The following is a 144,179-nucleotide window of genomic DNA, read 5'->3' on the forward strand; positions in this document are numbered from 1 at the left end:
TCCCCTCACGGAGGGCGGCAACAGGTCTCTACCACCCTCCACCACCCAGGTTACGCCAACGGCAACCGCACTCCACACCCCAGCACCACCGTTCCCGCGTCCTCTCCCCGCCCAGCCCCGTCCCGCCTCCCGGCAGCCCCCGCGCACCGCCCGCCCTCGCGAGATTCTTATTCTCGCGACAACGGGGCGCCGCCATCTTACCTGCTCGTTCGCTCGCACCGTCTGCCTCTGCGGCTGAGGGGAGAACGGGGGGCGGTGCGTTTCCGAGCCGCCTTCGGGGCCCACCGCTCGTCGGGCCCGTTGGATGCGCTGCCCTCCGCCCGCTGCTGAGGCGGGGGGAAACTGCGGAGCGGCCGGTACCGCGCTTCCCCGGGCGAGGAGCGGCGAGAGCGGGGCCCTCGGGGAGCAGCCGCCGCTCGGCTGGTTCCGCCCCCTTCGTGGCGCTGGGCCTCCGGCCCCTGCCAGGCGGCCTCTGCCGAACCGGGAGGCGGCTGCGGCCTCGGCGAGTGGGGGCAGGCGCGGCGGGAGCCGGGGTGCCGGCCGGCGGGGCGGCGCGGACCCCGCCGCCGTTGTTGCTGCTGCTGCCGGGGAGGCGGGGGGCCCGGGCCGCTCTGGATGGTGGTTAAAATGATCATAGAAAACTTCGAGGCGCTGAAATCCTGGCTCAGCAAAACCTTGGAGCCCATGTGAGTAGCCGTGACCCATCCTCTTTCCCTCTCCCCCTCCGAAATAAACCTTCCCTTGGAAAAGGCGGGGATCCTCAGGGGAGGGAAACGCAGTGCCGGAGAGGCTGGTGAGGGCATCCCGGGAGATGCCCTCGCAGTGCCCTTCTCCTGGGGTGCCCTCTTCTGTGGGGGCCCCGCGGGGCTACGTCGTTCCCCCGCTCTCCCGGCGCCGTCCTCGGCTGCGAGGTAGGACCGTCTTTCTCTAGAGGATGCAGCTTCCCCCCCTAGCGACCGCGTTCGTCTTTCCCTTTGTAGCCCAGGGTAAGCGGGAGATAACGCGTCTGCATGTGCAGCTCACTGTTGCCTGCTCTCAGCCCCTGTAGAGGCCAGATTAATAACCATGGCCTGCCGCCCTGTCCAGTGACCTTCTCCCCGACAGCTCAGGTACCACTGGGACGTTTTCCGGGATCCTGGGATCTTCCCAGTAGCGTTTCCCATGGACTCGTCGCACATCGTCCTCAGCTGTTTTTTTTTGATATTTGACGGTCTCTTGTTTTCCTCCCGCTGAATAAAAACTGCATCAATAGAGTGCTCGGGAATAGGAGCCGCAGAGAATAATTTGTCTTTTTGTGAATACCTGTTTGGCCTCTAAGGGTAACATTCGTGTGAGTAGTTTGGGGCTCTTCTGCAAATAGTCCATGTCTTCCTTCTCTGAATGATGTTTTAGTGGAACTGAGACGTGAACTTGGTTTTCAAGGTTTCGTCTTCTGGAGGGATGGTGTCTATAAACGTTTTAAATGAAAGCATGCACTTGATTTGTCATTCTGAAACACCATTTTAACATGTCTGAATTAGATTGCTGGGGCTTGATTTGAGTCAGTAGAACTAGAACTTATAAATTAATTCTGTTAATAACTTTTATTCTGAGGTGTTCAGCCACTATCAGTTTTACTCCAATGCTATCAAATGGGAAAAAAAAAGTCTGCTTTATGGCCTCTGTAGCCATTATTTAAGTATATATATTTACATGTATAGTTTGTACAGCTTATGCTGAAGTAACTTGAAGAAGTTATAAAATGCTGGGACGTCTTTAGGAGAGCTTCACTTGTGTTTTGGCGTGGGGGTGTGTGGTGTTCTTTTTTTTCCATAGGGCCTAATCCAAACCACGTGTAAGTAGATGAGTCTTGAACTTAATTTCAGTGGACTTTGAATTAGGCCTGCAGCAAATAAGGCTGAGTGCCTTTATATAAAAGGTTTGATCATTAAGACTGTGGTAGGATTTTATTTTTTTTTATTTGCAAAAGAAAAAGCATCATCTTCTTTTAAAGGTGTAGTTTTCAGAAGGTGAATTAATCTTCCTCTTGGGCCAATGTAGTGTAATATTAGAATAACAGAGCACATTGATAAGGTAACACTAGAATAACAGGGCATATTGTGTTCTGTAGTAATAGATGCAGTTAGTCCTCTGGTGCAGAATGCTCCCTCTTAGGCTCTGGATGCTTGCTTTCATTAATAGTCTGTTAATGACAATCAGCAGTTTGAGATCAGTATTTGGAGTGTGCTAGTCAAGAGGCTTGGAACAGACAATATTTAACTTCGGAGAATTTTGTCATTTCCAAAATACGTGGTGATAATTTGATAAATCGTACTTACCTCTCAGTTGGTCAGCAGCTGGAGATTGACTATGTTAGCTTTGAACAGTTTATTGGGAGCGTTTTTATATTCTGTGAAATCTGAAACTGGAAGTCCACTAGTGGCTGACTTAAAAATCCCTTTATTGAATTAATACATTAGGTTCTTTAGATTTTGCAGATCTGTATCCAACATATATTTATACAGTTTTTCTACTCTTTCTTGATTGTTATGCATGAGGAGCTGAAGTTTAACTTTCACCAGTGAATAATAAAAGTTTCCTATTCACAACATAAGAAGTGTTGAAAGTTTGCCAGATACTATTTAGCTGGAGGTCAGTATCGTTCTTCAGTCTCTCTCCTCAAGCATCTTTATTAGTGATGCAGAGCAGTAACTTCTTATTCTGGTAGCAAACTCAGGTTGTTCTATGTTTCTCTATTTGTTTTCATATTGCACTGTGATATCTGCTAGTGATAATCAGCGGTTAAAGGGTGAAATTGGCATTTTCAGCTTTTGCGATCAGTGCAATTTTCTGCTTTTTAGTACTAAGAGGACCAACGTGTTTCTGTTAAATGTAGTGTGTGAGCAGTTCAAATGTGGTTCTCATACTGGAAAACTATGTTGTCAAGTAGGGAATTGCTGACCTGGAGGAAGTTGAGTTCTCTGAATTTTTGGATTTGGGAGGAAACAAACCAGCAGGGACCGTGAAATTCAACTGTCATTGAGTTTTGTGCAGAGTCCTATGTAACTGCATTATTCCAATAAATGTTGGAATTGGTGGAGAAGTATTGTCATTTCCTAGCAGTCAAATACTCTTGGAACTGCTTCTGATCTCAGCTGTCTGAAATACGTGCCTACAGCCATAGCTTCTGGCTGTATCAAAATTTTAGTATGCACTTACTTCTGAAGAAGTTTCTTGAAAAGAAGTAACTGCTGCTGGTGCAGTACCAGTACAATGAGGCCCGAAGTGCTGGTTGTCTGGAGGTGTTACCATAGTCTGAAAATATTTTTTTACTTGCCTTTTCCTTTTAATAAAATAAAAAACTGTGCCAACTGTTTTTATCTCGTAGCTCTTTCAGAAACCTTTAGCTGCAAGATAGGCAGACGAATTTCCTAACCAGGCTGAGGAAGACACCACTGTATTAGACCGTTATGGAGGTGGTGTTGGGTAGTTTTAAAGGGAGAGCGTGTTTAAGAAGATACATAAATAAATTTTATACATATGTCCATTGGTATATATTTATGTGCTAAATATTTACAACTGAGTAGTTAGAACATGCTTTATTTTCCGAGTAGCTAGCAGTTTTTAATCAGGCTGAATAGCTTGATCCAAAGGCCATAGTAGGTGTGCTTCTGAGACATGATGTTTCAGAACTAGAAGACAGCAGTATCCATAGAGATTGTTTCATTTTATCATGAGGTTTTATCTTTAAACTATTTTAAAACATTAGCAAGAATGCTTTTCAGTGTTCTGAAACAAGTGTGTTACGTAATCGTATGGACTAGACATCATTTGGTTGTTGGATTGCTTTCACACAGTGCTTCTGGGAAACACTGTTAATAGACAAGACTGTTTGGAGGAGAGGGATGAGGGAGGATTTAAGTGTTGGAATTTTTTGTTTGTTTGTCGTGGGTTGTTGGGTTGGTTCGTTTGTTTGTTTTGGACTGCTCTCATGCTTTTGACTAAGGCTTGGTGATCCTTTGTACAAATTCTTCTTACCTGAATTCGGTCATGTTGCAGTGAGGCAGAAACTGCAAATGCTACTACCATACTGGAGTATTTACACAGTCCAGCTCTGCTTGAGGGGTGGTAGTTCTCTAGCAACTTCCTACACTTCTCCAAAGAGAGGCTGCTTGTGTGGTTTTGGAAATAACTCTTTGAGCAGCTCAGTTTGGTATTCAGAGAATTAATAAATATGCACACAGAACCTTTACAGGTGTATCTGTGTTAATGTAGTCTCAGTGTAAACAAAGTGACAGGAGGAGTTGTTTTTGTGCTGTGGCTGCTCTGTATTTGACTAGAACTATCTTGTGTTTTCAACTCCAGCCTGCTCTGTAAAGAGTGTATTTGTCAACAGTTGTCTTCCTTGCCTGCAGACAGTAGTATGCTTCATTTTTAGTGTTCTACACTTTTTCTTTTCCATAGCATGGCTTCTGTAAAGTGTTTGAAAATATGTTACACTTGGAATATAACCTTAGATCTGTCATTCATTTCTAATTTATGTAGTAACATGGTCTTCACTGAGCCATATCTATTGCGATTCGTTTCTTTTCTGCAAGTTCATTCCAGATTCTGTAAAAACTGTGTATATAATACTTGCTGGAATATCAGGATCTGGCTTGGCAGAGTTCCAAGCAGGGATTTCTTTTTCATTTTTTTTTCTTGAATTTATTTGAATCTTTACTTGTGAAAAAATTAGTTCTTTTGTACTAATTCTGCATTCATCGTTTTGCCTTGTGAGACATTGTAATGTTCTCCCCCTTGCCCTAATTTTTTACAGTGGAAAATTTTCTTGTTTTTAATTACTTTGTGTAAAATAAATGTAATTAAAAACTTCTGCTGGCCCACTGAATTTTACTTACAACTTGATTAAGGCTTCTGTATCTAGTTTTTGCCACTTCGCTGTATTTACATTTGTGTACTAAATTGAACTTGCAAGGAAGATGAAAAAATATCTAACCCAATGTTTATGCACTATTTAAGCATACCTCATTAAAATGGAAAGGTTTTTTGCATTGGTAGATTGTGTAAGTGATCATAGTATTGTAACTGTTTACGTCAGAGGGAATAAAATCCAAATCATAGAATGGTTAGAGTTGGAAGGGACCTCAAAGATCATCTAGTTCCAACCCCCCTGCCATGGGCACGGAAACCCTCCACTACACCAGGTTGTAGTGGGGTTTTTTTGAGTATATTTATAATTGGAATATTTTATGGCAAACAGTGTGCTCCGGTATTCAGTTCTGCCTGCACTGTTCTATTTTTGTTTGTCGTGCTTTTCAACCTTTCATTGTTAAAGCTCATCATGTTTTTTTGGCAGTTTGGATCTTTGCTTCATTTCTAATACATTACTGGTTAGTTAGCTTCACCTAGTTACTTAAGAAAGGTAGTGAATAAGAAAGGTTTGATAATGGTGTAAGGAATGTGCTAATAAGCCAGGATACTGAAAGAATAGAAATAAGAATAGAAGAATAGAATAAGTAAAAATGGAAAATTTCATGATTCCTTTCCACAAACGTGTGGCGCACCATCCTACCAGGAGCACTCACTGGCCCACCAGGAAGTTTCAGTCTCGTTTCCCAGGAAACTTCCTAAGAAGTTCAAAAGGAATAGGTATTTCTCTTCATTTCACTTACTCCGTTAACATTTTACATTAAGCTATTTATAACTAAGATAAATAAAGCACAAATACCTGTCATCGGTATGTCCCTCTCTTAATGGTAGGAAATGACTCTTCTGCATCTGTTATGAAACTTGGTATTTTGTTCACCTGACTCCTGGAGAGCTACTGTATTCGAGAAATCAATGTTCTTAACTTAGAGTGCTGGTACTGCTAAGCTTCTGTGTAAAAATACTATGATAGAATTAAAATATTGGTACTGTAAGGTAAGGTTGAAGGCAAAAAACGAAGAGGAGAAAATTATTCCTGTTACAGGAAACCTTTCTTGTTCGTACACTGAACATCAGCAGCGAAATGGAACCCTTTGGCTGCATTGCAAGTCAGGGAGGCACTAGGACGGTATTTGCGTTCTGCGTTGAATGTGTGTTGGACGACCAGCAGGCTGACAGCTGTTGTGCCTCCTGCGAGCTGCCTTGAACCGAGAGGTGGCATTTTAAGCTGCCGATTACTGGTTGCAGCTGTATGAACATGTCAGATCTGGGTACCCTGATCATTTAGAACTATTGTAATGACATCAGGAACTTATGTAACAGCATTGGAGGCTGTTGCGTTCTTCAGTGTGTTTCTATTACTTTAAGTACTGTTAAAGAATTAATGAAAGTGAGCATTATAAGAGTGATCCTTCTCATCTACTGTGGTGTCTCAAGATAAAAGTTGAGTCTTCCTGAATGAGTCTGTCATTCATTTTACTTATTGAACACTAAGTTTTTATAGATTTTTTTTTTTTAGTAGCTACACAACAGAATGGTACAACTGCCTAAATTACACTAGCTGCTCTGCCCAATATGCAACGTACATTTTTCTGCACCCACTCAGCGCTGCAAATACAAAGCATGTCTCTCAGCCTTCAAACATAACCATGTCCACCTTGGTTAATGTCAAGAACTGAGTGGTATTCTAGAGAATTATAAATATTAATCTTTAGGCAACAAACCTAGACTGAAATTTAGGTTGTAAATTCCCAGGATTAGAGTAGGACAAATAACATGCACCTGCATGTTATTTCCTTTGTAGAAAGATCATTCACTGCCTGGAGGACTTGAGACATGCTTTTGTGGTTTCAGTGTATTGTAGTACTTTAAGTTTATCAAGGAACTGGTTTCAGGTCTTGCAGCACCTTTTTGTCTGTACATTCATTTTAAAAAATGAAGGAAAAAACCCCTCATGTAGCTTCTCTTATTGTTTTAAAAAGGTAGTGTGTGTGCACTAGCCATGTCCAAAATGAATTCCAGATTGAGGATCTTGGCATTAGCTTGAAATAAATGGGATGAAATATATCTGAAGTTAAGAAGTTAGTTAAGGTTTTGTTACAAGCAGAGTTTATGAAAGTTTCTTTTCTGTTCTCACTCCTTTCCCTCCTGCAAGCACACTCTTTCCCATAAGTGAATAGCTGTGTTCATTTTGTGAAGACTGTCAGATTAGTTTGACAGCTTCAGCATGGATTTTTTTTTTTTTTCCCAAATGGTAAAAAGGTTACATACCCTATGGTTAAACACTGCTTATGTATATCTCCCTTTGGGAATTTGCATACGTTTGCCAAACATTTCACCAGAGAGTAGACTTTGGAAGGCTAGATTTTTTTTCCATAGAAAAGGCATGTGGAGAAGTATGAATTAAGTTATATTGCCAAAAAGCTTAAAAAATCCAATTAATTTTCTATGTAATGGTCGAGTTGTCTAATAACTGTAAAATTTAAGCAGCGGTTTGTTTTGCCATGCTAGTGAGATTTTTAGCAAAATAAAGGATTATCCTCTTGTGATTTCTGTAGTGTTTACTACAGCACTGTAGTACCAGGTCTGCACCACATACTGTAGATACTACTTTTAAAAACATGACCAGAAATAACTACTTTTTTAAGACTCCAAAGTGGCCACTTCACTTATTAAGAACTGACTTAAATGATGAATTACAGCATGAGGAACTTCATAGCACTGGAGATGTAGTTTTTTCTGAGAGGAAAATGTCTGGGTTTAGATATTTCAGACCTTTCCTTGAGCTAATTAGTTAATACTTTAAAAGGCTTCAGCTTGGTATGTGTGTAGGATACCTAGAATATATATCTTTAGTCATTCTGTACTGTGTCATGTTGGAATACGTTATTCAAGGAAGTTAGGCTGGAGTAGGATGGGCTTTTTAAATGTGTGATTTTTTTCCAGGTATGTTCTCATCAACTTTGCAGCTGTCATTCGTGCATCTGCTTGCTGTTTTTTAATTCCTTGCATTTCTTCCTCCTTCTCTTGGTTTAAGAATTCATCAGGGATTTACTGCCTTTTTTTTTTTTTTTTTTTTTTTTTTTTTCTGTCAGCGTGAATATTGTAACAGGAGTCCCAGTGGCCTTATGTTCAGTATTTACCTAGTAGAGAGTTCAGGGCCCTGTTGGGAAGGCATGCCTAAAGTTCTCAGTTGGTGGTGGAATATTTAGTCTGACAGAGCCTTTCAGATCTGCCTTCCTTTTGATATCTTTTACATTAAAAATACTCAAACAGCATGTTTTTCTTTCATTTTAATGTGGCTTTGTACTGATACTTAAACATATTCATAGGCACTAACCTGTCAGAGTAAGTCCTCAGCATACTATATTCAAAGTTTGTGTATATTTTCTCTTAAGGCTTGAGCGATATTTACTGTATGCTTCTATTCAATATGTTTTAAAATCTTTTTTATATGATATTTGTGTACAAAGGTATTTTGCTAGTTTAGCTTATCTGCCTTGTTGAATTACTTTTAGCTATTTTAACGAAGTTTTTCTAAGTCTGTATAAGCTCTGTCATTAATAAGGGGTTTTGTATGTACAGCTACACCAGTATAATTTTTTTGTGAACAACTTTAATGTGTGTTTCGTGTGCACTGAACTTGTAAGTTAAGGCCGATGCCTGTAATTGTATTGATTATAAAAATCGAAGTGAGTTCTCAGAACATGTTTAGTATTTTATAGTTTAAAATATGTAAATCTGAGTATTGGAAACGGATGGATTGAGTGGTGTTCAATGAATTAGAAGGTATTCAATTAGAAAAAAAAAAGGCTGTACAGTGAAGGGAGTCCTCTTCAGCCGAATTACTTTCCCTTTCTCAAACATACATTATTTAAAAAAATATTTATATTCAAGGCTGAAATTTACTTATAACAACTTCGGCTTTCTACTTCTGCTTTATTTACTTTATTTGAAATGGTAATTTTGAATAATAACTTTAAAACCAGATGAGATCAGAAACAAAGGATTTTGAAACAGGAATTTTGAACTTTTCCATGAGGTTTGTTGTGATTGTGAACTCTTGCTCCTACAATTGAACAAAATATTTGAATGAGCGTGTGTTTCCTTTTTGAAGCTTTTGTCTGGTGGTTAGCAGTTGGAGATACCTGGATCATTCTCTGAAGAACATGTGCAGCTCTAGCCAGAGAATTCTTCCATCTATGCCTTTCTATTAAATACTTTTTGTTAAAGAACGATTACCAGAGCAATGTTCCCGGTTTAATGTAGAGCAGTAGACACTGCATATTCGCTGACTGGTAAGAGTACAGACTCTGCAAAAAAGCATTACTAGAGGTAAAAACATTTAGCACTACGGGGTAGGATCATATATTCGGAAAGTGGGTATAAGAAAACATGCTGTGATGTTTAACCTGTAGCAGGCACTGGGATGCACTTGCTGCAGTGGAATTGAGTTCAGATTACTTGTGCCAATTGGTTTTTGTTTTTGTTAAAACAGGAGAAGAGGTTGATATGATTACTGATGCTTATTACTGCTTGTGGCATATGCCTACAAAAAGTTGAGGGAATGTAAATATGGGATTGAAAGTTGAGAAATGTTTTACGTGTTTAAATGCATGTGAACGTTTTTCTAGTAGCCAAATTTTAGCATAAGAATGAAGTTATGTCTAAATTTCTGTCACACTTGTAATGCATAGATTCCATTTATGCTCAGGTCTGTGGTATACTGCAGCATATACAAATTAAGCTAAGGATTCAGACCTGTGTCTAGCAACTGAAAGTGTGTATCATGCAGTAAGCACTAGAATTGAAATATAAATTTGTTTTAAATTTTGAATGCAACTTAGTCTATTTGAAATTTCTAGGTGGTATTCTGATTTTTCTCATTTTTCTGAATTGTCAGTTAAGGACCTTTCTCTACTAATGTTATGTTCTGCAAGAGTTTAGCATGATATATACTGTATAGATCTTTGTTTTATCCTCTTTTTTGCTGCCATCAGCATGGGTGCCTTTCCTGTTTTTTTTTAAGGTAACATCACTTAGTAGAACAATGTCGATTGTAACAGCATAAAATACAAGACAGAGAGGTTTAGAAAAACTGATAAAACGAGCTCAAAATGGGTGAAAAATTGATATATGCACAACAAAGATACAGTGAGCATATTGCATATTATTCATACACAAAGGCTGCTGTTCTGTAAGAAAATACTGTCAAACTTGGAGAACATCTGCATTTGTTTATCAGAAAAACCTCAAGGCCCCTATAATCCAAACCAGCAGATTTTCACTAAACCAAAGGATGAAGAATTTATAGACAACATTTCAGAATTCAGTTTGAATGAAAAAGTAGAAAGGAATTGCTTTAAAAAAAGCAACTCTCTCCTGAACAAAACCGTGAACTCTAATATCCAGAACTCTAATAGCTATAAAGAACAGAAATTTTTAGGCAGACCTCCTGTGCTCACAGTTCTGTAAAGTTTAAATGTTTTTTACTTCATGAGACCAGTTATTCTTCTTTTCCACAACTTCACATTGTTAGCAGTTTAGTTTTAGCATCATCTTTAATAAAAAAAAAGGCATTTTATAAGAGTCTGAAAAGCAGTAAAAGATCAGAGTATAACCTTATTAAATCTGTCTAAAACTAGCTACAGAAACAAGCATCGTCTTCACAATAGTGTGGAGGAAACGATCAGTTTGTGTGTTTTTTCAAGCCTTGAACAGCAGATATAGAAGAGGAGACTTATGTTTCAAGTTAGTACATAAAAAAGGAGGTCAGCCTTCTGCTGCATAAAGACCATTACCAATTTAATTTAAAAAAGTGAAAAGAAATTACCTAAAATCATACTGTCAATTCACAGAAACATTTTCTCCATCCCACTCTACCACAAAATGCACTGTATTCATTATTGCTTAATTAGCATCAATTTTAAGTAATTAGTCTGTTATTATTTCTTAAAAAATAGTATTTGTTGAATAGCCAAAATAAATAGAGTTTTAACTTGAAAGCATGTAAGTTCTTCTGTTGTGTACAGGGGAATTTCTACTCTGGCATATTAAATAATAATAATAGAATTCTGTATGATTGTTTTGTGTTGTTCATATGTGGTTGTATCGCATACAGAGTGATAAATGCAAAGGCAGTGCCACAGGAGAAAGTGATTATGTATTTTGGAAATTAAAAGTATATTTATGTACATTTTTATTGAGGATATTTTCTGTAGAGTTTCTTGGAGTTGGGTGGATGGATTGAAATTCTGAGGTCGTTCTGGGGTGGACAATATTGCTAAGATTTCCAAAATCGTAACTGGGAGAGGAGAGAGGAAAGCGCTAATTGTTTGTTATTTTTAAGCAAGTTTTTTTTTGTTTGGGTTTTGGGTGTTTTTGATTTATTTTTTTGTTACACTTTTTGGAGTCTAAGTGGCTTTCCAGACAAGGTGTTCCATTTTCTACCTTGCTCATGAGAGAGGAATTACTTTAAACTGAATATGAAGTAGTTGTATAGTCACTATAGTAGGAGCTGGAGCACTAACTGCAGTGGGGTTTTTTTGTCTTATAAACTGACTTTTTTTTCCACTAGATAATTTTGAGTGCGTGTGTCATTGTTTAAGTCAGTTGTAGCAGATTTTGAACAGCAACAGCTGACTCTGATCATATTATCAGATTAGAACCAAATTTGTGGAAATTGAAGTAAAACAAGTCAAGTCAGCTTGTAATGTTTTTTGTGAAGAGTAGAAAGGAGAAGAAAAGAATTGAGGATTATTATATGAAGAGTGTCCCCAGAAAGATTTTGTCTCCCCCCAAGTTGTTTTACTGTTATGACCATAGATAAATAATATGAAAATAGCACACTAATTTTCTGAGGCATGATTCAGCTTGAAACTGGGAGAGGACTGCAAATCTGTAGTGACGTTGAAGTTGCGTTAAGGAATGATAAGAGGGCTGGAGCACCTTTCCTATGAGGACAGGCTGAAAGAGTTGGGGCTGTTCAGCCTGGAGAAGAGGAGGCTCCGGGGTGACCTTATAGCGGTCTTCCAGTACCTCAAGAGGGCCTACAAGAAAGATGGGGAGAGGCTGTTCAGGAGGGCCTGTTGTGATAGGACAAGGGGTAATGGTTTTAAAATAGAGGGAGGTAGATTCAGGTTGGATATTAGGAAAAAATTTTTTACCATGAGAGTTGTAGAACACTGGAACAGGTTGCCCAGAGAGGTGGTGAATGCTCCATCCCTGGAGACGTTCAAGGCCCGGTTGGACGAGGCCCTGAGCAACCTGATCTAGTTGGAGATAACCCTGTTTGTTGCAGGGGGGTTGGACTAGATGACCTTTGAAGGTCCCTTCCAGCCCTAACCATTCTATGATTCTATGAACAGTAAAAAAAAAAAAAAAAATTAGTTTTGCAAATTCAAGCATTGAGAAGTTAGGAAACTTCTCTTAGCTGGTGTTTGGGTCTCCTGGGAGCTCTGCTGGGCGAGAACCCTCACTGCAGACTGTGACAAACTGTTCAGCATCGGGCTTTCAGATGATCTGCTTGGATGCTGTGCTCACGTGCTAGCAGCGTAAGAGACGATGCAGTCGTCCTGCTCTCGCTGCGGGAGGCTGTTGGTGTACCTGCTTCCAAGGTGACGTTGTGCTTAGACAGCTTTTTCCTCTGGATAAAGGATTTTTAAATCTGAACGGGGAAAAAACAGATGTGATAGTTGAAGGAAAACGTTTTTGAAGAATTTTCAATTGGTATGCAGTCTGGTTTTTGATTAGCAGTATATATTTACGTTTTGTCAGTTTAGTGTGCATGGGTTCTTCTGGAATGTAAACCGATTGTAAGCTCCCATCTCCTGTATCTATGAATAATGCAGACTAATACAGAATACTGTGATATGTCCCCCAGCAGCTCCAGTTGCTTTTACAGCATGAAATTCTGCTATTGCCTGCTTTCTGGAGGATGCCGAGTTATGTTTGAAGCTTTGGCCTTTAACTTCATAGCGCTCTGTGCTGGGCCCAGGCTACCCTGAGGATGGATGCTGACAGACCTGCTTTTTCTTAGTGGCTGTGTTTGCACGGAGGATGTTGCTTGCTGTGCAGGAGGTAGCTTCTTTGGAGAGAAGAATTCATGATGTGGTGAAGGATTTGGTTTCTTCTGCCCAGTGTCCAAAATGCATATTTTTTTAATGATCAACATTCAGATTTATAATTAAGCTTCAGCATTGAAATATCACTTGGTTTAATGTGGAAGAGATTGAGAACTGCAGTTTTATTCCATCGTTGTGACTAGTGGACTAGTGACTAGTGCTGGAACAGCATTGGTGTGATATTCCCATTCAGTGCTGCTCCCTGACCACAGTTTAGTTTTACTTCTCAAGTTATTTTTCTCTAGAAAGAATGTACAGTTCAGGTGCATCAGTGCAATTTTTTTCCTCTTGTTGTAGTTCTTTAAAACAATAGTGTTAGCTTTGATCACCACTCAAGCTAGCTGTCTATCGCATGAGCAGTGTGTGTGTGTTAAATCCTGCCTGGTTTTGTGGAGTCTGAGGTCTTCCTTTGGTTTGTGCTAAATAACAGGCTTAAATAGTATAAGAAAATGCTGCTCTTCTGCCTGATAAAGCAGTGTCTAACCATTTAATTAGTTTTTGAATTATGAAGCATGAAATGGCTTTCTGCAGTATTCTCGCTTACTTTGGCAGATTTTACTCTAAAACAGCGCTGCAAAGTTTGTTGTAGATTACTATTTGTGAAACATTATAATAAAATTATATCCATTACATTAAATAATATTCTACTTAATGTGGATATACTGCTTACTCTGTTCTGAATTCTTCATTGATGTGCATGAGGCCAGCTTCTACACTGAAATGCTTCATGCTTAATTTTAGATTGAATTTAGATGTCTAAAACAGGAAACTATCTCCTAAATTTCACTTCATTGCCTGTGTACCTCTTACAGAGATTTCTGTGATAATATTGTATGAACGCTTTTTCCTTATGCTTTCAAAATTAAGAGTTTTCATTTAATCTGCTTTTTATGGTGTTCATATGTAGGTAGTGGTAAGATTCTCTAAAAACACATTTAAGATAAAAAGTCTCTCTAAGAGTCTCAATATTTTTATAGCATAAATCACTTGTACTGTATCACTGTATTCATTTGTAATTAGGTAGACTGACTTTTCCTCATTAACAGTCACTTAGTATTACACTCAGAATTACTGATTTCATCATTGAAAAATCATGGGAGTATTTATTATATTTTTAATTTTTTTTTAAGACTATTAGGCAGTTGGAGCTGTTTCAGTCTAAATAGTTCTTTCTAGTTTGCTGTGAGGTGCACCGTGGAATATTGTTTGGAAATATGCTAGGCAGTTGCTTCTCTGGAAAAGAAAGGTGATACTTTCTTACATATCTGGACCATCTTACGTATATGGACTCTGTCTTTAAAAATACCCTTGATTGTTTTTCAATTACTTTGGTAGGAAAGGTTTTGGTCCTCTATATGTATTGATCGTACCAGCTTTAGACATGAGCTTCTGTAATTTAATTGCTTTGATTTATTTTTTTTTAATTAATCTATTTGCAGATGTGATGCAGATCCATCTGCCCTAGCTAAATATGTTCTGGCTTTGGTAAAGAAGGATAAAAGTGAAAAGGAACTGAAGGCACTGTGTGTTGATCAGCTGGATGTATTTCTTCAGAAAGGTATGGTCTTTGTCATAACAGTTAAGCTTGAGTGAATAGTCTGTCTTGTTTAATTCATTCAAACAATCTTTTGCCATAGAATCATGCATTTATCTCTTTATTAGATTTGTTACTTTGAAGTATGTAATTCAATTTTCATGAAATAACTTGTTTTATAAAACAGGTGTGTAGCACAATATGCATGTATTAGATATATGTTTTGTGTCTATTGGTATTCCTGGAAGAAAATTACGAATGTTAGGAGTTATTGCCAGAATTAGAGGTATTGAAACTCTGTATATATTCCAGAAATATTCTTCTAGATGTTTTATTAAGAGACATTAAATAATTTGATGATTGAAAACCTTCATGAAATGTTGTCATTATTGACGTATTTCTTGACTCTGTAAATATCCTTTTTAAATATAAAATTAACATCAGAGTACTTAAAAAAATACTCTTAATTGTTTTAACTTTTTGGTGAATGTTGTTTGTTTTTTTTTTTTTTTTTCCAAATTTATTTCTTTTGGAAGCAAACGTTAGCTGAAGTTTTGAATAATGAATATTTGTACACTCTTTACTTTTAGAAACTCAGATATTTGTGGAAAAACTGTTTGATGCTGTGAATACAAAAAGCTATCTACCTCCACCAGAACAGCCATCGTCAGGAAGCCTGAAAGTAGATTTTTTTCAGCACCAAGAAAAAGAGACAAAAAAAGAAGAGGTAGGCATTGATTTTATTTTAAATTTGTCTTTTAAACTCCTTCCTCTGGCTTACTTATGTAGTTCAACTACATTGTGTTTATTTATTTATTTATTAAGAATAGTTCCCAAACTTATACTACAGCATTAAAACATACCAGTTTTGGGCCTAGTATGTTGAGTAGTGCTGGACAATTTTTCTAAACATAAGTGGGTGCTTAAAGGGTAGACCAAACTGATTCTGACTAGGCAAATGTAAATAAAGTTATTGAGTAGTGTGGGAGTTGCAGTACAACCTACATTAGTTCTTTACTCAGAATTGCTGTTGTAGTTATGCTGCCCTTTAATTCAGCATAAATCCAGGCTGCCATTCCTCCAGCTGTTTGATCGAGATAACATCCTCATTCTGACACAGGCACTTATGTTATTCTTTGAGTCAGAAGAGTAGGTTTGTCCTTTTCAACATCGGCCTAGGTTTGGCTGTATGCAAGTGTTTAACTGTGAGCTGAACCAGGTAACCTGCTGATGAAGATAAGACCTTACTATGTCAATCGTTGAATATTCATGTCTTCCCAGATCCGTCATTGCACCTTAGTGTGAATTTTTGTCCACCTGTAGCAAAAGCAGATGTATTTTCAGTGCTGCGCAATAAGGATTGCTTATTCTGCTTTATTTTCTCCCACCTTGTGCTTTGAATATTCGTAGAAATAGAAATCTAATACGTCACGAAGATTCTCTAATTGCATTAGATGCAAAAACGTTCAGTTCAATGTTACTGCTGACTTTGCTCAGCATTTTGAGTTTTTTGGTTTTATTTGATTGTGCAGAAGTCTCCATGATAGTGTACTCATGTTTTGACATAATGTGTATGCTTTAAATTCAGATAGTTAAAGAGGAAGAGCGAGAGAAAAAGTTTTCTAGAAGATTAAATCACAGCCCTCCTCAGTCAAGTTCTCGCTACAGAGATACCAGGTAATAAGTTTTGCTTAACCTCTTGTATTATATACATCAGCAATCAGATGGATTTTGATTTTTATGTTGTTACTAAATTCCATATTTTCTTCCTGTATGGTCAACTAATAAGCTTAAAATTAAGACTTTTATTGCTTTTATGCGTATGTAGTTCAATGGTGAGTATATAAGTGACAGTGTAAACTGTCTCTGTTGTGTACAACTATCACATTTGAGTTTTATGATTCATTTTTGTGTTTCATTTGTGGTTTATATTACAACACTTAATCTGCTCAGTGTTGCGACTGAATTGTGATAATTTCAATTCAGAAGCCTTCCCTTCAGTAACTGTTGCCTTTTTGGCATTTCCAACTTGGAGAAGGTGCTGTATTGGGCGGAAACAGAATTTTACATAAGTTTTAAAATCTTACGAATGTCAAAAGTAAAATGCATAAACCAAATAAAAGAATTTTAAAAGTCTTCTGAGAAGAAAGAAAGGGCCGTAGTTAGATTCCATTTGTAGCTTTTCTCTGATTTTCCATTGCTATTTCGTGAGGTTTTTAATGGTAGTTAAGGTTTTAAATTATGACTTCATTACTCTTGTAATTAACCTACAAAATTACCTGTTTAGAAGCCGTGATGAAAGGAAAAAAGATGAACGTTCTCGGAAGAGAGATTATGACCGAAATCCTCCCAGAAGAGATTCCTATAGGGATCGATACAACAGAAGAAGAGGGAGAAGTCGGAGCTACAGCAGGAGTCGAAGTAGGAGTTGGAGCAAAGAGAGATTGCGGGACCGAGATCGAGACCGGAGCAGAAGCCGGAGTAGAACGCGAAGCAGAGGTACCAGCAGTTGGTCTCTAAAATATGCTGAATGTTGCCTACAAAATTTAGACACTAAACTTAAACACTATGTTTAAGATGTACCGAAATTTCCTCTATTGTTCTTCTTTCTTTGTTAAAATTTAGCTTCGTTTTCTGTGGAAATAAGGATTATGTGATTGTTTTCAGTGCTGCTTCTCCCGTCTTTCCCTCCGTTCTTCTCTAATACCTTTGACCTGTGTTGGCCACTTTTAAGCAACGTTGTAAGAGAGACAGAAAAATCCAAGTTAATTGCGTTTCCTTAAGTTTTAGGAAAATCGGAATCTGGTTTGGGAAGATACAGAAATTAATACCCGTCTATGGAGGTAGAACTGGCAGAAATTACCTGTTTGACAGCAAATAACTTGTCAAGCAGAACAGTACAGCTCTGTTCTTTTCGTCTTGTCCCCTTCTTGGGGTCATAGGGAGGGGCTGAAATTATTACAGTAAATATTTGCCATGTGCACACGTATCTGTAGGATTTAAGGCTTCAGTACAGTAGTTTTTTGACTTAAACTTCTTTAAAAACAAAGCTGTTTGTTCAGCTGGAAAGAATGCTTTTCCCCCCCAATGTTGTTACTGATAAATTGAAACAGAGCATTGTGAGTCATTTTATGTCTTTACTCTGTCTTAAACGGTGTAGAGGTAAAAATAATCTGGTTCAAGTCTCCTGTGTATTGTCTTTCTGTAGAATGGACCTTGGTAACTCAGCCTTAAAAGAAGTAATGCAGAGTTCCTGAAAAAAGACAAGCAGATATTTTCCAAACAACTTACCAATAAGCAATATAATAGCATGCAACAGTTTAACTAAAAGATTATGATGTGATTAAATCTTAATTTAAGAATAATTTTACATCAACTACAATGGTAGTATCTTGTAGTGAAAGCTTTGTTTCTTTTTCTAAGCACATTAAGAAAAGTCTGTTTTATCCACGCTTAACTGCCATCTTTAAGATGTTTATATTAGTGTTCCTTTAGTGTGGGGTTAGTTGACTCTACCAACTTACCTCATGACAGAGCTCTTCTGTCTTAATCTGAATACTTACTGTTTATTTGATGGTAATATTAGAAAATCAAGAGAATAGTTTGTATGTATTCAGAATAAAAGGTCGTGTTACTGCTGTGTCTGTCCAGGAGTGTTTCACACCTGTCAACCACTGTTACTTCTCCAGTCATGACAAACCTTTGCGTACGATAAATATGTGTTTGAATGCAGATAAAATGAAGATAAACAACATGAAGATACAACAATAACAGTGTCTTGAAATGTTAAAGATGTGTAACTTTTATAGTGTTTAAACGATGGTTGCCTTTTTCTTGGCCATTGCTTCCTTTTATTTAGAATAACTTTCCATCTGAAGTTTTTAGAATATATTCATCATTACAGAAGCTGTACTCTGCATGAAGTTAAATGAGATTTCTGCTTTACTGTGAATATAACTGTTATTAAAATACCCCAGTGGCTGACTACGTGCTTTTAAGATTGTTGTTTTTCTGGTTAAACCTCTGGAATGTAGAATCATGGAATAGTTGAGGTCTGTGAAGGTCATGGAGTCCAACACTCTTCCTCAAACCAGATAAACTGGAGCAGGTTGCTCAGGACCCTGTCCAGTCGAGTTATAAATAACTCTGACAGTGGAGGCTATACAAGCACTCTGGCCAACCTGTAGAACATTTCAGTTATTATTTTTATATTTGAATATAAATATTGTATTTATAGTTGAATTCATGTGGAACAAAGATTCTTGAACAGGTTAGTGGCTGCTTCTGTAGAAAATATGCAAAAAGAATCATCCAATATAACTTTTTTTTTTTGGTACAGACAGGGATTTGGGAAAACCAAAATATGATATGGATAGAACAGATCCATTAGAGAACAATTATACTCCAGTTTCTTCTGTGACAAATATTTCATCTGGCCACTACCCTGTCCCTACACTGAGCAGCACTATTACTGTTATTGCTCCTGCTCATCATGGAAATAACACTACTGAAAGCTGGTCGGAGTTCCATGAAGAGCAGCTGGACCACAACTCCTATGGAAGACCTCCGCTGCCAAAGAAACGCTGTAGAGATTATGATGGTAAGTCTGTATTTTTTCTGATTGCTTCCTGCAGTTGTGATTGTCCCCTCTCTGAAAAGACTGAGGTAATTTTCCTTTATTTTCCTGATCTCCTCTAATACTGTGTTTTTGCTGTTGCGCGATTCTTGAATGCAAATTTTCTCTCATTTTTTATTAACTTAGCTTTTAGACAGATTGCTTTGTGTTTGTATAGGTTTTTTAGTTACTAGAATTATTTTATATAGATGAAAAACAGTATATTTGTATTAAAAAGTTATAAAAAAATTCCAGTTTTACCTAGGTTTTCTGCCTTATATGATGTTCAAGCCACATACTGTGTTTGACAGTTTTGACCATGATTAGCACCTTACTGACCTAGAAAGGTCTAGAGCTGCAACTTCCCAGGCTCATGCTAACCCATTTTTTCCCGTGTAGGTTTTTCTTGAAATAGGGTGGCTTTTTGTGCTTATCTGTATCTTAAGCTATCACTTAGCATGTCTTCTGCCAAAATCCACACAAGAGGCTGCTGCATTTGGCAGAGACTTAGCTAAATTCAGCTGGTCGACCTGTTAGATCAGAAGAGTTTAAATTTCCCTCTGAAGTTTTTTCTGAGTTTTTTGTTGTTGTTGTATACCACAGTGATGAATTTAAGATGTAGGCCAGTTGACATTCAGAACTCTGATTAGAACAGAATTTATTTTTAAGTGAAGAAAATGGGAGGCTGAGCTCTCAAGTGTTGGCAGAGTTGTACTTGTGAAGAATAGCTTTGCTGGTGTATGTCACAGCAATACTGTGGAGCAAGTAGACTTGTGAAAGTGTAGTTTTGTTTCAATTTTCTTCTAATGCAAGCTGAGCTGCAGAACATTGTGTAGTGGTCTCTCAGCTCCACAGGTTTTTTTTTAGAAAGGAACAAAACGTGCAGGGTAGTATACTTTTGAAATAACATCTCCAGGCATGACACTGGGACTTTGTATGTTTAACAGTCTGTCTTCTTTAACAGCTTATTATTTCCGAGTGTGAAGCACATGCTTGTGTGTTGGAAAACTGATAAAGTTGTACTCAAATCGTTACTGTTTTGGGTTTTTTCTCTATGCTTCTTACTGTTACTAAAATCTCCCAGTAGATATCTCTTCCATCTGCTTTTCTCATGCCTGTTGGTGTCTTCTAGATTTATAAGCTCGCCTCTCTCTTCAGAGGCTAGCTAGTTCTGACATACTGCTCTTCCTGTCTGCAGCTTCACATTTTCTACTTGACCCTCTGCAGAACTGTTGTTTTTCAGTAATGTTTCTGTTTACGTGTTCTTTAACTCTTCCTGAAGATGAGGTAATACGAACTGCTTTTCAGCGTCATGTTTTGAGGAAGTGGACACTCGGCTTTCTTCCTATTTTACCGAAAGGTGTTTTGAACTTTTACCTCATATTGCATTGTACCGTATTGGTTTTTTTGTAGGGACTGTTGCTAAACAGATAATCATAGAATGATTTGGGTTGGAAGGGATCTTTAAAGGTCATCCATTCCAGCCCCCCTGCAATGAGCAGGGACATTTTCAACTAGATAAAGTTGTTCAAAGCCCCATCCAACCTGACCTTGAATGTTTCCATTGATGGGGCATGCACCACCTCTCTGGGCAACCTTTTCAGTGTTTTACCACCTTCATTGTAAAAAATTTCTTACTTGCATCTAATCTGAATCTACCCTCCTTTAATTTAAAACCATTACTCATTGTCCTTTCACAGCAGCCTGTCAAAAAGTCTGTCCCCATCTTTCTTACAGGCCCCCTTTAAGTGTTGAAAAGCCGCAGTAAGGTCTCCCAGAGCCTTCCCTTCTCCAGGCTATAGTCAGCCCCAGCTCTCTTAGCCTTTCTTCATAGGGGAGATGTTCCAGCCCTCTGGTCATTATTGTGGGCCTCCTCTGGACCCACTTTGTTGTTTTACTTGTGTGTAAAAGAAAAGAAGTGAATGCATATTCATTTTTGTTTATATGTGTGTATTTTATATTTACATATCTATGTATATACAATACATACATGTGCAAGTAACTGCAAAAGAGAAAAAAGAATTGGGAGTGAATTTTCTCACATTGGAATTTTATAATATTAAAGTCTAATTTTAATAGGGTTTGTCAATCCCTGTATCTGCAATTTTTACTTAGAAACACTGTTTTTGTTAATGTGATGACACGTAGATTTCATTGTTTCCTTTCACAGTTTGTCACAATTCAGTGCAGAATTAATTCTTCAGGAAAAATCGATCTCTGATATTTATTCTGCTAGGATGTCGCTGCAATCTTCCTGTGTGCTGACTGTTAAAATAAAGTTAAACAGCCAATTTTATTTTTCTAATACAAATTTCTGCTGGTATGTGAAGCTCTTAGTTTACAAACTGCTGCGTTACACATAGAAGGTCTCATATCTACTCTGGATCAAACTACAGCTGTTGAATACTAACAACAATTTTTTATTTATTTTTTTTTATGTTTCAGAAAAGGGTTTCTGTATGAGAGGAGACATGTGCCCTTTTGATCATGGAAGCGATCCAGTAGTGGTAGAAGATGTGAATCTTCCTGGCATTCTGCCTTTCCCAGCACAGCCCCCTGTTGTCGAAGGACCACCTCCTCCTGGACTTCCTCCCCCTCCACCAATTCTGAGTCCTCCTCCTGTTAACCTTAGACCTCCAGTACCACCACCAGGCCCCCTGCCACCTAGCCTTCCACCTGTAACAGGTCATTAAAAAATACTAAACCCCATTTTTTAGTAGAAAAGCCTGATGTTACTTGGGTTGTGCGCAGTGTGAAAAAGCTGTTGTAAGAGTGCTGACTATAATTTAGAAAGCTGTACTATGCTCTACTCTGGCATAGCTTACCCCCAAATGATTGGTTTTTATGGTAGTTGTTACAAAGTTGATTGTTGTAAAATTTACATGTTAAATGTGAATCTTGAATACAGAATAGTATTTTAATTGTGTTTAAGCAAAAGCATGGCATGGCAAAACTAGGTTACTTGAGTTCTATAGAAGTTGTCCAAAACTGACAAAAGAAGGAAAGATCCCAGAAAACAAGAGATATTTGGCATTTCAGTTGTAACTAGAATTAAAGAGAACTCATGACCACATCAAATTTATATCTGAAAATCTGTCATTTGCAATTAATTTTGAAACTAAACTTATAACTAAGAAAGAAAATTATCCAGCTTGTTCGCTCTTTCCATTGGAAAGTACTTTGACTCAAGCACTAAAAGTTACATGAAGACTGGTATGCTTGGCTGTCATTTATAAAATAGCAGTTTAGTATTCAGTTCCCTTGTGTGGTTTAAAAACTTAAGTTAGTTTTATGTGATTATTCCTTTCTCTCTTTTGTATTAACTTAGATGTCCTACTTGATGAAATTATTCAAGAATAATTGATATTTGATATTGCTTGAAAGTTTCTTAAACTGTTTTAGTTTCCAGTTGGTAGTGTACTGAAGTAAGAACTGAATTAATTTATTTCACTTAGTTTAGAGAGTAAATGTATTGTTGGGGTGATCCCTTCTGCCTAACATGGTATTTCCAGATTTGTGTGGAAAGTCCAACTATGTGACTTTTTACAAATATGTATCTTTTTCCAACGTGTGGGATTGCCATTGATTAACTGGAAGGTCAGGCTTGACTGCTCAGTTTTGAAAGTGTTACCGTACCTGTTGTAAAAAAAGTCAAGCCAGCCAACCAACCAACGAAAAAAAAAAGCCTCGGTTTTAAGAAGGATCCCTTTGACTTTTCACCAGAGTTGTAGATTTCTTCTTGGGTGTTTGGAAAAATAAATCAAGTTAGTTATTTTCATCATAGAATATTTTTGTTATACACTATTAAAAAGTAGAATTTGTTTCTTTGAGGGGTGTTTATAGAGCTGTAAAGATCTTCTATTGTTGAAGATAAATACTAGGTTAGCAATTAAATTTTGCTTATAGAAAGAAGGTGGAGAAATGTTAAACTATTCACAGGCTTTTCTGTGTAATCTAAGTTCCGAGTCATTTGCCGGTGGGGATGGTTTAATATGAATGAATGGTACAGCATCCTGTCTGTATACATGCCCTCTCACCTCTCTTTTTTTTTTTTAAATAGCATTAAAAACATTTCAGATTAGTTTCCCTATGAGTTGAGTATAACCTAAGTCTAGAGGATAATAAATGAATGCAGTGTTTTCCTTTGTTTTTGGCAGGACCACCCCCTCCACTTCCCCCATTGCAGCCTGCTGGCATGGATGCTCCCCCAAACTCAGCAACTAGCTCAGTTCCCACTGTTGTTACAACGGGTATTCATCACCAGCCGCCTCCTGCTCCACCCTCTCTTTTTACAGCAGGTGTAGTACTGAGGCTTTGCCCACAAGGTTTGCTAAATAGAATAACATTGATTCATATTATACTGTACTTGTTAGAGATTATGATTTCATAGTTTGGGAGAATAAGTATCGTTTTAGATTGTGACAGTAACTTAATACTGTTTTTTTTCTAAGTTAGTTGAGGACAGATGTAAAATTTGTATGTAAAACATGAATCTTGACTATGGAATAATATTTCACTGTGTTAAAGCAGAAGACTTGACATGGCAGTTTTTTAATATAGTTGTTATATAACTCTTCCATTGTGACTGTATCTTGTAATTAATTGAAGTATTATATTTGAAACCTTAGGGGTTTTAACTGCAATTTATTTTAATTAGACATTTTCTTTGTTACTAGAAACGTACGACACAGATGGCTATAATCCAGAAGCTCCAAGTATAACAAATACTTCAAGACCTATGTATAGACATAGAGTACATGCCCAAAGACCAAATTTGATAGGACTTACATCAGGTGATATGGATCTGCCACCCAGAGGTATGCTCTCAAAGCTGTACTTAATTAGTTTAGCTGGTTTTCTTGCATTAAGGCAGATTGAGGCAGTTTTCAGAGAATATAATACCGGAAAAGGTTGTATTTTTGAAAACCTTCTGGAATTAAGAGAAGTTTAATTGAATAGGGAATTACTGTCATGTTGGTTTGTGCGTGTGTTTTTACAGGTAAAGTGAAATCTCTTGCTAGAGCATCGCACTGTCTACACTTGGCTATAATAACTGGTCACTTTGTACGTATTTTATACAGAAAAACATTAATGTTTCTGTAATAAACTTTTAGGATGTTTTTTTCTACAGAGAGGAGTGAATTATTTTAATCTGGTAGCAAACAGTTATGCATGACTAATCTTATCCTCATAGTTCCTGTGATCCTGAGCAGAAGCAGCAGTATACAAAATGAGAAAGGAAGAGGAATAAAATCAATTTTTTAAATGTGGATTTGTTTACATTTGTATGTATTTGTATTTAATCTTATTATGTTTCAGTCAGTGTATTTTCAGTGAGGAGTCCCCCAATATGGTTCCTGTTCTTCAGCAAGAGCCATTCCTCTCCCACCCCATCCTTAAATCTTGCTCCTTGGTGTTAGTGCTCTGGAGTACTGTGCATCTCCTATCATGAGCATTTTAGTATGTGCCATCTGATAGTAGAATGGAGGTGTTAGCAGAAATGGTGTGAGCCTGAGAGTCTTGTACGGGACAGAGTCAATCAGTGAGTGCAGTCAGGATCTTGAGGCAGATGCCTTCTGTCACACCTCTTTTGTTTTCCTTCTGTGTGATGTTTCTGTGGCAAAATGAAAGCTAGTAGCTATTTTGATCTGTCACAGCATCTGTTGATGGTTAAGACAAAAAGCCTGTGACCGAGATTTCATCCAGTTTGAACAAGGATCATAGTAATTTCAAAATAAACAGTTGTACTTTTCAGTGCAAATTCAGTGTGAGCAGAATACCTTTTTACAATCAAATACCCAATAAATACAAAAAATATTGTAAAATCTTTTCATCTGTTTACAGAAAAACCTCCTAATAAAAGTAGTATGAGAATAGTGGTAGATGCTGAATCCAGGAAAAGGACAATTGGTGCAGGGGATGCTGGAGTTCCTACAAAGAAGACTTGGTTTGACAAGTGAGTGATCATTAACACAAGGTTGGCTTAATAGTTGGATTTTCATGGAGCTCTTTTCTGTAATCTGAAACATACATAAATCTGTGTGAATTGCAAGTTAACCTGTCAATAAGCTGATTGTACTAAAATAAGTCATACTATAGGATGGTCTGTGTTTGACTGTCTTCTCTCAAAGGCAGTATAGAGATAGCTGAAGTTGCTTTGGATAATACTAAGGTCTACTTCCTGAAAGATGGAATTAAGATCTTAAGATGTTTCCTTAAGAAACAAAGAAGCCGCAGTGTGATGGCTGTTAGGGATGACTGATGTTAGTTTTGAAACGTGAATTATGTCCTTGCTATTTTGGATTGAGTTGCCAGGTATGTTACTGACAGAAAATCCGTGGAGGCACAGTGCTTAGTGTCCAAATACGCCTGAGGTGACAAAAGGTTGGAAGAGATTTTAAGAGATTACTGGTACTTAGGAGAGGCTTGAGGTATTAGTTATTTGAAATGTTAGTGGGGAAATTCTGTGGAGTAGCTGAGAAATAGTTTTTGGAAAGAAGCATTGTGGAAGTTGGGACTTACTGACACAAGCAAATTACAGTGAATTATCTCACAGATTTATGTGCTGGGGTATGCTGAGAGTATTGGTGGGGAAATCTGCAGGTGTATGGGCCTGTGCACTGTACTCTTCTAAACTTTTCTAAAATGACATTTTTTTTAAAGTCTGCAGAGCTTTCTGTGTTTTATACACATGCTGCTATGTAAACATACACAATTTAACGATGTATAAACCTCAAAAGAAAAAGGGAAGTCTATAAGCCTTGGAAGAATGGGCAGGCGTCCAGGGAGGACTACAGGGAGGAAGTTAGGGCATGTAGGGAGATAATCGGGGGCAAAAGCCCAACTGGAACTTAGACTAGCCGGCTCCATAAAGGACAACAAAAAGTCCTTCTATAAATACATTAATAACAAAAGGAGGGCTAAAGATCACCTCCAGCCCCTATTGGACACAGGGGGTACGTTAGTCACTAGGGATGAGGACAAGGCTGAGGTCCTTAATGCCTTCTTTGCCTCAGTCTTTAATAATAAGGTTAGTAGTTCCCAGGTGAGCTGGCCTTTGGTGTCTGAGAGCAGGGAGGGAGAGCAAATCGAAGCTCCTGTGATCCAAGAGGAAGGGGTCAAGGATCTGCTTCGTCAACTGGATGTCCACAAGTCTATGGGGCCTGATGGTATTCACCCGAGAGTCCTGAGAGAGCTGGCGGATGTCATTGCCAAACCCTTGTCCATTATCTTTGGGCAGTCTTGGCTCACTGGGGAAGTTCCGCTGGACTGGAGGCTGGCGGATGTTACCCCCATTTACAAAAAAAGGGCAGAAGGAGGATCCGGGGAACTACAGGCCTGGAAGTCTGACCTCGGTGACGGGCAAAGTCATGGAACAGGTTATCTTGAGTGCTATTAATGAGCACATACAGGTTAACCGGGTGATCAGGCCCAGTCAACATGGGTTTATGAAAGGCAGGTCTTGCCAATCAAACCTGATCACCTTCTATGACAGGGTGACCCGCCTGGTTGACGAGGGAAGGGCTGTGGATGTAGTTTTCCTTGACCTCAGTAAAGCCTTTGATACAGTTTCTCATAGTGTTCTGGTTGAGAAACTGATAACTGCTGGCCTGGATAGGCACACCCTCCTTTGGGTTAAAAACTGGCTGGATGGCCGGGCCCAAAGAGTGGTGGTAAATGGGGCTAAATCCGGCTGGAGGCCAGTGACCAGTGGGGTTCCCCAGGGCTCAGTGCTGAGTCCGGTTCTGTTTAACATCTTTATCAATGACCTGGATGAGGGGATTGAATGTACCCTCAGTAAATTTGCGGACGACACCAAGCTGGGAGGCTGTGTCGATCTGCTCGAGGGTAGGGAGGCCCTTCAGAGGGATTTGAACAGACTGGATCGTTGGGCTGAGGCCAATGGCATGAGCTTTAATAAGGCCAAGTGCAGAGTCCTTCACTTGGGGTATAAAAACCCCAAGCATCGCTATAGGCTCGGGGAAGAGTGGCTGGAGAGCTGCCTGGCGGAGAAGGACCTGGGGGTGTTGGTTGACTACCGGCTTGATATGAGCCAGCAGTGTGCCCAGGTGGCCAAGGCCAATGGGATACTGGTGTTTATCAAGAATAGTGTGACCAGCAGGAACAGAGAAGTGTTCCTGCCCCTGTACTCGGCACTAGTGAGGCCGCACCTGGAATATTGTGTCCAGTTTTGGGCCCCTCGCTTTACGAGAGATATTGAGCTCCTGGAGCGGGTCCAGAGAAGGGCGACTAAACTGGTCAAGGGGCTGGAAAATAAGACTTATGGGAGCGGCTGAGGGAGTTGGGGCTGTTTAGCCTGGAGAAGAGGAGGCTGAGGGGAGACCTGATTACAGCCTACAAATACTTGAGAAGGGATGCTGGGGAGGTGGGGGAAGGGCTCTTTACATTAGTGATGGGTGATAGGACAAGAGGAAATGGGTATAAGCTTAGTCAGGGGAGATTCAGGTTGGATGTTAGGAAGTATTTCTTCTCTGAAAGGGTTGTCAGCCACTGGAATAGGGAGGTGGTTGAGTCCCCATCCCTGGATGTGTTTAAGAATAGGTTGGATGATCTACTTAGCGATATGGTTTAATGGGAGATTAGGGACGGTTGGACTGGATGATCTCTAAGGTCTTTTCCAACCTAGAAAATCTATGAAATCTATGATGTGTTTGCTAGCTTGCTATGGATTTCTGGCTTGATTTTTATTTGTTGCAGGCAAAATTTTAACAGAACAAACAGTCCAGGTTTCCAGAAGAAGGTGCAGTTTGGAAATGAAAATACAAAACTAGAACTGAGGAAAGTTCCCCCGGAACTTAACAATATCAGCAAACTTAACGAGCACTTCAGTAAGTTTGGAAACTTAGTCAACTTGCAGGTAAGAGGCACCAAAGAGAAGACAGTATGCTTTGTCTTAATGGTAGAGTTAGTTGCTGACAGGAAAATGCCAGTTGTTTTTTAACTGGTTCACTGAAACTGTTCTCATTATTTTCCTAATTTGTTTCTCAAACATGATCTCATTGTTTTTGAAAAATTGTCGATGAAGAAGCAGCAATGAAATATTCTAGTCATCTTTTATATTTTGAACAAATGTTTTCCTCCCAGATAAGATTTTTAAGATACATTGTTTAAAACATTGAAAATTGATTGGAAGTGGTTTTCTTTCACCCCTTTTCTCAAGTTTGGATCTGATATCATAAAGCCTCTATGCTTTTGAAGATAAATGGTGAATGCAGAAAACCTGTATTTCTCTTCTAGTAAGCGATCCCTGTCGTATAGTCGCTTTCTAGTCCTGTAGTAGTGATGGTTTATCCCTTATAATTTTTCATAACGTTTATGAACAGACATAAGCAAACAATTTGAGAAAGATACAAGAGAGATGCAAAGAACGAAGGCCGAACTTAGGTTGATGTTACATGTTGCAGGCTGTATGTGTAATGTCCTAATTTCATATCCAGTTTCTAAGCTACTGTGTGATGTTTCGTGTTTCATTATCAACAACAGGTTTCAGATGCTAGCTAGTGTTTTTATGTATACTTCCTTGTTTGCACTGAGAGATTGAATGAAGAGGTGTAATAGAATATTTTTGTGTGTACTGATAACAGTACAGAATAAATCTCCCGTGCCTGTCTGAACACTGAGGGAATTTAAATCTTTCTTAATTGCACTTAAATATTTCTTGAGCCTTTCCGTAGTTTACCTAAAAATATGAGTGTATTAGCAGGCAGTATGATTCAGTAAGGCAAGTAAAATTGTGTGTAGATGTGTACAAGAGAGACAGTCAGATATGCAGATAGATATTGCAAGCTGTGCTCTCCTTCCAAAGGGTATAATTTTGTTCTTTGAAGGTGTCTAAAATAGCATGTTAGTGCTCAAAGGAGGAAGATGAAAATGAACTTTGCTGTCTAGCTTTGATACTAGATACGATGTTTATTAACTGACCCCTGTATTTTTGTAGCAATTTTTTTTACTTTACCGATGCTTCCTCTAGTCTTTCAAACAGTTACTCATGTTTTAGTTTTTGGGTTTTTTAACTATTCTTAAAGTTTATTAGCTTAATCTTAAGGTTGCTTCTTTCACGAGGCTTTTCAAACAGAATCCTGAACAGGAAGTATTTATCTGCTGATCAATATTGAGTTTAAATTGTAAGCTTCTGAACCTTGAAACTACTAGTGATTTTATGATAATTGAGACATGAATGAAAATCCTACATGCAGTAAGTTTTGTTCTTCTGTTTTAAATCTTAGGTTGCATATCAAGGTGATCCAGAAGGTGCCCTTATTCAGTTTGCCACGCACGAGGAAGCAAAGAAAGCTATATCAAGTACAGAAGCAGTATTAAATAATCGTTTTATTAAAGTTTATTGGCATCGAGAAGGCAGTGCACCACAAATCCAAGCCACCCCGCAGAAGGTAGAGGATTTAAGTCTATTCTATCTAGAATGTTACGTAAAATACAATCTTTTAAACATTTTTAAAGAATGTTTCTAGAAAGTGAACTAAGTCCTTTTGAAATAATGAATAAATACTTCATGTAATTCTTTTCCAAAAGTTACTCTTTAATTGTAGATTCTTTGACCTCAGATACAAGGTTGTGGAGTTGATAGCAAGATAAAACCGGAGGTGTTTAAAGAAAGCCCTTCTGTGACTTATGGAGAATTCTACTCTGTTGTCATCTCAGGTGAAGGAAGAGAGGATACTACGGTCTGCTGAATAACATGTAGTTTGCTTTAACTAGCATAGGGTTTTTTTTCTTCTGGTGAGCATAAGAAAGCAAGCAGAGTTACATTTATTTTCTTGGAAGATAATCTCCATTTTCTTCCAAAACCTGCTGTTTTTTCCAGTCTTTTCCTTTTTCCTTTCCTGTTGGGCATGCATACTGCTATAGAAAAGTAGCATTTGAATTTGTTTACACAAAGATAGCAATATGTATATATAGATAGATATACGTATATACGTAGATAGAAAGGACACGCAAACAACAGTGCAAGAGGAGAGCTGCATTAGAGAGACTAATTTAGTGGGGATCAGTCAAGGATGGAGATTTACATGGAGAGGGAGATGCTGATCTCCCTGGTATCCAGTGGCAGGACAGCAGGCAAATGGTTCAAAGCTGCAGTAGGGTAGGTTCAGACTTGACACTAGGAAGCATTTCTTTACAGAGAGGGTGGTCAGACACTGGAACAGGCTTCCTAGGGAGATGGTCAATGCCCCAAGCCTGTCAGTGTTTAAGACGCATTTGGACAATGGCCCTAGGAGTATGCTTTAACTTCTGATTAGCCCTGAAGTGATCAGGTGGTTTGACTAGATCACTGTAGGTCCTTTCTAACTGAAATACTGTTCTATTCAAATTCTGTTGTATTCAAATTCTGTGCTATTAGAATTCTATTCTAATTCTGTTCTGCATTTTTGGTTTGAATTGCACAGTGGAGCACCTATTGGTAGTTGTTAGGTGCATAGTAGCATTGGCAACTTTTTAAGAATGTGAAACAGCAGTTACTGTTGTGGAGCTTAGATTTGTAACCTTTGGCAAGGCAAGTCAGATTTGTTAGCAGGTGTACTGGTTCTACTCACACATAAGGGGGAGCTTGGATTCTCCCAGTTAGTGTAGGTTATTATATAGAATCATAGAATGGTTTGGGTTGGAAGGGACCTCAAAGATCATCTAGTTCCAACCCCCCTGCCATGGGCAGGGAAACCCTCCACTACACCAGGTTGCCCAAAGCCTCATCCAACCTGGCCTTGCCAGCTTATCAGCTCCTGGTGTAGCAAGTCCTTGTAAATACTTGTATATTCTGCTTTTTTGAATTTGCTGTCAGGGTGGGATGACACATTCTGCACTTACAAAATATGAGGCAGGCATTATAGAAGAAATAGTCGCTTATTTATATACACTGATATAATGAACAAATGAGTTGTTAGAAAATGCTTTCAATTGTTGCTCTAAGTTTTGAATTCCTTCTTTCTGTGGATGGTGTATGTCATCATCATTCAGAATCAATGACCCAGCTTTCCATAGCAATCCTGCTTTGGGGCATTTTAGGTAACAGTTTCCTTTCTCTTCTTTTGTAACAAATGTCCCACTTTTTATCTGCAGAAACGCATTTTTAATGACACCTATCTCGCTGTGTCCCCAATTATCATGCTTTAGATTTGAGTTTGGATTCAGATTTATAAATGTATTTGATGTTTGACTCGGCTAGTGCTACTCGAAATGGTATTTTCTCAGCTTGATTTACATCTGATCAGCCAGAAGAGGGCAGTGGAGTATGTAATTTGCATTCATACAATCCTTACCTCTCTTGAGAAGGACAGCTTGAATAATTACTGACATCAGCTTATTTGCTGATTATGCTATCCAGCTTGGAGTATTAACTGTGTATTTCCAAACAAATATCTGATCTGTATATTTGTTATTTTGCAAAGCATCAGTTTTCAATAACGTTACTTTTTTAGTGATGTTACTAGCTTCCCAGCACACCACCTTTGGCAAGTTAACTGTGAACGTTGGGGCATGCATTCCCCTTGGTACCAGGTGACAGTATTAATGGTTCCTGCTTCACAAAGGACAGCCTTTCATCATGTGTCAGGAAACTCCAATTTGAAGTCTGTTATGGGCAGTAGGGGGTGCACAGTGACAAAAAATTAAACAGGAAATGAAATTTTTAAGTGCTATGCTTTCATCTTCCTCTACACCAAAATATAACAATTATCAAATTATTGAGTTAGTAAACAGATACTTTTAATTCGTAAGCCTTTCAGGACATGAATATTTAATTTTATTTTAATTGAAATTAATATTTGGTGTCATATGTACAAGTAGTATGGAAACTCTTTTCTTATAATACTATAAGTATTTGAATTTTTGTCAAGTTTTCTGGTGTATTAATTAATTACAGTTGAATTAATTTTGCTTGTACTTATAAAGGTTTCCAATCAGATTTTTTCTGTCGGGCACTAAAGACAGGCTTTTGAATTTTCTCCATGTAAAATCAGTTGGCTTTTAAGTTGTCCCTTTGGTAGTGTCTGGTCTTGCACAATTTCTTGACCATTGCAGTTTCCTCAGCAGGATTACTTTTGAAGATTCTTACTGTGGAAATTCTGAAAGGAGTGGAAGTACTTAGTAAAGATGGTGAGAGTTAGCCATCATAAATCATCAAATAAAAGACTTCTGCCAAGAAGCAGAAATAATGCGCTCTCCACATCTGTGGTAGATAAAGCAAGAAATACTGGACTTAAAAGGCAGCACAGGAGAGTTAGGTTGGATATTAAGAAGCATTTTCTAATGCTAAAGGATGCTGAAGCACTTTTGCCTAGAGAGGTGTTAGGATCTCTGTCATTGGAAATCTGTAAGAACTAGATAGATAGATAGATACTGTCAGTAATGGCTTAGATATAGTTGACTTTGCCCTGGAGTGGAGGAATGGATTAGGTGATCTCCTGAGGGTCATAAATATGACAGGAAGGTTGCTTGGAACCATATTTTTTTGGTCTCAAGTATTTAATGTTTTTGTCAAAGAAAAGAAGGCAATATGTTAGCTGTCAGAGCATACCCATAGTAAGCTGAGAGATTAGCTGCTCTGTTTTCTTTTTCCTCAGTCGCATGACTACATGTCTCCTTATCCTTGTTTCTTTTTCTATTTTGTCCAAGTTAAACACACAGGACATGAAAAGCGACGTATCACTGTAAAAAGTGAGGGTCTTTGATACAAGTTTGTATTCTGCCTTTCCGTAACTGAGTGGTTGATGATGAAAGATTTGTGAAAGGAATCAGAAGACTGCTTGTTACTTTTTGTTCAGTTCTAACAGGTGGAAATTAAGATAGTCTAATCAGACATGATTAATAGAAACAGACCAGAGTTGTTTGATCGCTTCTGTGAGCTGCAAGTGCAAAATAGGTTATTGCAGTATGCACTACACAACTAGTCAGTATAACATCCTAAATCTCATGAAGTGTTTGTTTTTGCCATCAGGTGAAAAAGCTATTGAACGATAGAAAGGAAGAAGTGTAAATCTAAATGCCATTGCAGCAATTTCATTATATATTTGTTGAACTACATATATGTAGCAGCCTTTGGTTGTTAATATGTGCTTTTTTTGGGGTGGGGCGATGTTGTAGGTAATACAACCCTTAGTTCAGCAACCTAGTTTACCGGTAGTGAAACAATCAGTCAAGGAGCGACTGGGTCCAGTACCTGCAAGTAATATTGAACCTGCAGAAGCACAGAGTGCCAATACAGAAGTCACTCAGGTATGTATGATAAGTCAAAAATTCATTTTTCTTTCTGTAAAAGGTTCCATAGTGTATGAATGTATCCATAACAGTTACTCATATAGTGCAAGTACACATTTACTACTTGCGAGTGCATCTAATTTGATTGAGAATAGTGTTTTGATATTAAAGTTTTCCTCAGTGCAGTGATATTTGGCTTTCTTACCCAAGCATGGTACTTAATTTTTTAGTATCATAGCTTTTTACTTAGTTTAAAAAAAAAAAAAAACACAAAAGACCCTGAAAATATTTCAATAATGTTGTGTTAAATTGCAGTTTTCAGATTTCAGAATAAAGTTGGTTTCTATCCAAAGAACTAAAAGCTATCCTTTTTTTTAATATTATATCTGTTAAACAGCTAAAACCATTAGACTGATGGTCAGCATCTGAAAGTGTTTTCAGTATTTGTACATCACTCTTAATACAAGGAAAAATATAACTACAGTACCAGTATGAATGGTGACAGAATCTGGCGTGTTACTCCCATTAGAAATAGTCTTTAAATTTTTATCATGTTAGAAGTATGTCATTATTAGCATTATGCCACTACTTCAGTTTTGCTTCTGAAAAGGAAGACCACCACGCTTCAGAAAACATTTGTAGTTTAATTTCAAACAACGTTCTGCAACTGATGCCTGCAAATACCAGGTTATAAACCACAAAAATTGAAGTGTTTTTAAAAGGGCCTGTGTAGATAATCATCTGCCAACTTAGCAGGTCATGGACTTCTTGCAAAGTATTTGAAGTATAATCTTTGATTCCAAATTTGACTTTATCTGTCTTCTACAGCCTATTTATAGATGTACATTAACTGTAAAATCAAATATCTAAAATTCATTTTATCCGCTGCTTTAGTATTATTTTTCTGGTGCTGTTGCTCAAAAGTCTATGGTTTTATTAGTTAAATATGTTTTTTTCTGAATTCCTGACATTTGGAATTACACAGGAAACAGTAAAATATTCATAAAGTAAAATATGTTTGAACTATAATTTTGTTTTGTTTACTTAGAATGTGACTAAATTATCTGTGAAGGATCGGCTAGGTTTTGTGTCAAAGCCAGTTACTCCAACAACTGAAAAGGTAAGATGATGTCTCATGTTCTCTTCCTCTCACATTTAATTTCAGTAGAATTGATTTTATTATAAAACCCCTTGTGTCAATATTAAGTTTGTTTCATAACTATGAATAAAGTTATTTGTTAAAGGTTAATTTTATGGAGTATAATACATCGAAACTCAGCTTAGCAGATGGCTGAATGATTATAAGAATAATGCTAGGACAGAAGCTGCTATTCTGTGTTTTTTTGTTTTAATAGAGTAGATTCCATTTATTCAGTCATGAAAATAACTAGATATATTCCAGGATCCTGAGTTGTTAGAAGAATACAGAAATAAATACTGAAAGCAAATAAATTTTGACACTATATATGAATACATGGAAAGCCTTTCTATAAAAACTTTTTTGGGCTTTTTTGTCATTTGAAAGGTGGTGCTGTAAACCTTTATCCTCTTATTTGATCTTACAATTCGCAATACTTGTGAAAAGATAACAGTGTAATTTAATCAGTATAGAAAGGACAAAGAGAGATAGGGTGGGAAGGGTGCATCCAAATGATGGTTATGAGTTGTGTATTTTTCCCAGTGGTTGCAATTTTCAGAACACAAAGTTGTTGATATATTTACTTCAGTAGCAAAGTTCATGATGAATGATTCCAGATCTACTTAGCACCTTAGGGGACAGGCTTCCACAGTGTTTAGAGCATTCACTTGAGAAGACTTTTGGCAGAAAGGCAGCAAGTTTTACTTGGTAACAAGACTCTTCTGCCTAGGTATATGTCTTTTCTATTGGGAATTGGCTTAACCTGAAATGAATGAAGCATCCACTACATTCCCTGCCCTTCTCCCCACCCCCTGCCTTATAGTATGGCAGTTAATGCATTTAGTGAAATTAAACAAGTAAAATTTACTCTAAAGATACTATGCTGTACTTAGCATACACAGGTTACAGTACTTAATGTTGAGTTTTAATTGTAGAGGATATCTCTGACTCGTTTCAAGCCAAGTTGTCCACCTGAATGCACTGATCTTGACTTCTTGCCTGTATTTTGTTGTTGATTTGATTAGCTGAATTCTTATTACCCTAAATTAGTTGCAGATAAATATCTCACTGTGTATTCCTGAAATACATTTTACATGCATGCTATATACTTGCTTTAGAAATAGGAAGTCTGCTTCAGTTTGAGTGGAAATACGTTTTTCTCATTCTGTAAGAGTTGAGTTATCCTGAAACACTTTTCTACAAAGAGTGAATTCATGCTAAAATGCTTTTCTGCTGTGTTGTCTTATAGTACAGACTGATTTTGATTAGTTGCTGGGCTGTTCAGTGGACTAGTTGTGAAGCAGCCATTTCCTTTGGCATTTTCAGTAGGGTTCTGAAACTTGATTTGACCTGTTTTTACCTACTACTGACCCTTTACAAGGAAATACCTTGCTTAGCTTGCAGTGACTATGCTTTATAATCATTAGAAATTAAAAGATTGACAACTGTCAAAAAACCATAGGCGTCATGTCCTATATGTTTTTTTGCTTCTGACTGAGTGCAGGGTTTATCAAGAACTTTACAGTAAGAAAGTAGGTAGCTATGCTTCCTAAAGAGCAGGAGGAAAAGGAGATGAAACAGTCATCGTGAAGCCTTTGAGATCTGTATAGGGATTTGCAATTTATGAACCTGTGAAGAGATTCACAGTATTCCTTCCCTTGAATAGTATTAAGAGATTTAGAAGACATTTATGTATTGCTTCTTGCTCTTCTGTGTGATTAGTTGATGTAGGTACATCTGCTGGGGCATCTCTCCTTGTGTTAAGAGATGCGGAAGCGTGATTCACTCTGCCATGAAGACAATCCAGGGCAAAAGGAGTGTGTCAATATTTTTCTCTTGGTCCTCTGTTGGTGATGTAGCCTGTCCTAAAGCTACTTTGTAATAGGAGCTATATGATTGGGATGGGCATACATTAATGTGCTTTAAGTTAAAAAAACCTCCTTCATCTCCTTTTTAGTGGCCTGCTTAGAGCATTTTATATCACCTTTTATAACACACCTTAACATGCTTTTCTTTTTTTTTGTTCTCCTCTCTGCACTGTTACTCTAGAAAATAATGTACTGTGTGAAGAAATAGCATAAATAGCACAATGAAGTGAAAAGCTTTTATATGAAGTGTTGCTGTTGTAAATTCCTCTGATCTCTTGATCTTTTCTGTCTTTCTAATGTTTCTTGGCTGTCTCTTTTTTTTCTGCTGTTGGTGGGCATTGTGTCTATTTTATGGAGTGCATGGTGACCAATAGACTCTGCATGCATCTTTTTAATTTTCCACATATATAAAGTATTTTTAAACTCCGGGAAATTATACCATTTGCATAATTGCTGTGATTTGCTAAGAAGACGGACAAGATCATGCCTATATTATCTCCAGCAGTTAGCCATGGATTTTTCAAAAGTAACATGGCCAAAATGTCCTTTAAGGAACGTGATAAGAAAACAGAACAGTCCAAATATTCAGGTATTGTGAAGATGTGCCTAGTATACTTGAGAGGTTGTAAAGCAGACAACTATGTTCTCAGTAAGTCACAGAGAAACTTTCATTCCTCATTACAAACGTAGTCTTTCCAGCATAGATCTAACTTTAAACAGTGAGACATAGGAGTCTCTTCCTTTGCTGTACGATGTTGAAGACTTTCCTGTACTTGAGTTACTTCTTGTTGATTTTGCAAGCCCTACTTTGCACAAACTGCATATGAAAAGGAACTGTTGTATCTACTTTGGACCTTGCTCTTTAAAGTTATGTTTAATTTTTACTTGGAAAATTCATGCAGCTATGAAAAATTGTATTTTAAACTTCAAAACAAAACCCCAAAACTTCAGTTATTCTTGAAAAAAAATCTCAGTCTTTGGTTTCCTTAATTATGCTCAAATACATAAAATTTTGTGTATTTGAAACTTGGAAATACGTATGAAATCTCAATGGAAAGGATTTATGATCTGATGTTTTTAATTCTTATATATGTGATGCTCCCTCTCTAAAAATTGTTTAGCTTCAGCAACTCCAAAGATAATTATTACACCAAATTTTTATATTCCAAATCATCAAAACAGGCAAAAGAAAAGACGCTTATATATTTTTAAGCACTCATGTTTTTTTTTAAACAATTGAAATTCACTGGCAAAAAAATAAAATCATTTCCTCCTATAGGTTTTATCCACTTCTACTGGCTTGACAAAAACTGTGTACAACCCTGCTGCTTTGAAGGCAGCACAGAAATCTTTGCCTGTTGTTTCCACTTCCGTGCTAGACTCTAATGAAGCACAGAAGAAAAAACAGGTAAATTAAATATGCTTCTTTATGAAATGGACCTAGATTGGGAACTTGTGACCACTAGAGATAGTGCACCAGGTGTATTCATCTCAAGAGCATAGATCAGACTAGTGATAAGATTACATTCACTATAATGATTTCTTTTCAAAGAACAAGAAAACTCAGCATTGTTTTATTATTTTTTTTTCAGTGTATATTCAGACAGTGTAAGCAGGTTTAAAACTCTCTAGAAGTTCAAAATGTGAAACACTTTTTCCTGGAAGCAGAATCCCTATGTTGAGGCATGAATTGTTAGTTGTGAGTGAGAAGGGAGTGTAGTATATTCACTATTCTTATTTCTTAAGTCTGTTCTCTTTAAACTGGCCTTTATTCTCAATGTGTTTTTACTTGTGATCAAAATCGTTTCTTCACTTGAGAGAACTGTATGAATCTGCATTGTATTGTTTCCAAACTATAGTTCTTCTACATCCATTTTTATTTTTTTGCATAGTACTAGGTTTTCTCTGGTTTTTTTTTTTGGATGTGAGAGAGGAAATGCCACAAAAACGCATTTGGCCTTGAATAGGTGACTTGTAGTTTAGCTTGCTTAGAATTTTCAAAAGAGGCCAGTAAAGTTCCTTTTTGAGGTTTATTCGTATCATTTAGAAAAACTAAATAAAGGACAACATTTGTCATACTTTTTTCAAACCATAAATTAAAAGATTCAAAGATAAGTATTGAAAGCATTATAACCATTAAACAAAGATTTTAGCCTGTTGGTAAACGTCTGTAACTAATGTCTAGTATAATTTGAAGTAGCAGTTTGTAGCTGCATGTCAGTTGTGGCATTGGTCCAGACTTTAAAGAAACACGTCTAATTTTGGGATTTCATTTCACATTTGTCCCCTAAACCATGTTTTTCGGAATTAGAGCCTTTACCTTTCAAGTTAAGATGCTAAGTGCCTGTGAAATGGCAAAAAGCTCGTAATAAAATTATTGACTCGTCGTAACAGCTATAGAGGAGTTTTTGAAAGGAGGCATTGAAGATGTGCTAGATGATTGACTCTATTTTCATGTGCTTTTGTGCTCTTTCTTCTCTTCAGAGATTTCTGTTACAATATACTAGTACTTGTGGAAAAACATGATTTTGTGGGACTCACTCCCTTCTCCTTCTTTCCTCCTGTCTCCCTAGTTTTTCTTAGCATTCATTCCCTTGTCTTATCTTCCCTTTCCCTTCAGAAAAATGATTGCACACTGTATTGCAAAACTAACGTTTTATGCAGCAGAATTTGTCAGCGTTTAGGAAGACATACAGAAACCTTATTAGTATTTCCTTTTTATGGCCGTTGTGCATTTACACTCTTTGTGTAAGATAGTCCACTTGCTGTCTGATCACAGTTGATTGGTGATCTAGAAAGTGCAAAATCATCTTCTGCTTCTCCTCTTTTATCCCATTAAATATGTTGGTATCAAAGCTCTTAATTGTTTTCTGCAAGTATCTTGCTATCCCAGACTTCTACGTTCTGTATCTGAGAGCAAGAAGCAATTGCTTTCTCTCAAGCAGCATTAGTAGGAGCTAAACACAACAGCTGTGGCATCTCCTGCTTCTCCTTCTGAGTGCAATATGTCACAGATTTATCAGTTTCAATTCATTTTGATTTGCCCTTTGTGACGTAAAGATTCTGTTTTTAGCAGATTGAGTGGTAGTACTTGTCATTTCCAAGTTATAGTAGTCAGGCACAAGAGAGAGAGTTTTCCTTGAGTAACATTTTAATTTTAGAAAATAGAACGTGTTTCCTTTTTGCTTGTAACTGTAGTGGAGAATGTGTTTTAATTGATAAACTTGATTTACGGTTGCTTTCAAGGTACTGTCCTTGCACATTTAAACTTTTGTATGTTGTACCTCTTGCAGTAGTGTATTATATTGCTTTCAGTGAAGTTGTGTAAGGGGTTACTTTGTATGTAAGTAATAAAGAAGCCTTCCTAGCACAGATCTAACTGAAAAAAAAATCATTAGATCCTTTGCTAATTTGGTGATGCATTGTTTTCCAAAACGTAATTTGAAATACTGCCGATGAGTACCTCGAGTTTCTGTTAATAACTTTTCCCCTGTTATTGTAAGTTAGTACTGTATAGTTGTCAGATATAGCATATTATTCTTCTGGCATTATTTTTTCAAAATCTAGAAACTTTCTGCATTTTTTTTATGCTTCTAGGAAGCATTGCGACTTCAACAAGATGTGAGAAAAAAGAAGCAAGAAATCTTAGAGAAGCACATTGAAACACAAAAGGTAAAATGTTTGCGTTAAAGTCAGCAATTCAGTTGTAAAATCTCAGTTCACTTCTCTAAAATATTTCAGAATTTGTAAGCATGAGCTACAAAACTGGCCCATAAAATAAGTATTGTCTTAGAATGGTATTATAACATTGTTTTAAGCTGAGAGTCTTAGTCTAATGTAGCTGGTTAGTTCACTGAAAAAGGTACAAGCTTAGGCAATTTAGGTGCAATTTTAGTTAAAAGTTGCCTGATTTGGGTGCAACATGCCTATGTTTTTTGGGAGAAGTGAAAGCCTGAGAGTTCTACTTGACAAGAGCAGGAGAGATTGCTATAGAAAAGTAAGCATGACTGCACTTAGACTTAGGAGGAGAAAAAGGCTAAAATGTCATTTTAAGTTGAATAACAGTTTTGAAAATTTAAGTATGTTGAGCAAATCTATCCAAATTAATTAAATTGAGATATTAGATGTTCATAAGCAAATGAATTAAGCAGAGATTCAAACAAACAATTTAATATAAACTGTTAAAAGCCCTGTATGTTGAGTTTGAAGATCACAGCAAAAGAAATGCAATATTCTGTCTTTCCACTAGTTGTAATGAGTACTGGAAAACAGATCTGTAATAGTAGTTGCTAAGTAAAAAGATTTTTTTTTTTTAAATTGGACAGATGTTGATTTCAAAGCTGGAGAAGAATAAAGCCATGAAGTCAGAAGACAAAGCAGAAATCATGAAAACACTGGAGATTTTGACTAATAGCATTACTAAGTTAAAGGATGAATTAAAAGGTGCATCACCAGGAGGAGGGACTCCTTTAAAAAGCATGAAAACTAAAACTCAGGTACTCAAGTTTTGGTCAGCTTTTTAATACGATGAATTCACATGCCACATCAGCAGTGTTTAGAACCATACTGGTTTAATTTTGAAGTCTTCTTCGAAGATGTCAAAAAGACATCAAAAATCTTATGATTATTTTGCTTTATCCAATCTTTTGTGTATAGTCTATTGCTTTCTTAAATTTTTAATAGAAATCATGAAAATAGTATTTCTTATGCAAAAGGATTATCATTATGCAACACAGGTATTTTCTGGACAGGAAACTGCTTCCTGAAACTAGTTGACTTCTGTACTGGAGCATAATTTATGGGGGTTTTTATGTCACACAAATTTTTAAATATATTAAGCTCTTTAGATTGAAGATTATACTGGTCAGTTTTCCTTTGATCTATCTACCAAGGTTTGGGTTGTACCTGTGAGAGGAGTTTCCCTCCTCTGCTATCATTCTTGTTAATATATGGCTATAACTAGTTTCTCAGCTGCTTGAAGATGCAATTATGTTACCTTTTTAAAATACAGTGTCGTGCTTTTTGTAGAAGTTTTTGTTCCTAAACAGGTCATAGGGTGATTAAGAGTTAAGTGAGACTTTGAGAAATAACTTTTAAGAAATTAAGATGTTCTTTTAAATACATTACAAGCTTTTCTTGCTTTATCAAGTGAGGAAGTGCATGCTAGTAAAAGAGCAGATTTTTGTACAGTGTATTTTCCAGTAGAAGGCAGAAAGTCTTGAGCTTTTCTTGCTGTTTTCATTCAGTTCTTAAATCTTCAGAATGCTTAAATCTTGTCTTCTAATGTTTGGGATTCTGTTTTAAAAAGCTGATGTAACACTACAACTCAGATTTAATTTAAATGGATCATTAGTTTTTCATTTTGAAATAGTGTTTCTACTGCTTCGTTTTACACAGAAATATAGTCGTTAAAAGTAAATTACAGTGATGTACAGTTTTGAAAATAAATATCAAATACTGAAATGACCTGTATGTACTCACTGTAGCTCTTACGTTATTCGTCAGTCAGGAAAAAGTTCAAGCAGCGTATTTTTATTCTGAAAATGGACATAGATTATGATTTCTGGGAGTCAGTGTGTACTTCCTAAAACAACTTCAATTGCAGTGGAATACTCTACTGTATTTTAGAGGGGGAGCTAGCAGTAATTGGAAAAAAAAAAAAATCCCAGAATTCAGACACTGCTATAATAAGATTAAATTCCTCTTTTTTTTGGAGATGAGAGAAGAGAAATTTTTCTAACGTTTTTGAAAGAGAGTGGATGTGTTTTGGTAAGAAAACATTTGTGAGAGGTCTGAAGGAAGCTACCTACTTACAGAGTGAATTTGAACTATAAAAGTCTTTGAAATTGGCAAAATTTTCAAAGCTGCATTTGATAAAGCCTCATGTTTTTGAGAAATATTCTTCTGCGAGTGGTGTATAGTGCTTCATAAATTTGAATAGGAAGAACAGTTTTTAACAGGTTTGATTCAAGAATAACGGTTGGTTGTGGGTTTCTTCACATGCAAGGGAAAAAATCCAGACCCATAGAAATGATGCAGCAAGTTCCATCATGAAAACTTGGTAAATCCTTGACTAGAAAATTTTAACTGCAGGATTTTAACCCATGACAGTTATTTTGCCCTGAGAGTGGTCCAGTAAATTCTTAAAGCAGACGAGAAAATAGTCCAATAACACAAAATTGCTCAAAACGGTTGAGACTGGAAGGGATTTCTGGGATCATCTCATTCCGTCACCAGGCGCCACTAAGAAGAGTCTGGTTGTTGTCTTTTCTCACCCACACTGAGTATTTATACACGTGAATAGGGTCCCATCCCCTGCCACCTTCTCATCCCGAAGTCAAACAATCCCAGCTCTGTCAGCCTCTGCTCGTATAGTAGATGCTCTAGTCCCATAATCACCTTTGTGGCTTTTTGCTGGACACTCTCCAGTATGTCCGTCTTGTGCTGGGGCGCCTGGAGCTGGAGACAGCTCTCCATATGTGGCCTCACCATTGCAGAGTAGAGGAGGAGGATCACCTGCCTTGACCTGCTGATGGTGCTTCCTAATGCAGCCCAGGAGGCCGTCGGCCTTCTTTGTCACAAGGACACATTGCTGGCTCATGTTCCACTTCTCTGCTACCAGAATGCCTCAGGTCATCTTCATCTGGACAGCCCCCACCCTGTACTGGTGGCTGGGGTTTTTCTTCCTCAGGTGCAGAACTTGGCATTTCCCTTTGTTGAAATGCAGGAGATTCCTCCTGCTACTTTTCTCCAGAATGTCAAGATCCTTCTGAATGGAAACGCAACCAGCCGATGTAGCAGCCACTCCTCTGAGTTTTGCATGGTCCACAGACTTGCTGAGGACATGCTCAGTCTTACCATCCAGGTCATCTATATAGATGTTAAACCGTGTTCACTGCTGAGTTACACCACTAGTGACTGGTATCCAGCTGGGTGTTCTGCCATTGATCAGAACCCTTTGAACCCAGCAGTTCAGCCAGTTTTCAGTCAAACTCACTGTCTGCCTGTCTAGTCAGCTCTTCATCCTTTTGGCTGAGAGGATGTTGTGGGTGACAGTATTGAAAGGCTTACTGAAGTGAAGATAAACAACTTCCATTGCTCTACTCTTGTCCACCAAGCCAGTCATCTCATTGTAGACAGTAGTTAGGTCAAGCATGATTTCTCCTTCCTTTTCCCCAGTCACTTTTTTGCTCTTAATATGCTTGGAAATGTTTTCCAAGATTATTTGCTCCTTCATCCTCCCAGGGATTGTGGTGAAGCTGACCAACATGTAGTTCCTCAGATCTCCTTGCCCTTCTTGAAGTCCAGAGTGATGTTTGCTTCTTCTCAGTCCCAAGGAACCTCTCCCAAATGCCATGACCTTTCAAACATAATTGAGATTGGCTTTGCAATGACATCAGCGAACTCTGTCAGTACTTACGATTGCATCCTGTTGGGTCCTAGGTATTTGTATATGTCCGGTTTGTTTAAATGTTTCCGAACTTGATTCTCTTCCAACAAAGGTAAGTCTTCCTTTCTCCAGGCTTTTTCACTGGTCTCAGGATCTGGGATTCCAGTAAAGACTAAGGAGTAGGAGGTATTGAGTATCTTGACTGTTCCTGTGTCTTTTGTTGCCAGGTCCCCTTTCACATTCAGCAGTCGGCCCACAGTTTTCACAGCATAGTATTCCTCTTGGTGCTGATAGACCTGCAGAAGCTTTTCTTCTTTTCCTCACCCCCCGTGCCAGATTCAGTTTGAGGTGGGCTTTGACTTTCCAAACCAGTGCCAGCATGCTCAGACAGTTTCTTTGTATTCCTTCTGTGATCTGACCCTGCTTCCACCTCTTGTACACCGTGGTTTTGGATTTAAGTTTTGTTAGGAGCTCCTAGTTCATCCAGGTAGGCCTCCTGCCAACTTTATTTCCTGCACGCTCTGAAGTTTGGAGAATGCAGTTCTTGAAAATCATCCTGCCTTTCCAGCAGATATCCAGGCCCAGGGTCTTCAAACAGGAGGCTTCTTCCAGTTGTCTGTAGGCGGCCTTATCTACTTGTCTTACTTGATTAGGCAGAGTGTAGTACACAGCCACTGCAGCGTCACCCTCATTGGTCTGCCATCTTAGTCCTGACTCACAGACTTTCGACTGGGTCATTCATCTGTCCCCAGGCAGAGGTCCATGCAGTCATTCTGCACTATCACATAACAGGCAACTCTTACGCCTTACCATCCTGGCTCATCCTTCTGTAAGAGACTGTATCCATCCACTGCGGCATGTCAGTCGTGAGTTTTCTGATGATGGTTCTGTAGTCTCAGTGAAATTGTAGTGCTGTAACTGTGTGCAGACATCTAATTCCTCCTCTTGGTTTCACGTGTTGTGTGTATTCATGTACAGGCTCTTCAGAGAGGCTCTGATTTCCCAGGAAAAAAGTGAGGTCTTCCCCTGTGATACTGTTCTGTAGGCCCTCCCTCATTTATGTGGATTGATATGTGTATGCTTGAGGTGGTCCCACTTCACTCCAGTTTTGTTGATCTTGAGATCTCTTCTGTCCACATTGCCCATCGCTGGGCAACCTGGCTCGCCACTTCCTTGTGTGATTGTTGTTTTTACTTAGTAAAGCGAGGTGATACGCTCATTTGATTCACAGTTTTATTAAAGTTTTTGAGCTGGTTTTCCATTTTCTTTGTAACGTGGAAAGTGAAGAAACATTTTAAGCAAACCCATTTCATAACGGTCAAAATAGCCAAACCACAGAAAAGTTGATTTTATGGATGTCTTTCCTCATGGAGATTGTGCGTTATCTGTGAGCATTGTTTTGTTAACATTTGAAAGAGAGAAAGCGATCAGTCCCATCTGACCTTTGTGAAAGTGAGGAATTAACAGAGCCTTCAGTTAAAATGCACAACTTTGACAATTTTCTGAAAGACTTTGCTCTAGGTTCTCGTGCATTTTCTTCGCATTTAAAACCTGAGCAGCTCAGAAGACCGTATAAACTTGAAGACAAGGCCCATGTGACTGTGCCGTTATCTTTACCTGTTTTTATCCTCTTCCAGTTCATGCAGATTACAAAATACTCTTCCTCCCTCAGTGTGGAAGCCTTTGCCGCCTCTCGATGTATCTTGAAGGAGGTATTTTCTTCTTGAAACCTGGCACAGCTCTATAAAAGAGAAGTCTTCATTAAAAGCACTAGAGATAAACCTCAAAAGTCCAGAGGCTTTCTTTAGGAAACCAGTGTCACTGTCTGCTTTGTGAGTTCTAACTGCTGGTCATTATTGAACTTAAGAAGTGGTTGTTTCGCCATGTCCTTGATGTGTTGCAACACAGTGGGATTTGAGAGAAATACTATTTCTGATTTTGAAAACTTTGAAAGCCACTGTACAGGAGATAATAGATTTTTTTTCTGTGGTTGGTGTAGATAATCAGAAAATGGGGCTGAAAGGAATTCAGGTTAAAGTTGCCAGTTGAATAATCCAGCTTTTTTTCTTTTAAAGCTTCCAGGAAAAAACAAAGAAACAAAAAAAACCCCTTCTTTATCATTCAGTGGTGATACTTGGTTTCCAACTGTCACAACTGCGAAACCTTCATCTCTTGACAACCAGCCTTTGAATACATTACATGCTGTGGTTTTGAATCAACGACTGTAAATGTAAAACTGTTTCACAATCATCTATAATTTTTTCCTTCATTTGTGATGTCACTGGAACGTTTGGCTGCTGCTTTTTCCATTTAATTAAAAAAAAAGCAAGCTTCGAATTTGGAACAGAACTTCAAATAAAATTTTCATGGTCACATAAAGCCTTTTCTTGCACCTGTACCAGCACCTGCACCTCACTGGTTGCAATGAACATGTCTAAATCTGGGTTCAGAGACACCTTTTAGTTTCATTTATATTTTTGAACTTTCTAATAATTTTTTTAAGGTACTGTGTGCTGGAAAGCAACTCCAGGTGCATCAGAGACTAACCTTTCACCTTGTTACTCTGTTTTTTTTCTGCTGTGGTCTAAGCAGAACTACCATTTGTGCTTTTTGCATTGTGGAATTGTGACAAACTTAGATGCATTTTCTCATTACTGATTACAGATTTTGTATTAATTCATAATTACAATGCATATTTTTTTTAGAATCCCTTTTTATCTCATCATCACTATCATTTAATTTTGCATTTTCTATTTTGTGTATCTCTAGTTCAGAAAAATTTACATTTGCTTTGGCTTTGTGTGGTAGTCTAAAAGGTTTAACCTCACCAAACTCAAACATGCTACTACACATTAAAGTTTTATTTTGCCAAGAATGCTTCTAAGCTTGTGCTTGGTTTGTTTCTGAGGGTGGAAACCTAGCGTAGTAAGCAGTATGCCTGCAAAGTTACAGATGAATTAATAAGCCGCAACTTAGTTAAGCTTAAAATTCCACTACAGCTTCTAGTTTTCAAATTCCTTAGAGTTTGTAGGAATCTGTTTTCCAGGTAGAGGTGCTGTGTCAGTCTACCTTACCTGGAGGCCAGTGCTGGCCAATGCTTAAGTCACCGTGAATTTCAGAAATAACCTGCTGATAGGAGCACAGCAATAGATTCTTGAGTTTTGTTGGAAAATTGTTTCCTCAGTAGAGAACGTGAGCTGTGGAACTAACAATTTACCGTAACAATTTCTTAGATGCAGAAAGAGTTACTAGATACTGAACTGGATTTATACAAGAAGATGCAAGCTGGGGAGGAAGTTACTGAATTAAGACGAAAATATACAGAGCTACAGCTGGAAGTATGTTTGTCTCTTCTTTTGTAGCAATTAACTCTTAATCAAATATTTTCTTTCACGTTTATTGGCTTGTGTATTGTATCTTAAACTATTTTTTCTGAAGTACAATATTAAGTTGCATGTAGATGGAGGCATTTAGCAATGATATTTAAAAAAAAAAAAAACAGTTTCTGAATTCCACTGAGGTAGAGAAATAGCATTGTCTTTAATTTTGATTGCTAATCTATTTAAATTCTGTAACTGTTTAAATGACATTATATTTTATGGATTTGTGGTAGTAATACTTTCTTGAGAGCATGGAGTGTTTTTAAATTATTGCCTTTAGGTGGTGTTGTGTTTGATACAGAAGAGTTAAAAAACACTGCTTGGTCTTTTATCTTAAGTGTTAGCATTCTCTTAATGAGATTAACCAAAAAGGCTGAAGTGCCAAAAGTAGTATTACTACAGCATTGGTTTCAAGAGAAGGACTTACCAAGAGCAAGTACCACATTTCAAAAGTGTTTAATGTATAGAGATGTGCTTTTTTCTTAAAGTACTCACTTTTAAAAAAATTCAGAAAGCTCTGCAAGATTCTTCTTCTCTGTGTCTTTGAGGAAATTCTGAATGCTGTGGGTGTCGTTCTGTGTTATATTGCACTGTCTTGCCTATATGATTGCATAATACCTACTTAATTGCATGATAACCTTATCTCTTTTTACTGTTAAGCAGGCTACTGTGTCGCTTAAATCCCTATTTCTTAATGCAGTGTGCTCATGTCTGATGTATAACTACGTATGAACACAGTGCACATACGTACGACGAAGTCGCATTAAAATCTTACTTCAAAACTAAGTTGTTGTGCAGCTTTGGTAGTTGGGAAAACAGGTTTCTGTTAATAAGCCAAGCCAATTGAGTAGAGATGATGTAAAAGCTTATGTTAACAATATATATTCTGATGGTGAATAGCATTTCATAGATGGACTGAAAGTTCATTTAGAAATCATACATTTTAGAAAATATGTGAATTGAATGATCTGTAAAACCAGCAGTAGAAAAGTAGGCGCTTGTTCAAGAGAAAGTTACACTGTAGTTGAGTGTGGTAATCCTGCTCCATCTCTCATTGAGTCTGTATTTTGAGCCTGGAAAAAAAAAATCATAGCTCACTCAGGAAAATTTTTTTTTCTAGTAAAATGAGTATTCTGAGGCCTTTAGCAAGTAGTGATCAAAGTAGATGGAGAAACCCAGAGCTATCAGTAAAGCACACCAATATGTTTCAAGGAACAGCATGAAATGTATCCCTGGTATAATTCACAAGAGGGATATGTTTCTTTTTCCCCCTTGATTGTTCAGTATTCTTAAAAATCCTTTAGAAAAACTTTTATTCACGTATTTTCTTTACGACTTTAACTCCCACGATGTTCATGTGTTGCTTCTGTGGCTCATAACCTGCTGTTCTGTTCCAGGTGGCTCTGATTTTACTGTGAGAAAAAACAGTGTACAGCTTGATTGTTGAGTCAGCATTATCTTTAACTTTCTGGATTATTCATTTAACCATTTGAAAATGTTTTAAGATAACAAACCAAAAAAAGCCTGCAAGATTCTCCTCATAAAAAAAATAAAAAGTGAACTATGTATTATTGTAGAATTATCTGAATAATTTAATGAATAAAGCCATAACAGATTGATCAACTCATGGGTGATATCGCTGGCATGCATTCAAGTAGTGCTGTCAATGCTTGAGTTGTACGCACTGTAATGTTATGTTAAAAACATTGTTACAGTGATTTCTTGTAACATTTGATTCCTACATCAGATCTATTTGGATTTGAAAAGGTTGGGTTTTTTTATAAACGTTGAAATTAAATCCTTGAAAGTGCTTTTTTGAAACTTGTATTAACTTTTGCAGATTATTTTTTAAATGGCTGTTAAAGGTATCGCCTTTTGACTTTTCTTGGAGAGTGCATGCCAGTTTTTTAGAAGGGGTATACAGGTATGGTGGGAATGGAAATTAGTGAGTATGCAGAGCCAAATTTTTAGTGAATACTTTGGCCTTGGAGGTGCTTGTTAGAGCCTCTGTTTCATACCTCACAGTTCTGTGGCCAGAAGCTATTCACTGCATTCATTCTGGTCAGAATAAAAGTCCTGGTTGGATTTTCAGAGACAAATTAAGAGACAAATTAAGTAATTAGTCACACCATCAAGAAAATGTGTTTATGAAATTTCAAATGTTGTACTGCAGTTCCTTCCTCTTATGAGGAATTATCCTCACAGATAAGGGCTCTTTTGATACCTGTTTTTAATACCTTGTTCTTTTTCCCTGTTTCCATCTTGGGTTTGATCTGTTAATAGTTAACAGTATTTGCTTTTTAATGTTATTAACATATTCACTTTTTGTTATTTTAAAACCTGTAAGCTGCTTTTTCTGAGTCTTGTTTGGGGATGTGTTTTTAGGAAACATCAGAATATGTGTGTGTTAATTTTGTCTTAAATATTTAGATTATGAATTTTAATACATCAATATGTTATGTATAAACACCTTAGGCTGCCAAACGAGGGATTCTTTCTTCAGTTCGTGGTAGAGGGGTTCATGCAAGAGGTCGGGGTGCATCACGTAGCAGAGGTAGAGGAATACGAGGCCGGGGTAGAGGCAGAGGAGTTCCTGTGCATGCAGTTGTGGATCATCGACCTAGGGCATTAGAGATCTCTGCATTTACAGAAAGTGATAGAGAAGATCTTCTTCCTCATTTTGCGGTATGTGGCAATTTCACTTTTTCTGTTTTTTGGATGATGTTCTTATATTGAATGACTTGTTTTCTTTTGAGTCAATTCATCTGGAAATATTATTTAGGAATGGATCTTTAACATGATATGCCTGTTCATGGAGAAATAGGATACATCAGAAAAAGGTGAAACAAAGAGAAATTGACACCATTGATTCAACTAGTTGTAACTGTAACCACATAGCATTTACAAAGCTGTTTTTTTTTCTTAAAAAGAAAGGAAATTTGGAATATAAAGTAGTGACTTATTTATTTTTTTCAGGATATGTGTAACATTGTTAAAAATTTTTAGGTATAGAAAGATAAAATAACTGAAGAGATTATGAGAATACAGGCTGATTCAGTGCCAAACTTTCAGTACCTGAAATCTGTTTATCTTTATTGAAGTATCTTAACAAATGCTTAATGAAAATTTTCTTATACTTTAATTTTATTGCAGGGAGTATTAAACTTACTATCTTTAACAAACCAAAATATTGAGAAAAAAAACCCTTAGTAACATCAACAAATAAATTCTATTCACAGTGTTAGTAGTATAACACTGAAAAAAAATGTTAATTATTTCATTTTGCAGGTTGTGCGTTTGCTGTTTTAAATTTCCTCCAAATTTCATGGAAGTGCACTGAGCTGTATTTCTGTTTCTGTGCACTCCACCTGCACAGATATGTTGGGCATTGCAGCTTACAGTGATGGCAGCATTAAAGGTAGCAATACCATAGAGACCATTACAGGAATAGATGGGTCAGGTTCTTAAGATGTTGAAATCAAGTTAAGTTTTGAAGCTTTTTCTACAGTTCCTGCATCTAATAAATCTTTTTGTGGAAGAGTTTCATAATAGACTAATGAAATCATCTCAAGATCCCGTCTTTCTGATCAAAAGAGAAGTATTGAAGCAGAAGAACCTCTTTCTGTCATAATTTTACTTCATACTTGTATGCTTACAATCAGGAAATCCAGAGACTACAGCATTTTAGTGTTTTAGAAATGCAAGTAAAAGTAACTATATTCCTTGCAAAGACAGGTACTGTGTTTGGCAATTAAGGCTGTGAAAGGTACGCTGTTTTAATTGGATATGATTTTTGAGGGCATTTGATTTAGGACAGCATTTTTAGAAGTGGAGAACTATTTCCCTAAGCTTTTTTTTATTTATTAAAAGCAATATGGTGAAATTGAAGATTGCCAGATAGATGACTCTTCTCTCCATGCGGTGATTACCTTTAAGACAAGAGCAGAAGCTGAAGCTGTGAGTATAGTCTTTGTTGAAAACACTCTGCAACGTTCAACTACGTTTTAGTTATGTTATACTTCTATATTTGATTAAATTTAATACTGCTAATTATTTAGAAACATTTTAAAAGAAGTCCAACACAAAAGTTTAATTCTAGATTAAACAAAATTGTCAGCAACACAAAAGTTTAATCCTAGATTAAACAAAATTGTCAGAACAGTGTATTACTGAAATCCTTGAGAAATGAGGGCGTTTATAGTAAACTCAAGTACAGGATATAAGAGAGGAATTAAGAGAAATACTTGGAAACTGATAGCTTGATGTCTTGGTTTTTCTTTATTTAATTGCCAGTTGTTTTCACCTGAAGACTTGGTACCCTTACAGTCTTCCTGAAATTTCACTGACATCCTGCAAAGTGAGCCTGTATATTTTGTTTGAGATCAGTTGGATTTACCTTTGCCTGAAAACCTGTGATAGTGTAAATGTGATTTGATGTAATGGGATTTGCTTTTTTTATTCTTTTTATCGTATTTCTTAGAAATTCAGGAAATTACAGAAGTATACAATTATAGAAGTAACTGTTAGAGACTTAAAATCCAGAGTTGAGGTATGTTGTAATTTAGCATCCTTACATGTGGATCATGAGGAATTTATACATTTGGCTCAGCGGGACTCCTGCTGTATTCAGTTCGTGGTGTAGGCAGTATGTGAACCTTTGCAAAATAATGAACATAGTTGTTCTGCAAATGATTTTGTTTTCCTTAAAATCCTTGCATCACTGTTGGGAAGGAATATCCTGAAAATAATAGGGACTCCAGAAAAAATGGATTCATATTTACGGTATGGTTGTATGGAAAGTTTTAATTTTATATTTATATTTTGCACAAAGTTTCTGGTTCATCTCGTGGAGTTTACTTGAACACAATATTCATACCTGGCCCGAATCTTCTCTTTTTTTATGCTTTATCTTGAGACATCAGTGACCTGACTGACAGAAATACTGGTATTTACAATGCACATTAGGCCAATGGGGACAATAGTTTTGAATGCCTACAGTATCTTTATGGTTAAATATTTTGAGAAACAATTTGATGCATGTGTCAAAGATGTTTTATGGAACCATAGAAATTTTGTTGGTGAAACTCTTAGGTATAGCAATGATGAGCACTAACTGTACAGAGATTGTTATTTTTCGGTAAAAAAGGAAGTGTAATTCATGGTACATAGTGCATACTGACCGACAGGGAAAAACAGTGCCGTACAACTGTATTGAAGGAACACAGTTCAACAGTGAACAAAAGTTCTGTGGGGAATAAAAAATACCTGCTTGCAGATAAAAGCTGTCATAAGTCTTATACTCACAAGTCGACTGAATTAAAATTGGAATTTTAGTTTTGGTTCTTCTTGACAATCAGTGCTTCATTTTGCAGCCTCGTATTTTTTGATATTGTAGTTTACATAAGAAATATTCCGAGTATTGAGAGAAACTTCTGCTTCCCTGAAAATAAAAATAGGTCACCTAGAACAATAATCTGTGTTTATAGACTGGCCAAATAAAGTCTTTTCTTCTCCCAGGAGGAATGTGATTCACGAAGATCTTGACAGTATCTTACTACAGATACTTGTTTATCAGCAAAATACAGTTTTTACTGTTATAACTTGTTTTGCCTAAAAATTGACGTGGAGAATCTTCTCAGCCTTAGCTAAATTTCTGTACTGAAAAAGCAGGTTTGGAACCAGACATAGAAATGTAGAGATAGGAAGCACCTGAAAAAGAAGGCAATGCAGAGAATGAAGGAAGATGTAGACAGGGGAAGAAGAATGATATGTTTGGTGGAATGGTTGAAGTCAACGTTATGTACTTCTCTTCCCCAACCCTGCTTTCTTGCCTTTTTTTGTTTGTTTGTTTATGATGCATTTCACTGCATTTGAAAAGCAGTATGTTTTTCCTCAATCACTCTAAAATAGAACAGGTGCAGTTTTCAAGCTGTATTCAAGTGAAGTTCAGAATATGCTCTGGAAAGTGAGAATTTTTTAGCTGAGTCCAAATTCACGGGCAGTGTGTGACATGTCCATGTTCTTGTCAGCACTAAAACTTCTAACTGTCGGATGACTTTGTGTCTAATTGCACCTTTATTTTTAAATTAAAATTTTATGAAAACTGTGATCAAATATTGTAAAATCTGTATTTTCCTTAAGATGTTCTTGTATATTAAATATATTTCCACTGGAATTTCTGTGTTTACTACTAAAGCAGACTTTAAGACTGGCAATTGGAGAAGTTGTAGAAGGTAATCATTAAAAACCTCTGTTGAGGCCAATTGTGAAGTAAACTCAGCTAATATTTTACCTACTTAAAGGAAAATAGGCCCAGGCTTTATGACCATACATGTTCTAGCCTGGAAGGAAGAGAAGGATTCTCTGTTGTAAAATGTTGCATTTTTATGTAGTAGTAATTTTTTTCCAAAGATTACAAGTTGTTTCTGGACCTAAATGTCACATATAAGTACTTCTAAAAATTCTAGTTGTATGACATTGTGATGAGACCATGGACAAAAAGCTCCTGAGCTGCATTTTAATAAGCGTAGAATCTTTTAAATTTATCATAAATTTATATGTACAGATTTAAAATTTATACCTGGGGACTTAAATATCACACAATTCATGTTCAGATGTCATTGAACATGTAATTGTTTCTACATTTCACATTATGCTGTGCTTTCAGATTGTACTATAAATCTTCTGTGACCATGACGGTTATTTCGGAATGTTGCTAACGCTGATTTATGCTCATTCATGTTACTTTAATTTGAACATACTATTTCCAAAGCAGCCACTTAATGCAGCTGGCGCTTAGAAAGGCATGAATATCCCATAAGTTAAAAATTTTTACATTCCAATTACAACGGCTTTACAAGAAGTGGAATGTTTTCCAGTAGAGTAAGTTGTAATCACAAAGGACTTTTTTTAGTTGTTTCGTGTTTTTTCTTTTGTGTTTGTTTTATTTTTTTTAATATATTAAATCATTTGTATTTGTGGGATATCTGTCTTATTTCTTCCAGTAAGTTCTGTATTAGCAATTTTGTGTCAGTTTTTGAAAGGTGAAGAACCCGTCAAGATAATACTAAAACCCAGGAAGGTTATGGTTCAGTATGTTACCCACATCACCAAGTGATGTATAGTTTTAAAAGCTTTTTTTTTCTGAATATGTTTTAATCATTTTCCTGAAAGAACGTGTGAATTCCATGTGCAGTGAATGAAATTGTTTTGGTTTAACCTATTAACAGTAATTCAGTATGAACATGCTACAACTAGGATTTTCTTTTGAAAAATCAGGCTGTTAGTTATTTCTTGCATGTAAGTATTGCTGAAGTTAATTTTTCCCCTGACAAGTATATAACTAAAATGTTTAAACTTCTTTTAGGCTGCAATTCATGGATCTCGTTTTAAAGGACAAGAGTTAAAGTTGGCATGGAACAAGCCTGTTGCTAGTATGTCAGCTGTCGAAACAGAAGAAGCTGAACCTGATGAAGAAGAAGTAAGCTTACTTTTTCTTTTTCTTTTGTAAGATGGAATCCTGTAGCTTTTTCAAAAGAAAATGATCTATTGATTCATACTTCTGTTTTTGAATCTAACTCGGGTTTTGATATCAGAAAGTGGATTTATCTATAAATACGTTTCTTGTTTTCTAGGCTGTTGAAAGTCCAGATACTTTACTTTTGCTTGCAGAAATCATAGAATCATAGGATGGTTTGGGTTGGAAGGGATCATTAAAGGTCATCTAGTCCAACCCCCTTGCACTGAGCAGGGACATCTTCAACTAGATCAGGTTGCTTAGAGCCCTGTCCAACCTGTCCTTGAATGTTTCCAGGGATGGGGCATCTACCACCTCTCTGGGCAACCTTTTCAGTGTTTCACTACCCTCATCATAAAAAATGTCTTCCTTATATCTAGTCTGAATTTGCCCTCTTTCAGCTTAAAACCATTACCCCATGTCCTGTTGCAACAGGCACTTCTAAAATGTTTGTCCCCATCTTTCTTATAAGCCCCCTTTAAGTATTCAAAGGCCAGAGTACAGTTGGCCTTCTGGGCTGTGAGCACACAGTACTGGCTCATGTCCAGTTTTTCATCTACCAGTATTCACAAGTCCTGCTCCACAGGGCTGCTCTCAATCCCTTCATCCTCCAACTTGTGCTTATAGTAGGGGTTGCCCTGACCTAGGTGCCGGACCTTGGATGTTCCTGCTTTTCTATGACTCTCCTCCTTACAAGCTCTCTGGCTTGTAAGGAGGGTGCTTTGAGGTGCTTTGGTATAAGGACTGTGGTACCTACACATTCTCACAGCGCGTAACACGATTAGATGACACTTCTGATTCAATAACATGGTTCAGCCTCATCATAGCTTCATCCTAGGTATTGTGTGGAGTCTCCCAGCTGTCAGAGATGATAATCCCATGGCCAGGAAATGTTTCATTTCTTACACAACAGAAAAATCTAGAGGATATATCTAGAAAATGGAAGGGATGGATTTGAACTTTCATGAGAGATCAAGGATTTTGTCCAAAACATAGGGTTTTCTGCCATCTACTTCAGGCACTAATTTTGTAGAGGATCAAATTTCAGAATGTAATTTTCCCTTAGAGAGAGATATGGCTTGGATGATACAGGTGAAGGAATAATTTAGAGCATTCACTAACTTCATTCAGACATCTAAAGTACCCCTGCTGAGTGTTAGTCTTCATCATGGTGAAGTCTTCACCATTATCTTCAACATGAAAGCTAATAAACCTTGTCCAAATAATCTTAATTGGTTAGCGTAGGAATGAATAGTGGGGCAACATTTCTTGATGCATTTAATTCATTACTCTCACAATATTGTTGTTTGTGAATTCTGAAAAAAAAAAAAAAAAGCCACTTGGGGTAGAAATCAAGTGATCTTTTTTCTAATTCATTTACTGTCAGTTAACTATATATAATTGCCATAGAATAGCTGAAGTAGAAGTAAAGATGTACTTTGACTTATTTGTGATAGTATTTTGTCTGTATCTTTTTCTGATGATATTTTGGCAGGCCTACCATAGAAGCAGCTTCACAAGATTGTTTCGATATAAACAAATTAGGTTATTCTTTTTACATTTTGTAGTATTCACTTGCTTTTTTTTTTTTCTGAAGAAAGCCAGTTTGTCTATTTGCTTTCTGTCTCCAAAAATGCTAATTTATTTTTAGCGTGTCAGCCGAAGACAGGTAGACTACCTCCACCACGTGTATTCACATTAGGCATTTGTGTGCTGTGACTTACTAAATATTACTTTCCTTGTGTACTCAAACCTAAAGCCTTGTCAGATAGTAATGAGACAGGAGTGAACAAGAGACTACGCTGGGGAATCTTCAGAGCATCTTAGATACTTTGTCACTTCTCCTTCAGGGATGTATTGCCTGTGAAGATGAACAGCAGTATTTGTTGCAGCAAGGAGTCTACTTTATTGAGGGATCTCATTGAATAATTACTTCACTGAGACGTCTGCATTTTGCATAATGAAGGAAGGGCATGGAGGGATATGCAAACACTTCAGCAGAGTACAGGAAGGAAAGTACAGATTCATTGGTAGGTGAATTACAGTGAGGTTCATTTTTTAACCCAACTGAAGTTACTGAGTGTAGGAGGAACCTCTAGGGTATAGGTAGTGGTGGAAAGGGAATGAAGATAGTAACAAGCAAAATAAGCTGGCTGCCCTGGCAAAGAGAAAGGACAAACTTACAAACTCTGAAAAGACCCCAGGCCCAGATGCTCGATGACAACTTGTCACCTGAGAAGTGTTTGTGGTATTGGGATACGTCTATTTTAGGTGGTGATTATTCTCCGTAACAGAGGTCATCAGGTATGGAAAGAAAACTCAGGGAAAAGACAGCATGGGACTTTTTTCTGTTATTCCTAAATCGATGGACTCATGTAAAACTTTCCAGATTTTGAAAATTTAAGTAAAAAGGGGAAGTAATCGGGTTTTTTGTTATGAAGAAATAATTTTATTATTAGAATGTTTACCTTTATCATAGATTATTTTTTCCCATATAATTTATTTTTCTAACACTTTTCTGGAGTGTTAGATTTAATTAGTTAGTTTCATTTAACTGATTTTATTTGTTTCTGAACTGTTTCTACAGTCATTGCTCAGCTAATTATGCTCATTGAAGATGTATAGGAGTTGATCTTGGATCAAAACCGCTAGGTGTTCATTGCTTTTGTATGCTTGCTGAAATCTTTGCAACACTAAATGTGTAATATAAAAATATTAGTTTACCTATATTTTTGTTAGTAGTGTTGCTGGGTTCTTACTTGACCCAGTGTTTACAGATTTTTCCACTTAACATGGTTGATGTACTTACCTCTGATCCTTTCCCATTTTCAAAACAAGTCCAATATATGTAGCTCTCCTGTGTTTTCTGTAATGAGCTTAGATTTTATTTGCATTTTCTACAACTGAATTAGTCGTCTTGACCTTCACCAAATTTCTTTAAACAGGGGATTTCTGTTCAATAATCCATTTAAATGCCATTCTTTCCTTCTTTGAGCTTTGTATTGCTTCTAGCATTTGATTAAGTTAGTATTTGAAGTACAATGTTATGATCCGCAGGTCCTGGATGGATGAGTTCAAGAACTTCATTTTCATGTGCTGAAGTTCAACCAATTGCATAAAATAAATTTTACATAGTTTTATTTTTTAAAATTTGGTACTTACACAGGATTAGATTGAGGGTGGAGTTGGTTCTTATAGTCAGCAGCCTGTATTTCAATCATGTATTCTTTATAGATGTAAAATGTCTTAAGTTTTTGCGTGCCTACAGTTCATCATGCTGCTTATTTAACTTCATTTTATAGCAGCTATTGTAAACACATGAAAAAGGTTACCTTCATTTTTCCATGTCTAAACTACCATTTTAGTTCAGCCAGGGAATGCTGTGCTAAAGAGGGGTAGCAGGCTTAAGACTTGAGTGAAACCAAGTACCTTGATGTTTGCAAAAAGAAAAACGGGAGCTAGATCATTCAGTAGAGTGACATTTTTAATAATGAAACAAGGCTTCTAGTCCGTTTATGAAAATATGAGGTAGGTCTTTTGAACTTGGATGCTATAGAAAATCCCTGGTGAGTTGCCACTTAATTATGAAAGCACCTAATCTTCCTAGATGCCTTACGTTCCATACCTGGGTGCCTAACAAGAGTTGATGCTACTGAGTCAATGACAGATGCCTAGGAAGAATATAAGACTTATAAGCAGAGATAAGCTTTTAATCATCAGTGGTTTGCAGTTCAGGACCTGTTGAGTCAGAGGTGTGGTGTCTTTGTAGTTGAAAGCCCTTAAAAGATGTTTGTTTCATGAATTTGTCTTGTTTCTTTGGAATTTATATAACATCTATGAAGTCCTGCATCAGGGAACACTACTGTCAACTAAGTCTACCAAGAATAAATAGCTTTATATTAGACCTGCCATGTGCATGTTTAATTGTGATGTCGTCCTGCTCTTGCATCAAAAAGACAACCATGGTTCTCTCTTCACTTTCTCTGAGAAACTTAATATATGTGGACTCCTGTCGTACTTCCCCACAGTTACTTTGTCTCCAGGCTGGAAAATCCAAGTCCCTGTAGTTGTTCCTCTTTATGGAAGTTGTTCCAGGCTTTTTGATCATCCCTACTGCCGCTCAGCCTTGTGCACCTTAGAGTTCTGCATTGTGTGCTGCCCAGGACGACTCCTCTTTGACAGTTGTGTTTTAGCCTGTTGGACATGTAGACACCAGGGGAAGACGCTAAGTCCTCAGAAAGCTGCTCTGTTTTGTTCTGGCTCAGAGTACCCAAGCATACATTTGACAGGTCAAGTGTCGACAGAGCTGCTTTTAAAATGCACTTTCTGTAGGCAAAAATAATGAAGACAGTAGTTTCTCCTGCTTGTAAAACAGGCTACTGGAAAGAGAGAAGGCTTAGTTCTAGGCTTTCTTCAGCCTACAGCCTCACATCTCTCCAGAAGGCTCCCTGATTTCAAAAATCAACCTTCACACCTCCTGTTGGATTTGGGAATTCTGTAGCAAAAAAACTACTGTTATTGGCACAAGACAAATAAGCAAGGAAGACCGTAACTGTTACCTAACAGCTGGGAGACTTTGCTAGGGAGTGATATCCTTGTGTTTTGGTCCTTTCTTTAGCTAGTGCATAAATTGCTGTGATAGGTGGCAATTGGCAAAAAAGCTCTGAGGCAGGGTGTAGCTTGTGTATATATCTCTGTGTCTATATGGAGATAAAAATTAAAGCAACTCACTGTTTATCCTTGGATTTTTTTTAACTTTGCCTTTTTGAAACCTGTAACCACTGACCTGAAATGTTCATGGTTTTGTGAAGTCTGTAGAGTTACCATGTTACTGAAAGCAATTGGAAAGTACTTTAATATATTTTGTCTAAATTTCTTTAAAAACCTCTTTCCCTGCCCCAATCTTTTAAATCTTTGTACCAGTTTTTAAGTTTGTTTAAGCTGTCAGAATCAAAGTCTGAGATTCAACCTTTTTGATACTGTGGCACAGGTATAAGCACTTGGATGAAAAAAGGCCTAAAACTAATCTTAGTTTTCAGTATAGCATCTGAAGTTTCATGGGAACATTGCAGCTTGGGCATGAATGATATGTTGAAGAATCAGAGGTGCATATGTCCTGGTCATTTTGGAGTCCACTGAAAAGAAAAAAACCCCCACGTTTCGTTTGCCATTTATTAATATATGTATATAATACAGATACATACAGCTTACTTTCTTTAAAGGATTACTGTGTGCCTATTAAAAAATAAATTTTTTCTTTATCAAATCACAGGTATCAGAGATGTATATTTCACCTTTTGATCTTTAACATTTTCTGATGTAACTATCACATTTTTCTCTTGAAGTTTCAGGAAGAATCTTTGGTGGATGACTCGCTGCTTCAAGATGATGATGAAGAGGAGGAGGATAATGAATCTCGTTCCTGGAGAAGATGATTCGACTGATTGATGACAATGCTAGAACTGCACCTGTGTTGCATTAGTATTACCTAATGTACTTCTGCATCTTTGTATTAAAAGGAGTTTTGTGATGAAGTTGGATTCGGATATAGACTAAAAAGCAGCTGGTCAGTTATACATTTTGAGAGATTGATGTTTGAGTTACATTTCAGTAAATGATTGCTAAAGACATCATACTAGGAACATATGCAATGTTTTTATTACATAGTTCTACAGAAAGTTACAGAATTCTTTGGGTTCTTTGTAATTTACCGAATTGGTCAAACACAAGTGACCAAAAGTTGTTATAACATAGATAATTTTTGTTCTATTCCAGATACGGAATGAAAATTTGCATTTAAAATCTTTGTGAATGTTTTCAGAAATGAATAGATAACAGTACTAAACTGAAGTCTCTAAAGTTATGTATTCATAATATTGCATAGTAGTATGCTTAGGCTTTACTATGTACTAGCCTTTTGTTGGATTTGTGTACGTATTTTACCTATGGGTTTTAATGATAAAGTGTATGACTGCTTTGCATATAAGTCCTTATGACTTTAAGATGTTAAAAAATAAAGAAATGGAATGGTCTTCAAAAAAAAAAAAGAAAAAAAAAAAAGCAATAACCAAAAAAGCTAAGGCAATGGTCCTTCGCAATGGAGAAAAAAAAAAAAAAGAAAAAAAAAAAAAAAGAAAAGAAAAAAGACCGTTCCAAATGGCAACCCCACCCCCATATTCACAAAAGGAGCTCTAATCACTATCACTTATACTAAAATAATGTTGAATATTAAAAAAATCTCAACATAATGATGTTTCATTTGCATTAACACACTGGTGTACGATGTTGCGTAAAAGCTTTTGGATCTCTTCTGAATTTTAAACTCATATAAGTCAAATGGTAAATAGAATAATATTCCAACAATAAGGAATTTATTCTATGTTCCTGCACTGTGCAACTGTAGAAGAACATTTGATCCCACAAAAATATGAGTACTGAAACATAAATTAGAAAAATACATTAAGTGAAGTGGAATATTTGGTAGATATCGTTTTGAAAACTTTGACTACACACACTAATGCATCTTTTTTATTCCTGTGTTTCTATGATTACATTTTTCCCTTTCAGAAGTAGCAGATACTAAATTCACATTATAGCGAATATTCATAATTTAAAAGTGTACATACATGAATTGTGAGTAGAATTCCTGCTCCACAGAAATATTTAGTTGGCTCTTTCTAACGCAGCGTTCTGTTATGTGAGGTCTGAAATTTCTCCTCTTCTTAGGAAGGGGAACTGCCTAGTCCTTTGCAGTAAAGGACACCTCTCACTAGATAAAGACTCAGTTTTATTTCCATTTAATTGCATTATGTTGGTCTGTTTTCAAAAGAAAATCCGTTTATATTAATTATTAGAGTTGTGGGTTTTATTTTTTTTTGTGTTCCCCCCATCAGCTCATTAATGAGTGCAACATAAAACCGCTATCTCATTTATCAAATAGATGCAGGGAGTAGTACTTCAGTTAACAGTATATTTTCTTCGGTCCATGGTTTTGTCTTTCGAGGGGAAGGTGGGGGAGAACTGCTGTAACTCATGTAATTTTATTATTTTTTAAAATTCCAAAACAGAAATGGAGGAAACTAGAAGTAGTATCTCAGAGAGAAGAGTTCTGGCTCTAGAATTTTTGTTCTGTGCTTTTCAGTTATTTGAGAGATTTTTAAGACTTAGATCCTATTTTGGGTTGAGGGTTTTGGTTTGATTTTTGTTTGGTTGTTTTTTTTTTTTCCCTATATCCCTGTGTGCATGCATATTTTGTTGCAAAAATATGCACTTAAAGTTTTTATATAGTCTTAGTTTCACGTTGAAACTTCACAATTGACCGCCATGCTTGTTACAGTAAGTTCTAAATCTTGCCATAAGAAACTGTATTTGGGAAATTTATTTCCTTTTACACTGAATTTCAGGCAAAATAAAACATTTTAAGAACATTTTAATTCAGTGCTCTGAATGAGCTGTTTCTGTGTCACTGAATTAAATACAAGCTTTCCTACTTTTCTTTTTTAATAATTTAGTACATCTGAAGGGTGCCAGGTCGACAGTGCAGGAGGTGGAAGTTTTCTGTGTTTTGTCTTACAGAACAGGTTCAGCACAGGAAAAGACTATGGGTGCTGCCTTAAGGTGGTTTTGTGGCAGTGCCTTACCTGGTGCTCAGACCTGCCTTTTCACTGCAGTCAATCAACACAAGTTAACGACAACTATTGGGGTGTTCTTTACGTGGGTGCTTTTTGAGTCATCTGAAATTGCTGTATCATGTCGTTTTAAAATTAGTATTGCAAGTTTCCCTACTTGTTTTGAATCCAGCCTGGTAATACATCCATGCGAGGTTGTGTCTTTATAACTGTTTGCGCTGTGGTCTACCTGCAGAGGGAAGAAATCTTTTAAAATTCTTTTTACTGCCTTTTTCCTCCAAACTTCCATCGGTGAAAGGTGTTGGGGGGTCATTCTTACTGGCATATGTTTTGTCCCCTGCTGTTACCTTAATGATGCTCCGAATGATTGAAAACCCCCTAGGTCAGAATGACTTGGTTTACCCTCGCTTTGAGAAACAAACCCGGATGTTTGTTTCAGTCAAAACTGATCAGTGATTTTGTGCCATTCAGAGAACGGTGTCCCAGTTGCAATCTAAATGGATTCTGTATGTGTTTCTGTTATTATGAAATTACTTTCTTGATTTCTCCTTGACTTGCTCTGTCCTTGTATTCCTTGTCTAGTTGTACTCTCCCTTTTTTACTGCTACCTTTGCCAATTCTCATCATTTCAGTTCAGTCAGATCCTTATTAGTGTAGACTTCAGTGAAAAACCATTGTCACCTGCAGCAGCATCCTTCCTTGTTTCAGTCAACAAACCAAGAATCCTGCTATCATTCCCTTCTTTACTTAGTTCATCCTTCTGAATGCATTCCCAAGTATGCCTCCACTATGATTGTATTTTTTTTAACAGTTGTGCAAATGGATTTTCCTAGTCTGAAACATTGAAAGCGGAGTTACCTTGGTTTTCCCTAGACAACTTTTCAAAATTTCTGTGGAAAAAAAGGTAAACATTTAAGAAGGTGATTTCTTTTCCAGTTAGATACTAAAGGGCTTGAGTAAAGTGTGATTCGACGTGTAGTTCAATGACAATGTTGTAGTAAGCCACATTTAGTAGATTACAAAAAAAATTTAAGTAATGTGAGTCGGGAATGCAGACTATATTACAGCCTGTCTACAAAACAGTATAGTAGTAAGAATACCTCTTTGAAGCATTCCTTATGGCCAGTGCTATTTGTATTTTTTATTCTCTTAAAACTCACTTGTTTAAAATCAGAAAACCCATAGGAGAAATACAAGTTAGTTACTAGTGAAACACAAAGGTACAGGATGTCCAAGTCTAAGCAGATCTGTTTCTTCCCTTAACATTGAAAAGTGTTGATATAACTTCAGGTACTTAAAATAAGTTTTTGTTCTAAACGACACTCTGAAAACTCTCTCTGTTCCTTAACTAGAAAAGGAGTCAACAAATATTATATCCAGGTAACTTAGGTATCTGAGAGCAGTGTAGCATGATTGTACCTAATTTAAAACATCTGATTTTGTTGTTGACCATCTACTGTGAAGAGATTCCCAAACTGTCTAAGCCTACTATTCTTGTCAGCCCTTGGATAACTTTTAATAACTGTACATTTATTTGAGGATTTTTTAGGTGGAATGGATAATTTGTAATTGTCCATTGTCTCATGAGCATAAAAGAGTACCAAAAAATGCAAAAGAATTATATTTTGATTCAAGGAAGTGATTTTGGATGTTCCCTGTATTTTTTTTTTAACTAATCTGTGGACTAGTAAGTCTCACCAAAAATAGATGAGGAGGCACCAGGGATTATATTTTTTTTTTTCCCCCATCAGTCATACTCTACTGTTGTACCAATAAACAAAATAACAGAGAGGCATAGACCTTCAATGAAGCACCTCATTTACTGTAATTCAGCATTGTTTTCATGTTGCAACTAAAGAAGATATAGTCAGATTTAATCTTCTATCATTTACCTTTTATTACAATTAGGAAATTAAATTACAGTTAACAAATTTAGATTAGAACAACTGGAACAAATAGCAGAAACTAGAGGGTTTTTTTGGGGGGGGAAATAAGTGAAAATCTGAACAATTTTGATGTCATCCTATTCTGAGTAGAGCTGTTTCTTGCTGTAGTGATGTTATAGCACTTGATTATTTTCACATGAACCTGTTAAGTCAGACAAGGTAGTTGTTCTTGATCAACATTTAAAAAAGGCAAATTAATCATCTTTTTCATTTCAGCCAATTTAGCTGTAAACTGATTCTTGTTGAAAATGAGCTGTTAGTTTTTATGGACTCCTGTAGACTTTTAAAACACATTAGTGTGCTTGTAACACAGTTGTCTTAATACAGTAGCTTTATAAAATAATTATTTTCATTTTTTACTTTAATATGTCTTTGCAAGTTTTATTCTGAACCATGTTTTGAATCTGTAGACAACAAAAATACTTGCAACAAAAACAGACTTCGGTCATTTCAGTCTTTTATTTGAATTCTCTTTGGATCTAATTGGAATGCTAATGAGAGGGATTTCAAGAACATACTGCACAAGAAATTTCTCTTTTTTTTCCTAATGGATCGTTAGTTATAAGATCCTTCTATACATGTTAATGCTAAAGCTTATCTGAATGTTGGTACTTTGTTCTTTGTCCATGTGAGTGAAAATTATTTTTTTTTTTCTTCTTACAGTAAGCTTGTAATCCTGAGACCAGTTGATGTCTTTGAAAATCATCTCATCTGACCCTGTGGTATTTTATAATAATTTTTATGTTACAGTTTGAATTCTTGGATTCCAAGATCCTTCTTGCTTTGTTAGCACAATGGACTAATTCAATTTATCAACTTTCTCTGGCAAAGACTGGATTATCACACTCAGCAAATCTGTGCAAGTTGATGAGCTGGATTTTAGTATTTCCCTGTCAGCAACTGGGAGAAAAAAAAAATAATTTGAGGCATGTACTCTTCAGAATTCATTTTTCGGAGAAATACCTGCAGTAGATATATTTTTTTGGGTGCAGAGAGGGTAAAATTGTCTTTTTACTCTTTTACGCTATTTTACTCTTCTGTGTTGCAGTTTCGTATCAGATTTTTGGATAGTAATTTGGTATGTAAATATTTTTTTAAAAAGTCAGATCTTTTTGTATCATCTAGTGTATACTTTTCTTTAAAAAGGAAGGAGGAGTGGAGCAAACTGGTATTTACAATTCCTCCTTACAAGCTATGGAGATTATTTCAAACCAGAAATATTCTGTACAGGCCTCAGCCTCAAACAGTGCAGGTGACCGTTTCCCAGTTGCTAAAGAATGACGTCTGCTTCTTGCGCTCAGTGTTCTTTTACATGCAGAGGGAAAAAGAAGCACTAACTTCTCCAAAATGTTTTCCTAATGATCTGCAGCTACACAGAAAATTCCTCAGCTCTAAGGCATGCTAACTCTTCTCTCCATACAATAATTTGCTCTCTAGGGAAATGACAAAAGTTTCTTAGGTTTTAAAGGTCGTAATTTATTCTTCATCTTGCACGGAATTTTGTGCAATAAAGATGTTTGAGCCGAAATGTTTCCTCTCTTGTAGAGAAAACAAAGACTTCATAAAAATGTATCTTGATCTATGCGTGTAAAAACCTATATCCTTTTGCCAAATTCGTGTGCATGTTGCTAATGCATATATGGTGTCGGTGAGATCTACAGAAGCACAGAAATGCCTTTAGGGTACAAGAACTCTGATTTTACAGAGCTTCCCAGCTCTGCAGGACTCTGCTGCATAAAAGCTGAGAGAAGTGTCCTTTCCATTAAAGTATCTTGTTTTTAACATGAAGAAATGTTCTTACTCACATTCGCAAACTGTCCTTTCTCTGCTTTAAAAAAAAAAAAAACAGTTCTGATTTTGTGGATTTTTTTTTTTCCTTGAGATAAAGCCCTGTATTTTCTCTTTCGAATGCTAGAGGGCACTATGGCTACACAAGTGAAACACAGTAACTGGAAGTAATTTGCTCCCATTTCAACACTTCTGTGATATTTCTCCTGTTTCAGTTCTCATACTAATATTTGCATTTCTTGCAGAAACCTGTGTACATCTCTACCATGTCAGCAGAAATGCTGTGTGTGTGAACTGAAACAAAGTATCTCTCTTTGGATTTGGGTACCAATGATAAAACATGACTTCAGGTGTTTAAACCTGAATAAAACAGAAGAACATTTCTGTGTTGCAAGAGACATATATACCATCTCCTTTTCTGCTCTGGGAGTTGAATTAGTTTTTGATAGATTACAGTTGAAGTTACGGAAAACTTTGGGTAGCTAAATCCTGTTTGTCAAAGCTTTCATCAAAATTAATCTTTTAAGCATGTGTCTATGCTTTAGGATAGGGGATATGCAGTGAATGCAAAGCTAAAACTTACTGCTGGAAAGTGGAGGGGGCAGAAATGACAGATGATACTACATTTTTGTATAAACTACAAAAGAAATGGCCAGCCTAACATGGTGTGAAGAAATTTCACCACTGTAGCTGGTTATCTTTGCTTTATGGTAGACTCATGTTAAATGTTAAATCAAAGAATTGCCACTGTAGCTCCACCAGCTGGTGCAGTGCAACCACAATTTTTCAACTACGATATGGAATACTTTCTTATCCTCATACACTTGATATACTGTCTGTTCCTGTCTTGCCCAAGTGCACTGGGAAGCTGCTGGCAGCCCACGTGTCTCTACGCTTGGCAGTCTGAACGTGCAATGTCCATGCACACAAGTCACGTTTAGGCCAACAACGTGACTCACTCTGCGTTGTTCTGTCTTCCCTTTCAGTCATAAGTGCGATATCAGAAAGTGCTGGGTTATCACACGTTTTGTTATACTTCTCCTAACTCAAAGTCAGCTATGTAGAGATTATTATACACTCTTGTTTTTTCTTGCAAGGCGGCAGGTCTCTCATCACCTGTGGACAGACATTATAAAATGCTGGAAAACTTCCAAGAAGTCAGCGTCTTTGAGTTCACTTAAAAACGGAAACTTTGCTTACCAGAAGTGATTGTGAGAAGATAAATGCTTGTTGAAAAAATTCTTTGGTTTTATGTACCATGATTTTCTGTTTATGTTCAGATCTGATAGTTAATTAACATTTACCCACTGATGCTCTTGGAAAGGTATTAGGTAAGATTTAAAATGATAAATCCCCCAGGTGCTATTTCTACCAGTTTGGTACCAAATAAGAAACATATTGTCTTTATATGTATTTTGATAGAATTTTTAATTTCCATCTACATTCTTTGTGGTAATATTTTACCTTGGAAAAGAGAAGAGTGATAGGATACTATGTAGTTATTTGCAAAGTTCTACAATCCTAACCTTCCTGGCTGATGCTGTTTTCAAAACTCCCCTTTAGGCCCTACCATCCTCTTGTATAAAGACAACAAAAGTTGTGTAAGGTGAAGTACCATTGCAAGTTTTATAAAGAACACAAAACCAGAAATACCCAGTAAGTAGCAAGTGAGCAGGTTTGGAAAACTTTTCTGCAGTGTGGAATTGTGCAGTGCAGATGTTCACTTTCTGTAACTGAGTAGTTGAAGTCTTGACTGTCTTTCAAACAAATCCTTACAGTGAAGGGAAATGTTCCCTGCTCATACCTGAAAACTTTACTTCCATGTATTATGCCAGTGATTGAATGGGCCTGAATATGGAACTAAAACTGCTTGTCTGCTAGAACACCTTTTAAACGGGCTGATCTTTGTATAGAGAGAATAGAAAACTTTTGCTGCTATATCCAGGGGTACTTATTCAGTGTCTTCCAGCAAAAAAAACAAAACAAACCTGTGTACTTTTAAAATACTAAGTCAATAATTGCTGAATATTTGTTCCCAGTGTTCAGGGATCTGAATACTGGGAGTCCTACAAGCTATTTCTGTGGGTTTTGGTGTTTCTTTGTTTTGTTTCTGTGGTAAAATTTCATCAGCTAGTTTGCAAAATTACCTGTTGGAATCTGAAAAAGGCATTTTCTGGTTTTAGAGTCTGGAATTCTTTGTTCCCAGAAGCAACATGTGTATTTAGATGTAGTGATTGTCATGTAGCCAAATTTATGTGTGGGAGTATTCTGTTACTGAAAAATGTGACAATAAAGAGCAAAGCGCAATAGGAGTAGCCTTTATGGTGTAAGAAACTGAGATAATTAATGCGCGAAGTGCTGGTCTGCAGACTCACTGCCTGACCTGAATTACAAAATATTTTTTCTGTAAGAAATTATGTAAGGATATTGGCAGCATACCAGAATGAAACTGAGCACTTTTTTTCTGTTGATATATAACGAAAAATTAAGGAATATAAGTCACCATTAAACCTTGTTGACTTTTAACAAGTTAATGCTTTCGGTATTTGCAGTTTTGTATCAGTGAACTTCCTGCAATATTATTTGTATGTCTTCACTAAATTTATATTTTGATAACTTTAATATTAAATAATTTAAAAAAAATGTTAGTTTCTTCTGTTTCTGTGTTGAACTATGTCTAAACATCCTTTCAAGTGAGTTTAAAGTAAGTGCTATTTCTTTTCCATCCTCATTTATGGTAATGTTTCCTGTACTTGAAAATACTAATGTCTTTGCTCTTGTACTGGTCCTTCTCTGCAAATTTACCATATATTGAATTTTCGAAATGTTCTTATAAATAGTCTTGTTCCATGCCAGCATCAAAGATGACCCTGTCTGGTCACTCCTGCCCATCCTTTGTGCTCGACACAGCAGGTATTTGTGTGATAATGCGGTAATTGAGGAGCTGGGCTATGCTTTTAAAAATGGAGTAGTCCAACTGAATTACCTTCCTAATCTACCAGGTGGCTGAAAAGACGTTAGTGGTGAGGTGTGCTGGGGCAGGAGGGAAGAGCAGGGATCAGTAGAGCTCCTTGTCCCACAGTTCTGCTACTTCCCAACCCAAGCTACTTCCATTGGAAACACTGGCACCACTGTGCTGTTCTCAGTTAACGTGTGTTTGGCTTCGACTCTTGGTTGTTCTCTTCCTCTGACTTACAGGACCCAGGAGAAAACATTTAACAAAGCATTTAGTGAGCAGAATGCAGAAGCTGAAGCACTTCCGCAGAAGATTGGAAGAGCAATTGAGAGCAGCAACATGGCGCTTGCCCAGGCTCCTCAGAAGCACAAGGCATGCTGTGGTTCAACAGTGACCTGTGGAATTGAAAGCTGCATGTCCCTGCATTGGAGCTGACCCTCTGTACCCATCTGGAAGTCAGTAAAAAGGTAGTCTTAACAGACTTATAAACAGGGACTTTGCTGTGGGAGCTCTGGCTCCTTTTGGCGTATCTCTCAGTGGTTCTGATGGGATGATGTGGGGGGAAAGAAGTCTCAACTGAGTCAAAAATCACCTCCAAAGGAGGTGTTAGAAACCTTGGAAGAATTCTGCCAGACTTTTGGATCTTCATTTAGCTTATTGTGAGTATAGTAGTTTTGCGTCAAAGGCTGCACGACTCGTGTGTCGGTGCAGTGCTAATACAGTCACAGCAAGCTACTTAGCAGGTGCTTCTTCCTCCGTCACCGCTGTGTGGTGGGACCGCAGTGCCTGCACGTTCCCTTCCTAGGAGAGCTCAGGTTTGCCATCTGGGTGAAACAGCCCTGAGGCTAGGCTGCACCGGTGAGAGAGCATTGCCTCTAATGGATCTGTGTAGATAAACTAAACCACTGGAAGGGAATACAGATGATTCTGACAGCATTTAGGGACCTCAGCTAGTCAAGGAACCAAGCAGGTGGGAAGAAAGCTGAATAAGTCTAGGGATGTACCATGTGCTATAAGACTTGTGATTAGGTTAGACAGTGTCAACGCTGGTTTTGTTGAAGTTTATTGGGCTTTGGTGAAATAAACTACCAATATTAAATAGCTAGAAGGAGATGCTGAAGTAGATGGAAGCTGAGGTTTCAAGTTCTTGGCCAGCAATTGGTTATGTGCATGTTTCCTTTCCTGCAGTGCACCCACTGTCGGCCACACCTATGAGTAGCCTGGTTTCTTGCAGAAGAGAAAAGACTTACTATAAAAGATTTGGGAAATACTGCTAAATCCACAGAATAGAGTAAGGGAATACGGGTTCTCAACCTTGGGGTTTCACAGAGGCTTCCATCTGGAACTTTGAAGTAGCATTCAAGATACCTAACAGTTTAGAGAAACCTCACTTGTGCAATCCAGAAGGAATCACTAAGGAATCGCAGAATTCAGTGTTCCTTGTTATGAATCCTTATGGAGTATGTTGTGTCGTCAGTCAGTTGTTGTTTTGAAAGACTACTTTTCCAGTCAAACAGTGTTTGTGTGTTGAAACTTGTTTGTCCAAGTTAGGTCGGTTAGCTTGAACAAGTCAAGTAATGGGTCTTTCCTGTTATTTAAACTGTTTAACCCTGCTGCCTGAGTGAACACGTTAAGGAGCAGTTACATGAGCAACGTAATGGGCCAATGGTAATTTCAGATGGGAAATTGAATGATGATAAGCTATTGTTGTGATACAGGAGTAGGGGATCCTCTTTGGTCGTGCCTGTGGAATAAGCTGGAAGGTACAGATCTTCTGAACTCTTACGGTTACATTAACAGGAGCTTGTGTCAATTGAACCTTTAGAAGTGGACACTTTTGCAGCTTAAAGCATTTCAGTGCCTAACTCCTTTCAGATATCTCTCCAGCTGTCCAAAGAATCAATGGTCCTGTCTTACCCTTCTTTCTCCGAACAGATTGGGAACTGATCTGAACATTTGAAGTGTTAGGAGCCATACCAAGTACTGTCTTATCTGAGAGAGGTTGTGTATGCTTTGATGACTGCTTTCTAAAATTAGGTGATAAAAAACATTCAAAATGAAAATATTAATATGAAAGGAAAGGTAGACTCTAATCTTACATCTTTGTCGGGAGTCCAAAAATCACAATGAAAAGTAATGTTCTACTTTTGTCTCCATGAATCCACTGATCAATTTAAAGAGTTCTCAAAGCTGAGCAGAACATATGCAAATCTCTAAAATGTACTCAAATCCCATATATACTGTTACTTGCAAAAAATACGCAGTCTTTTGAAGAACTCCAAAGCTTGTTTCCTTCCAAATGTCTGAACGAAAAAGGAGTAGACTTCTCTAATCACTCAGTTCGGTATTATTTAGCAGTTATGGGAATAATGTGTTAGGAAGACTTAGCATGAATTCTGTAATTTTGTTTACAAAGATACTGAATGAAATTTTAAATGATATGGGTATCTCAGGCCTTTTTGAATTTTACGCTAAATGTTTACGGGACAAAGGACAAATGATTGCTTACAACTTGCACTTCTACCCCAACAATTAAATGAATGGTGAGAAAAGCTCATCAATGTTATACCATTCTGCCAACTGCTCCTGCCCGTAGCACCTTGCCTAAAGATTTTGCAAGGTGGTAGACTGTGGTGGCTTCTGAATGCCTCAGTGTCACGCAGTGGTTTAGCCTGCTGCCTATCCGACACTATCACATTTCAGCACGTCTTTGTAGCTTTTGCTTTTAGCAGAACTCACCGGAGACACCGGTTATTTCAGTGTCTTGTTCCCTGTCTGCATGTTGGTGCTCAGCCTCTTAGTCTACATCAATACTAGTAAATTAAACATGGCTGGGGCTGTTCGCTGATGCTGAGGCCGACTGGCATGGAACAACTCATACACGCTATTAGGCTTCAAAACAGGACAACCACGTCCACGTTCTCTGCTTGGGAATGGTCTCCGGCTTGGGATAGCTGATCCAGGTCTCTGCGGTGCTAAGGCCTAACAATTTAATAGTACCGACAATAAAGTTCCAGTGCCTATGATATATGCTGGACCTGTTTGTTTTACTAATTCAGATGTGGTCTGAGTTGTGTGGTATCTTTAAATGTTAAGCTTTGTCCAACAGCAGCAGGTAACGCGGTCTAGTTCCACTTGTAGATGGAGGGGCTTAGAGGGAGATTTGGCCTTTGGAAAGGCAGTGACAATAACTGTTCTGCAAGGAATCCATCCTCTCTAGCAATAAATGTCACTAGCTAAAAGAGAGAAGGGGTGCTTTTGGAAAAAAAAAAAATCCTAGTACTTTTGCCAACATACAAATAAATGGCAATTAGCAATCAAAAATTTATAGACTATAGTAACTACTGGATTTAATGAGAAGTGTAAAATGCATGATGGTCTTGTGAGATACAGAGTTAGAAGAAACCTTATTAAAGAACAAGAATAAAAATCTTAAAGTTGAAGTGCACATAAGCTATTTATGTTTAAAATTTCCTATCATTCCTAAGGTTTGGAATTCTCTTGAACTACTCATTATCAGCCATCTTAAAAATTAACCTAGCAGTAACGCAATGCTGTAATCAAAGGGGCAAGCTGTGATACTTTTCCGGCAAGGATACCTTTAGAATCGCAGTTTCTTATAAACTGACAAAGGGGGAGCTACACACAGATAATTCACCCTTTAGCCCTTCGTGTGTGAGTATGTTTTCTAACATAATACATCACCTTAATTATTATACCTTCTGCAGCAGCAACGAATTCTCTGACCAGATATTTTTTGCTGCCAAATTACTTGCACGTACATTGTGAAAATATTTTCTGTGCCTGTACGTGTGTTTCATGAGCTACGCTCCCATCTGTCAAAGCAGGGTGAATGCTTTAATTGCTTAATCAGCTTTCTGGGTCCGCCACACGGGCACAAAACCACCACAGTGAGCTGTACGGTTACGCGGTGGTGCATAAGCGATCATTAGAGGTAGTTTTCCCAACTTTTGAATTCTAGTAGGCGACAAGCGTGCTGGATTCAGGGAGATTATAAGCACGGTTATTTACTAGCAGAAGCGGATGTTTTTCCCCCCCTCTTTTTTTACATTTGAGGATAAAGTACAATTTATGTTCTGGGCATCATCTTGTGGAAGTTCTAAATCACTTCATGAGGCTTTCAGCCTGGCTTATGTCGTTTATCCCTCAGCACTCAGTCCATTTAATCCTGGCCTCTCAGCTGTACAGACCTAGCTCCTGTTGTGAGTGATCGGCCTGCTTGAGTGCTCCCAGCTTCTCCTGTCACATCACATTTGCATAAAAGAGGACGGATAACCAAATTTGAGCACACAAATGAAAATGCTAAGCGCTGAACCTGTCACAGTTGTTGTTCAACTAATTGTGAAAAATTTGATTTGCTGGCTTTTCACTGTTTATCATGTGGACCCCCTTCTCAAATTTGCCTTGGCTTCTGCTTCTGTACGTGTAGCTTTTAAACTCTCTACACAAGCAGCCCACCCTGGGGATTACTTACCTCTCCTACCAGCTTTTAATGTTGCCTCATCTACTTGACTAAATTAGGCCACCATGGCAAACAAACACATAATTAAAAACCTGGGAAAGACAACTGCAGTTGCACTTCTTAAATTGATTTTGCAGTCTATTAGTGGTATATGCCTTTGCATTTTGCCATTTTATCTTGTCCTCCTATAAACCCTGAAAATGTCTTTGCTTTTGATTATATGTAGGAGGAACATATAGTATTTCAAAATGAAGACTAAAATTTTCTTCTCAAAAGGGAATACTAAATAAAAACACATTCTTAGTTCTGGGTACTTTGTGGCAGCCTACTATGGAGGTGCTGTATTCATTTGAAATTAAAATCCATTTTTGAACTGACACTGGAAGCTCATGGACTGTATTGTTCAAATTAATGTGATTTTTCAAAATTCTGGAATCTGACTTAGCTTTCCAAATGTACTTACAACTGCTGCCATACTTCTACTTCAGATCACCTTCTCTTACCTATGTAATTTACACATCACTTCTTATAATGTGTACCAAAAGGTCACCAATTAAAACAGTTGAATGTCGTGTTGCTTTTTTGTGAGGGGAGAGGAGGTTCAGCTATACAATTATGTATACAAATATGCAAAAAAATTCAGCGACATATCCGAATCATCCATCCCTTTGGTGTCAATGTTGGTCGTACTCTGAATGCCCATAACTATCATCATTTGAGAAGGTGAATGATAACATGGAGATAGTGGATACAAACCTATAAAGACTATTGGAAGCTTCTGAAAACAACCTGATAAGAAAAGCTGATATTTAGACATATAGAAACAATTGATATTTTTCTGGCAGTACTAACATACCAAAATAATTGTTTTCAAATGAAGAAAATAATTTGTCAGCAGATATGACTGAAATATGGTTTAAAAATAAAATCAAAACCATTTTGTTTAAAATGCTTTTTAATTTCATTTCATTCTTTGGTGAAGGGGGAAAAGTCCCTGAAGTAACCTTCATGCCAAATGCAGTTCGCTGGTAACAGTGGTAGTAATGTGGCATAATCTTTTTCATAAACTGATCAAGACGTATCTTAAATCTGTAGGATGTTTTCATCTTTCTCTGGTAACATAAAAACCTTTTTTTTTCCGATTAAGAATGATATAATTTGTAGTCTAAACTGATTTACATCCAGGTTAGCTGTGGTGAACTATGCTTTGTTTTAAATAGCTATTCTCCCTTCATGATGTTTGCTTCCTTGATATGTTCATGAACAGCTGTCCTGTCATCACCGCCTTCATTTTACCAGGCTAAACAGGCTGAACTGTTAAAAGGCTTTGACAGACAAAGTCTGATGTGTTTAACTGCAACAATTTAAAATACTAACATTCACAGCTCAATGCATTGGAGATCACCGTCCTTTATTTTTCCATTAAATTTTACTCTTTTCCTCACTTTTACTGCTGAATTCTACTGTCATTAAAAATGCAGCTGGAAAAATAACACATGCTGTACTCTATACTCACTATGTTTGTTTGTCTGCGATCACTAGAATACTATCAGTATCAGGGTTACAGACATGTTTGGTAGAGAGTATTTATTAACATGCCAGGCCGACAGCATCAAATGGAGGAGCAATGGAAATTTGAGAAATGAGTTAGCAAAAAACCCCAAACAATTCTGTATTAGACAAACTGCAACTACATTCTCAACAGATTTGATTCTGAAAATCTGAAGTAACAGCTCTTGGTCCAGACCAAAAAGGTGGCTTGTGGATTTCCAGAATGTTTTTACATCTTTGAGTAACCTTCAACAAGATGTTCCGTGATGAATATAGTATTCTCTCCCAGCTTCTCCCACTTGCAAAATATATCCCAATAGCTGAAAGGTCCTGAGACATTTTGTGATCAAAGAGGCAGAAGATGGTTTATCTACTCATGAAAATAGGTACCATTTTCAAAACCCATTTTCTGCATATAAAGAGAGCAATAAAAATTTCCTTAGTTACCCTGTTCTTCAATGGTGGAGTTAATATCTATTGATAAACTGTTATCTCTTCTTACCATAAAATGATTCGATCTGGAAATCTCATAGATATGTTAAAGCTGGTAGAACACAATTAAATATTTAGACTTATGCACCATATTGGTCTTTGGAAGATCTATGTTTATGGGTAAGATTCTGTTCTCTGCTTTTTCTCGGGTTTTAGCAAGAAAGCAAGACAAATTTTTTGCTTTGTTTCTGATTTAACCAGATTGGAATGTGGAAATTTTATTGTTCAATCCTAGATTTTTTTTCATTCTTTAAAAAAAAATAAAATCCTCATCTTCAGTTTTACTTCCTTTTCCTCTCTCAGCTTAGTTATATATTTTGTTAAATTTATTCTGAAGTAGTACAAGAAAAGGAGAATGGAAGAAAATGACTACAACAGCCACAAAACATTGACTCTCAGTGTAAGTTCTGCAGTCAAAATATTTGCGACAGTAGAACTTAAATGGCAGTTTCTGAAAAAGGAAATTAGATTTTAAACTTTCTTCGGTAAGTTTATCTGTCTCCTGAGTAAACATGAAAGCCTGATTTACAATTTCAGAAACTACATTGCAAAACTTCAAGTACCCTTCAGTATCCTTATCCATGAAATATTTTGCTAGGCGAGTCAGAGAAACACAACAGAGCGAGGGCAAGAATTGTGTTTAAAACTTTGAACAAGTATTAATGGAAAATGTTTTGCCATATTCCCTCAGCTCTAATAAAATGTACACTTTCCATTTATCCTTCAACTAGATATCTATTGATGTTTGATTAAAAACAATCTCCCCTGCTTCTGTAAGTACCTTTGTGTAATTCATGGGGATTTTCTCATTTTCCCAGGTCCGCTTGGGTAAATAAAGGTTTCTCCTTAGCTCAGTCTCTTAGGCTGTATGTTAGAATAAATAAACTTCCATTAACTTGCTTTTTGTTTTGCTTTAGATAGCAAGTAAATTCATCAGCATGTAAGAGAGACAATTGCCCCATCTCTCCCTGTATATTCTATGATACAAAGCTGACCCCCTTCCCATGAGCTTAGCTCTTGACTATAGCCAAATGCAAAAGAATAAGACACAGAGAAAGATTAGCAGGTTACACATACACATCTCTGTGGTCTGTGGGTATATGCAAAGAAAGAGAGATGTGAAATTGCCTGCTCTTTTTATATAAAAAAGAAAACTTATTTACCCTATGGGTAAAACGTGTGTTGACCTACTGTGTTACAGCATAAGCATGAACAAGGTTACTTTTTCCCCCTTTCTGCTAAATAATAAGGCAACTCATGCTGAGGGTGCACTTAAACTATACCTATAACTCTTGGAAATTCATAGATCGTAAGGCCAAGTGGGACCATTATGATCATCTCGCCTGACCTCCTCTATAGCACAAGCCATAGGGTTTCGGCAACATAACAGTATTTGTAATTTCATATGCATTAGAGTGCTGTTTATAGGATATATATTGTATTGAAATGGCAGAATATTCATTGTTGTGAAATTCTGCTAGATAATTTTACTACTGTAGTGGCACCTACAGCATTCTCGGTTTGTACATATTAATAAAAAAATTCAAACAGAATTTCAAGTAATTTGCTAAAAATGTAACTACATCTAATAAATCTGCTTGGGACAACAGATGCAAAACCATGTGTTTAGTATAAAAATACAGTTGATACAAAATAATCCAAGTAATTTAGTAATTACCAAGTACTGTAGAATCTGAAGTCTAATTAAGAGAAGAAAAATTATGACTAACTGGTCCATTGTACTAACTGGAGTATTTGAGCAGGAACAGAGAAAAATAAAACAAAATTTGTGTACCTTTCACAGGGCTTACTCTTGTCCTGTGCTAAAGCTCTTTTTGCTTTGGCCTGATATAAAGAATTACAGTGCTTGATTTTTGTGGAACCATTGCTGTAAACGACTACTACAAATGGGAACTGATTTTAAATGGAGACTAGTGCAGAAGCAGACAGCTGTACTGTTACACACGTAAAGTAAACTGAACTGCATCCCCTGCCTTGCTTTGTAAAACTCTCACCCTTTCCTTATATGAGGAAGTATGTTTAAAATTAGTATTTCTCTTTTTTTTTTAAAGAATAGACTCATTAGTCCTGCAGTTTAAATTCCTACCTATCAGACAAACAGGAAACATTCTCTGCATTTTCTATAGGAGTCACTAATGAAATGGACTACATTGAACAGTCCTAAAGGTCCCAGTCCAACCAAACCAGCTTCACTGCTCAAACCGTGGAAACGGATAACATGCCTGATTTTTAACAATAAGAATAGTGATACCGCCCATGTTTGTATTTGCTGCTGGGAAGGGAGCAATAAAAGGGCAATTAGCATTTCTACTGATCATTGGTTAAAATGATTTAACCCGCCTTTTAGCAAAGTAATAAAGATCCTTGAAGTAATTACATAATTTTGTTAAATGCTAAGAGTGATGAGATAAAACAGCATGGATATCATTGGTCAAACGTGTTTATCTGTGCATATGAAAAGCTTTTAAACATGATCTGGTAGAAAAGCCTATGCCATTCGAATCAGTCTCTTCCCAGTCTTCTCTAAATTTATGCAAATTTAAAGACATATACGAACAGCTATGCCTTAAAAAAGGCAGATAGAAAACTAAACATGTCAGACAACAGAAACTTTTAGGAATTAGTTATCAGTAAAATAATCTGATTTTTTAAAATCTGAAATGTTTTGTTCAGAGAGTCTCACTGCTATGCAGAAGCTTTGACAAACTCTTGTGACAAGTGCAGGCAGAGGCTTATGTCTCGAGGTTTGGATTTTGATCCATTCACTAGTAAATTCTCTGAGAGCCTAGATAATTACAACATTTAGTGAGAAAAGGTTAGTTTGAAAGCCATTTTTAAAGATATTTCAATGGAGGGAAAGAGAGAAGGGATGAAGAGACCAATTAACCAATTTTTCTTGGCCTTTCTCTCACGCGCAGACACATTCTGTACAAACCCCTGTTTTGATGTATTATTTTAATTAATCCCAGTCTTTTGATTTCTGCAAAAAGAAGGTTAGCAAATGTAACAATGCTCGAGAGTTTCTTTATCGTAAAAGACACATAATTTCAAGCATTTAATAAGGTAGATTTATTCTGGGTAGTTTAGTTTGCACATTCACTCAAACAGCCCTCCCCAAAGACAACATTAAAAATGTGATTAGTTAGCTGCCATCAATAACACAAAATAGGAAAACACTCTCTGAAGGGACAGCTTTGTGGAGGGCACTGCACAGTGTGTAGTAAAAATATATGGCCTAATAAGTTTACATTTGCAGGCTCATTTGTTAAAACTCTTGAATTTCTAATTTGTGTCGGAAAGATAAATGGATGGGGCCTCAGTAAAGTGTGAGATTAATACTGATGGATGGGGATTCAGATTTTTGCTAGCCTCTTACTTCTGTACAACCCAGTAGGCAGTTTATGGGGAAAACTAAATGTAAATAAAAAAGAGGGCATTATTTACCTTGGTCAAGGCCAATTACCAGTTATATTGTTCTTTTCAACTTTATTGTTTGGATGTAAATTATCCTTATCTAATTATTGTTTAATGCATTTTGGTAATCAAGCCCTCACAAAGTGTAATTAGATGCTAAAAAGGACAGGCACCCGATGGTTACTCTGAAACACTGCAAACGGTCAAATGGTAGAAATGGAGGCCTCTGGGACCTTTCAGGGTGTAAGGCAGAAGAATAATAATAAAACGTGTTATATAATAAAAACTGCCTTATACCTGGATCAAAATAGTCACATAAAATGAAAATGAGCTGAGGTTAATACGAATAATAAAATAAGTGGGATCTGCATATGCCATACATAGTTGATTTCAACAGCCGCCCGCTTTCCGCATGCGATGCCAGAGCAACGCTATCGGTGTGCTGTAAAGAGACAGACAGTAGAGGTGACAGCGGTATTTCTTGCCTGTCTGGCAGAAGACACCTCTGAACTTGGGTGAACTTTACCCACTTAGAGAAAAAAGTTCTTATGTTCTAATAAAGTAAGTTGCCAGATACCTTTTTCAAACTAAAATACAAAGGTAGGCATGGTGGAAAGGCAGGCATTAGTAAAGAAATAAAAAAAAAGGACACTAGGGTGAACAAACAAAACAAAGGTCACTGCTGTTACGCTTCCATATGTATGGTACTTTCAGTCTGAAGCTGATCCAGAAGTCTTCAATATTTGTAAAACAAAATATGTTGAAATGTCAGTACAGATTCGTAGGGGGTGCCGAATCTGGCATCCCCATGGAAACAAGGCTGCCACAGCTCCAGGCGCCCAGCCCCAACCAGTGGCAAGGATGGGGATGTATTCCCAGTAACCATGCGCACAAATGCATGTATACAGTACATGCACATAAATATACATACCTGCCCGGCCTCTTGTCTCCAGGTGTCTCATGCACACCCACACACAGGTCCCTCAGCCAAGCCCCACAATCTCTCCAGCATTTGGATGTGATTCTCCTGGTGCTTCCAGTAGCCAGCTCGTCCCATGGTCTTATCCTCAGACATTCCCCCAGCTCCTGGACTACTTTGCCTGCTCACCAGCTACTTCCTCTCTTGCACATCCTACACTATGTCCTGTGCAATCCCAAAACACTCTTACCTTGCACTCCCTAACGTGCTGTCGTGGTTTTAGGCTGATCCAGCAACTAAAACTCACACAGTCTCTCCTTCTCCAGTAAAGGAGGTCGCAGGGAGCAAAACCCCTCTCCTGCCACCAGAACCACCCCCCCTCCACATCAAACCATGACACGTGCCCGCTGCCTCCAGGCAGTGATGTCCCTCAGACCAAAAGATGCGCTGGAGAAGTGCTCCCCTTGACTCATAGTGATGGGTTTCAATTCTGGGGCTGACATCTCTCCTGTGATGGGCCTGGAAATCACTGGGCAGGTTTTAGTTGGGTTACCCCTCTCGCCATTGCTCCCCTGTGCACCTTTGTGTGTGTGGAAATGAGGTTCTTATCACGTAACCTAACACAGACTGACACCTTGATGAGCTACACAATGAATTTGAACAGCCATCTTTAAAGAAGCAGGCAGAGATAGAGCCAGGAGTTACAGGGAAAACATTTGTCCTGGGATAAAAGGGACAGCATCAAAATTGTCTGTTTAAGCAGCTGCAACTTAAAATGTGATTGTAGTTAGAAAAGTGACTTACATCTTTTTTTTTCCCTTTACAGATGTGTAAGGGAATGGATGTTTTCTTGACTTCATATATTTCCTCTAATAGCAGTGGTATTTCATTATTTCTTAATTGGTGTTGCAAAATCAGTATAATTATGGAACTTGAAGGCAGGTGCTTTTTTAGCTTCAGAATCATCCATTGCAATTCAAGTTGAATTATTACTGTAGGAACTTCAACCTGTAGCTTTACTGTACAGATAACCAGTTCAGGGTATCAGTGCTCTGTGAACCATAAGAACCAAATCCCAGGTGTAGCTTGCTTGCTTTCGTTAAGGGAGGGAGTTCATTTTCTTCATAGCAGCGTATGTGGTGCTGTGTTTTACATTCGGGACCGAAATAGTGTTGATAACTCTCCAATATTTTAGCTGTTGCTGAACAGTGCTTGCACAGCTTCAGGGTCTTCTCTGTTTCTCACTGTGTGCCTCCCCAACCCCACCAGCAAGTAGTCAGAGGGTGGGCAAGAGGTTGGGAGGGGTCACAGACAGAATAGCTGACCCCAGCTGACCAAAAGGGTGTTTGACACACTATATGATGTTATGCTCTGCAATAAAACTGGGGGAGTAGTCTTTCAAAGGTTGCTCAGAGACTGACTGGAAGATGATGAATAATTGCCTTTGAATCACTTGTTCTGTTTCAAGGTTTTTTCTTCACTTATTAAACTGCCTTTATCTTGACCTGTGGATTTTCTCTAGTTTTTGCTCTCCCAGTTCTCTCCCCCATCCCACTGCAGGGTAGGTGAGCGAGCAGCTGGTGGCTGTTTAGTTGCACTATAATAGTCATGTCAATATATTGTCAAAATAACAATAAAAATATGACTATATGGACAAATGTAAGCAGTTCTTAGTTTAGTGGGAAAAAAAAAAAAAGATGGAGTAGTGACTTCATACATTCTACATAAAGAGAAAGGTCTCCAAACTCTGTGGAGAAATTTTAACAAAGGTAAATCTTAACAAGGGTAATTTAGATGATGATTCACTGTTATGTGACATTCTTAAGAATTGATGTCTTCTTAAAAACAATGCTCAGCCAATTCTCTGTTGAGTGAACATCCATATCCATGCTCCACTCTTGCACACCAGCATTTTCAGCTCCTGAGCTTGGAGTTTTGGAATAACCTACCTCTCTCTGTGTTTTGCACTGAGGACCTAGGCGGGCAGGATGCATCTTCTTCCTGCAACTCTTTTCTAAATACTGTGCTGTAATTCAACTATAAATTACCGCACACGATGCAGAAACTACTGACTGAAGTTCTACAGCCACTACTATGACAGAGGTCAGAACAGATGTTCTCACTGGCCCTTACTACCTTTGCAAACTCTGAATCTGTTAAAAAGGGTACTTATGTCTCATATGTTCGGATTGTATCTGAAGAAACTTGGCATCCGTTGTTATTATACAAGTTTACATGTAGTTTCTGTACAACTCATGCACTGGTATGAGTGCATGTTTAAATGCATGTTTATTTGAAAAGGTCGTAGAACGATCATGATGCTAATGTCAGAATCAGAACAGCCCTTTTGTTGTGAATAAAGCTGACTTAACTGACTGCAGCTCTACATCCGGGCTAGAAAAAAGATCCATTTGTATAACAGAAGCTCACGGCCTGAAATTTGAATTTCATCACTGGAAGCAATTACAGTATCAGTGCAGTCTCTGCACGTAATCCCTCATTTAGTAATTTAATTAAAAACAAGTAGTACCATGAGCACCAGAACTAATGAAGCTTAGTTTCCAATAGAATCGTGTCACATGGTTGATTGACTTTGTACTGAGCTATGAGGAAGCTTCAGAGTGAGTTTCTCCTCTGCTTCCATCATTTCAAAAAATGTCTAACTTCTCGTTCAAAATCATTAAACATTTTGTATCTCCACTGCTCTTGACACTGTTCAGAGTCACAAGAAGAAAACAAGTTTTGGTCAGGGCAGCCGTGGCAAGAAAAGGCTCCTCAGAAAGAACTGGGCACCCAAAAACCCGACAACCACTGCTTCAGCATGATGCTTGCTTATGATGGAGAAACTGTGTGTTTGTGGGCTAACGGTGCAGAATTTGGGATGTGGATGACAAAGAATAATGACACAGTAGCAGGGAAATTCACGGACCAAAACATGCTATGATACTTACATTTCTGTAAAAGTAAATAACGAATCTAGACTATTTCTTCCTTTTTTCTCCCTGTTAAGTTTTGAGTTTTCATTCTTCCTATACTGGAAAAAACAGGTAGGAGGGGAAAAAGTTCAACGGGCTGAAAACAGGGAAATTTAAGAAGTGTTCAAACAGGCTTATTGAGAGTCTGAGTCGGCAGATCTTTGACCTCCACTATGTGCTATGCCCAGTTCCTAGCTTCTTGAAGTGAAAACGATGCACCCACTAGCATATTCTCTTACAAATAAAATTAGATGCCTTCATTTCCTCTATTGAGCTGTCAATATCTATAATTTCTCAGAGTTTGAGAGATTTATCAAAAGTAACTATATTTCTGCACACTGAAAAACTGTCTAAGACTTTTTAAAGTGTTTAAATGAGCAGTAGGCTGATTCTTTTGAAATTAATCCCAGCCTAATTTGAGAGAAGTGAAAGCAAAAATAACCTATGTGAGCATAAGTGAGCACACTCTTTTTGCCACAAAACTAGCTAAGAAATTTGTTGAAAACAATAGCTAATACCGTCTCTTGGATGGTATTACACATCTTTAGATTTAATTCACTAGTGTTGAATTGTCTCAACACTTAGAACAGGAAGTTTATCAGTTCATTTATTTACAATTATTTTATTTGCAAAGGGAAAATATATGCAAAAATGTAGACAGAAGCCTGGCCACTTAAAGTTACAACTGACTTAGTTATTTTTAAAACATTCATTCACGGCCTTTTTTTTTTAATTATTAATGCTTGGTGCTTTGCTGGTGAGACCCCACCTGGAGTACTGTGTTCACCTCTGGGGTCCCCAACACAAGAAGGACATGGAGCTACTGGAACAAGTCCAGAGGAGGGCCACGAAGATGATCTGAGGGCTGGAGCACCTCTGCTATGAAGACAGGCTGAGAGAGTTGGGGCTGTTCAGCCTGGAGAAGAGAAGGCTCCAGGGTGATCTTATAGCAGCCTTCCAGTACTTAAAGGGGGCCTACAGGAAAGCAGGAGAGGGACTTTTTACAAGGGTGTGTAGTGATAGGACAAGGGGTAATGGATTTAAACTGAAACAGAGGAGATTTAGATTAGATATAAGGAAGAATTTTTTTACATTGAGGGTGATGAGGCACTGAAACAGGTTGCCCAGAGAAGTTGTGGATGTCCCATCCCTGGAAGTATTCAAGGCCAGGTTGGATGAGGCTTTGAGTAACCTGGTGTAGTGGAGGCTGTCTCTGCCCATGGCAGGGGGGTTGGAACTAGATGATCTTTGAGGTCCCTTCCAACCCAAACCGTTCCATGATTCTATGATTCTATGAAAGATTCTATTTAAGAAAAAGTACAGGAAAAAATTTGTGACAATAACCAAACAGATTGAGCTTGGATCACTGTAGGCCATTCAGCTTGAGGTTTCTCCTGCAGAATAGCTGAAGTGGAACACGGGTGATAAAGAATGAAGGTGTAATAGCAAAGCTAATTTCAGATGTTCTTGTGATTTTATTGAAAATACATTATATTGCACAGTACCAGTGTTGCTCTTCTGACTGGAGTAAAACTTCAGCAAAGGTTGCTCTGAACTGTGGTGATGGGTTTCTGTGCAGCACTCAATTGTACACCAGGTGATGTTGTGAAGAAAAAGCCTGCAATACAGGATCAATACAGAGCCTGTAGAGGTGAATGGACTGGAAACTGAACAGTTGCTCTTAATAAAAAATGTCAAAATTGAGGGTGTAATAAGTAAGACAAAAGAGACATAGACTTGGCATGGATCTGCACGAGTCAAGCTTGCAAGAGAGAATGCATCCATTAAATGCGACAAAGGAGGAAGTTTTTGATCGTTAAGTTATATGATATAATGAATGCAAGTTTTCAGTGCAACGTTTCAGCCACATTTAAACACACCTACCTGTCACATACACATTGGACGTGTATGTGTATTCAAACAAGAGGCATCATACCATAGCTTATAGGATGTGATGTGACAGTTGGTACAATGTGTTCGGTTCTGGTGTCTCCACCCTTGAAGGACTTTAAAAAAAAAAGAGGTAGCTCGATGTGCGCCTGCCCATTTATATACCAGATCTTACTGAAAACTAGATATTCTATCCATGATGGAGAAATTGCTGGCATCAAGGGTTACGAGAACAAAACAATGTGAATATTTACCAGTGGGAAAAAGTAACACTCTAGATTAGAAACGCAAGCAGTGACAGCAGCTTGAAATTAAGTGTAAAATAGTTATCAATTTAAACCTTAAATTTAGAGAGAAAACTGTTGGTGCTTTTTTGTTTGATTTAAATATAGTGCTAATGAATGTTTTATTTTAGACACTTGAGATAATGGTTAGTAATTACAGAGTTTTATTTGGAGATGCCTCCAAAAATGTTTCACTTTATAGTCTCTTGAGACAATTGCTTCTGGTAAACTTTTATTGATGATAGCACATTGGTACCAGAACTACATATCCACTCAGTCTGTTGTTTTGTAATGTAATTACAACTCTTAAAAAATAATTGAAATTATGTTCACATTGATACCCACATTCAAAATGGCATACATTCGAGTCCATATATATTCAACAAAGGATGTAGGCACATTTTTAACATTATACATGGATTTGAACACCTTTTTATTTCATTAAGATTTAAACAGATTCTACAGTGTTTTGCTGATAAGAGCCTTAATATAAGCTTTCTTTCTAGCACTAACAAATCACAAATGTTGCATTTTCAATCTATTAACTTTAATAACAATTTTTAGTGATGGTGAATGCATGTTTTCACATCTGACAAGGCAGAAATCTGTATCCCTCATTCTGTATACATCATTCTAGTCTTGCTTGCATGGGTTTTAGAAACTGTTTATTGAAATGAATTCTCTACCCATTCTCTGTGTGACTGATCAAAAGTGTAGTTCTTCAGATTAGCTTGAAAGAAACAAATTGTATTTTGCATTACATCATTTTAAAATTCCCTAAACCACCTATACCAGCAAGCTGTTTAAATGGGATACTAGAGATAAAGAGGATGTGGTTTTCCATGAAATAAAATAGTTGACATTGTTATGAATTATTCCTACACCACTTTATTCAATTAAACCACAGTGCACCAAGACATTCAACTGTGAAAAAAAATTTCCACCCTATCTTTACAATTTAGATGAAGTTGTATATATAAAATTCACCACACACCAGGCTATGTCAAGCATGAGTTTATAATTAATCGTTTTTGCCCAAGACAACAGAAAACTATTTAAAAAATCAAATTATTCAGAAATAAAACCACCCTCTTCCTTGTTCTTTTCATGGCACACACTGTTTGCAGTGACAGAGTGAAATGTTTTCACAATATTCTCCAGATATCATCCATACTGAGAGTTTCAGCTCTGGCAGGACTTTCAAGTACTCTACTATTCCACTGTTCCACTCCACTATGATTTTGGTTCTCTTTTCTCCCATGCACTGTTCAGCACTCCTTTGGGGTCAAGGAGCTCAGCTGTTTAGAACTGTACAGCATGAGCCTCTGCAATAAAACCATTAACAGCCACAGCCTTTCAAGAAACCGCAAAGTCAGTGGAAATTCTCATGCAATGCCATTGCGAGTTGCAAGAAGTAATGGTTTCTATGGAGCACATAAGCTGGGCTGCATATTCCCAGAGTTCACAAGCTTTCTAGCTACCTCTGTACACGGAACCAGTGAGTATGTATGCCCTATTTATAAAGACTTTTGGCTGCAGAAGCTCACCTCTTTTGTGAAGCCTGAGTTTGGCTCGAGGAGTCTTGCTTTAGGCTCTTGCTTTAAAAGCGTATCGCTGTCTGTAACTTCAGAATTGCGTCAGAAATGCGTGATGAGGGGCTGCAGGTTCATGAGTTTCAGCAGCAGAAGGGGCAGGAGGGGGCAGGTACAATGATGCCAGAATGGCATGTCAGATAAAAGGTGGGTATCCTTCTCAAACGTTAAACCGATTAAGTGGCAGAATGGAGGCTGGCTGGTTACATTGTTCTTCATGAATTTTGTGCAGAACAGGTGTAAGTTCTGTAATGAATCCATGCACGATTGCTTTCAACTCTTCTCCAAGCGGATGACATTCCTGTGTACGTTCATCCACATTTGCAGCTCAGATGGATCACTGCATCTGACATTTCAAAGACTAAAAATGATCTAAAAAATAAACACACTGCAATAATTTTGAAGGCTGATCAGCCTTTTAATGTGGTGTCAGTTGACTGTTATTTTGTAAATTAGGCAGCGATTTGATTCTTTATCAATTTTTAGTGGTGTTTAACATCACCTAACTCATGAAGAAGGCAGCATCAGTAGCCTGAAATGTAATGAAGCTTTTATCTACTTGAGAAACAATGACAAGTCTTTTAAAAAATTTGGGATGACTTAAGTACTCATAAAAGAGATGCTGATGTCATTAGCTAACTCAGATACCGCGCCAGCATGCCTTGTGAGCTTCCAGGCACAGCTCTGACGGGTCCCCACCATCTACCGGCAGCATTTTTAGTTAGGGACATCTACTCGAGCAGTGAGTCTAGTGAAAAGGAGAGAATTCAAACCAAAAAGGTGAGACAGATAGAGATGTCCCCTGTATTTGGGTCTTAATTCCTTTTTTTTCAGGCCTCCAGTAATGGAAAGTGCACTTCCGACACACTATAGAGGGGAACCTCTTAAGTCTCAGTTTTGAGGACTGAGTATAATTTTATTAATGTGACCCAGCCATTGTTATTGATAGTCAGAATTGAAGCAGGTGGGGTTTTTTTTCATTTGAGGCTTTACACAATGTAGTAGAATTTTTAAGGATTTTTTTTTTTTTTAAATTTTGGAAGGATTCCAGCTCCTAATATCCTAATACAAAACCATGTGAGGCATCATGCAGTAGATTTATTTACAGGAAACAATTTGCCTAGAAAGGGAATTCAGATGCCAATACTAAAAGTGATAAGACATTGTAAAAACTTCTGCAGAAGACCTTCACTCACAGAGATACTGAATACCTCAGTCCAGGCTACCCTGATGCCTTTGTTGATTACTTCTAAGTGATTTTGTCAGTGGCAGAACCAACTTCATGCAGAACCTTAAGCACTATACATTAGTAACAAAATTGCTGGCAACATATTTTTCTTTCCAATCTTGCTTTCTTGGACATAAAGAGTGTGTTTCTGATTAATTTACTTTATCATTAAACTTATCATTAATATTACTTGACCATAGGAGACCTGCTTTGCAGGAAGCAGCTGGTTCTATGGTAGCATGAAAACAATCTGGGTTGCCTGAATTGATTATTATTTAAAACAGAAAAGGTGGTTTTGAGGTCTCTGAAATGGACACACAAATAGAATACGAATGTGATTAGAAATATAGTGCGCGGTCCGTTCTGCATGTAAGGTATAGGTGATGATGTGTATAGGTTGATTATTTTGCAGTAAAACAGTTAATGCCAACCATCACCAAGTGAGTTAGTGTTGATAATCCTCCTTATTTTTACAATATTATCCTGGAAATGGGAAATTATGCTTATTCTGTCAAAATCTTTTAATGGTCTCTCTTTCAGCCTTTGAGTTCTACTTAAAGGCAGAAAAGTCTTCTATGAGTTCTTACCGTACTGGGTAGCAGTCATTTGAACAAGACAACTGAACCGAAACAGGTTTTCTGAATCAAAAACTTCCCATACATTTGATGGAGACACTTGGGTGCAGTTAGGACATGATTAAAAAAAAAAAAAAAAAGAAGGTTCTGGCCTCTTTTACACCTGTGTGAAGCCAGAGCAATTCTACTGAGATCCATCAGGGATGAGGAGGCAACTCTATGCAGGTCCATGACTGCAGGACTCTTGGTCTGGATTGACGGTGGCGTACCTGATTCTAGCCCAGCATGTGTAATGATATGGCTACTTTGAGTATGCCGTGCTGGGGCAATAGTTTGCTCATTGTGTGCGGAATTCTTAAAAGCACTAACAAATAGTCTCAAATGTACTTTCTCTTTAAAATGGTGGAATAATTACCTGTGAGTAGTGAGTAGTAGGAAGTATATGAGCCGCAAATAATTTACTACTGGCATTATCTAATAATTATCTCTAGATGAAATTGCAAGACTGCAGTGTTTTTAGAGCCCATTTGTGACCCATAAAATATGGGTTAAAACCTCACATTCCACCACTTGCTTTTGCAATTATTACTGCAAATGGTGGGAAAGCGCAAGCAATCACCAGGAGTAGAAATCTTTTAACTACTATCATTTCTAAAACTAATCAAAGTGATAGAAGGACTTGCCTAAAAACTTGATGCCTCTCTCATTTTATTCACCAGAAAGACAACATAAATGTAACTTGTAGCAGTAGCAATCTCTCTTTCCAAATCAATCTCCTTCTGTCTAAACGATAAGGAAAAGCTCCTTCATCTTTACTTTTCTATCGTAATACAAGAGACAAAAAGACAGGGTCTAAGCTCACATTTAGAATGGAAATTAGAAGACCAAAGCAAGGACCAAAACAGGATAACACTGCCTTCTAGAAGTGCTTTAGGATAACTTCTGGATGGAAAAATGGGAACTAAGCATCAGCCTTGTCATAAAATAAGTTTAGCTCATGATAAATGTACACAAGATATAACAATAGTTACAGAAGAAAAAAAGAAAGCTTTCCCACATGAAAAATGGGGGCAGCCCCCCTCAAATGAACAGTTTTAATGTGGAGCTTGTCAAATTAATGACAGAGACAATGTGTGCTACCTCATCACCCTTGGTAATATTGAACTGGATTGAAAAATCAAGAAGACCCTATTAGTCTTACATTTTTGTAGTGAAAATAAATCCTACAGTCAGGGAATATTACTTTCTTTTTTTTTTTTTTGTGACTAAACCAAGGTGAATCGTTTTATCTCATGCTCAGGACAACTACAACGTACAGGGAATCCTACATCAGTAGCAGTCCCTCCTACAAGGGTTTTTTATGCTCTTGGAAAACTCACACAAGAGGAGACATAGACATCGTAGCTTGGGAGTCAAGACAGGATCAAGACAAAATCCAGGAACTCAGTTGTTCTATCCCATTTCTGAGGGTATTTTTCACTGGATTCAGTAAGACTCAGACAACCTCTCTCTCTAGACATCAGGCTCATAATCAACTTTAAATACAAGATGGGCTGCAGGCAAAGCATGAGAGGGAAATGTCTGAGACAAGGAAGAGAATGCATAAATAGACAAGTAAAAGGCTTTAATCTAAGAAAGAGTCACATTGACTTCAACTAGTAATAGCCTCATAACCTCTGATGACTGGAAACAAAAAATTATCATCAAACTGTTCATGTAAAAACCAAACCGAGGCCAGGCAAAACCAAACCAACACTTCCTCTCCCCCTACTCCCGAACACACCTAACAGAGTGAAGATAAACGAGCTGCTTTATGGCAGATGTCTACTCCTTCATGGAAGCCAAGTGCAGCTTCTCTTGCTGTACTGCATTCCTATCACGCAGTGGCAGTATGTTAAAGTATATATACAGACAGCACCACTAGTAAGAGCTTGCAAAACCCATTCATTTTTCCCATAACCTAAAATGGCTATGTATCAACATCACGTCTTTCACTGACTCCACAGAGAACTACTGACCTATTGATTTAAGAAAAAGTTTCCCCATGTCTCCACCTTTTGAGATCAAAAGTAGTTAGAAGAAACTGGCTATGTAGCATAACTTTGCAAATGGATTCATGCTTCTTTCTTTTCCCTCTAAGACCTTCTCTATAAGTCATTATAAGTTTTAATACAAAGACTTGCATTTTGGGTTAGTATCCAGATCGGCCCCTTGGTTTTAATGTTCCTATGATAGCTTGATCTCTTACAAGAAATTATGGAAAAGAAGTTAACAGCACCAAAACAGTAGAAGCATTGAAACTACTTCTTTTTCGAAGTAACTATGCCATCTATTGACCTTAGTGAGAGCATATTTCATGATAAGATCTCCAGTTACTCATGAGGATGAGCCAGGCAGAGTCACTGGGGACCTACTTAAGTTCTGTAGCAGTTGCTCCTGCAGAAGAGTCTTGCGTGCTAACCTGCATGAGAAACCATCTCCTCTAGACTCTCATGAAAACATATGCCTTCAGCATGTAACCACCATTTTGATGATAAAGTATACAAGGAGAGGTACAAGCAGAGTGGCATATTATGATTCCCCCCCCACCCCCTCCCACCCCCCACCCCACCCCAGAAATGCACCTAATGAAGGGTCCTAGTTGTCACTGAAATATCCTGGAGTTCTCTGCAGTTTCTCCTTTGTTCCTATCTCTAACTCCTTTCTTTAAACCAGTTTGGTTTGAGACATAGCTCAAAGGAAGAAAGAACTTTTGTTGCATAGTTCAGTTGTAACAAGCAAGTCTGGCAGAGTAACACCCATCTGCAACACTAGATACCAGAAACAGTGGATATGGTGTCTTAAATGAGGACTTTTGCCAGGCAGTGAGGAAAAAGGAAGCAGAAAGAATAAGGAAATGGAATGCCACAGCTGTGTTTGAGCCATTGAAGAAACATGAGCAGGCATCTCAGGCATGCAACCTCCAACATCACACGTGCTTTACAAAGACCCATGTTGGGGCAGGCTTGCCCAAAACACTCACATTACTCTACACACTATCTCTAGTGTCACTAATTACTCCATTAATCATCAAAACATTAAAGGAGTGATACTAGCTGATTAAACTGTATAGAATAAAAGGGAGATGAGATCAGGGATCCCTTGTCTCTGACACTGTTGTGATACAATTGCTGTGAAAACACGACTTCACTATCCATTCACCATGATCCTTGACTGCTGGTTCTCTAAAGAGAATTTGTGCTGCCTCATGCTTTAAAAATTACTTGCCAGTACTAATTTGCTAGCATTTTTTAACTTTTCCAATCCATAGCTTCAGCAGGATAGGAAAAACTCCCAATTAAGCTTTCTGAATAAAATATAAACATTTGAAAGCAACTCTACTCAAGCACTGCTGAAACAGTACACACAAGAGAAAACCACTGTTCTCTGTTTGCAAGTGCCAGTTGGCTGATCATGTTCTGCATCGAGGAGGGAGGGAGGGAGGAAGCCTGAGATGGATAACAGGGGTTTAACTGTTGCTCTCTTCCACCCTCATCTCCTGCAATGCCTTTTCATCTTTCCCTGTCCAATCTGGCTCTCACAGGAAGAATAATTTCTAGGATCTCTCTAACAGTTTCAACGAGTCCCACAGCTGTCAAGCACAAAGTCCCACAGAGGCTGTCTTTCTCCACACTCACTTGGGGAGAGGTGAGGAAGGGAAATGGAGAAGACCCTTTTCCCAGAAATGATGCTGTCTTGTCTGTCTGTGTAAGAGGACGTAGGGACCCTGCAGCATGCCCTTGTATGAAATCTTTATGGCAGGAAGGCATCCTGATCCCCTAGAGACTCCAACTGCTCCAACATGGTATTAGGGAGAGGAAAAACTGTCTAGAAACTTGCACCCATAGTTAAGGTTCTTTTGTTCATTTTTGGGGAGGGTTTGGGGTTTTTGATTTTTTTTTTTTTTTTTCAGATTTAGATGTAATCTTTCCACTGAAGTTTTGCAAATACTTTGAGAGAAAAAAAAAAAAAAAAGCCTGAAAGGGTTTGAATATCTAGTTAATTTCCGAAATTCTTTATTTATTACAATCTTATTGGCACTCTTTAAACAACTCGAACTCTCAACCTTTCAGATTGACAGAAGACAAACATAATTATTTTTTTTCAGCCTGAAATGCTATAATTTATCTGATTTCTCATGGATCTATGTATGTATGTGTTGTCACACACGTATGCATATGCAGCTGTCATTCTCACCATAACAATTTCAAATATATTATCCAATTTTAACTTCATTTGATAAAGTGATATGTTTTTATGAGTTTTGTAGAGGTAAGTGGTTATAGAAATAGGTAGGTGTTCCTATTCCTGCCCCAGAGGAAAGAAAGGTTGCTATGCAAGCACTGACACTACAAAAAATTCACATGGGAGGTGAGCTAAAAGATGTAGATTCATAATAAATGAGGTATCATGTGTTATGCTGATGGAAAAATCTACCTGGTTTGGAATTGCCAGAAAGCTGATATGTTAGTTCTTTGAGAAAGCAGTCTTGGCTATAAAGGTATCCTGAGACCTTTTCGTCTTTCTTGGACATGGCTCTTTCCCATGTAGAGCACCTTGAATGTTACTTGGGTTTGGCTTCTTTTTTGGGTTGGTAAGATGTCCTTTAACACAGAAAAAAATCCCACTAGCCATGTTGAAAGGCTCACTTCTTCCATATTGTCCTAAGACCCTGTCTTTTATTCCACTTCAACTCTCAGATGAACTTCTCCCTCAACAGGCTTACTGATCTGCCAAATGGTAGCATCAAAGAATAATAGTTCCTGCCAGAGATCTTCCGGCTTGGAGCTCTGCCTCCCACTTTAATTTTCCCTTTACCCATAGCATTTGTTTAAACATGCTTCCTGTTTCCATACTCTGTGTCTGCATGAACACCATGACTAAAACGTTGACTATATTTCCCCATGGCCACACCTCACGAGAGAGCAGCTGATGCTTTACACCAGGGCATTCTTGAACACAAAAAGAAGCCTTGTGGTACTAAAATAAATAGTTTATCTGGGGGACGAGAGACAGCCCGTGACCACAGATCTCTGGCTAAAAGGTTTTGGTACGCTGTTGTGAGAGAGAAATTGTCTTCCTTTGTAATTCTGACATTTCTTCTAGTCTCTTTGCTTCACATGCTGTTCTTTCCTTCTGACAGTTGACCTTTTCTCTTCCCACTCACCTCTCTACTCAACAAGTCTCTCTCCCTCCCTCTCGCCACCAAAGGATGCGCTGCCACTTGGCAAACCACTCTCCATCAAAGCTGCGCGTGTGATTTAGGGGGGTCTGATTTCCAGCTCCATGAGGTTAGCACAGACCCATTCAATATTCTTCAGATACCAAGCTGGCTCGCTCTTCTGCATAGAGCTGGCAGAGAGATGTTCCCTCCCTCTCCTCTTCATTTTATGTGCACATTAAAAGTATCCATGACCAAATCAAAAATTGTGCAGCTGTTTCAATAGCTGCAAAACTGTTTAGAACGGGGAGCCCAGAGTATAGAGAAAGAGACCTCTGTGAATTGAACACTCTCTGAACTAACTTGTTTGTGAAAACCCATGTATAATTAAAGCCTCTCTTGTTAGTGAATGGAGCCATACTTAAATACACACAATGTATATCTTTATTTCCAGCTCAAATATTTTTTGGGATGTTTTCCAGCAATGTGTATTATGTGGCTTCAGCAACTATAGTGCATCATCATCATCATCATTCAAACAGTGGAGCTCCCCGCTACATTATGAGCATCTTTCCCCTAAAATACTTTTTGATGGACTACAGTATAGCCAGTCTAGACCTGAACTGCATAATAAATGGATGCTCTGATTCCGATAATGGCGAGGTCCTTTCCCCCACTGCAAATGGAGATGTAACTCAGATGCACACCATCTCACCCTTTGCATGCTGAGAGACAAAATAAACAGCAACATTCATTTGTCTTTTTCCATTTCCCTTACCAAAAAGTCAACTTCCAAAGAAAATGTTTACCAAAATATTTCCCTGAACAATCTGAATAATATTTTAATGGACCACTTACTTAGTTAGTATCTAATTAAATTTTGCATCGTGAAGAGCATATTCAAATCACTGTGGTATTGTGAATAAAGATTCAATAAAAAATACAGGATAAAAGAAATCTGCAAAATAACCACCATTAAACTAATGAGTAAAAATTCAGCAGCTATAATAAAATCCACCAGAGAACAAATAAACTGCAAACAACCATATTACCAAACATATTAGTCAGGTTTCATCTTGTTCCCTCATGCATCCCTGCACAGAACAGGAAAAAAAGAAATACTCAGAGGAGAACATTTTGACGGAAGTGAGGGCCAAACACACATACACAGAGAGATGCAGTAAACACTAGCAGCTGCATGGCTTAAGGTACCAAATAGTACGAAATCTCTTAATTAAAAAATGAATTAATTCTTGTGAGTATATTTTTTTGACGGAGCACATTTACGCTTCTGCAGAATGCAATTCTTAACGCATCTGAAAAACAAGCTCTCTGACAGTCATACCTGTAATATGAGGGCACAATATTAAGAAAAAAAAACAGCAAAGCAATCAGTATTCCCCGTTCACTTGAACTTGGGCTTATCACATCCCACCTGGATCCTATAAATATTTTCCTAAAGGTTGCCTGGTTTCCTCACTGCTCCATGACCCAGTTCAGCAATACGCATCCATAATGCTAAGCTTGAGCTGCTCCACTGAAATCGATACTCGCATGCCTAAGTGCTTCGCTACAAGAGGGACCGGATGGCTATAAGGCCGTTGCCCTGTCACTCCATATAGAGTGATTTCCCTGCTGTGCAGTATAACTCTGTAGATGTAATCTGTTCAGTGTACTGAATAAATACCTCTATTGGAACATTCCACCCAGGGCTTATTTGTGACGTGTGTGAATGTTATTTATTAGAAAATTGAAGCATTATTGCAGCCAATTAGAAAAGCACTTTTTATTATTTGCAGCCTTTGCTGCCGTCACTGCCCCACGTCCTCCTCCTTGACACCACCGTTATATACTGGCTCACTTAAAAGGTGCGGTGAGCAAGTGTGCCCAGCTCTGCAAATGCATCCTGTAATCTCAAGCCCAGGCGTGTCAGTAGTCTGATTTCAGCTGTTCTGCTTGTGCTTAAAACCAAGCAGGCACGAACATGAGTATTTACAGGATCCAAATTTCTACAGATTCCTAAATTAGGAGTTCAACCAGAATAAGAGAGGGTTCACTCCTCCAAACTTTTCTTCCAACTAAAAACCATAATTTTGGAAGAGTAACCTCCTGTCCTCCATATTGCTAATTTTTGGGATGGTTTCCCTTCCACTTCTTCTTGGCCTATGTTGGGGCAAAATGCAGAATGCAGGTATCAGAAACCTCTCCGTGTATATTGGTTTGCTGCAGGTAAAGTAGTACCTTCTGAAGAATTTCAGTTACATTGCTATCTGTCTGAGCTCTCTTTAAATGTCTAGTCCTTGAAGAGATAGGGGAGGCTGCTGATTTGTGTATATCTTGTTGTAATGTCCCACAAAGATCAATCCTACAATTTAAATAAACAGTACATTTATTTTGTTCTGCATATCTTTTAATCTCAGAAGTATATATAAGATGTGAATTTACATGGTTGGTTCTTTAAAAAAACTTTTCAAGATCAAGTAATTAGGAAGAACACTTTCCCCAAAGAAGATTATTTTCATACCATCTTCACGCATATTCATAGTCTAGCTGGTTAGCCTTCAAGGACCTCTTCTTCTGAGCTCAAGACCGGTGCATCCCAACAGGTAGGAAGTCAAGAAAGGGCACCAAGAGACCTGCATGGTTAAATGGGGAACTGCTGGGCAAACTCAAGTGGAAAAAGAGAGTGTACAGATCATGGAAGGAGGGGCAGGCCACTTGGGAGGAATATAATCTGCTGTCAGAGGATATAGGCAGGCAACTAAGAAAGCTAAGACCTCCTTGGAATTAAACCTTGCAAGAAAGATCAAGGACAACAGAAAGGGCTTCTTCAAATACATTGCAGATAAAACTAACACTAGAGGCAATGTAGGCCCACTGGTGAATGAGGAGAGTGCCCTGGTGACAGAGGATAAGAAGAAGGCAGAGTTACTGAATGCCTTCTTTGCCTCAGTCTATACCGCTGGAGGCTATCCTGATGAGCCCCGGAACCCTGAGGCTCCTGAAGAAGTCAGGATAGAGGAGTCTACCCTGGTTAATGAGGACTTGGTTAGGGACCAGTTAAGCAACCTGGCCATCCATAAATCCATGGGTCCTGATGGGATGCACCCACCGGTGCTGAGGGAGCTGGCGGATGTCATTGCCAGGCCACTCGCCATCATCTTTGCTAAATTGTGGGGAACGGGAGAGGTGCCTGAGGGCTAGAGGAAAGCAAATGTCACTCCGGTCTTCAAAAAGGGCAAGAAGGAAGACCCAGGTAACTATAGACCGGTCAGCCTCACCTCCATCCCTGGAAATAGAATGGAACAACTTATCCTTGGTGCTGTCACCAGGCATATCAAGGATAAGAGGGTCATTAGGGGCAGTCAACATGGTTTCACTTGGGGAAGTCGTGCTTGACAAACCTGATAGCCTTTTATGAGGACATCACCCAGTGGGCGGATGATGGTAGAGCAGTGGATGTGGTCTATCTTGACTTCAGTAAAGCATTTGACACAGTCTCCCACAGCATCCTCACAGTTAAACTGAGGAAGTGTGGTCTGGATGATTGAGTAGTGAGGTGGATTGTGAACCAGCTGAAGGATAGAAGCCAGAGAGTAGTGGTCAATGGGACAGAGTCCAGTTGGAGGCCTGTGTCCGGTGGAGTTCCTCAAGGGTCGGTACTGGGACCAGTATTGTTCAACATATTCATCGATGATTTGGATGAGGGAATAGAGTGCATGGTCAGCAAGTTTGCTGATGACGCTAAACTGGGAGGAGTGGCTGACACACCAGAAGGCTGTGCTGCCATTCAGAGAGACCTGGACAGGCTGGAGAGTTGGGCAGGGAGAAATTTAATGAAATACAACAAGGGCAAGTGTAGAGTCTTGCATCTGGGTAAGAACAACCCCATGTACCAGTACAAGTTGGGGACTGAACTGTTGGGAACAGCACAGGGGAAAGGGACCTGGGGGTCCTGGTGGACAGCAGGATAACCCTGAGCCAGCAATGTGCCCTTGTGGCCAAGAAGACCAATGGCATCCTAGAGTGTATTAGAAGGGGTGTGGTTAGTAGGTTGAGAGAGGTTCTCCTCCCCCTCTACTCTGCCCTGGTGAGGCTGCATCTGGAATATTGTGTCCAGTTCTGGGCCCCTCAGTTCAAGAAGGACAAGGAACTGCTTGAGAGAGTCCAGTGCAGGGCCACAAAGATGATTAAGGGAGTGGAGCATCTCCCTTATGAGGAAAGGCTGAGGGAGCTGGATCTCTTTAGCTTGGAGAAGAGGAGTCTGAGGGGGGACCTTATTAATGTTTATAAATATGTAAAGGGTGACTGTCATGAAGATGGAGCCAGGCTCTTCTCACTGGCATCCAATGATAGGACAAGGGGAAATGGATATAAGCTGGAACACAGGAGGTTTCGCTTAAACATGAGGAAGAACTTCTTCCCAGTAAGGGTAACAGAACACTGGAAGAGGCTGCCCAGAGAGGTTGTGGAGTCTCCTTCTCTGGAGATGTTCAAAACCCATCTGGACGCGTTCTTGTGTGATCTTATTTAGGTGGTCCTGCTCTGGCAGGGGGATTGGACCCTTCCAATCCCTAACATTCTGTGATTCTGTGAGTCTGTGATTCTGTGAAAGAGTATTTTGGTAGCAAAATGTAGACTGCTTTGACTGCAGTTGTCAGCTTGCAAAATCAAAAGTTATTATGGGGTGAACTTGTGTTTATTTGAATCCCAAGCTCTACCTCCAGAACTTGTAGAAATAGTATTGAAAAGAGTCTGCTTAGCACAGATATTTAACTTTGCCTGAAACTTCAGTATGAGTGACTTATTCCTATGGCCATAGACAATTCATTTCCCAGTAATAATGGAAGGGTGGAAATGCTTTCAAAGGATCCCAAAGGAAGGCACCTTAAATTTATCTAAATTTGGACGTAATCTCCTGCTTTTTCAGACCTTGGAAGATGTCGACTGCTTTCCATTGGAAGATGTCCACGGCTTTCCATTGATGAAAGAGTGGACATCACTGTTCCAGTGGACTGGGAACAGTTACCTAACTTAAGAGGACTACTTTGCTCTGCACCTTCAAATTAAGTCCAGTCTAGGCTAATCCTGCCTCTGGATCTGAGTTAGGCACTGAGCAGTTTGCTCCTGCTCGTTGTTGAAACCTGTGTCCTCTGAGTCTGATGCTGGCCAAGGGGTCAAATTGAGTGTGGGGAGGTAGAAAGTAGGAAAAGGACTAATATGGATACACCCAGTTTGACTGATCACATCTGCTTGTTTGCAAGGCTGAAAATACGTACATCAACTTGTTTAGTAACAATTCTTCTTGGTAATATAGAACAGGATATACTGCATATAAGAGAAAGACATTCTAAATAAAAGTGTTTTCTATTGGTGATAAAGTTAACAGGAAAAGGAAAATAAACATAGCTGAAAACATATACATATATGCCATAAAATGCATACTAATAGACAGCTCTGGATACAAATATATTTACACGTATTTATATAAGAGAAAAGAATGAAGGACGAAAATCATTCCCAAATTCTGAATTCATCCTACCTTTAGCTATTTTTCTTGTATTTTCTTTTTTTTTTTTTTAAATGAGAGTTATTCAATTTATATTTAGCTAAGTTTTTTTCAATTTAATTTCCTGATTTCATTTTCTGTGAAACATACTATTCCAATTTGAGTGTTATTTTTGTTGTAATATGTCCACATACATCTGAAACCACTTCCTAGTAGTGCTAAGCAAGGGCAGAGGGATTGTTATAAACCTTTGTGTATTATTTTTCATTAATTATTTTTCGGACACGTATGTCTCATTCTTCAAGCTTTCTCCTGACCCATTACCTTTCAGTAAACAGGGGTGAACAAAGAGAGGAGGGCTGGTGAACTTTAGCAGGATATATTGGCAGAAAAGATGTTCCTCCTTTACTTAGTAACCTGACATTTAGGACATGCCAGGATATAGGAGCCCTAGGTTCAACTCACTGTTACGTGTGATGATATTTGACTATCAGTCTCCCATTGCCCTGAGGACTGACTTGACAGTGCAATGGTACCAGGTTCTTAGTTTCTCTTAAGATACTGTTTCCTTTTGTATAAATATTAAATATTAATGTGAGAAGGGGTTGGTGTCCAGATCTCTCACACTCTGGATGCATGCCCTAATCAATATGTTACCATAAAAAAGGACAAAGACTCTTTTTCTGCAAATCTAGCCTTTCAAGTCTTTGTTTTTCTCCTAAGCTCCTAAAATCAAGGTATTTTTTTGTATTCAGCATAAAATTGAGTTCTTACACTTTTCTTTAATGGAAAACTTAAATTAAACTTCAAACTTAGTTTAATCTAAACTTTTATTCCTGTCACCACAAAGAGCCTCTCCTCACGCCATACCTCAAATCAGGGCCAACTCAAGACTAGAGAGCAGATGCAAACAGAATGGGAAATGAGAGGTAGTGGCATAAAAGAAGCAGCTGTGAACAGAATTCTTGCCCAGACTTATGTCTGCGTGTATGATATTTTCTAATTAAAAAGTAGAGTTTCTATCATCTGTGCCACTTATAGTAAGGGAAAGGTTACACTGCCATTGACTTAATGGGAACTGACACGAGAAGGGATTACTATCGCCATCACACGAGCGAGGCATCCTTTGATGAGCTCTACAAACAACCTTGGTTGAATACTCTTCTCAAGTAAACTCCATTCCCAGGTGAAGCAGGCAGGAGTACATCCCTGTGTCAACATGGCTGTTCCACTTTTGCTCTAACTTTAAAAAAAAAACAAACCCACATTTACTTTTCAGACCAAAATCAAGCACAAATTGTATTTGCCTAAAAATCAAACTCATGGAAAGAGTTCTGGACAGCAGTAAAAGAAAGGGTCAGAACTGCACCAAGTTTTAAAAAACACTGTGATAAATGCTCTCTGTGTCTACAGGAAAAAACACTGGGAAATGACTGTGCTTAAAAGGCAGGTACATATAACATTTTCATGTGAAAACAACTTAAAAATTCAGGACCTTGAATGCTCGCTCTCCATGCTGAGCCTGTGCCACTATACCTGGGATGCCCAGGGTAACTGACTGTTAACAGAAAGTAAAAGTGAAAATAAAGATGTTGGAGGTATTTCCAGGGAAGAAGAAAGCCGGTAGGATGGTACAACCAGCAGTGGGACAGGGTTGGCAAAAATATGCAATTCGATGAAAGCAAAAAGCAAAAGCAAGAATGAGTAAAACAAGGGTAGGGAAGAAATAGCAGAGTAACATAAAAAAGGAAACAAAACAGAAAGGGCTGTACAACTTCAGGATGACAACAAGAGATGAAGCACTGGGCACGTAATGACAAAAGTTTTGCTGGGGTAGGGGAGAGGAGGAACTGGAAGGGATGTGAAGAGGGGAAGGTGCTTTAAGGGCACTGGTGCCTCTGCATCGCACCTGCAGAAGAGCAGGGCTCTCTGAGATATCTTGCAGTGATTTGTCCAGGACCTTTTTTTTATGCAAGTATGACACAGTCTCCTCCAGCGTCATTCCTCTGCTTCTGGTCAGGAAGAGATGAGAAAGCAGGATTATTAGGATAAACAAGAATGCATAGGACAAAGTTTGAAGGTCCCAGTGGGAGTGTAGGACTGAATATCCGTGTCACTGGAGCCATTTGACATGCTCTTAAATGGGTGAGAACACTGTAGAGTCGACTTAAATAATTCTGTTTATTTGATGCCTTTCGGAAGGAAACAGGGTTTTCAGACTCTTTCAGATTTAAATGCATCAGCCTCAAGTGAAATCTTTTCCATATTCTAGGTAAAGTTCTGGCCAATATCTTTAAGGACTGAGTGGCTCCCTCCTCCTGCAGTCTGTCCCCAATAGCCACACAATCTAATGCAATAGTAGAAATCTTGTATCATTCCAACATAGACATCAGCAAGCCAGGTGTTTGGTTTTTTTTCTGTCCTAGCCCAGGTTTTGAAGGCTTAAGATGTTTTCATTCCCTAGTGAAGACATTTTGGCTATTGGTGGACTTTTCCACCTTACATAAAATTTAATTTGCAATGTAAGTTGGCACAATACATGAACAGCAGCCAAACTGAAAAGTCAAAATCATTTCTGTGCAATACAACTTTTTTAGATCACTTCTACGGACTACTTCCTCAGAAAAGTGTTTCACTGGGAGGACAGAAAATTTATTAGGTGTGTATGAGCTTGTACAGATTCTCACATGCCAGGAAAGAGGAAGAAAATCAGTTTTAATGTGCACTAACACAAAAATGTGCTTTTTACTTTCACTTAGCAAACATATTGTAATTACTATGAACTGAAATCCTAGTGAAGACAAGAAAGAGAGCTTGCCATTTTCACAGACTGGCAAATAAAACTTTTTGGGAAGATGGCTGGTTTATCTCAAATCTTCTAGAAGACCAGAGAAGCTAAGATCTTATCCCAAACAAGTCATATTCTATGTAACACAGGACAAAAATATACCTAGAGTTGAAAATATTTTAACTTGTGATAATCAATCACGGATTTGCACAGCTTCACACTGAAGAGAAGAGCACTAACAATTTTTTCCCCACTTGGAACATTTTCGGTCCTGGTCACAAAAGATTGCTAATACCACTTAGTAAGCAAAATTAAAAAGCAATTATTAAAAGTAATTGTATTAAAATTATTAATTGTATTAAAAGCAATTGCTGGGAATGCTTACCCTGCATGGATGGTAAGCATTCTAATGGTGGGAAGAAGACCCTAGTTATAGAAGGACTCCTTTCAGTGCTAGAGTTCAGGTGGTGCCTCATTGTTCATTTAAAGAAGAGATTCAACTACTGACTGCTGTAGAAGGAACAATAAAATACTGAGCTGCTTAGAAAAAAATTGAACCACCTACACATCGGTGTTTTAATTGTGTGAAAACATTTTCTGGCAATTTACAAAGAAACATATCGATGAGTCAGAACAGAGTGTTATTTCAAAATTACTCTCTGAAAGATTTAACACTGCATCAGAATATTTCTGCTCTAAAATGATTTTAATATGAAATCTCAGAAAAAAAAAAATCAACCATCATGCTGAGTCACTGAATTATTGTCTACTGGGTAAGCGCTAATAATTCTTCCTTCTCAGCCACTCCAAGGGTTAAAGATAACTTTTCTGCTCTTCTTTGTAAATGATGGTGGTATTGGACAGCGATTTTCCAGTGGAGCATTTTCAAGAACAACCATCATAATTACTCACTATTTTATGTCATTTTAGAACAAGACAATTTGTGTAGAGCCTTGTTTCCTCTTTTTAATATGTCCACACAGAAAAAGAGAGGTTTGATGGCTTGATAAGTCCAAGTTATCATCAATTTAGTTAGCATTCACAGTGGTGTTATACTGCTCTACTACTGTCTTTAAGAATGATAACAATATGGTGATAGCAGAGACCTCAGTGTAGAAGGAGAAACCCAGAGTCTCAAGCGTGCTCGTACAGGTCATGCTGAGGGGAACCGGTCCTGCCTTCTCTGTGCCTTCTGCTCCTGCTCAAAAGATTAAAGCCAGCATAAACAGCCAGCTTTTATTTCTGCTGCAATCACACCTTCATTTGCTGTACAAGGAAAGTCCGAAAGGCTCTAGCCTAAAAAATAATCACTTCTGCCATTCGTAGTAATGAAAGTCAAGGTGAATTATCTGCAAAGCCAAAAAAAAAAAAAAAGCCAACATCACATAATTAGTAATAATAGCATGAAATTGGGAAATAATAATGTGAAGGATGTTTAAAACAAGGCAAGAAGAGGCAGTAAAAATTGCTTAAACAAACTACCACCATCTGTTTTACTTCATAAATTGGCTACGTTGGGACCCACTGTGTCTGTTACAACCCTAAAACTTATAAAGCAATACTAAAGTACTCCAAATCAAATGAATATTTACAAAAATTGAAGGGAAGCAAAGCTATTGAGACACAAGTAACAACTTAAAAGTTGAGAATATGTTTGATTTTGCACAGCAATGGATCCTTTTTGGAACAGATGAGAAGGTTAAAGGTGAGATTATCTTGACAACACCTACAGTGTGCATACTTTCAGAAAAGAAAGAATTTTAAATAATTTTTATGATTTATGAGTTACTTTGTAAACACTATAATGAGAACATATCTGGCGAGATGTTTTGTGAGTTTTATCGATCTTTGTTACAAATTATTAGATTTTTTAGAATAACATACATGCTTCATGTGTTCTGTAATTAAATGAATTCCATTAGTTAAATGAAATTTTGTACATAAATTGAATTTGAGAAATTATGAGTCAATTGTAATGGAACAGTTATTAATAACTACTATATTAAGAGGTTACAATTGCTAGATTCAGGTAACTTAAAAGTGAATCTTTTGAGACATGAGCGGTAACTCAACAAAGTCTTGTCTTCCCTTGTAACTAACCTGGATCGAAGTATTTTGCTAGAGTGAGTCAGTAGTATGAGACAGACTCAACTTGTTTGCCCAGAAGTTTTGCTTGCCCACCTGGCTCTGCTCTTTAAATGCTCTAGGGCTATTGGCACATTAAAGACTCCCCTGTGAGCACCCAGGTTGTTCTTTCCCAGAAAGTGACACAGCTGAGTGGAAGCAGAAAAAGCCAAAAGGGGACAACGTGGAAAAACAGACGTTTTTCAGCCTAGCCATTTCTAACGGTACTAGTTTTACAACGTTGTCTCCCAGAACAAATAGTATAGTGAAAAATGAAGCCTAGAGGTAGCTGATTTGGCTGATTTGCACTGATGCAGTGTCACAACTATTTTTTAAGCAGCTAATATACTCCAGATGCTCTGTTGAGGAGAAGATTTGGAGATCCAAATTATCCTTTAAGGCACTGCTTGTTTCCAGGACCACTGGCTCCCAAGCTAAGGCATGAGGTGTAATTTTTGTTGTGATCTTAGAGAAAAATACAATTGCAAAAGAGGGTCTTGCAACCAGAAATTGGACGATGCAGCTGTACCTGCATGAAGAATTGAAACCCCAAGGCAGTGATTTCAGAAACTGCCTCTTTACACTGTAGGGCACCTCTCGCTCACACTGTCACTATCTCGCTGTGCTCCTTTGGTGTTTGTAGCCATTGAAACTGTTTAATTGTATACTTGTTCTTTGTATTTGGAATTATTTCCAAATATTTCCAAACTTTGTCCTATGCACAAGTACTCCAGAAGTTTTCTTCCCATAAATTTGTTACTGCCTTTCCCGCAGTCTAACACTGACCTATATAACCACAGTTCACTTTATTGTCAAGATTAAAAATGGTCTGTAGAAGGCTATCTGGTGAAAGTTTGGCACCTTTCCCACTTCCCTGCATCCCCAAATGCAAAGACACCAGTGTGGTGAGAGAAAGGTCCTTCCCTACAGTCAAAAGCCCATATAGACCTTCAACAGGGACCCTGGATCAAAATCATCAATAGCATGTTCAGATGGGAAAGGAGGAAATTGTTTAGCCTTTTGTTCACTAACCTAGATCAAGTCAGTAACAATCTAGTCTTCCCTCAGAAATGGAGTGACTTTGGGACTACCCTGAAGAGCCTTTGATTGCTGTGGAATCTACCAGAGCAACTTTCAACACCTAGTTGTAATCCACTGACTGCGGTGGGTGGGTAGGTTTGCAAGGAAAAGGAAACTCACCAGTTACTTATTTATTTCCAAACTTGAAGGGGAGTTTTCCTTTAGCATTTTGCTTTCTGGAGGGAGGGGGTCCCTGTTTCAGTAGTGAGCTTTGCAGGCTGGCAAACCCCATGTGTGCATTGAAAGCCCTTGAAGGGACGGCAGTGGTACCCAAGCAGGGGGAACCTGTTCCACCATCTCTCCCTCCTGTTGCCACTGTAGCCAGGCACGCACTGGTTTATTCAAATTACAGCACACTATCAGCAGTGAGCCACTAATAGAATAATTTACGTCTTTCTTCCTTCACCTGATGTTTGTAGCAGAAGTGAGCAACGAGACAACACAGTGAAAATGAAAAGAGAAAATGAAAAGAAAAGTGGAGGAGAAGCAGGACAGCAAATGAAAAGTGAAATAGTGACTGAGGAACAGACTGATTCCTCTAGTGCATGTACCAAAACTTCTGGTATATTTGCTGGGCTTCTGAGAGTAACAGAATGGTATGTTGTTCCTAATGCAAACATCGTTCTGAGGCAGTTCATTTTCAAATTTAGTCGTATCACAGCAAAGCTAAGGGGGTGTCAATCACACTCGGTACATCTGACTGGGAGAGCGCTCCCTTCACAGCTGCATCTGGCAGAATACACTCCTTATTTATTATATTTTTAGTAAGGCATGCTATCTTGTTCATGTGTGAGAAACTGTAATGCATCTTTCACATTTAAAGTGCCCTCTGAAGCTTTCTGCCTTGCAACCTCCTGCCTACTTTCACTGTCACCACTAAATTTTTTATATTGTCTTGAGCATCTCTGAAAGAATTGCAAATTCCAGATAGAACATGATTAATTTAGCACTGTCGTCTCCTACAATATAGTGTACAGCCGTCCATCCTTCTTCAGCACAGCTACGTCTTATCTCGGCTCTTAGCGAAAAACTAAATTAAGGCAAAGGCTGAAGTCACTCATGTGTGCTACTTTTAAAATTAATTTTTGCTGACAGCACCACAGAGTCGAAAGCGTGTAGTTGCATTATGAAAGCCAGAACAGAAATTAAAATATATGTGTATTTTTGTTATTCCAGGAAAAAGAGTCTTTTGCTCCTTCTACATTAGTCATTTTCCCAAAAGACTCTACATTCTTCCTTATTTGGGGAGTAAAAGTCAAAACATCAGTCTCCTTTCCATTTCCTAAGGATTTCTGCTTCTTACTGCCTTTAACTCCTTATACTCACTATCTTCTTTACAAGATGCGAGTGAAGTTTTATGATGGGTAACATGGACAAGGGAGATGGACAATTTGGAGACACTAACATTTTTTTGCAGTGTGTCTTATTTTCAACAAATGATTTAATTTGAGAGGAATCTTCCTCACTTTCTAAAATCTTAAAATGTTGCCGTTCCATGAACTTGAAACAATTCTTCACTCTAAAATTTACTATTATTTTAACTTTAAAACTTGTAAAATATTCAGAGTTGAAGGTTTTTTTTTAACTGCACTTTATATTTTTTCAACTTTTTAACTATCTGGGAATACAATGCTTCTCTCTTAGATTGACTTATAGCAAGATTTTTTGTTATAGTTTTTAAAACTATTAGATTTGTATGGGTTTATTTTCTTTTTCTCTCCTTGTTAAGAGGAGCCGCTTTCCACCTCTGTGATGCAGAAGTGAAACTGAAGGAAGAAGATTAGGGAAATTAATATATTTGCTATACTGGAGCTGCTTCCCCAAACCTGGGGGTATGAAGTGCAGCAGAGGTAGGTTCTGCCATTCTTTGTTTACTGCTCTCTGAAGTGGGGTGAACTATCTTCACTATTCTCCACTATTGTTAGAGAGGTTTCATTGATGCTTCTGAATCGAATCAAAGACGAAGAGAACAGGGACAAGCTCAGCAGCAGCCTTGCTCATCCAGCATTCCCTTTTAATGTGATTAACATTAGGCAACAGCCCGACGTTTCTCACAGTGACCATACTTACAACAAGCCTTTGCAACAACTCCAAAGCATTTCTCTTCCAGGATGCTACAGTGAAAACAGGCCCTTTGGAAACATATTTGCAAGCAGAGAGTGATGTGCCATTGTCCAGAATGGGTGATTCAGATCTCTTGGAGAACCACTGTCGAAGGTATTAGCAAAAGTGGTTTTAATGTGATGTTATATAAGCACAACTTAACAAAGTTCGAGGGCAAGGTTCACTCTGTTGCTGTATGGCACAATCACTTGAACGATTCAAAACTACTAAGGCACAAATCAAAGTTACCAAGTCAGAACTCAAAGTTACCATACTACGAGGTGATGTGCGATATCGGTCACTTACCAAAGATCTGCCGTTGGTGAAAGGTCTCTCTGCCTCAAGGAGCACCCTTGAGAGGTGTCCCAGCTCAAGGGGAAATCACTGCCATGCAAGCCATGCTGCCTAGCAGGGAGAGCTCAAAGAAGGCTCACTTAGTCCCATATTTATGGATTAAAGTGGCTGGCTCATGGTCGAATTGCATGCGATGGGAAAGGTATGCATGATGCTCCTTGTACCCACAAATTTCTTTGTTCTTTGATAAATGAGTCTTGCAAAAGCCACCCGCTATTTGTGTGTTAATTGCTTGATTGGTGTTCCAAGCTCATGTGTATCCATGTTCCCTGTGTCACTCTGCTCCTCTGTGGGTTTTCAGAGAATGGATTGAAATTAGAGCAGTTCTTGGCCCAGTTACAGCTCCAGCCTTTATCTCCTTTGAAACCTGTACCAAACTAATCCTACTTTGGTTAAGAGGTCGAGTGCATCTATATCACAGCCACCAAGCTGAGCTCCTCACAGTATGTGTATCACAGGGAGCAGTTGGAACAGTGAGAAGAGGGTGTTGTGATGGCTTAATGTCACTCCCGCACTCCCCACACTGCAATTGCACTTGTCAGGGGACATATTTGAAATTGTAGCCAAAGTTAGCCTGGTACATGATACTCTATGTGTGGCTCTATTGCAGAAAAGGACTTTCAGGAAAAAGTAAGGAGTCAGAATGATTTTGATGAATAACAGTAACATTCTATATAAGACCTAGAAAATTAGTTATAAACTCAGATTTGGATCACAAATTAAACATGACTGAAAATATCACACTTTTAGAAATGCAAATTTCACAATGTGATATATCAATAGGAGCATAGCTTTCAAGACACATGAATATGTCCTTCTGGTTTCAACAGCCTTGCCAAGATCTCCACTGTAAACTTGGTCCTGTTCTGGGTACCACACTTCGAGGCAGATGTGGGCTAAAGCAAGAAGTCCAGTGAGTTACAAGAGTGATGAGACATTTAGTAAGCTTTTTGACTTTACACGAGGTTGCTAAGTCTAAAGAACAGTAGTTCAAGTGGGAACATGGTACAAATTTCCAAGCACAACAATTTTATTCTCATAAATTTCTTTTCAAAGAGGAAAAAGTACTCTACCTTTTTTCATATTCATGTGGCCAGGAAAAGAAGGAATGCACTGAAGTTAGGAAGAATAGATTCATGTTGGATAACAGAGGAAACTTTTACTAGTAAGGAATTTTGAAGCACTGGAATAGTCTGTGTGTATCAATTAAGCATTATTTCTCATTGCAAAGTACGTTAGAGAAGAAGTGATCAGGAACGACGTGAACAGAGCTGATCCTGTACTGCAACAGCGCAATGGACAAGAAAAACTCTCTAGGACCTTTTCATATCTGCTTTTTATTATCTTAACACCAGTCTATGAGACAGACTGTGAAAATCAGGTGTTAGGGTTTAGTAACACTTTGTGCCTCTTTCAATAGATGCGTGAACAGGTCAAAGGTGACTGGAAAACATCTACTGACAGAAAGCGCATAATGGTATTTTGGATCAGATTCTTTTGCACTTTGTTCTAAAATACACTTCAGATTATGTCTCTGCCTCTAATGGACAAAAACATTATCCATGGGTAATGGATGGATAGAAAACTTTCCCAAGAAAGGATGTTTTGGCCATATATTTGAACCATAAGACATTATGTAGCGTATGCAGAGGAGAACAGATTGATAACAAAGGCCTCCATTTTTGGGGAAGATTTGAATAAAGAAAGTAGATAGCTTGAAGAAACCAAGAGACTAAAAGTCCTGTTCTGGTAAAGTGCTCTTCTGGTAGATGTCCATCCTTGCACAGTTGCTTGGCTTCTGCTGAGGTCCATGCATAGATGTCTTCCAGATCTAGACATAAAGGAAAGAAACAATGTCAGCTAGAATTACTACTGATAAAACCTTACATTGCGTAGGTATGGGGCAAGAGGGACACAACTCACATATTGATCACTTTGACAGCTGTGATATATTTGGAATACACAGAAATCAAAACAAAGGACAGAAGAACATTTTGAAAGAAGCCTGAAATTTTTACTAATTAACCTTGGGAATTCCCTGATTGACAGTTATTTTTGAGAGCTAAGATCTCAGTGGAATACTGAAAACACTGATTGTAGAGAAAGCTCACTGAAATAAAAAGAATATCAGAGCTCTCACCGAAGTAATTCCATTAAAGTATGATTCGAAACTATAGCTTTTTCTTGTGGATTTTTTTCTTCTATTAACCGTTATCCACAAAAATATATTGGATTGTTTTATAATAATTTTAACATTTTGCCAAGATACCAACGTGATTTAGGAGCGTAACTCTCGTCTTCAAACACAGTGAAGTAATAATATAAAAAAAGAGTCTCAGCTTCTTATTAGCTCATCGTGCCATACTTTGGAATCATATCATAGAATCATAGAATCGTCTGGTTGGAAGAGACCTTCAAGATCATCGAGTCCAATCATTCACCCTGCACTGTCAGGGTCCCTAAACCATGTTGCTCAACACCAAATCTACACGTTTTTTAAACACCTCCAGGGATGGGGACTCCACCACCTCCTGGGGCAGCCTGTTCCAATACTTCACAACCCTCTCTGTAAAGAAATTCTTCCTGATATTGAACCTAAATTTCTCCTGGCGTAACTTGAGGCCATTCCCTCTCGTCCTGTTGTTCATAATGTGGGAGAAGAGACCAACCCCCATCTCCCTACAACTTCCTTTCAGGTAATTGTAGAGAGCTACTTGATTAAGATTCAGAGGGGCGATCAAGTTATTTCCCTGTGGAAAGGAATCTAGTATTGTCATTACAATTTAGGAGATCTGTTTCAGTTCTTAATTTTACCTCCAAATTGACAGTAAGACTTCAAGAAGTACATAACGAAACTTAAGGGCCCACACTGAACTTCCACATACCTGAGGGATTGTTTTTCATGAGGAAACAGATGTGCATAATTATTTGGAATAACTGTGCTGCTGTAGTGATTATAGTTTCCATGTAGGATGTGTAACTATTGGGAAAAAGAAAAGAGATTTAAAACATGTAATCATAGGAAAACTAATGGCGTAAGAGTGAATAACAGATTTTTTTAGTCTGCCAAAAAAGTGGAAAAAAAGAGATTCAAAGAAATGAAAACCCTTTTATTTTTCTTCAGGCTAAAACCAAAATCAAGACACTTTCTTTCAGGTAGATGTGAAAATATTTTTGACTGAAAAGATTCAAATTAATTAACCAAAATATTTCATCCTCATAACATTGAAACAAAAACTTCTCACTTGATAATTTATTTATTGACTGCCTCATTTTTCTATTTATTTGCATCACAGCTATTTGCCAAATTCGCAAGGAGTTATGCTGTATATTGAACTACATTTTTTACTGGTATTTTGCAAAGCCACAGATTAAGGTAATTCATTCCTAAATAACTAGCCATATATTTGTTAACACTAACGTGCACAGTTTTCATTTTCTCACAATAAAATTATGTCCATCAATTTCCTGCCAAAGACTAGCTTTAAATATAGCTCCCCTGAAAGTCAATAAGACTTGAAGAGTCTATGTCGCTTCATCATTTTAGTAAATTGCCCTCCCACCTCCTACTCCTGCACATATATGTGAGTACAGATTTCTCTATATCACATGTATTACAAATAAATGACTATTAAAGGAGCATTACGAAAAAGCAAAAATTAAAGGAAATTATGAGATTTAACTATCATATATTTGAGCTTTAAAAGGAATGAAATACACAAATGTGAGAAAACTGCTACCGCAAGCACCTCAGTATTAACTTCTAGGGTGCCAGATCATTTTTAAATAGCTTTCTACAACCCCCTGCCCATGTTTCCATTCTTCTCTACAGGTAAACAACTACACAAGAGAAATAACAGCAGTTTGCCCACAGAGTTTGTGATTTCACAAACTCTAAAGAAAATATAAATGACAAATTGTCTAGAGTAAATTAAGTGTAGTATTTGCACATTTTTCTGTATGGCTGGGCTCATATTGTTTCTTTGGGAATAAGCCATCAGTTTTTAACATTTCCTTTGCCTTATTCCCCTAGCACAGCATCACTCGTCTTTTACATTTTCCGCTGTTTTATCTCCGTAAGAAGGAGGTGTAAGTTAATTTTGCTCTTGGGATAGAGATGCATGAGAAGAAAAATTTCCAAACTCCCGATTAATGGCTGGAGGCAACCAACGGATCCTCTTTGTCCCAAGATCAAAGGACTGTTGCATGCTGAGCGATGCTGTCAGGCTCTTGGAATTTGAACCTGAAGCCTATCATTTAAAATATTGACACCAAATAGGTTGGTTGAAAGAGAAAGGTCTGCACCTCTTCCCCACCCCTCACTTGAATCCATGAAGAAATTCCTCAGTGTCTGCAGAAAAGCAGGGTGCCACTTCTTTCGCAGTGCTTGTCTTCTCCTCCATAGTGCTGTTACAATATATTGTTCTGTAGCTTGGTAAAAACTGTTTGGTACCTTCTAAATTTCCAAAATGCTTTCACTTGTCTCTTCCTTTCTGTTAATAATGTTTTTTTTTGGATGACATAAGCACAGAGGAAAAGGTGGCACAAACACATTGTTTACAGGAAGGAGCATCTCGCCACTGCAGGGTGCAGGGGTGGATTATTTTTGCTGAAGTGTAATATTCTTCAAGAAGCAAGGGATCACATCACTTGGGAAGGCCACGAGGCCTTTTTGCTCTTCTGCTTATTGCCTTATATACTTTCTTAAGGTTTTTCCTTTGTGGCCAATTCACATGACTGGTGCAGCAAGGCGTGAGTTATTTCCCAAGATCTTTCTGTCCGAACATCTTTTGTCTGCAACAGGGGATGCAGGGGCCACATTTTTTGGCCTCTTCCCCCACCTTCAGCAAGTCTGTTCACGCACCAGCAAAAATACCCAGCGTTTTCAGGACCAGGATAGGCAGCAGAGATATTAAGGCAGAGCCACATCAGGTCTCAGCATATTTCTAGCACAGCGAAGTGTCAGAGGAGGACTTTTTTGGTTGGATTTCAATCACAAGGACTGTGACTCTTACGCAAGGCACCATCCCTCAGTTTGAGTGAGTGGAAAATTTTACACGGAGATGATTTTGCACGGCTCATATTTTAAAAATGAGCCTGTATGTAATAGCTCTCAACTTGCTGCTGAAGGAAATGAAGGGGCCCGGAGTGGATAGAAAGAAGAAACTAAAACCACAGATTGCAGGCGCTGTGCCAGGAGAGGGTGCCCGTTCTCGACACGGGTCCGTTATTGCTGTATCGCTGTGTTAAACTTGAGAATTTTTATATTAACATATCATGAAAAACTTTTAAGAAAGAAATCAAGACCAAAATAAGCGTATCCCCATCACATAAAACTGACGCTACAAGGTACTTTCTGTAAGAATGAATGCTTGCCGAAGCACAATGATTAATTTTGCATAGTTATGTGTCTTTTTAAGAGAAAGAGAAACCTGTCTCTCTCTGCTGAGCAAAGAAAGCCATTTCTGTAAATGCACACATGGAACAGTACTTTCAGTACAGATGCTACCACATGTAAAACTGCTTGTGGCACAAGTTGGGGAGTTACTGCAGTTAGAGTTGATGTGTAGTGTTTCATTTTTTTAATAAAATGTTTGTGCAATTGAAAGTGCTATATAGTGACTGATGTGATAGTACAAAGGAATTTTATTATTTGTTTAAACTAATCTGTAGTGATATTATAGGTTTATGCAGAGAACAGATGTCTGTGAGCAGCCAGCTTTGCACAGCTGTTCTCCTCTGAAGAGGTCTGGCAACCCAGAGTCTTCTTTGTATTGTTTCTTAATGACTTTGCAGCAAAAAGAGGCACCTTACACCACCATCTAATTCCTCCTCACTAATAGGGTAAATCGATTAAATGCTACTGGTTTCGTTAAAACTGAGACTGTGCCTCCCCAAAATAAGTTTGGCCTCTTTGATTGAAAGGAATTGTTCAGAAATGTGTTTCTTCCCCAAACTTTGAACAGAACAAAAACACGACAACATTTTTGTATTAAAAATGCAATCACAAAGGGAAATGATTTATGAAATGTTACATAGTAGACACTTTCCTTCAGACTGAGAAGTTCAAGTCATCTTCTTTCAGCTGTCTGTAGGTTCCCAGGAGGGACAAGTTTAGAGGTTTAACCATACAGGGATTTTCTACATTCGATAAGATTGTTTAAAGTCAGCCTCTCCACAGGAGGAACTAGAGAGTACTGCCTGTTAGACTGAGGAGACTTCTACCACATGCAGAAAGATTTTCCTCATTACTATAGGAAAAAAAACGCCTTCGATTTGACCTCCTGAACTGCATCTGTACATCAGGTGCACAGTGTTGCTGTCCTCAAAATGACAGTACCTAAAGTCTGGTACAGCCAGTAGAGAGAAGTATGTGATTTTGGACTTTCTAGATTTATATGCATTCAGCTTGGGCACCAAAGGTAAGTTTTCCTTATGGAAGTTTTTTCTGCATTTTTGTATGGACTAGATAGAGAACTTCTGCATTTCTGAAGTCCTGCTTCCCTGCACATGGACAATTTAGATGCAAATCAGACATCACAGTTCATCCAGAGAGACCAGGTCCAATCCTTTGCCTCTGGAAGTACACATGGAACAGTTACAGAGCTGTCACTTCCAGGTGCAGTAAAAAGCAGAGGAGCTTAATATCTACTGACTGTCTCACCTCAGTCAACGCAAGTGTCACCTGTGCTGGCAATCTGCTGATTCTGGTTCTGATTAGGAGGACAGTCTTCCAAGGATTTTTTCTACAATTAAACAGAAATCCCAGTCTAGCATTCTAGCTGAATTAAATTTCTTTCCTTTTCTTGCCTTTACAAACTAATTAAAACACTACTCAAACACCACTTAAGCATCATGTTATACTTCAGAGATAGCTAATCATAGGATCGTAAAATTAAAGAACAGTTCGGGTTGGAAGGGACCTTGAAGATCATCGAGTTCTAACTCCCCTTGCCATGGGCAGGGATACCTTCCACTACATGAGGTTACTCAAAGCCTCATCCAACCTGGCCTTGAACATTTCTAGCGATCGGCATTCACAACTTCTCTGGGCAACCTGTTGCAGTGTTTCACCACTCTCATTGTAAAAAATTTCTTCCTTATGCCTATTTCACATCTACCCTCTTTCAGTTTAAAGCCATTACCCTGTGTCCTATCATTACATGCCCTTGTAAAAAGCCCCTCTCCAGCTTTCCTGTAGGCCCCCTTTAAGTACTGGAAGGCTGCTATGAGATCTACCCAGAGCCTTCTCTTCTCCAGGCTGAACAACCCCAAATCTCTCAGCCTGTCTTCATAGGATGCTCCAGCCCTCCGATCATCTTTGTGGCCCTCCTCTGCACCCTCTCCAGCAGCTCCATGTCCTTCTTATGCTGGAGACCCCAGAGCTGAATGCAGTTCTCCAGGTGGGGTCTCATCATTCCTTGCGCCAAGTGATTCATGAAAGAAAAAACGGATCCGTTGTCTAACGTCTCACCGAGACAGCCACTTAGACCCAACAGCTTCCAACCCCACTACTGTCAATATTTAGCATCTTCATTCCCGCTCTCCTATCACGTGTACTACTTAGCTGTATTATGTGCATTGATTAACTATTGGCTTTATAGTCTTACTCCACAAGGACAAACACAGTTTTTCTTTGTGCGTAACAAAAATTTCCCAAACCAAAGTAATCCTGAGAGGGAGAGTCAAGTTTGACCTTATGGTTTACTGAACACCCATAAATTCCCACACAGAAGAGATGTCCTGAACACCCATCAGTGAGAAAACTTTCAAATGGAGTTACGTTTAGCAAAACATCTGAATTCAAACATACTGTCCCATTCTGTAACAAACCTGGCTATTTCTTTTTAAGAAGTCCTAACAGGTCAGATCATTAATATTTCTTAAAAATGAATTTAAAAATTAATTACCTGATTATGCTTTCAAAGAAAATCTTGAAGAATCAAGGCTGAAGTCTAAAAAGTCATGAAAGAAACAAAAAGCATCTTTTTTTTTTGTAAGAAAGATCTTCATGATCTATATTCCTGTGTTACAGTTTTATTTGCTTGCTTGAAATATTCAGACTGCCAACACAATTTCAGTGATCATTTCTCATGCTATTCCTTAATTAGATTAAATGGAGGACAAAGTTGTTTGCTTTGCTGCATTTGCAGTACTGGAGAGGACTTTGCTGTGACTTCATTCAGAAGAGGTACTGATCATTCTCAGTTCCTTTCCTGGAAGCTATAGTTCAAACACTTGTTACCGCATTTCTAGACCAGGTTCTAATTTCTGGGGAAATTTGAAAAACTCTGGATGTTACAGGAAATCTCTTGCAATTTTTGTGCCTTTTCATCTGTACAAGTCTGTTGATTTCAGGTAGCACAGGTATGAGTAAGATTAAGGTATTGCCTTCTGTATACAGCAATAATTTTAAATTGGTAAAAAAAAAAAATCTATCCTCAATTTGCAATACTGAGAAATGGAAATAAAAACGAGCTCAGCAAATTATGATTTTAAAAGTAAAAGGCTGCCAAAATACTTTATAACAATATTATATAAAACGAGAAAGAGTAGCTTAAGCAAACAGATTGAGTCCACTGTGATTTTTACTTCAGAGTCGTCCCCCACAGACTTTTTGCCTATTTATCTTTAAATTCTTAAAGAGATTCTTCACAGTTTTACATCCTTTCTCCCAGTGTTTGCTATCTGTGAAGCGTGCCACCAGTGATCATAATTTTACCCAGCATATCAGGTCCCACTGCAACAAGCAAGGTATAATTATTTCAGAACATGTTATTACTATATCCAAGAAATATTTTGATGATCAAGCATCTTCCAGAATACCATTTTGCAGGAGAAGAGAATCACAACACCTTAGGCTATTTTTTGAAAGAAAATGCCACCACTGACCAGGTGACTTTAGAAGATAATCTTTGGAAAGTCCTCCTGGAATTTAATGCTCCAGGTCAGAAATCAAATCAAAAAATAAAATATATGTGAGTCTTAAAGCTCATTGTTCTAGGGAATTTTAGCATCGCAGCCATCGTTAGTTCTGGCTCAGCAGAATTAATTTCAAACTAAATGTTTAGTTTGTTTTTATTGGTATTACTCTAGCTCTGACAATAGGCATTTGATTTCAGTTGTCTTTTCCCTTGTTTTTGTTCCTGAATACCTGTCACAAGTAATTCCCTAGATCCTTTGTTTATCTGTCTTCTCCTGATTAAATGTAACATTACCGTAGATTTTAAAAGACCACATTCCACGCAGATGTCAGCAATGAAACAGAGAATTTTCTTCTATCTTTCTCCTTCTTTTAAAACTCAGAACTGAATATCTTCATAAGGGATGTGTTATCCCTCACAGGAGTTATGGACTCTACACAGAGTTTCATGAGTGAAGCTCTTAAACCTGTATTATCCAGGAGACTACATTACATGATTATAGTAGTCTCTTTCAGTTTTAAAAATGTACAATTTTGTTTTCTGTGGCGAAGAAAGATCTTTCAGTCTTCATTCTCAAGCTGATTTTGACCCAGTTTCATCAAAAGACCTCCAGTAGTGCACTTGCATCAGCAGGTGGATCCAGTTTGCTACCAAACTGACCGTTTTAAATCAAGATCGTATCTTTTCCTCATTAGCTGTCTGTCCATCGCTTAATCAGAAATTAAAATGACCACAGAGCGGTATTACCAAACATTTAACATATGGCTATTCCCTCTATCTAATGAAAAATCACAAGAGAACAATTCTTAAAAAGTCTGAGTTTGTCCTTCTGGTTTGAGTCTCAACAGACAGCAATGAAGAGTTCAGTGATAAAAGAGCATTTACCTGGGTGGTTATTTAACTTTGCAAGCTCATTAATCAAGCAGGACAAACCTCATTCAGCAAACAGGTGTTTAATTGAATAGGTTTTTTCATCCATCCAATTTATGTTAAAATACTGTGCTAATTAGTTCACAGTTACTCCCAAGTTGATTTGCAATCAATTCGTGTTCTTCACAAACATTGCTGATGTTTTTAGGTGGGAAGCACACAACAAATAAAGGAACTATGCTGTTTTGAACCGACCTGAGTTATTGCCAGGATGCTGTAAATGTTGAGGCAAAATACTAATCACATAATGCCCAAAGAGAGTGAGAACAAGCGGAACAAACAACACTTTCATTTGCAGAGTGGGGAAGGTCCTACTGCATCGATCCCTCTCTGATACCATGCAGAGCTCGTAGCAGGGGGCAAGGAAATGGATTTGAATGGTCTGTCAGAAGAAAGAGAATCAAATCAAAAGAGAAAGGTCACCAGTGGGGTTCCCCAGGGCTCAGTGCTGGGTCCAGTTCTGTTTAACATCTTTATCAATGACCTGGATGAGGGGATTGAATGTACCCTCAGTAAATTTGCGGACGACACCAAGCTGGGAGGCTGTGTCGATCTGCTCGAGGGTAGGGAGGCCCTTCAGAGGGATTTGAACAGACTGGATCGTTGGGCTGAGGCCAATGGCATGAGCTTTAATAAGGCCAAGTGCAGAGTCCTTCACTTGGGGTATAAAAACCCCAAGCATCGCTATAGGCTCGGGGAGGAGTGGCTGGAGAGCTGCCTGGCGGAAAAGGACCTGGGGGTGTTGGTTGACTACCGGCTTGATATGAGCCAGCAGTGTGCCCAGGTGGCCAAAAAGGCCAATGGGATACTGGCGTGTATCAAGAATAGTGTGACCAGCAGGAGCAGGGAAGTGATCCTGCCCCTGTACTCGGCACTGGTGAGGCCGCACCTGGAATATTGTGTCCAGTTTTGGGCCCCTCGCTTTAAGAGAGATATTGAGCTCCTGGAGCGAGTCCAAAGAAGGGCAACTAAACTGGTCAAGGGGCTGGAAAATAAAACTTATGAGGAGCGGCTGAGGGAGTTGGGGCTGTTTAGCCTGGAGAAGAGGAGGCTGAGGGGAGACCTGATTACGGCCTATAAATACTTGAGAAAAGATGGTGGGGAGTTAGGGGAAGGGCTCTTTACATTAGTGATGGGAGATAGAACAAGAGGAAATGGGCATAAGCTTAGTCAGGGGAGATTCAGGTTGGATGTTAGGAAGTATTTCTTCTCTGAAAGGGTTGTCAGCCACTGGAATAGGCTGCCCAGGGAAGTGGTTGAGTCCCCATCCCTGGATGTGTTTAAGAATAGGGTGGATGAGCTACTTGAGGATATGGTTTAATGGGGATTAGGGATGGTTGGACTGGATGATCTCTAAGGTCTTTTCCAACCTAGAAATCTATGAATCTATGAAAAGGGATTTTGAGACCAAGGATGAACAGGATCATAGTATTCAGTACCTAAGGCTTGAATCAGCGTTGAAAGGACAGCAAGCACTGTGGAAGACAGTGGAAAGGCTGAATCTAAGCAATCAAAGGACAAACAAAGCAAGCTTTGCATGTATATAAAGGATATTTAAAGTGACTAGCTGGTAGACATTTGCATTGGAGGTGGGAGCCCTCACGGACAAATATCTTGGCACCTTCTCCAAACCCCCGTCTTGCAAACTCCATCCTTCCTTTTTGGTTCTGGGATGGTTGTTAGGTGCTCCACTGTGCAAATAGTCTCCATAATAGGATATCTGTCGTATCTTATAGTTTTTAAAGGAAAATAAATCAGCTGCTGAGAGAAAGGCCAGCTGCTACTATGTTCTGGTTTTGAGGGCTGTATGGGTGGGAATTATTAGCTCACTGCAAATTTTTTCCTGCTGAACACTGAATGAAACTCCCGATACTTACTTTCAAATTGGTTTTGAGCACAAGCACATGGGAAACAGCTATTAGGTTACATGGTGATAGCCCGATTGTAGATTTCTTATCAATATTGTATTTATTTGAGAGGTCCTGGCAGTCTGGTGAGGTTCCTACAGATTGGAAAAGGGCAAACGTAACCCCCATCTTTAAAAAAGGGACCAAGAACAACCTGGGAAACTACAGAACAGTTAGCCTTACCTCTGTGCCAGGTAAAATCATGGAACAGAATCTCCTGGTAGCTGTACTAAGGCACATAAAAAATAACCAAGTGGTTAGTTACAGCGATCATGGCTTCACTAGGGGCAAGTCTTGCCCGACTAATTTAGTGGCCTTCTACGACAAAGCTACAGCGCTGGTTGACGTGGGTAAAGCAACGGAGGTCGTTTTCCTGGACTTGTGCAAGGCGTTTGACACTGTCCCTCATGACATCCTTGTCTCTAAAATGGTGAGACACGGATTTGACAGATGGACCACTCGGTGGATAAAGAACTGGCTGGATGGTCGCACTCAAAGAGTTGTGGTCAATGATGCAATGTCTACATGGAGACCAGTGTCAAGCGGTGTCCCTCAGGGGTCTGTTCTGGGTCCAGTGCTGTTCAACATCTTTGTCAGTGACATGGATGACGGCATTGAGTGCACCCTCAGTAAGTTTGCCGATGACACCAAGTTGTGTGGTGCCGTGGACTCACTTGAGGGAAGAGATGCCATCCAGAGGGACCTTCATAGGCTTGAGAATTGGGCCAGTGCAAACCTCATGAGCTTCAACAAGTCAAAATGCAAGGTCCTTCACCTGGGTCGGGCCAATCCTAGGCACAAATACAAACTGGGCACAGAGTGGGCTGAGAGTAGCCCTGAAGAGGAGGATTTGGGTGTGTTTATAGATGAGAAGCTCAACATGAGCCGGCAGTGTGCTCTTGCGGCCCAGAAGGCCAACCGCATCCTGGGATGTATCAAGAGAAGCGTGGTCAGCAGGTCAAGAGAGGTGATTCCCCCCCTCTACTCTGCTCTTGTGAGACCCCACCTCGAATACTGCGTCCAGTTCTGGTGTCCCCACCATAAGAGAGACATGGATTTGTTGGAGCATGTTCGAAGGAGGGCCACAAAGATGATCCAGGGGCTGGAGCACCTCTGCTACGAGGACAGGTTGCGGGAGCTGGGATTGTTCAGCTTTGAAAAGAGAAGAGTTCGGGGGGACCTAATAGCTGCCTTCCAATACCTTAAGGGAACTTACAGGAAGGCTGGGGAGGGACTTTTTACAAGAGTGTCCACTGATAGGACAAGGGGAAATGGGTTTAAGTTGAAGGAGAACAGATTTAGATTAGATTTTAGGAAGAAATTCTTCAGTATGAGGGTGGCAAGACTTTGGAATAAATTGCCCAGAGAAGTTGTGGATGCCCCCTCCCTGGAGGTGTTCAAGGCCAAGTTGGACAGAGCCTTAAGTAGCCTGATCTAGTTGAGAGGCGTCCCTGCCCATGACAGAGAGGTTGGATTAGATGATCTCTGAGGTCCCTTCCAGCCTATGCCATTCTATGATTCTATGATTTATGGACCTCGATTCCTTTTGGTATTTAAGATGTCAGCTTGTAATTTAAACATGTTAGAAAAATCTGTAGGTGGAGAACTAATAAATTTCCTAATTGTGGGAATGACACTGTAATCCCAGATACACAACACGTTCCTTTAGAGGTGAACTAGTATAACAACTACGTACTGGAGAGCAATGTGCGAAAATAAGGAATTTGAAAGCTTTGTGTGGTGGGTGGGGAGGAGTTAGAACACCAGAATAAGAGCAGTTTTAGCTCTTAGCTTGATTTTAATTCAGTAACTATGTTTTTAATATAGCACAAGCAATCACTTTGAGATATCAGCTGCCTTAGGTGGAATATTAGGTGATCAGAGAATTTAGACCAGGAGGTCTAACTTTTTTTCAAAGTCAACTTCACCTTAAGCTGTTTGGGACCCTGATCTTCAAGAGTGAACATCCACAATGAGGACTTCTAAACTGTAAAATGTAATATAAAACTGAGAGATATTGTTTTATGATACCAAAGTTCTCAGCTTAACACAGGCTTCTGGAGCTGCTTTTTCAGCTCTGTAAATAAGAAATTATCTATGCCAAGAGACGAGGTGATGAGTCTTCTTTTCAAAGGAGCAGATGGCAGAAGCATCGGAGGCATCCTACTTCTTTCTTCTTCTGTGCAAATAAATATATTTTAAAATGCTGAACCTGATATGAAGTTTATTTTAATAATTAATGTAAGTGGTATGCACTTGGAGTCTAGGAATTCCCATCACTTCTGGGCAGTGTCCACAGAGAGATCTTGGAACAGAAGAATCCTGTGCCCTTCAAACTGTCACAGATTTTTTTCATACAGAATGCATTCATTTGTTCTATCAGCATATTTGTGGAGATGCTAGAAAAATGTATAATGTAAAAACAACAAAAAAAGTATAAAAGCAATCTTTTCTATTTTGAAACCTTAGAATCCCCTCAAGTCTTGGCTGTTGCTTTTTCCTCTCTCTAACCCAGCTGCTCTTTGATCTGTCTCTTCCTAAGTGGATAAATATATTTTAAATTATTGCTAGCCCCAGGGGAACCAAACTGGTGCTAGCTAGCAAGGAGCTGCTTTTAGAAAATGTCACTAATGTAGGTGACGAAAAAGGCAAGAAACTGTTGAGGACTGCAACAGCTCAGCTAGATCTGAGCCAAACTTAGGGCTGAAATAAATAAGTGTAACATTCAGTGTCTTCTCTGAGATATTCAACCACTGAAGCTCTCTCAAATTTCCTGACTTACCCTTCTTCTCATTAGGAATTGAAGAACAGTAAGTTCCAGGTGGCTGGTTTACTCCCATATGCAGCTTTTGGCTTAAAATACATAGGCTTACCAAAGCTGATGTCTACATAAATGTACAGATTTGGAGTTGCATTCTGAACTGTCTTTTCATATCTGTAAAACAGCAGTAAACCATAATAATTTTCATTTGTTGGCTTGTCTTGTCATTAAGGCTAGTTATGCCTGGCTAATTGGTGCCAAAGATTGAATATAAAAGAAGTTGAAAAAGTCCTTGGGTTGGAAGCAGAAGACATCTTCATTGGCCTATGCAGGAACCTGTCCACCATATTACCAACATTGAGTGATTAAGATCTCCAGAGTTGAAAGCCTAGATATATTACACAGTTAAAAGAGGGAGCTAATGTTTCTGAAAACCAGTTAAGAGACTGCAAGTCAAAAGTGTCCTCTGCGTTGACCACAGAAGGATCTAAAGCACCTCCACAGAGGAATGAGGAGACTGTGTCTGGAACAGCCTGGAAGTAACTTCTAGACATGGGCAGGTCCATGGATGATGTGAACCTGTCTCATGGAGGCACCTTCACCTTCACTTGCTGGGGTGCAGAAAACTAAAGGCAGATGCCTCTCAGAGTGGAGAAAGGAGGTTCCTTCCTCCACACAAAACTTACTACTTAGTGAGACTTCCCAGAAAAGAACCTTGTGTCTCCTATGTCAATTGCTGATTATAGAAGAAGTGACCAACTCAGTGCTCCTTAGAGAAGTCATTTGCTTGTCAAGCTATATTCTCTTTCTTTTTGGTCTCCTCATCTACCTTAGTAAATCCTATATGTCTTTCTACACACCAATCAGATTCAGGGAGAACAATAAAGATACATCCATATTAGGGTGACATTATTCTTGTCCTGTCTTCATACGTAACTGATAAGTGAGGTATATTCCTGGTATGCAGAAGCAAGGTTTAAAAATCAGTCAGTCTGAGAAAAATCCTCTGTACAGGAATAAAAAGTGGACACTACCATCGATTGTGCTTTCTGAGCTCAACGTAGTGATATTTCAGTATTGTAGACATAATTTCATTACACTGAATGAATCAAACCCTTTAAGGTGGAGTTGACCAGTCCTTAAATGCAGGTGTTACTGCGCATGCATAAGAAACTTTGACCAGGTGCCTAGGAAATATCATAGCCTGTGACTTGAACTCTGCCTGATTTCAGATGTATTCAAAGAGCTGAATGTGTGTGAGACAAGCCAGTCGACTCTTTTCTGAGACTCACAGGACATGATTCATCTAAACTAATTTTAGATATCTAAAATGTAGATGAGGACATCTAAGCCAGACACTGTAGAATCGCTTTGAAGATATTGGAAAGAGAAATAGACTCTTGAAGGGTTCAGTTGTTCTGGTGTAGTTTAGATATCCATCCTATGATAAATTGACTCACATAGTCACACAGACTGCTGCTCTCCACCAGTGAGACTGATCCAGCGCAAACATCTGCACCAAGTAGCTGAAGGTAATTTGAATTTTCCTTCATGCGATATAACCGACACAATCAAGACAAAGTTTAGGCTAAGTTAAAACTCGCTTATGCTTTCTTTCCACTGCCCTGAAGTTTGCTATGTTTTTTTAAGTTCGACAATCAAACCAACTGCAACGTAGAAAGAAGGCACAGGCAGCCTTGCTCGTTATGGTGCCATTAGCAGGACAGGACCATGTTCTTATCTCCTGTAGATGTCAATTTTAGTGAGTTTTCACAAAAGCCATCCACAGGTATCTGCTTATTTTTGAGTTGTCCAGATACCAAAACACACAGCTGTCTCTTGTCTTGGTTGTGTTGAATAGTTATGCTAAAGATGCATTCAAATTTACGTGGGTTTTAGGGAAAAAGTTTGATTAAATAAAAGACATTTGAGTTTAGAAACAAGATGGCTTGAATATCTTCTTGAGCTTAAGCGACTAGAAAAGTTAAATCATCTCACTTTCTGTAACCAGAATCATCCAGTGACTAAAATAATATCTAGCCAGCTAGAAGCCACCTGAAACAGGTGTCCATCTATGGATCAGTTAGGTGTGGCTTTCAGAGTAAGTGTGAATCAAGCTTATGCCTTTGGATCAGTTGCAAATTGACTTACAGATGCTATCCCTGTGCCTCAGAAATGCAACTGAAATTCTGAAAGGTATGCAAAACACCTTTACTTGAAGGTCATATCTTCCCATAAGGTTTCTGGGAAGACAAATCATGACCTCACTTCCTTTGTGGTATGCCCTATACACCTATGGCAATATTTACAAGGAAAAAATAATACAAAGGAGAGAAAATTGAGTTTGTGGGGGGGATTTTTTTACTTTCTTCTTAAATTTTCATTTTTTTGCCAATAAGCTCATTGGATCTTAATGTAAGGAAAGAAGGAAATAGGTACCAGATTCAAAACCCATCGAAGGTGAAAGTGGTTTTTTACATTGAATTCAATGGATGTTTTTGGTCAATCTCAAGTTATGTTGGCTGTCCCAAAAGTCTGTCTCATAGCAGTTTGCAGTGTAGCTTCCTCTCTTTGATTCATTTCTAACAAACTAACACTTTTAATTTTTCATGAGAAACAAAAGCCTCTGGTTAAAATATTCCTGATAATTCCTGTAAATTCATAAAAACGCAGCCATTGCTTATTAATAACTACCTTAATCCACTCTGCAAATTGACACCATTTTGGAAATGTGTGGTTTTGATCAAATCGACTCCATGAGCTGAACAATGCTACAATTTCATCAAAAAAATAGATTAAGTAAATTAGTTCATAATCTCCTCTTGCTGTTTATTCATTGGATTTGTCCGACAGGTTTAGCAAACTTTTCTGATACACTTTCCAATCGCTAAGTTTATGGTTTGATAAAGAGCTTCATGTGCATGAATAATCTGTGATGATATGGTAATATATTTTCCTTTATTCTGTAATGCATTAGCAGCACAAATCCTACTAAAACTAGATAGGAATGTCTTACCAATTGATTTTGCAGATATTTAGTTACTCAGTGAGTAAATAAATTCATATTGTAAATGAAGTATTTAAGCTTCACTGGGCAGAGTGGCTTTTACTTATAGTATATACTTGTAGTATGAATTGCAGTGGCTATCTCTAACATGCTTTATCAGCAATTTGAAGTTGAAAGACAAGATTGCAATATTGCAGTCTTCTCAGAAATTTATCTGCACAGCCTTAAAAAGTAAAAATTGAAGTTGTCAAAGTTCAGTCCCAAAATGTGCTTTTCAGAGTTAAGAAAACATGACAATCTCTTGATATGTAGGACTTATTATAAACAATCATATGTTAATTTTTGCTATTTCTCACAAGAATTGAGAAACGGAGCTTTTATTTCCTTGTTTCTTTAATAACACTTTTTTTTTTCAACAATAGGTAAAAAATCTTAAAACTGTCTCAAATATAACATGAAAAACAGCATTCATTTTTCATTTAGTTCTATCGTCAGTACTAGTAAAAGTGGCAACAGTTTTAAACTGTCCTAGTTTCCCTGTAGGAAGAGATCACATGGATTGAGGCTGGCAGTGTGTAGGACTGTTCATTTGATATCAAAAATATTTTATGATTTAGACAGCTATGCCACCATTCTGGAGAACTGCTATATCTTTTTGTAGATATCTTGTTTGTACATAAAAACAAATGTTATTATTTGTCTTGTAAAGTTTATTTTGGCTATCTGAAGGGCTTTCTAATGCTCTGTCAAGTATTCCACCAGTTTTCTCAAAAATGGATGTGGCTAGTGGTGATTCATCTTGTGCAGAATAATTAATTGACGTTTTCAAGAGATGATCAATCTAGAATGATGTGATTTGGATTATTTGCTTAAAACAGTATTTCACTTATAGACAGTGTGTGGTTTCTGTCATTATTTTGATATGTAGTGGCAGAATGCTCCAAATAAAGATGGCTGGAGCTGCCTGTTACACAAAATAGGGGAAAGAGGTATATTCTGTTTGAAACCATGGGATGGCTTTCATTGAATTCATGCAGTGGACTCCTGGACATAATTAAACAGCATGTGGAATTCATAAGCTCACAAAGCTCCCTTCACAATGCCATTGCGCTAAAATATGTAGTCTTAAATATCTTTAATGAAATCCTCAGAGCAACAAGTAACTCTCACTCCTTACAAGTGGATTATTACAGTCTTCACTGCCTTGTGGAAGTTTTAATTGAAGGGCACTACTTAAACGGATGGTGTGGGATGACTCTAAGGTAAGATTGATCAGTACAGGCAGAATTTTATTACAAGTGTCAATTAGATTGAAAAGTGTTATAAAAAAGATCATTTGCATAGCTTTAGGGGACAAGGAGACACATTATTCTGAAATCTCCTTTGCTGATTGTTTAGTGATTCTCTAAGGGTAACAGGGAGGAAATATTCCCTCCTGCAAGAGGAGACAGTAGCCACTTTCTGACTGGCTTTGATTTAAAGCTCGTTAATGAGATATGTGCAGCTAATTAAGAGCTGGGAGAATTTAGCTATATACCACAGTCGAGAACAGCATTTATCAGAGAGGATCGGACTATTGCCCTGTGGAAGTTCAGTGCTGTGCTACCAGGAATGATTCAGTTCCAATGCTGCAGAGGAGGGCAATACAGCAAATAGCTAAAGCTGGTTGAAGACATGTTTTCTTCCCCTAGAAAAATAAGATCCTGACAATACATTTTTTTTAATGAAAAGCCTCATTTTTGTTAATTCAACACAGTAAGGACAAGTTCTTCCTTTCCATTTTCACTCTTTTTTTCTCTGGAGAGAAGGGACAAATTAGCAGACAGAAAGCTTTCGGCTATTACAACTAGACCTTTTTTGATACTTGAGTAGACTGTGGGAGTATCTACAGTAGCATTTTAGTTGGGAGCAAGAGCATCCTTCAAAAAAAAATCTTCTTACAGCCCCTCACTTCCTATACTTTTGTTTCCACCACAGAAATAGAAATGTGATCACAGAAATGAGTGTGGATGAATTAGATTTCTTTTCAGACTGAAACGTGTCTGAAAGATGTACTCCAGGCATAAACCTAGTCTGCTCCGATTGCTAATGAGAATCCAGGCCCTGAGCCAGTCTAGAGTAAAACCAAAATAAAAAGCTTTAATAATGATGTTGGGATCTCAGCACCAACTGTTTCGCTCTAGTGATCTGTCCCCTTTGGGCTGCACAACTTGCTAATGCAGATGTAGTAGATGTCTCTCTGTACAGTGTAGTCACTCCTGGTGTGATTCATAATCACTCAGTCAACAGAGAAGTTTGACTTGACTGATGGCATGGGAGATACACCTACACTGACCTCACATGCTGAACCCAGGTCTTACAGAAAATCTGCTCCCTTTAGCGTGGTGAAGGCCAAGTGAGATACCTCACAGTGCCTGAAAGGAGAGTGAATGCCTGTGTTTAGGCAATGCGATCCCACTCACTGTCTGGGAATTCATCTCCAGATTGTAGGCACGTAGACTTTAGTATATAAAGATAGGCATCTTTATATAAGCTAGTTGTTTGTATGCTAATGTCCAAGTGGAGACCGGTCACGAGTGGCGTCCCTCAGGGGTCCGTGTTGGGCCCGGCCCTCTTCAACATCTTTGTCGGTGACGTGGACAGTGGCATGGAGTGCACCCTCAGCAAGTTCGCCGATGACACCAAGCTGTGTGGTGCCGTCGACACGCTGGAAGGGAGGGATGCCATCCAGAGGGACCTCGACAGGCTGGAGAGGTGGGCCCGTACCAACCTCATGAAGTTTAACCAGGCCAAATGCAAGGTCCTACATCTGGGTCGTGGCAATCCCAGGCATAAATACAGACTGGGTGGTGAATGGATCGAGAGCAGCCCTGAGGAGAAGGACTTGGGAGTACTGGTGGACGAGAAGCTCAATATGAGCCGGCAATGTGCTCTTGCGGCCCAGAAGGCCAACCGCGTCCTGGGCTGCATCAAGAGGAGCGTGGCCAGCAGGTCGAGGGAGGTGATTCTCCCCCTCTACTCTGCCCTCGTGAGACCTCACTTGGAGTACTGCGTCCAGTTCTGGAGTCCCCAACATAAGAAGGACATGGACCAGTTGGAGAGGGTCCAGAGGAGGGCCACGAAGATGATAAGAGGGCTGGAGCACCTTTCCTATGAGGACAGGCTGAAAGAGTTGGGGCTGTTCAGCCTGGAGAAGAGGAGGCTCCGGGGTGACCTTATAGCGGTCTTCCAGTACCTCAAGGGGGCCTACAGGAAAGATGGGGAGAGGCTGTTCAGGAGGGCCAGTTATGATAGGACAAGGGGTAACGGTTTTAAAATAGAGGGAGGTAGGTTCAGGTTGGATATTAGGAAAAAATTTTTTACCATGAGAGTGGTAGAACACTGGAACAGGTTGCCCAGAGAGGTGGTGGATGCTCCATCCCTGGAGACGTTCAAGGCCAGGTTGGACAAGGCCCTGAGCAACCTGATCTAGTTGGAGATATCCCTGTTCCTTGCAGGGGGGTTGGACTAGATGACCTTTGAAGGTCCCTTCCAGCCCTAACCATTCTATGATTCTATGATTCTATGATTAAAGTAAAAGGAAACAGAAAGCCTAAATATAGCGCTATTTTTAGATATCCTGGGCACCTTCCTGGTCTCCAGGCCACCAGTTATATCAGCTAATACAGTGCAGATATCACATATACCGTAGAATATCATAGAATCATAGAATGGTTTGGGTTGGAAGGGACCTTAAAGATCATCTAGTTCAAAGCCCCAATATGTCAAGCAGCTGAATCCCACCTCGAGATAATACAGTAAAGCCTAGAGAGCCATTCAGTCAGCCAAAAGCAAATGCAGGACACAGTTCAGTGCCTAGACATAGCCATGGAAGATCACAGCCTTCTGCAGTGGTAACTGCATACCAGGGTGGAATACCCTACAGTGCCTAAAATGAGGCAAGATGCCTGTGTTTTGCAATGACCTCAGACCGAGCAGCACACTGTGGAAACAAGGGCAACGTATTTTGTCCTTTGCTCTGTCACTTCCCTCCTCCAAATAATTTTGTCTTTGGGAGAGGCAGTGAATATGCACTGCCAAGTGGAAATAGTGTGAAAATGAAATATTAGGGGAAAAGTAGTCACAAGAACAAATCAGACTTTTGCCTTCAAGTCCTTCTCTTTCTATGCCTTTTCCAACAGATGAGTTCCCAGAAAGGCCCTAATGTAGGGTGACAAAAAGAAAGTTGCTCAGTGTTGTGTGACTTTGGAACTTTTCTATGTGAGGGATCACTAGATAAATCCCGCATTCCCTAGCCTGGAATAGGAATGTCATCTCCTGGTTGTATTTTGTTTGCAGATCAGTTATAGTGTTCTTCAGGGAGATGAGATCACCTTCTTCAGGGAAATTACAACTAGGGATCTATATTAGAACTTTTCCAATGTCATGTATATTCATCTATTTATTTAATTTCAAATTTTATTTTATTCAGTTTTCAGGGGGCAGATTGCAGTTCATGGTGAATATATTTTTTTGTCAGAAGAAACTGTTTCATTATGAATATCTGCAGTTTCTTAACTGTACTTTTGTCTACTCACCTAATCTCAGGCAGTCATTTCTTTGTCATGTGAACTGAAATGCTTAAACTACATAAAAAAAAAAAACAAACTGAGAGAAAATATAAATACTTTATTTGGTGCATTATAGATAGCAGAGGCACACAGTCATAATGTGTGCGATTGCTTCATACAAGTCTCTCCTGCCATTTCTAGCTAGCAAACTTATAGGTGTTAAAGCAGTTCTTGGTATTCATCCCTCAGTGCATCGCTTTGCACTTTGTGCAATTAATTTTTAAACCATGTTCTTTACTACAATCTCCAGAGTCATTTACCTGTTTCTATCAAATATTGCAACATTCATTTTTATTGATGATGTAATGCAACTTCATGTGACCAGCAAAGGTCATTTGAACACAGTTGTATTGCTTGCCTAACTCAGACATTAAGATGTTAAACAAGTTTGGTCTCAGATTTTTAGGAAGGTCCAGGAAGAATCTGCTTCTGGTCTAACAAGAACCTTTGTAAAACAATCTCTTGAGTTGGCTGCATTTTATCAAATATTTTTTCTTTTCCTCTTTGCTCTCCTCTAGTAATGGATACAGTACAAAAATCAGTTGCTACTCAACAACATTTCCCTCTCTTCAGATATGGAACTTATTTTGGTCTTCTCCCAAGCCCAGTAACTTCTTCAACTTGATAGATTCATGAAAAAAATATTATCTTGATGATATAGCTTATTTAGGTAGCCTGTCAGCTCAGCATGACTCGTTAGTGGTCAAACTGAACATGCAGTTCTGAGAAAATGTAGTTTAGTTAACGCACTTTCATTTGCTGTTGGTTTTGATCATTGACTAGAATGTAACATAGAGATCAGCATTTGGTTTTGTGGATGTGCGTGCCTGAGTGTGTGGAAATTAGCGTCAGAATCACAGAACAAGGAAATTATAAAAATATGGGTTGGAAGATCATTTAGGCCAACCGCCTGCTTGAAGCGGGACTATGGTCAATGCTGGATTAGGTCAGATGTGACTGTGTCTCGTTTTTGGTGGATACAGTTTCTTGTGTATTTGCCTGAGTGCTTCAACGTTCCAGGAAAGCCAAAACAAATGGGTCACGAGTAAGGGTGATGTGAAATTCAGGTTTGCATTTGAATGAATATTTGCAGATCTCTTTCATATTATTCCCTCAGGCCATGAAAAGTACAGGCACAGATTACTGAGAGCTCTGTAGACTGACTGATGGATATGGTTTGTATTTGCCATGTAAATGTATAGTGTTTAATACTGTATCTATACAAATATAATGCTGATTGACAAACTTGCCCAGAAACAGTCATCTCCTAGGAGGAGGAAATCATTAACATTTTAAAAAGCAAAATCTTAAAGGAAGGCTGTTCAGACACCGCAAAGGAAGGTGGTACTTTGAAATGTGCGAAGGTATGAGCAGTCAATATTAAGGATTCCTTTGTTTTTATTGGAACAAAATTCAAGGATTTTTTTTCCAATAAGAGAAACACTTGATATGCAAACTAGAAGAATTCAAAAAAGAGTTGAGGAATAATTAATTTTATGATATATATTGGAACATAAAAACAGAATTGTAAATCGCACATTTAAATTTTAAAAAATGAGAAAATGTACAACATGTTAAAGAAGCCTTTAGCATTTGAGCTCCACAGAGGGCTATAAAGGGGAAGGACACTAGCTCTGAAAATAGCCTACTTGCTCACAATTTCCCAGACAGCAATCCTCTAAGTAAAACAATATGCTGCGGTTCAGAGGAAAAAACCCACCATTTATTAGGTAAGTTTTTTTACCTAGGTAACTTATAGCACATGAGTAAGCTATCAGTTGAGATAGTTACCATTTATTGTAGTGCCCTGGCTTGTAGAATGAGAAAGTAGTTTCCATTTTAATGAGCAGTTGAAAAGGAGGATGTTAGTTCACACAGCGTCAGAGAGAATTGCTGATGGCATGAGCAAGAAGTATAAAGAATTTTGTTTTTATCAACAAAGTTTTCTGCATCTTCCAGCTTCCTTTTCAGTCCCTGTGCACTGTCAGAAAAGGTCTCTGCACCTTTCTTGATGTCCTCAACCTACTTTGCCTCTGTTGATCTCTATATTATTCTTTTCCTCTGGATTTTCATTCCCTGAATCCTTGGTCTTTTTACTGTTTCTTTCCACTCATTGTTTCCTCATTGCCTGCTAAAATGGGAGACATCTTATCAAAGGACAGCCCACGTACCATAAATTCTAAAACAAGGGGGTTTGTGATCATCTTTCCTAGGTTCTGCTTGTCCAGGGAAAAAAGACCAGTCCTATTGTTTTGATCAACTGCATAGGGTGCTTTCATCTTCCTCAAAATACTGAAGCAGGATAATCAAGAGCATATGAAAAGCCGTGTTTGATTCTACCTGCTGAATGATCACAGAAACCTGTAACTCACTTGTCATTTATTGCAAGACTTGTAGTTAATCTTTAAAATTACAACTTTGTGAGGCCACAGAAGTTGGTTCCTCACTTTGCTGCAGCACATCTGAATCAGAATACAAACACTGTGGGGCAGGCCTGCAACGTATTAATTGGCTTGCTTCCTGTTAGCATTGTGAACTGAGAGCTCCCTGTGTGATTCCTGAGTTGTGGGATGACTCACTGTAACTTGCTCTCTGCTGGAAGGGGGCTTGATGATGAATGCAAGATCCAATTCCTTTCCAAAAGCGGGAGGTGGTCCTGTGAGTCTCCCACACTAGCCTTCTGCAGGCTGGCCAGCGACAAGTAAAGCAAGACATGAAAGGTAATGTAGGCTGGATTTAAAGGCAAGCTGTCATCCTTGTAGTTCAGATGTTCAGCCTACCAAAAAGTTGTTTTGAAATGCACCAACCTGGGTAACCAGAAATGTAATTTATAAAAGGCGACTTCATATCTTTTTGCCTCTAGACCTATAGCACTAGTGTATATTACACCCAGTGTAATCAATGCGATGACTTACAGGTAAGGTTGATAATTCTGCCTCTGCTAATTCAGTCTTACCTAAGAGTCAGTAAGTTTCCTGAAACCACAGCCTTCTTATTGGGAAGTCACTGGAGGTGCAATTCTGCTTCACAATTTCTCTAGTAAAGAGGGAGTTTCCAGGGGCAATGTATTTGCTCTTCTCCCCAACTTGCCACACGTTATTGCCAATGCAGCAGTACTTGTTCAACTGCTTGTGCACTCATGACGTAAAATCGGTCATTGTAGTGATCCCATGTTTTACAAGGCTTCCAAAAACAAGAGGGAAGATGCCAAAGATGATTTCTCAGAAATGGTGACTTACACTATATTCAGTATTATTTGATACATACAGTGTTCAAGACAGCCAGCATGGCTTCACCAAGGGCAAGTCTTGCCTGACCAACATAGTGACCTTCTACGATGGAGTGACTGCACCAGTGAACAAGGGAAAAGCTACAGATGTCATCTATCTGGAGGCCATCATCTTCTGTAAGGCCTTTAAACATAGTCCCCCACAACATTCTTCTCTCTAAATTGAAGACCTATGGATTTGATGGGTGGACTGTTCAATGGATGAGGAATTGGTCAGATGGTCACATCCAGAGAGTAGTGGTCAATGGCTCAAGGTCCAGATGGAGATCAGTGACAAGTGGTGCCCCTCAGGGGTCCATATTGATAACAGTACTGTTTAATATTTAGTATTTTTATCAGTGATATAGACAGTGGGATTGAGTGTACCCTCAACAAGTTTGCTGACAACACCAAGCTGAGTGATGCTGTTGACATGCTGGAGGGACAGGCTGCCATCCAGAGGGACCTGGAAAAGCTCAAGAAGTGGGCCCATGTGCTGCTCATAAGGTTCAATAAGGCCAAGTGCGAAGTCCTGTACCTGGATTGGGACAACCTCCAGTACCAATACAGGCTGAGGGATGAAGGGATTGAGAGCAGCCTGGAGGAGAAGGACTTGGAAGTACTGGTAAATGAAAAACTGGACATGAGCCAGCAATGTGTGCTTGAAGTCCAGAAAGCCAACTGTGTCCTGGGCTATGTCAAAAGAAGCGTGGCCAGCAGGTCAAGGGAGGTGATTCTGCCCCTCTACTCTGCTCTCGTGAGATCCCACTTGGAATACTGTGTTCAGCTCTGAAGTCCTCAACACAAGAAGGACATGGAGCTGCTGGAGTGGGTCCAGAGGATGGCCACGAAGATGATCCGAGGGCTGCAGCACCTCTGCTATGAAGACAGGCTGAGAGAGTTGGGGCTGTTCAGCCTGGAGAAGAGAAGGCTCTGGGGAAACTTATTGTGGCCTTTGAATACTTAAAGGGGGCTTATAAGAAAGATGGGGACAAACTTTTTAGTGAGGTCTGTTGCAATAGGACAGGGGATAATGGTTTTAAACTAAAAGAAGGTAAGTTTAGACTAGATATAAAGAAGACATTTTTCTTATGATGAGGGCAGTGAAACACTGGAACAGATTGCCCAGAGAGGTGTTGGAAGCCCCATCCCTGGAAGTGTTCAAGGTCAAGTTAGACTGAGCTCTGAGCAACCCGATCTAGCTGAAGATGTCCCTGCTTAGGAGGTTCTACTAGATGACTTTTAAAAGACCCTTCCAGCCCAAAGCATTCTATGATTCTATGAATATTCTAGGTCTAACACACCAGCAGGAGTGCTGGTGGTGAATATGTTTTACTAAACTTCTAACAGAGTAGACCATTTCAGTTGAAAGGGATCTACAATGACCATCTAGTACAACTGCCTGACCAATTAGGGGAAATAATAGGGACTATAAGTGCATTTTTGGGACATTTTATCAGAATTAATGACGACATACGATGCATACCAAAGCACCTTCCCCAAAATATTGCTGATGACATGTTACTTGTTTCCCCATTCCTCCTGTTGATATTTAGTATTTCTCAATTTCTTACAGGTTATTTAACTCATATCTCATAGAGCTTACCTGTCATCTGTTCAGATATCATATTATTTAAGATTTGACTTGTCTGGCTTTTACTGCATTCGGAAGATCTTGTCAGCTGCCTGCAGGTTCCTACTGGCTCTCCCAAATACTCATGATTAGTTTTCTGCCTCATTCCTGCTTTTTCCTTCAACCTCCTCTCCCCTTACCTGCCCTTCTCCCCCTTATACTCTCATCTGTTTTTAACCCACATACTGCCTCTCCTTCTTCTTGGATTTCAGTATAGATCCTACACTTTCTGGGGGAAAATGTAGGGACTTTTTGTGCCCTGATCTTCTCTTTGACCAAATACATGAGGGGATGATGGCATAGGGGAAAGAGCAAGAAAAGTGTATTTCTTGTAGGCAAGGCTGAACTTGCAAAGCAGACTGGAAGTTCTTCCATCAGAATATTGATCTTTGACAGCTGGAAGCACTCCTCATATCTGGCATATGGCACACTTTTTTATAGCAGCATTTATAGTTATATCTAGAACAATTTATAGAGATGCAAATCAGTGAAATGTCTTACTGGTTTAAGGAAGACAGAGCTCCTCAGAGATCTGTGGGTAGGAACACAAAGCTTCTCCCAAGACCAATTTGGGTGTGCTTCCAAGTCCACTGGAGGTAGCTGGAACCTTTTCCTGGATTTCAATAGGTCTATGATTGGTTGTGGTGGAGGATAAAACTTTGTTTCTCTTGGTCTGTTTCTATTTATAAATACAATTGCAGATACCATACAGTCTTGCAGTGTTTGATTACTGGCTGCAAACACAGCTATTTTAAAGCTATGAGTGAAAAATATTAATTCCATAACATGTCATCTTGTTTACTGTGATACACAATTATGAACAAGTTGGAAGAAATGAAAAAGTGAAGTTGATGTTTATTCTGCAATAATTAATTGCTTAGAGAGAGAATTTTTCTTAAGAACCACTTGGTGCAGGAAACTTAGTACAGCAGGTCTAATCCTGCTTAATGTGAATTACACACACAACCATAGACATACCCAACACATTTTAAATAAAAAGTGAGTACCTCTTGAAATGTGAAATTCATTGCTTCTTGCAATTTCAGTAATAATAATCGAGTTACAAGGTCTGTTTTTAACAGTGGCATGTTTTTTTCTCTCTGTCCCTCCCTCAAAGCAGTGATATTATAAATGTTTTTTAGCCAGAAAATCTTAATAGATGGTGTTGAATTTTGCAGAAATATAAATTAATTTTTACCTTATTTAAGTGAGCTCTCAGTTCATTTTATCTGTTGTGAGCATAAATACACATTTGTTTGTATTCTAGAGCCATCATATTTTACAAGGTTGAAAAGTGCATAACGAATAATTTTAATTAGCTTTTAGGAACAAGTTGATTTTCCATTTTTACTTGCTACCTTATAATATTGCATTCATTTCTATGAGGCAGATATTCAAACCGCTCTTCCTTAATCAGGTAAAAGTTGTAGGAAACATGCATTTGAAATTTTATAATTAAGTACTCAATTTGAGCACACTTAGAAATGCCAGAAGTAATGATTCTTTGGAGTTTATCGTTCACAGTAATCTTTTCATACCACGAAAAAGGCAAGTAATACTATGACCGAACAAAATTAGAACCATAAATCAGATTAGCCTTTTGCTTAGTTTTTCACCAAACAACCAGTTCAATAAATCACTCCGTATGGCCTATACATTACGCTTACTGCTTTTCCCGTATCTACATCAGCACAACAGTATGCCATAAAATGTTACTTGATATATGCAAAGTGAGTGAATGGATATTTTAAAAACAAAAAGGAAAAAAGTAAGAATTTTTACTCTTTCAAATGGAGCACTGTTTCCAGAGGATATTTGGTTGGAAAAATATGGACTGGCTGGAGCTGTGCAGTGGGATCATACAGTAAATTTCTGCAATATAATATCATGCTCCTACAGATACAATCAGATACTGGCTGCTGTCTTTAAGTGACAGGGCCAACTTCAGGTTTTGAAGTGTGAAGGTTAAATTGTGTGATTCCTTTAGGAACACCCCGAACGACACACCTACATTTTCCATCAATGTTTCGTGTATGCAACATGCGATATCTGCCTCTCATCTCACTGGATCACTGGACCTGATCTATGACTGTACTCTCTCTCTTCCATTTTGTACTCTCCTTTTTCCATTTTGGTGGAATTACCGTTTAGGTGGGACCAGAAGTATTATTGCAGTCAAAAGCAAAGAAAATCTGTTTTCTATTCCCTATGCTTCTAACAGTGAACCAACTGTGAAGAGTTTAAATGTGATTGGCAATAAGGAGAATTGATAAATGAGCAATTAACGATTCTGAGGTAATAACAATGGATAAACAAATGAATAAGGAAACAAGAATTGGTCCTTGATGCATCCTTGATTAGATCTCTCATCTCCTGACTCTTCTGTGCTTTTTATGTTATCTATTAGGTATCTCTAAATAGTTGGAAACAATAGTAGACACAACCTAAGTGCAAACTGGAATGATGAGTACCTTGGTCTTTTCGATTAACATTTTTGCCTTTTGAAGCTAAGACATGAAAACTGCTTAGTGCAGAATATTTTTTATTTATAAGTACAGATTTTTATGTGAAAATACTTTTTTGCTAAAATCAAAACTGTTCTTAGGAACAGTGGTTCTGACATAACTTTGATTGGAAAGGAACCAAGGCGGAGCTTGAGACTGTAAGGTAGCTAAGTTCTTGCAGGATAGCTAATATTAGTGGTATTAGCTACAACTCACTATGAGCTATTAATCACTCTTCATAACAGTAGTAAATTGTTTACCTAGATCACGAGATCCTTAATCTGCATTTGTCAAAGCAGGGACATACTTGGTGATTTTGCATATCTTAGTTTAAGGTCTTTGGATTGTAGATGACTGTCTCACATACTTTTCACAATTGTTTGTGAATGGATCTAGTTTTCATTCGGCATAGTTTTTTTAACGAATTAATGTTAGAAATACTTAGCAAAATGCAGCCTGTGTTTTCCTGTTAGGTTTATCTGTAAAGTCTGCCAAGAAAGAGACAAAATAGGTACTATGACAAAAGGAGAACGTTCTCCTCTCTAATATGCCTGTTGACTTATGAACTGGAGATTAGAGTATCAAACAATCTGAAGACCCTCTCTTTCACAAAATGCTTTTGTTAACTAACTACTTTTTTTGTTAAATACACTGCTTTTGTAACTAAGCTGCACAGCTTCTCTATGAACTAGTCAGCAGTCTCTCCCGTCTTTTACAAATGAGGTAACTGGGAAGCCCTTTGTTCTTGGCTTGGTCCTGGCTGGGAATAGAAGTCAAGGCTGTGAAAGAACTGACCTGTGTGTCATGGGGAGTCATGTTGCCTTAAGCTGGGCATGCTAAATTTTGGTGCTATTGATAACTATTTTTTTAACCATTGGAATTCAGAGAGCCCAGAGTGAAGCCTGAGTCTATTTTTCTTCTATCTCACAGTGGCTTCCCATAAACTAACCATGTAAAGGTTACATGAGCACAGAGGGCAATTGTCCTCTGTTATTCTTTGCTAAAGTGGAAGAGCTGAACCTATTGATAATTCATTACTCATATTACATTATCTTAATCTTGTAATATAATACATACTGTAAATGTGCATTTATAAGACTCCTTGTTTGAGCTTACTTGGGGAACTGAAAGAGGTTGCCCAGAGAAGTTGTAGATGCCCCATCCCTGGAAGTGTTCAAGGTCAGGTTGGATGAGGCTTTGGGCAACCTGGTGTAGTGGAGGGTTTCCCTGCCCATGGCAGGGGGGTTTGAACTAGATGATCTTTGAGGTCCCTTCCAACCCTAACCATTCTATGATTCTATGATTCTATGATTCTATAACTTGGGTTTGTTGACATGTACTGATTCATCCAAACTAATTTTTATAGTCCTTTGATTCCTTCACGACCAGAAAATGATTCAGTCCGTTTGAGATTTGAAATTTAATGAGATCTCTTTGGTCACTGTGACCTCTTCAGGAGACAAATTTGCTGGCTTCCGATTTTAGGTCTTATGTGCTAAACTTGCTGCTGTGATTGAGATGTTTGCCACAGTGCTTCTCTGTCCACAAACAAGAAAGTTTGTTTACCAGGGAAGTCAATCTCACTACTTTCTCTAGTGTTAAATTATTGCTTTAAAAATCAGATACTTATATGCAGGTTATTTGTTAATAAAATATAGTATTTAACAATATTATACACCGAAAGCTTAAAACAAGTGAGATATAGAAATGAACAAATCACAAAGGTACAGCATAGCAGATTCTTAGTGACATTGTACATTCCTGCTATTATTATAATGTATTAGGTGGGTTGGGCATAAAACTGTCTGAATAAGGAAAGGATTCTTTAGCTTTATTTTGATTTTTTTCATGTATTTGTATAAGGTAAAAGACTACCAATTATACATTCCTGAGGAAAAAAATGAAAGTGAATATTATTAGTGAAATAATTTTAAAAACATGACATCTTGTTGTCTAATATTACCTAGATTTTCAGGTACTTGACTTTTTATCTCTCAGTCAGCCAACATAAGCCAAAAAGTGGCCTAAAGGCTTAGATGTTCCAGTGGTTACTCCAGCACAATCTAATCTGTGACCTCTATCCTTTTGGTTTTTATAATGTCCTTATAAAAACATAGTACATTTAAGTATGCTTAAAGTGCTACTGGCTATAATTAAAGTTCTGTCAGCCTTTCCATTATAAATCCCTCTTTTCAAGGTTTAATATCTCAGCGGTTTCAATTCCCACTGGGCTAAACTTGATACAGAAGCTGTCAGCATGAATGCAAATCCCTCCTACCTTCAAAAATATTTTCAGTTCGTGAAGGTACTGGTTTTTATTGAGTCCTACAGTCTGCAAAAGTATTTCTGATTAGCTCCCCTCCTCAAAGTCTCTCACACTGTCTTGTCTCATCTCACATAAATCAAGAAATAAATGTGTCCTAACTTTGAAATGCAGAAGCACACTCATGGAGTTTCCTTTTTCCTTGTTCTAGGCTATAGATTGAGTGAAAACCCCAGAGTTTAAGTTAGATCCCCAGACTCTTCCAGACAGCATCTGCTAGGATGTGGAAAACAAAAGATAATTATCTTGTCCATAAACTAGTATACCTCATATCTACCTTTTCCATATTTATTTCTTAATATTGGACTGCATTTGCTAAACCTTTGATTAGAGAGAAGCAGGTGACTCTTAGAGAAATTAGCAGATATCCTGTTTAGTGAATTTCTTAGTTTGGGGATTAGTATAGAGCTGCTTAGTATCACTCTGCCTGACCATCTTCCACTTCGCTAGTGCAAGTTGTGTTTCTAGATAGGAAGGAGAATGACCATCTTTGGTCTCCAATATCAGGAGAGGCGTATCTTGAAAGCTGAAGCAACTCATGCAGAGTACGTTGAGACTGACCTAAACCAGACGGAAAATGGTTGCCAACAGTTTGATGGTCTTTTAATTTCATCAATGTCCACATTTCAAGTTCTTATAGAACATTGTAGAAAAAAGAATTGGTGTTTCCCTATTTCTTACCTCTTTTAGATTCACTTTCCTACACAGACTCACAAACAATTGATGCCTTAATTGAAAAATATTATGTCATGAATATTACATTCCTGAACAGCAGCTCCGCTTTACCCTCTCTCCTCCTTCCCTCTGGCCTTGTGACTAGGGCATATTTCTGAACTTGGAGGCTATGTATAGGACTAAAGACCTCAGAAGTAGAAGGACTTCAGTCACCCCATTCTGAGTGACTGCTTAAACTTTCTTTGTTAAAAGAAATTACCATCTGGCTGTCAAAGTGGAGGAGGTAATTTCGGGATCTGCAGCTCAGTTTCACAGTCACAAAAAAACCTAGCTGAATCTACAACGTAGGTATCGCATATCCATATTTTGAAACATACTATTTCTCTTTGGTGTTTCTAATTGACTGTCCTTGGAATGCCAGTCTTGTTGTTTTGAACCCTATTCTAGGCAGTGTCTAGAGACACACTGATGCACAACAATTCATGGCTATCTGCGTAAACTTAAGTTTTAACATTGCAAAAGAAAGAAAAAACCTCTTGATTTGTATATATGTATATACTTGTGCCAAAAGATTGGAAAAATATTGTCAAAATAACTCAGATACTACTATTTTATCAGCAATAGCAGGAAAAAATGTCTAACTGTTCATCACAGAAGCTCTCTGTCAGGTTTAAATACACTTCAGTGCTAAATACCACCTGGGAACAAAGGAGGTGGCTGTTTTGGTTACTTATTAACATCTCCTCTCCTCTAGAGATACTGCCTGCTCTTTCTTTCAGAGATGTTTTTGGTGGGTTAATCTTGGATAACAGACAAACTCCCATCCAGCTACTCACTCATTCTGACGCCTCTATGGTATGGGGGAGAAAATAGGGTGAGAAAGCTCATGGGTCAAATTAGAAAATGGGAGATTACTTCCCAGTTACTGTTGTGAGAAAACCAGACTCAACTTGGGGATAATTAATTTAAGTTATTGCAAAATAAATTGTTCAGGTAGTGGGAAACACTGCAAAATTGATTTTAATCTGTTTAACCTGGTTATGGTTTTGTTAATACATATGGGTGGAAAGAGCCGTATTTCAATTGAAAATGGTAATTTACATGGAAATAGATTGAGAAAGGATTGCAAATTGAGAGTAGGCAATTTCTAAATGCTTGTGAGAAATATTTGTTACAACAAAATTATGCATTTTCATACATAAAAGTAAAATGTTAGTGGAGGTGTTCAAAAAGTCCGCACAATGAACTACATAAAACTAAAATTACTCTTAACTCTAAGCCTTTAATACTGCAACATTGATTGCCATGTCAGTTTAGTCCTTTATCTATTTTGACTAGAAAACACTGACTGCTGTAAGTATGCATGTGGAATATACCAAGAGTGATGTAAAGATTTAACAGTCTAAGTAATAGCTCTATTTGCAAATAGAATAAAGAGATTATCAATGGGGCAGTGGTCTATAGCTCTACTCTGAAATGACTTATCCTTTGGGATTTCACTTTACTCACTGTTACTTCATGAATTATTTTGTTATTTGCTGTGGTATTAAATAACACAACAGATAGCAAGAATCACGTGGAAAGTCATCTGATATGCTTTTGTCACATTATCATGTTACTTTTTGTGACTGTCTTAGATAACAGAATCATAGAATGATAGAATGGTTTGAGTTGGAAGAGACCTCAAAGATGATTTAGTCCCAATCCCCCTGCCATGGACAGACACACCTTCCACTTCATCAAGTTGCTCAAAGCCTCATTCAACCTGGCCTTAAACACTTCCAGGGATGAGGCATCCTCAACTTCTCTGGGCAACCTGTTCCAGTGCCTCACCACCCTCATTGTAAAAAATTTCTTCCTTATATCTGATCAAAAGCTGCCCTCTTTCAGTTTAAAGCCATTGCCCCTTGTCCTATCACTACATGCCCTTGTAAAAAGTCCCTCTCCAGCTTTCCTGTAGGCCCCCTTTAGGTACTTGAAGACTGCTATAAGATCACCCCAGAGCCTTCTCTTCTCCAGGCTGAACAGCCCCAACTCTCTCAGCCTGTCTTCATAGCAGAGGTGCTCCAGTCCTTGGATCATCTTCATGGCCCTCCTCTGGACTCGCTTCAGCAGCTCCATGTCCTTCTTGTGTTGGGGACTCCAGAGCTGAATGCAGTATTCAAGATGATGTCTCACGAGAGCAGAGTAGAGGGGCAGAATCACCTGCCTCGACCTGCTGGCCACACTTCTTTAGATGCAGCCGAGGACACGATTGGCTTTCTGGGCTGCAAGCGTTCATTGCCAGCTCATGTTGAGCTTCTCATCAACCAGCACCTCCAAGTCCTTTTCCTCAGGGCTGCTCTCATTCCATTCTCCATCCAGCCTGTACTTGTGCTTGAGATTGCCCTGACCCATGTGCACTTGGTCTTGTTGAACTTCATGAGGTTCTCACAGGCCCACCTCTCCAGCCTGTCAAGGTCCCTCTGGATGGCATCCCTTCCCTCCAGCATGTCGTCCACACCACACAGCTTGGTGTCGTCAGCAAACTTGCTGAGGATGCACTTGATCCCATTGCCCATGTCACTGACAGGATGTTAAATAGCACTGGCCCCAGTACTGACCCCTGAGGAACACCACTCGTCACTGGTTTCCGCTTGGACATTGAGCTATTGACCGCAACTCCTTGAGTGCGACCATCCAGTCAATTCCTTATCCACTGAGTGGTCCATCCTTCAAATCCATGTCTCTCTGATTTAAAGGCAAGGATGTCGCGCGGGACAGTGTCAAATGTTTTGCACAAATCCAGGTAGACAATGTCAATTGCTCTTCCCTTATCCACCAGTGCTGTAACCCCGTCAAAGAAGACCAAATTTGTCAGGCAGAATTTGCCCTTAGTGAAGCCATGTTGGCTGTCACCAACCACCTCCTTTTTTATGTGTCTTAGTATAGTTCCCAGGAGGATCTGCTCCATGATCTTGCCGGGCACAGAGGTGAGACTGACTGGCCTGCAGTTGCCCAGGTCATCTTTTTTTCCCTTTTTAAAAATCAAGGTTATCTTTCCCCTTTTCCAGTCAGTGGAAACTTCACCAGATTGCCACGACTTCTCAGATATGACGGATAATGGTTTAGCAACTTCATTCACCAGTTCCCTCAGGATCCGCGGATGCATCTCATCAGGTTCCATGGACTTGTGCACCTTCAGGTTCTTAAGATGATCTCAAACCTCATCTTCTCCTACAGTGGGTGGTTCTTCATTCTCCCAGTCCCTGCCTTTGCCTTCTCTGACTTGGGCTGTGCAGGTGGAGCTCTTGCCAGTGAAGACTGAGGCAGAAAAGTCATTGAGTACCTCAGCCTTTTCCATACCCTGGGTCACCAGATCTTTGACTAAAACTATGAACCAAAATTAAAAGACTACTTCTTTGAAAAAAAACTATAGATTTTCTTTCACTGAATATCAAAATGTTTGATGGCCTTTTCACCAATTGTAATTCATGGGCCAAACTCAAATAGTAACATGAATTACCTTTTTGAAAAATGATAGGATATTCTGGTAGAAGCTAAAGATACTAGACATTCCTGAAAAACAATTGAAACTAGCGTCATATGTGGAGCCCAAATTAGCTGGGGAGTAGCACTGGTAAGAGAAAAAGATGCAAGAGATGAAAAAGGTGCATGCATCTAAAATAATACAGAGTGAAAATGAGTCAGAGAGATGGACAGGGCAGTTAGAACTAATCCTTCTTAAATCTCAGATAAAATATGCAATCAGGAAAAGTTCAGTGTCCTACTTTTGCGGAAGAAAAGTTGAACGCAAAGTGTTGCTTTTGGTCTAGTTTGAGTAAAGCCCAGTGCCAGAACACATAGGCACTTTGTCTGCTCAGAAGCCTACAGCTGTTGTGCTTTTCAGTTTGGTTCACTTGAGTTCTATTGTCATTCAGGTGCACTGCCTTATTGAACTAAATCCCCATGTATTTGGAAGTCACTGAAAAGAGGCTACATTTGTAGGCAGTCTAACTGTGCTTGTTATTGTTTGTGACTTGAAGTGGATTCG

At 38.4% G+C, this 144,179-nt stretch overlaps 1 protein-coding gene across 10 annotated transcripts; it reads left to right on the forward strand.

The window, feature by feature from the left end:
• Nucleotides 1–600: 600 nt before the first annotated feature.
• Nucleotides 601–60,753, forward strand: RBM26 (RNA binding motif protein 26). Of its 10 annotated transcripts, none has more exons than XM_086620094.1 (22): nt 601–686; nt 14,471–14,589; nt 15,156–15,292; nt 16,154–16,242; nt 16,853–17,090; nt 18,904–19,165; nt 21,626–21,865; nt 23,338–23,505; nt 23,857–23,997; nt 25,025–25,136; nt 27,899–28,058; nt 29,428–29,592; nt 33,299–33,430; nt 34,461–34,532; nt 37,698–37,826; nt 40,016–40,090; nt 40,744–40,914; nt 47,042–47,146; nt 49,664–49,873; nt 51,059–51,145; nt 54,555–54,668; nt 60,050–60,753. In XM_086620094.1, the coding sequence occupies exons 1-22, from the start codon at nt 616–618 to the stop codon at nt 60,137–60,139; spliced, it is 3,087 nt and encodes a 1,028-aa protein (XP_086476220.1). In that variant the 5' UTR covers nt 601–615; the 3' UTR covers nt 60,140–60,753. The 10 variants fall into 10 exon arrangements, 9 of the variants coding, with proteins under 9 accessions (XP_086476220.1, XP_086476229.1, XP_086476238.1 ...); XM_086620103.1 differs by having other exon boundaries at nt 16,853–17,064; nt 18,905–19,165; XM_086620112.1 differs by having other exon boundaries at nt 16,853–17,064; nt 18,905–19,165; nt 23,338–23,478.
• The last annotated feature ends 83,426 nt before the right edge of the window (nt 60,754–144,179 follow it).

This window comes from Tauraco erythrolophus, chromosome 1 (genome assembly GCF_009769465.1).
Source record: "Tauraco erythrolophus isolate bTauEry1 chromosome 1, bTauEry1.pri, whole genome shotgun sequence".
Classification (NCBI taxonomy): domain Eukaryota; kingdom Metazoa; phylum Chordata; class Aves; order Musophagiformes; family Musophagidae; genus Tauraco; species Tauraco erythrolophus.

Coding starts and splice junctions, on each gene's coding strand:
- RBM26 (XM_086620094.1), top strand. CDS start 616: ATGGTGGTTAAAATGATCATAGAAAACTTCGAGGCGCTGAAATCCTGG. Junction 687..14,470: donor AGCAAAACCTTGGAGCCCAT/GTGAGTAGCCGT, acceptor ATCTATTTGCAG/ATGTGATGCAGATCCATCTG. Junction 47,147..49,663: donor ATACAGAGCTACAGCTGGAA/GTATGTTTGTCT, acceptor TAAACACCTTAG/GCTGCCAAACGAGGGATTCT.